The sequence below is a fragment of the Balaenoptera ricei genome, chromosome 7, assembly GCF_028023285.1.
Source record: "Balaenoptera ricei isolate mBalRic1 chromosome 7, mBalRic1.hap2, whole genome shotgun sequence".
Taxonomy (NCBI): domain Eukaryota; kingdom Metazoa; phylum Chordata; class Mammalia; order Artiodactyla; family Balaenopteridae; genus Balaenoptera; species Balaenoptera ricei.
The window spans coordinates 106,713,090-106,857,268 of NC_082645.1; the positions used below are offsets into that span (position 1 = coordinate 106,713,090).

Genomic DNA, 144,179 nt, shown 5'->3' on the forward strand with positions numbered 1-144,179 from the left:
GTGTTCTTAGGGACTTAGCTAGACTGTCATCTTCTCTTAGAAGCATGTCCTGACTGCCCTGAGCTGACTTAGAGGCTTCTTTTTTATAGTCTCCCCTTATCAGCCTGTCTCAATATTGATTTTCTCTTATGGTACCCTTACTAGGCTAATTATCGTAGGCAGGATCTGGGTCCAGCACGTGTGTGATACATAAGAGGGATAAAAGGTATGTTGAATGAATGCTCCCTGCCTGGAAAATTATTCCTTCTCAGCCCAAGTCATAGGGGGTTGATAGATAACTCCTCCCAGCATTGACAGTAATGCTCTGAGGGCTCCCTGAGACTCCAGGGTTGGAGAGAAAAGACCAGTTGTTTGAGACCTGAAAGTCAGAGCCTGTTAGACAGACATTAGAGACATAAAAAGAACAGTAATGATAATGAAACTGGATTATTCGGTGTGGCTACTTGTCAGGGAAACTGGTAGACATCTCTTGTTGGTGACTTCTGGCAATGCTTTCCCTGTCTTTTTTTTTTTTTTTTTTTTGAATATTTAAGACATGTTTATTTCCATATCTTCATTTCCCACTGTAATACATTGCTTCTCCACTTAATATATCAATTTTGTATATATACTGCCTTACTTTGGTCAACTATATAACTATACTTCAGACTGTAGACCTCAACAGAACCTTAAAAATCTAAACACAAATTCTACCTCTAACTGCCAAGACTTTGGGGATTAAAATAACTGATAGACCATCATTTTTTATTTACATCAGTTCAGTTTATACATGTTTAACTTATTCTAATGACTGTTTCCAATGTGAAAACCAAGTTTAAAATAACTTGATCACCTTGTTTCAAACACAGCTGTTCACATACCATACTCCAGCTCCACCCATGTAAGTCAATCCTGTATCAGAGATGAAAGCTACTTAGCATAAATTCAGTGAAGTTGAGCCTTTCACAAACAGCATGAAAATATGGGTTGAAGAAAACTTTCCAGGATGCCACTATAAGTAGCTTTTTTTTCTGCAGTATCAACACAGTGAAATAAAATATTAAATTTATTTAAAATATAGATATGAGATTATTCCATTCTGTCCAAACCTATTAAATACCTTCCAAAAGTTTTGTAATTCAGTCCTAGAAATTCTTGGAGCTGTGAGCACTTCCTGTTCAGAAATGTTACCTCTATATAAGCTCCCAGGAAATTTCAGAAAAATATAATCTTCTAATTTAAAAGTTGATCGATTTGCCAAATGATGCAGCCACGTTTGCGTCTCTAAAAGCTTCTGATAAGGTCGGATGTGCATGACAAACTCTAGCTATATCTTCACAGGATGCTCCATATTCCAGTGCAAGAGCAGCTTCATTTATCATTTCACCAGCACCTGGTCCTAGAATATGTGCTCCAAATACTCTGTCCGTTGATTTCTGCCCAAGTATCTTCACCATGCCATCTGTGTTAGCGTTTGTCTTAGCTCTGCTGTTAGCAGCAAATGGGAATTTCCCAACTTTGTACTCAATACCCACTTCTTTCAACTGCTCTTCTGATTTGCCAACCCAAGCAACTTCAGGGTGTGTGTAAATCACCGATGGTACACAGTTGTAGTCAATGTGCACAGCGCCACCAGCCATCCCTTCAGCACAGATAATGCCTTCATCCTCTGCTTTGGGAGCCAGCATTCGACCAGCAACCACATCGCCGATTGCAGAGATATTTGGAATTTTAGTTTGGAATCTGGTATTTACTGGAATTCTACCTCTAGGATCCAGCTCAATTCCAAGCTCCTCTAGTTCCAAATTCTTAGTAAAGTGTCGTCGGCCAATGCAAACCAGGAGTACATCACAAGTGATAACTTCAGCTTTACCACCAGAAGCAGCTTCAATAGAAACATCAATTTTTCCATCTGACTTCTCAGTAGTACCAGTAACTTTGGTATTCACTTTAAATTGAAATCCTTGTTTTTGAAGGATGCGTTGAAAGTTTTTAGATATCTCCATGTCAATTCCAATTCCACCAACATGACCCAAAAACTCAACTGCTGTCACGTCTGCACCAAGTCTTTGCCAAACTGAGCCCAATTCTACACCTATTACCCCTGCACCAATGACAACCATCTTTTCTGGAACTTTTTTTTAAAGACAAAGCACCTGTATATGACACTACTGTATCTTCATCAATCGTAATTCCAGGAAAAGGAGTGACTTCTGAACCTGTGGCTATAAGAATGTTCTTTGTATCAATAACTTGAGTGCTGCCATCGGCTTTCATAGTGGTGACCTGATTTTTCCCAGTTATCTTTCCATATCCGTTTACATGAGCAACCTGATTCTGTTTGAACAAGTGGGCAATTCCACCTGTTAAAGCTTTTACTGCATTACTCTTCTGCTCCATCATCTTCTCTAAATTCAAGCGAACTTCAGACATTTCAATTCCTCTAGATGCAAAATCTTTTCCATGGGCCATATGGTAATAATGAGAGTTATTCAATAAAGCCTTAGAAGGAATACAACCAACAATGTTCAAGCATGTTCCACCGAGTGTTTCATTTTTCTCAACGCAGGCTGCCTTGAAGCCTAACTGGGCAGCTTTAATAGCAGCAACATATCCTCCAGGACCAGAACCTATCACTGTTACATCAGCATCAATTGGTTGATCTGCATAAGTTCTCAGTGGCACCGCAGAAACTCCTTGCAGACCATGAGATGTTCGATTGAAATGGCCTCTCTTAGCCAAGGAACAGTACACACGACTCCAGCTCTGCATCTTGCCGCTGGACTTTCCTTTTCCCCAAAGCTTTCACCTCCGCTAAGCGTCTCTGCCGCCTCGCCAAGGTCTCCTCCCTTTCTTTTAATAAGAGTACCTTGGTACTACCTCCTCCACCAACCCAATCCCTGTGTTACAGGCGGGGCTGATCCCAGGCTCCCACGCCATTGGTCGGCACATGACTTGGGCCTGTCCAGTCAGAACATCCCATTCCCTTTCCCTGATCAGTTGGTTCAGAGATAGGTGCATGACCCGAGCCAGACCAATGACACTAAACACAGGACTTTCTCTGGAGCTAAATAGAGACAGATTTTTTTTTGTTGTTTGGTGGAAATATAAGGTAGATGTATAAGCCTGCAGTGACTGGTTGCCAGCTTGGGCTTCATATGGGAAAAGACTTGAGAATGAAGGAAGAGTTGAGAGGCAGAAAACCAGATTGCTGCTGCTGATGTTTGAGTGCCCGATCCAACTTTGCATTAAGTCAGGCCTGTTTTGTTTTGTTTTTCTGGTTACGTGATAAAATAATTTCCCCTTTTTGAGTAAGGTGATTCAATTTTGGTCTCTGTTGCTTGCAACCAAAAGATGTTTATTAGCACTGAAATCAGGGTAGTCAGCAAATCTAGAGAGAAAATGTGAATACACGGGACTCTGGCTCTGTGGTCATAGGAAAAGGACGTGTTTCCTTTCATCCAAGTCATTTTACCCAGTGACCCTCTAGGCATGTAGCGGAGGAAAGAGTACCCTGGCGGGAGTGGTGGGTCTCAAACTATGGCCCAACTAGACGGGATACATCTTTTCCCTCTTTCATTTGTACTTGTCAAAAAAAAATGTTTTTCAAAATTTCTTTTGTTTTATATTTATTTTTAAATACTAAGCAAACATGAATACATTTTTTCTTATAGAAATTAAAATATTTTAGAAAATGCAGAATGTCTTCTGACTTTTACTTGACCACTCCCCTCCAGAGGCTACCCTGTGTTCGGCTTATATCCTTTAAACCGTATAACTCAGTATAGACACACATAAGAACATAGAGGTTTCTTTTGCACGGTGGCTATGTGGGGATGGTGGCTGTGATTGTGTAGGTTCTGCTCACAAATGCCCTAAGAGTGAAGTTGCATTAAAAAATCCCACCTACGGGCTTCCCTGGTGGCGCAGTGGTTGAGAATCTGCCTGCTAATGCAGAGGACACGGGTTCGCGCCCTGGTCTGGGAAGATCCCACATGCCGTGGAGCGACTAGGCCCCTGAGCCACAACTGCTGAGCCTGCGCGTCTGGAGCCTGTGCTTCGCAACAAGAGAGTCCGCGATAATGAGAGGCCCGCGCACCGCGATAAGGAGTGGCCCCCACTTGCCGCAACTGGAGAAGGCCCTCGCACAGAAACGAAGACCCAACATAGCAATCAATCAATCAATCAGTAAATCTTTAAAAAAAAAAACACACACAGAAATTATCTTAAAAAAAAAAAAAAAATCCCACCTACAGAAAACACCTCCCTCTAATTGTCATCCAACCCCAGGAATATCTGAAACTGCCCCCTCCTGTAAATCCCTTTTATGTATTTAAGAAGCTTTTCTAAAAGATTCTTTTTAATCTGCTATTAAAAATTTTTCTGGAAAGAAGAGAATGAGTTAAACTATATTTTTTGTCATTTTTTTCTCACTCATTTTGTAAAAGTTACACACGAACACATGCTTAATGTAAAAGATTAAAAATATAAAATAAATGGAAAGTGGAATAAAAGGGAAAATCTGCCCTTATCTCACGATCTCACCTCACCATTCCCCTCCCCCCTCATTATATTGTGTATTTTTCTGGTCCTTCTTCTCTGCATTTTCATTTTATACACATAGAGCAGCAATGTATTTTAGAAAACTTTTCTGTGTCAGTGTTTTAAGATTACAAGGTTAAGTTATAAAAAACAGAGAATATGCCTTTAGGTGATGAGACACAGAATGGACAAGTTTGATGGGGGCGGGGGAGGCAGGAAATCTAGTACAATAAGCCCCTATAGGGAGGTTGGGCTGCTGGGGTGTTGAGAGTTTGTATGGGACGAAGCACTTAGTGAGGCCGTTTCAAAAGTAAACCTGACTGACTGCCCAATTTTTCCATCCTTGCTTCTCAAATCTTGGGGCTGGGAGGTTGGTTGTATTTCTGGCAATAATCGGACTTTAATCTATTCTTTTTTTTTTTTTTAATTTGTTTATTTTATTTATTTATTTTTGGTTGTGTTGGGTCTTCGTTGCTGCACGCAGGCTTTCTCTAGTTGTGGCGAGCAGGGGCTACCGTTCCTTGCAGTGCATGGGCTTCTCATTGTGGTGGCTTTTCTTGTTGTGGAGCATGGGCTCTAGGTGTGTGGACTTCAGTAGTTGTGGCACGTGGGCTCAGTAGTTGCGGCACACGGGCTTAGTTGCTCTGTGGCATGTGGGATCTTCCCGGACCAGGGCTCGAACCCCTGTCCCCTGCATTGGCAGGCAGATTCTTAACCACTGCGCCACCAGGGAAGTCCAATTTTTTCTATTCTTAATTGCTACTTAAAGCTCAGTATTTTTTTAAAAGCATAATATCTATCCTTTCCTTTTTCAGGTGAATCAAGCTGATTATCTTTTTTTTTCTTTTTTATGTACCAATTTCAAGTATGGCTAGCTTGAGATGGATGGTCTTTGATGAATGATTCTTGTTTTGAGTTTTGTTTTTTAACTGGTAGAAATTTCCTCTTCCTCATCCTCTCCTTCCTCTTTCTTCATTAGTCTTCCTTCCCTTCCAGTATTCAACATGTATTTTTTTTTAGGAGGTAGGGGATGAATTTTCTTTATTTCCATTTCGGACTCTCATTCAATCCAGGCTCAGCCTTATCTAACATGCTAACTATTTTACACTGAGGCTTAGAGAATGCTGATCACACTTCCAAAATATTTGAGCATATAGACATTTGGTGTGATATAAACATACCCCCAGGATGACTGACACTACTGCCCTCTTCCCTGGGAAACAATGTAATGCCGTGGGGAAAATCATGGGCTGGGAGTCAGACAGGTCTGGGTGTGTGTCCAGGTGCTGCCCACGCTTGTTTCAGGATCTCCAGGAGGTACCTGACAAAGTCTCAGTGTTTTCTTCCATGAAACAGGAAAATGCTTCACTGGGGTATTTCCTTTATTAAATAAAATAATATGTGCAAACCACTGATTCAATACACAAGTGCTATTTTTCCATCCTAACATTTTGACTTAGAGAAGAGTCCAACAGAAATTTCACACCATCCATTTAGTTTACCGGGACAGAGGAGGAGAGAGTGATACAAGTAGAAGGTCTGTCTAAAAGGAAACACTGTATTATATTTCTCTTTTATTCACTCAGAAACCTGAGCTTGCCTGACCTAGTGCAGGGAGAAAAGGAAGCACTAGAAATACGATTCCTGCTTCACAGACAAGGGATGATAGAATATATGGTAAATGATTCTGTTTGTTTACTAAAGACATAACCACAATTTCATAATAGTAACAAGCTACCTTCCTGAGCTTCAGTGAATTTCATTTTGAAATCCTTCTTTCATTTTGCTGTTAGTATACCAGGAAGTGTGTGTTGTGAATAAGCCCAAACTAGCTTAAGCTAACACACACACACACACACACACACACACACACACACACACACACTCGTATTGACTTATTTTCCTGGAAAGAATAGGGGTGGGCTCAAGCACTATTAGATTTGGGGTTTCTCCCCACCGGCTCTTTCCTGAGCTGTATATGTCTGCTTGCTGGCTTCTAAGAGAGAGTTAGTTGATCTGGACTCAGCAAACTTTAGGCTTAGATCATCCTAACTCAGCTTCCTTCTTAGGATACAGATGTAAAATGCCAGGGATAGACTCCTATTGTGTCTTCCTGGATCATGTGACTGCCCTTGACCCAGTACCCAGTGACTGGGTGGGGGCATAGGATGTTCTAATTGGCAGGTTGGGTCCTGTACTTCTGTGGCCAGAGTGGATAAGGTTTGGTGACCAGTAGTTCTGCCAGGAACACACAGAATGGAGAGGGGCCCTTTCCCAAAGTCACAGTTTGGTTTTCCCCAGTTCTAATGAAAGCGGTTTGTACCCAGGTGTGATAAATCAGGTACTCACTTGACCTTTAGTTAATGCTTTGATACTTCCACAATTTATACTAGTTTGAGAAATATGCTCTTAAGCAAGGTATGACCATATAATGAATACTAGAGTGGTGTAGTTTCTATGCAGAAACTACATAGAAAGTATATAAAACAGATAACATGTAAAACATATAAAAGGTGTTTTATTTGTGTATGAATCCTAGAAGTGTTCACAAGATCATTAGAAATTCAGCGTAAATAAAAATAAACTAGCAAGATGCAAGTAAAGAATCTTCCCCAGTATTTTTTTTTTAATTGGCTGTTATGGCATGACCTTACTTCATTAAAAATTTCTAGACTAAAAACTGTGTTTACTAAGATAAATACAAATGATAAAGGTTTTCAAGAGCTGAAGGAGCAACAGAGAAAAACCAAAATGACTTCTCTGTTTTGACTTTGACCATAATTCTAAATTCTGTCCACCTGATGCTTCTACCTTTAAGAGAGTGAAAAGAGGAAAAGAAAGGATGGAAAACTGGAGGGGAGAGAAGGAAGAGAGTGGAGAGGAGGGTATTCCAGATTAATTTTTACCTTCTCAAAAGTGGGATAGTGAAATGAAAAAACACAGGTCCTGGGGCAGATGTTATTGTGTTTTGCACACCGGCTTGCTCACCCCTCGTCTGAGGCACGTTTACTCAAATCCCTTCCTCACTCTAAGCCTACATGCTGCCTAACATTGCTGACCCCACTCTCAGCTCTGGGGATGGGTCATGACTAACTTGAGCCAGAATGTTTTATCTCCCAACACGTAAGGGCTGTTTTAGAGGTGGTGATGGCAATTAATCCAATCATGGCCAACACGATGCAAGATGATGTTCCCAGGATTTCTGAAAAGGAGTCATTCTTTCTGGGCTTGATTTGGTGATTTGAGGAAGAGCTGCTTAGGCCTGGGGTAGCCATGGAGGATGAAGTCAACCCATGAAGGAAGACAGTTCCGGAGAGGCAGAAAAACTGAGGAGCCTGCAGACACATGTGTCTGGAGGAAGCTGCACCAGAAGCCAGCTCTACCTGTAGAACTTCAATTATATGACCGAATAAATGCTGTTCTTTGTGTAAATTAGTTTGAGTTGGGTTTCAGTTCCATTGAAAATGAAAATGATCTTAATTGGTTTTCTTGGAAGTGCATGAATATCATTCTTCTTTATGTCTCTTCCCCCACTGGGTCCAGCATGATGCTTTTGCATACAGTAGGTGCTCACTGAATGAATGAATGAATGCAGTGGAAGCCTCTCTGGATTGGAAGTTAAGACCTGATCGTCTAATCCTACTGTATGTAATAAAAAAAATGTGTGACTAAGCATACATCACCCACCTATTTGTATCCCATGTTCCATTTGAGATGTGAAGGGATTGGACCAGTTCCCATACAGTTGGCCCTCAGTATCTGTGGGTTTCACTACTGTGGATTCAACCAATCTCAGACACTGTGGGCTGACTGTATTCATTATACTACGTCATTTTATATAAGGCCCTTGAGTATCCTTGGATTTTGGTGTCCATGGGGGCTGCTGGAACCAATCCTCCGCAGATATTGAGGGATGACTGTATTCTAGGCTGATATTATGCTACTTCTTTCTAATGTGGCATGCATTACTGATAGTTTACATCCTGGGTCTGTCTTGATTTTGTTTGGTCAGTACTTTTGCTGTGCTGGTTAAATATTTTAAATCTCTCTCCACTCAAACATATTAAGTCAACAAACATTTATTGAGTGTCTGCTACCCGTCAGGCACTGTATTGGGCACTGGGTTACAGTGGAGAGTGAAATGACATGGTCTGTTGTTTTCATGCATCTTTCTTACAGTCCAGTGCTGTGCCAATGAAACAGGAAGGAAGAGGCAGGGCACAACCTTTAAAAGAATGACGTAGCCATAGGACATGACAAAAACTGGTTAGAACCAACTAGGTCCAAGATGGCAGAAGATTCGACTTCCACTAGACCTTGAGCCTCATTATACGCTCACTGTAACATATTAGCATCTAAATGACACACCCACCAGCACCATGACAGTTCTGAGGCTAACCATAAAAGGCCAAAACGTGGGAGGTAGCCCGATTCCTGGAAATCCCCACCCCTTCCCCTGGAAGAGTTGGAGTAATCCTCCCACTCATTAGCCTATGAAATTACCCAGCCCATAAATACTAACCATGCCATATTTCGGGGCCTCTCACCTTCTGAGATGGCCCACACTCTGTCTGTGAAGTGTCTTTCTCTCTAAATCTACTTCTTACCTATCACTTTGTCTCTCACTGAATTCTTTCTGCCATGAGACATTAAGAACCTGAGCTTCCTTAAGTCCTGAGACCAGGTGTGTGATGTCAGTTAAAAGACTATGGGTTCAAGTCCCAATCTGAGTTATGTGGTTTCACCAACTGCAGTAGCTGCCAACCATAGGTGGCTATCGAGCACTTGAAAGGTGGTTAGTCCAAATTGAGATGTGCTGTAAGTACAAAATAAACACCAGGTTAGAAAGAGTAACCCCAAAGAATATCTGATTAATTATTTTTTATATTGATTACAAGTTGAAATGATAATATTTGAGATAGATTGAGTTACATAAAATATACTACTAAAATTAATTTGGCTTGTTTTCTTTGTACTTTTTCATGTGGTTACCAGAAAATTTTAAATTACATATGTGGTTCCTATTCCATCTTCAATGGATGGTGCTTGTCTAGAGCAGGAGACTCGTGATTCTCAAATTTTATGGTTTTCTATGAATCCTTGGAAAATCTTGTTAAAATGCAGATGTGGTTCAAGTAGTTCTGGGGTGGGGCCTGAGATTCTGCATTTTTTACAAGCAACCAGGTGACACTGATGCTGCCTTCCATAGAGAACACTCTGAGTAGACTAGATTTGAAGACTTACAAAATGGTAAGTTAAATGTGGATCGAAATATATGATTGAGGAGAAAATATATAGGAATGAACTGGTTGCAGAAAGAATGACTATTAAGATAAACTAAATATCACAGAAGCAAGAACTGAAATAAATGTAGTGTGAGGACAGTTTCTCAGTCAAACTTTTAAAAAATAGTTTGATGTCTTGTGAGAGATTTAAATGCACTGCAAATACCATCAGTGGTGTATGTACTCCTCTACACTTACGCATGAGTGTACCGTATTCAATAGTCAAATTCAGCAAATGTGTATTGAGCTCACTTGGTGCAGGTATTATATCTATCAGCACATTGGGTAGACCTTACGGAATAAAAAGAAGAAGATGTGGTTCTTCTTCTCAAACAGCTAGCTCATCATGGGGTTTGAGAAAGAGATAAACACAACTGACCTAATACAGCACGAGAAGCACTAAGCTCACGGTAGTGCAATATGGTGTTTTTGTTTCCTTTCACCTTTCTACCAGTAACACGCTCTGATATCCCTGTGGGACATCTACACCCACCGCCCAACACTTTCCCTCGTGCTTCTGAGATGTGGAGTGCTGACCTCCATCCTTGGATCCCAGGCTGGAGCAGGTGAGTTAGGTCTGGACAGACAGAGTATACTGTTGTGGACATAAATTGAGCAAGGAGGGACATATAATGCCTCAACAGGAAATGAGATTTCTGGGAGGAAAGTTGGAATTTCCAGTGGGAGAGGAGTCCGCCATAACCTCCAGCCATCTTGCTGCCCTGGGGGTGGGGAAGCCAGGATGAAGCAAACACTGTCACCAAGGAAGTAGATCTGAGGAATGGAGAAAGTCAAAACTACTCTTTCTGATCCTTTTGAGCTCTGTATCAAGCTGTCCCTGAAGGCCGATGTACACCCTTTAATTTGTAAGCCATTAAACTCCAATTGCTTAAGCAAGTTTAATTTGCATTTTCTTTTGCTTGTAACCCAAGGAGACCTAACTGATAAACCAATAGCATGAACAATGCAGAGAGAATGGGACAAGTAATTTTGCTTGGGATCTTCCCAGAGCACTTGACATTGAGTTAAATGCCTTAAATAACAAAGCAAGATATAATGGACGTTTGGGTGATAGGACTGTGTTCCTTGTTATAATATTTATGGATTCTGCAAATTGGGCAGGATTTCTAAAAATGCCAGGTCAAGTCCATGTGATACAAGAATATATTCCTAGTTTCTGGGAGAGGCTCTCTGGAGTCGCAAAATTATTTTCCTGCCAAAAATATCAGCCAGTTCCTCACTAGGGCTTAAATGTCACCTCTCAGAGTTGTCTCCCTTGACCTCCCTATGCAAAATTGTCTTTGTTCCTCTTTTCTCCTAGTTATCCTGTTTAAATGTCCGAAGAGCACCTCCAACTCTGGAACTATCTTTTTATTTATTTATTATAATGATCTTAGAGCACAAGCTTCTTGAAGGTCAGGACCATTTCTGGCTCAGTAAGTGCTGTACTTGCGACAACTAGCACAGTGCCTGTCCTCTGGTGGCACTTAAATATCTGTTGAATTAATATTCAGTTAATTAGAGCATCGAATCCAGGTTTGGTTTCCAAATATTTTATAATGATGGAGAGAAATTATAGCAGGTCCAGAGAAAAGAAACAAAAAGGATGCGGGGAGTGAGAAGTAAGTTCAGTAAGGAATGCTAAAAGGAATTAAGACAGAGAGTTCCCGAGAAGAGAAGTCTTAGGGGTTATTTACTTATTTCACAATTATAGGAAGGCTCTTTATCAGAAAAATATAGAACAGTTTGTATTGCCAAAAACTCTCTATTGCCTTTTACATTCTTCTTTCTTTTTTTTTTTTTTTAAAGCTTTGATGTTCTTAAGGGGTTTTTTTTAGATTTATTTAATTAATTTATTTATTTTTGGCTGTGTTGGGTCTTCGTTGCTGTGCGTGGGCTTTCTCTAGTTGGCGGTGTGTGGGGGCTACTCTTCACTGTGGTGCGCAGGCTTCTCATTGTGGTGGCTTCCCTTGTTGTGGAGCACGGTCTCGAGGTGCGTGGGCTTCAGTAGTTTTGGCACGCGGGCTCTAGAGCTCAGGCTCAGTAGTTGTGGCACATGGGCTGAGTTGCTCCGTGGCATGTGAGATCTTCCCAGACCAGGGCTTGAACCTATGTCCCCTGCATTGGCAGGCGGATTCTTAACCACTGCACCACCAGGGAAGCCCCCTTTCTTCCTTCTTGATGCCAGCGTGTGGTTGTAATGGCTGGAGCTCTAGCAGCTATTTTATGACCTTGAATATGGACCTTGAACATGGTCCTTGAATATGGACCTTGAATACGGTCACATATGAAGAAGCCACACACTGAGAATAGCAGAGCAGAAAGAGAGAAACATCTTGGGTCCCTGATGATTTCATGGAGTTGTTGTTCTAGCCTTGGACTACCTCGTTCCATACTCCTTTTATGTGGAATAAACATCTTTGCATGGTCTAGCTGCTATTATTTTGCATTCTCAGGTACATGCAGCCAAAATTAATTCTAGCTGATACTCTAGGTTATCTCTTTTTAATCAAATATATTGAGTCTCTGTTCCAGTACATCTTTGAAGAATAATAGAAAACCAACTATTCTGGAGAGTTTAATATAACTGCCTGAATTCAGAGTTTTTTTACAGATGTAAAATGGATAGGAGAGTTATATGAATTGATAAATTACAGAGAAGGTTTAATAAAAATAATATAAAAAGCTAAGTATTCAGAGACTAATACGTAAAACAGCAAACAAGCCCAACAATGGATTTGAAGAGACTTTTAGACACATAAGTATGTGTAGCTAATTAATGTTCACTGCCTTAACTGGAAGTTATCATTAATCAAAATGAACCAGGAATGAAAAAGTATGTGTGGTTACTTTAAAAAGCCAATTAATTTTAGGCTATTTTAATGGAATTCTGACAGGTAAGGACTTGGAATGGATTCTTTCAATATATTTTACAATTGTCAGGCCCTTATTAAAGTTTAGGTATTCTATTTTGTCCTCCAAATGACGAAGAAAGGAGAAGAATAATAAAAATGACTAAAGGGATAGAAGATAGGTCATTTGGAAAAGAGTTAAAAAAAAAAAAGGTAGTCTAGCCTGGAAAAGAAAAAGTAAAAGTGGAATTTAAAGTATTTCATTAATATGAAGGGTTACTAAAAGGAGGCAGGTCGGTTCTTAATCACTAAAGTGGAACAAAATTAAATTACCTTAAATTGAAGAAAGAACACATTGCTAGAGTGTTTATGGAATCCAGTGTCATTGAAAGACATTGAGTTTGAGAATCTCAATCCCTAGAGATCTTTAGTGGATGTGAGGGTATCCCACTGTGATGTCTCACCCCATGATCAACATGTGCATCCCTCCTGAAGTTGATACCTGTGTTGCAAAGAACTTCCTAGAAGGACCGCAGGATTTGGATATACAAGATCTCTTAGAATTCTCCTGATTCTTTCCTTGAAATTCAGTAATTGGAAAATTTCTTAAAATACATTCCAGTTTCTTTTTTTTTTAAACAAATGGATAATGGCAAACACTGTTGAGTGTCCATTTGTAGCAGATTCTGCTGATGCCCTGAACATATCCCCTCGGCATTCACACATCCAGGATTTGCTGATGGCACCTGTGAATCTCCATCTCAGGGCTTTCCCCTACCAGAGGGTAAGGCAGTAATTTGTCCCTATTGGGGCTGATACATAACCCAGGCACAGTTCTGCCAATCCTGCCTACTAAGTCTTGCTAGCACTACAACCTGAGGCCCCACAGAGTATCGGCTTTGCCTTCATGGAATCTTGCGTAACACTGATCTGCAACCTAGAAACTCATTTTCCTGCAGAGTAGCAGCAATGAGCATGTGACTATAGGATCCATGGGTATTACCATATACATGCCGCCTGATAGAACTCTTAAAGGTCTCTTAAAGGCCCAGCTAAGGAGTCAGCTTGTAGATGATGCTCTTTTGGGGTGGGGCCCTGTACTTCAAAATATGGCATAGGCTTTGAACCAAAGGTCAAATGATGCTCTGTCCCCAGTTGCTAGAACATCCTCTCCCAGCCATAGTGGATGATCTATGGTTGAGCTAAGCTTATCAGGGTATTTTCATTTGCTAGTGATTGGTTTAGGGGAAGTGGGCTGAATACATCTTGGGAAGATGCAGTTCCATAGTAAACACATACTGACATGTTGGAGAAGCCAATTTTCCCTTCTGGCTTTTGATGTAGTATTGTGTAAAGACAACATTTGAAGCAGTTGCAGCCACTCTGTAACCAGGAAGAGAGAGAACATGAAGACTGAGAATGGCAGCGTAAAGAGATAGAAGGAGCTGGGTTCTGATGACACCAGTGAGCCCTTTGAAGAAACCCTAGAATTGCCTTCCTCTGGACATTTTACATGAGATAACAGATGGTTTTATTGTTTAAGCCACTTCTAGTCAGAGGTGGGTAATGTCCAGTGATACCCACGGTGGACACTTCTGAATTGGGCTTCCCACATTTATTCCTTCCCATGGCTGCTTCTGTGTTGATGGTGTCCACCTTCCACTAGAAAGGCCAAAAATGCTGACATTTCCTGGTTTCTCTTGCAGCTAGGAAATGACGTGACCCAATTCTGGCCAACAGGACTTGAGGAGCAGTCAGTTGTTAGCTTTCTGAGAAAGGGCTTCCTCCTTGATAAGAAGTGGCATTTAGGAAACATGCCCTTATTCTTTGGCCAGATGCTGTTGTGTCTTCATGTGACACTTGAAACTGTGGCGGCCATCCGTGAATATGATGGTCTAAGGATAAAGCCAGAGTGAAAGATGTAAAAGCTGAGGTCCTCAGTGACCTAGCAGAGTCCCTGGACCAATCTTGGACTTGTCCTGCCTCTTGAGTTATCCTTAAGTGAGGTAAATAAATGTCATAATTTAAGTTGGTTTTTGTTGGATGTTCTGCTCCTTGAGGCCAGAGCCATCTTAACTCAAAAATATAGTATAGTATGCTACTTCAATCACGGTCTTCCCTTCCCAATCCACCAGAAATGAAAGAATAAAAAGTTTCTCTTAAACTTTTAAACATCAGCTGGTCCTGGTTTTACCTTATAATGATTATGGAAAATGCTAGTAGTACATAGTTTGCTATAGAAGCACAAACTATTTCTATGACCCTTCACATGAGACAGATCATTAGGTATTCATGAAAATTACAAAGATATCTCCTCTCAATAGCCCTGTAATTGGGAGAAATAACAAAATTGTAAAAGGAAGTGTTGGATGTTTTCATTCAGTTGGCCATTATAGTTTCTGAATTGAGTTTTTCTAAAAAGAAGGAAAATGCAGCCAAATTCCATAATTCCCTCAAAAGCTCTAAGTAAAAATATACTGAAATCCTGAATAAAAGAAAAGCAACTGTGCATATATTATTTTATTTTAAAAACAGAACATCTTAAGAGACTGGAAATATTACATTTCTGTTTACCCTAAGCAAACAAGATGGGAATTTAGAGTTTTGAGTCCAAGGAGTATTTTCCTTTAAAAATATATATCATACACACACACACACACACACACACACACACACACACACACACACACACTAGTAATACAGAAAGAGATAATGAAGATGTTAAGATGTTGCTGGAATTCTACTAGTCTGCTTTATGCTTATTGATGGAAAAAAAGATTCCTCCCTTGTAAATTACTTATTTTGCTAGAGGCTTTTCCTGGTTCTGGAACTACCACTTTTAAGGTATACTTCCCTCAGCATGCAGAATGGTGGCGGTCTTTTCAGGTAAGAAATTCTGCATTCCATTTATCTTCAGGGTGTTAACCTTTGACAGAGCTTTGACAGACTAGCGAGCAAATGAACCTATTTTTCTAGCAGAAGAGCAGGTTGCCTGAATCAGGTATCCTTTCCTTTAGGTAGTTAAACTGGCCTGGGGCCCAAGGTGAGGGAGATTTCTTTGCTCTCAGTCTCATCACTACACCCAGCTCAAGTTCAGGCGGCTTCACGGATTTTGAGATTCTCTTGGGAAGCGAGCCCCTGCTTTAGCCTGAGGCTGGCTCATGAACGTCACCTTTCACCTACTTAAAGACAAGTTTTGCATAGCATCGAGGTTTACTATTCAAGTAGCTATTTCTAGCTCCTTCATTACTTCAAAACAAAATAAAACCCTCCAAATGTTTTATTTCCTGTGGTATCAAATCTGACGTAATGTAACTTTGTCCACAGACCAACTAAATAATATGTTGGATTAAAGAAAAAAAAAAAAAGCTCAACCCCACTGCTGCTTGGGTAATGAAAGCCATCTTTCTTACAGTGTATTGTACTTGCTGTTTTAGTCATTTGTGTTTTGGTTCGTTTGCTTGCAGTAAGGCAGTCTACCTGCACTCTATGTTTTTTTTCCTTTTTGTAGTGTCTAAAGTGAAATATAATGGCAAACTTTAAAATACAGAAACACTTTTAGCTTCATAAAAAGAACGTCCAAAGACAATAATTTGGGGTCAACTTTATCATTTGAAAACAAATATCAATCTGGTATAATTAGTGAGTGCACTGAGGGGAGATGGGTTATTTGCTGGGTTCGGTGAGGCCAAAACAAGAGACAATAAAGAAACATGCTTTGAATTTTTGAGACCCTCTCGCTTCAGACATTTCCAAAAATCATTTTATTTTACAAAATTTGACAAATTTGTGCAAGAACGAAGCAAGTAATCCAGTTAAGAATGAAAATAATAACGCGCATTTTTTCCCCTGATCTATATTAAGATTTATGCATTACAGCAGTATCTGCGTTTTGTAGTTCTTTTTTCGGGGAACAAGGCGGGGGTCTTTTTTCTCCGGAACTGCCCTCCTGCAGACCCGGCCGGCCCCGCCCCATCTCCGCCCATGTTGCGGCCGCACAGACTGGCTCTCCTCCCCCGGCCGCAGTGGTCCAGTCCCTCCCCGCCGACCTGTCCCCGCCCCGCGCCGGCTGCGGCTGGGTCGCGTCCGCCCCGGCTCGGGCGAATGACCCATAGTAACCCCGCCCCGCCCCCGGCCGCCCGCGCCGCGCTCCCGGCCGGAATTCGATAGGCCCAGCCCCGCACGCGCCACCGCCCGCGGGCCAATGGGCGGCTGCCTCTCTGCATATGCAACGAGCGCCGGCCGGGGGCGCGCGTCCCGGGCGGTTCGGCTCAACAGACGCTGGTCTGCCGGCGCTGGGCCGCTACGCTGCGCTTGTTGCGAGTGCTGGGGCTGAGACCAGGCGGCGCGGCAGCTGACCGGGCAGCCGACCGCCGCCCTCTCGCAGTGGGACCGCGGCGGCTGCGTCAGGGTCCCCAGGAGGCGGACCGGGGCGTGAATGCTCTGGGGCGCAGCCAGGCCTGCATGGGCCGGAGGAACCGGAGCTCCGGCGTCGCGGTGAGTGCGGCGCCCGTGGTGGGAGCGGCGGGGCCGTGTTGGCGGCGGGGCCTCCGCGTGCGGCCGGGCTGGGCCCGAGGGCGGCCCGGGCCTGGGGGAGGGACGCGGCCGGCCTGGAGGCCCCGGCTCGTCGACGTGGCCGCCGAGCCCGGCGCCGAGGGTGTGCGCGCTGGCGGTGCGGGCTCTGGGGCCGGCCCGCGGCGTGTGTGGGAGGCGCGGCCGTGGGGTCCGGGAAGCGGGTGAGGTGGGGCCCGGGCCGAAAGGGCCCACGTGAGCTGGGGGAACCGCAGCCAGAGCGGCCGCGCTGTCCGGGGGAGGAAGGATGCGCGGGGTCTCTCCCGGCGCTTTGGGGGCGGAGTGGGCTGGGGGATTGGCCACTTTCACTAGCCCGGCTCTGACGCCGTCGCTGGGAGGAAACTGAGCCCTGCGGTTTCGGAAACCCACACTGGGGGGGGGGGGGTGGGTTGCTGCGGGGTGTGAGGAGAAATTGGGGGTGTGAGATGGGTCGACCTTGGTATTTGTTCTGGCCACGATCGGTGGTGATGGGGCGGGGATGAAAACTGTTGTCTTGGGGTTGGGAGTTGAAGGTTTATTTTCCCTAGGTGCGTTTTAATTATACAGCAGCAGTGGAACGTGTAATACCGAGAGAGTACTCACTACCAGCAGCCCAGTGGGGTAGGGATGATCCGGCCCGTTTCACAGGTGAGGAACCCGAGGCCCAGAGACATAGAACTGGTTTGTCCAGGCTGGGTTTAGAAAATGTGCTCGAAGCTATTGTGTATATGGCTCTTCAAAAAAAGGGTAGAACGATGTCTTTGAAATTATATGGACGTTAGAGAGAGAATAGGCCTCGTGAAAGTGATTATAGTCGAATAAGATGACAAACAGCTGACACTTATTGAGTCTTTATAACATTGCAGGCGTTGTGCTAAGAGCTTTCTGTATAGTATTTCTGAAACTGTTAACAACCCGCTAGGGGGGCGGTTATTCCCATTTTACAGCTGGAGAAACTGCTGTTTGGATATATTAACTTGCCCCCAGATCACAGCAAGTAAGAGGAGAAGCTGGGATTCAGATCCGCCTGTCTGAAAATACAGAGCTTTCACATCTAAGCGCTATAGTATGCTGCCACTCCTTGGTGGCTGGCTGAGTAGTTGTCACCGTGGATTTTTGTTTGGCCAGGAGAGCTGTAGTTTGATGATAACCTTTTTTGTTTCCCCAGATTAGTTCCGAGAGTTGAAGGGTGCTGCTGAGTTGCTCCTGAAAGTGTATTAGTAGGTTATTACAGGGAGGAGGAGGTGTCACCCGGGAGTGTGCCGCACAGACTTTATTCTTTTGTGTTCTGGCGTCTTCCCATGCACTTCTCACTCTTGGGGATGAGTAAGGCTTCTTTAGTCACTCTGGCATTTTCCCTTTAGACTTTTCCTGGTTTCTCTCTTTTTCTATAGGAAGAGTTGGTTCTGTAGGATGGCAGTGTTGGGTGTAGAGCAGAGATCCACTGGATGTATGGGTCACCTAGTGTCTTTGGGTCTCAGTTACTGGGTTTGTAAGATGTTTGCGCCGGTTGATTTAAAGCTGAAATATTCTGAGTCATGTCCTTGAAGGAAAGAAGGAAGGAAGGAGGGATGGGGAGAATCAATCCCTGTCTGGTTTGGGAAGTCAGATCTTAAAGCCCCAACATTTTTCTCATTGCTTATGTGCTCCTCTGCTGTGTGGTTCTGCTTAAATTAACCACTCCTCTTTCAATTAATTGCTCACTTAGAGCCTTTAATTCCTATTCTATGTCAGGCACCATGTAAAGTGCTGGGAATGCAGCAGTGAACAGAATTGGTGTGAGCTTTGCCTTTACGGAAGAAACAAACATGAAGCAAATCTCATACAAATAGTATATAATTACAAATTATGATATGTGTAATGTGTAATGAAGGATAAGTAGTGTGTGAACGAATATTATATAGAGGATTGTGATTTAGATGGAAATCTGGTCTAGGGAGGTTTTTTTGTTTTTCCCTTTAGATGGTGGGTGACCAGTAGTGCTTGTTGACTAGACTGGGTACTATATATATATTTTTAAACTTTTTATTTTGGGATGATTTGAGAGTTACAGAAAAGTTGCAAATATGGAATATTCCTGTATATACCATAACCCAGCTCCCCTGCTCTTATATTAACACGTCACATAACCTTGGTGCATTTGTCAAAACAAGAAATTGATATTATCTTCTTAACTAAACTGTAGACTTTATTCACCAATTTTTCCACTAATGCCCTTTTTTCTGTTCCAGGATTGAGTCCATGATACCAGCTGGCATTTTGGATTCATGTTATTTTAGTCTTCTCTAATATTAAATACTAATTTTAAAATTTACCTTTTATGAGTTTACTTTTAATAATTTGTAAGAGTGGTATGGAACACTAAGAAAATAAATATACGAATATGTAAAGTAAATATATTATATGTCATTTTCCAGCGATTCCAGTTTTGTTTAAATTAAGATTGCCCAGTATCAGTACGGTAGAAAGAAAATTGATCAGACTTAAAATTCAGGATCTGGAAAGGGAACATTTTCACTGGCATCTCTTTATCTCTGAAATTCCTTTTATTTAATTTTACTTATTCCTCTTTCTTTTTTTTTTGACAGATTATATTCCATTGTAGGTTATTACAAGATATTGGGTATAATTCCCTGTGTTATGCAGTACATCCTTGTTGCTTATCTATTTTACGTATAGCAGTTTGTATCTGTTAATCCCGTACTACTAATTTGTCCCTCCCCTCCTCCCTCTCCCCTTTGGTGACCATGTTTGTTTTCTGTGTCTGTGAGTCTGTTTCTGTTTTGTATACATACTCATTTGTATTATTTTTTAGATTCCACATACAAGTGATATCATATAGTATTTGTCTTTTTCTGTCTGACTTGTTTCACTAAGCTTAATATTCTCTAGGTCCATCCATGTTGCTGCAAATGGCAATATTTCATTCTTTTTTATGGCTGAGTAATATTATAAACATACACACGCATATACATATCACATCTTCTTAAGCCAATCGTCTGTTGATGGGCACTTGTGTTGCTTCCATGTCTTGGCCATTGTAAATATGCTGCTAATATACATGTACCCAAATGTTCATTTTGAATTAGACTTTTCATCCTTTCTGGAGTGGAATTGCTGGATCATATGGTGATTCTATTTTTAGTCTTTTAAAGTACCTGAATACTGTTTCCCATAGTGGCTACACCAAATTACATTCCCACCAACAGTGTAGGAGGGTTCCCTTTTCTCCTTCAGCATTTATTATATGTAGACTTTTGATGGTAGCCATTCTGACAGGTGTGAGGTGATACCTCACTGTGGTTTGTTTGGATTTGTATTTCTCTAATAATTAGTGATGTTGAGGATCTTTTCATGTGCCTGTTAGCTATCTGTATGTCTTCTTTGGAGAAATGTCTGTTTAGGTCTTCTGCCCACTTTCTGATTGGGTGGTTTGAGTTTTTTTTGATATTGAGTTGTATGAGCTGTTTGTATAGTTTGAATATTAACCCTTTGTCAATTGCATCATTTGCAAATATTTCATAGGTTGTCTTTTCATTTTGTTTATGGTTTCTTTTGCTGTGTAAAACTTTTAAGTTTGATTAGGTCTCATTTGTTTATTTTTGCTTTTCATTTCCCTTGGGAGACTGATTTAAGAAAATATTGCTATGATTTACGTCGAAGAATGTTTTGCCTATGTTCTTTTCTAGGAGTTTTATGGTGTCATGTTTTATATTCAGGTCTTTAAACCATTTGGAGTTTGTTTTTGTATATGGTTTGAGGGAATGTTCAGATTTTGTTGTTTTAGATGTAGCTGTCTAGCTTTCCCAACACCACTTTTTGAAGAGACTGTATTTTCTTCTGGGGAGATTTTTGAATTGATACGGTGAGATACTACTAGATGACGATCTTGCATTCTGAGGCTGTAATTAAATGTACATAAAGCAAGAGTTTGAGAACTTTTGAGCAACAATATTCTTTTAATTTCAATGTCTGTTTCTACCCAGAATGTCACTCCAGCTCACATTGCAAGATATGAAAATGAGAGAGGGCGTTTTTTCAGGAAGTCATTCTCCCTGCCTTTAGGGTACTTAAAGCTTAAATATTCCTGTAATACTTTCCCCTTTCAGATGAACAGTTGGGAAGCAAGAAACTTATGTGAGATTTGGACTTGATGATGGGATTTGGATGTTTTCAGGAAAGCTAGGCCAAAAAAAGTTGACAGTTTTTTCTAACTTTAGATAAGTAGTATTATAATTATCAAAAGTATCCGGTGTAGCTTACACTTTACAGAGTGACTTAACTTAAAATTCTCACCTCTTAGGAGACAAATGATGACATGATTTGGGAAATATAAACCATTAAATGTGTGACTATTTCAGTTGAACATGTATTAAGCCAATACAAATAGCTCATTGCAGTACATTTACTGAATGCCGTGTGCATGCAAAGTACTGTGCTAGGTGTACAATGTGGAATAAATAAAAAGATGAACTTGTAAAGTCCTTGCTTTCAAGGAGATTTCAATTTAATGAATACTGATACTCAGATTAAAGTCTTTTTCCTTTTTGAAGTACTATCATTTTAGCTTATTTGATCCTCTTAAGAGCCTTATATCATTAGCAGAAATATTGAGAAAATGGAGATTTAGAAGCAAAATTGCCAGACCTGGTGATTAATAGTACTATATGGGTTGGGAGAAGGAGATGTTGAGTGATTACTCATTTACCATTTTGACGCTACCAGTGTAGAGATTGCCAGTGGAGAGACTAGAAAGAGAACAGGAAGAGGCCAGGGATGGAGCTGGGTATAGGAGGCTGAGCTTGCAAAGGACACAGGAGTAGTGCCCAGGGAGGTGAGAGGACAGCCAGAAGCATGTGTCCCTGCTGCCAAGCGGAAAGCTGTCAATACTGTGGAATGCCCCTGTGAGGAAAATTGAGCACCATCTGTTGTATTTAGCAACTCGGAGGTCATGGGTGACCTTGGCAGGAGATACTGATGTGGTGGTAGGGATGGGATGGGGAGCAGAAATAAGCAGAAGGTGGGGAAAATGGAGACAGCAAGAATAGGAAACTGCTTCCACGAGTTTTGATTTTTAGCATATTTAAATGCTGATGGGAGGGTGTCTGTTGAGAGGGGGAGGTCGAATATAGATGAGAAAAGTGTTACTTGTTTGTGCAAAGTTCGTGAGAAGATGGGAGGGCGTGGGATCCAAAGCAAGTGAGTCCTGTGCCTTAGCTGGGAGGAGGGACACCTCTTCTATAGTAACAGAAGATGGGCCTGTAACCACCCGACAGGAGTCAGTACCATATTATGGAGCCCTGAGCAATTTCCAGAAAATTGCCAAGAACTGTTGAATTCCTAAAAATCAGCCCAAGTTTTGCTGACTCATGACGTAGTCTTTTTAGAAAACCTCACTACAAAGCATTGTGTGAAATTGATTTGACATGTGACTTAATCTTGATTTTTATCCACCTTAATATGGTATATACTTTCATCTGACTTTTGATTATAGTTTGTTTCTTTTCTGAAGAAGGGGACAATATAAACATTAAATCTTGTGATTTCTTCCCTACGTGCTATTTTTAGTTTCATAATAGTTTTCACACTGCTTCTGTTTTCCTGACATTTTAAATGACTAAATTCTTTCTATTTAAAATTTTAACTTCTGTTTTTACTGAAATATGTTTACTTCTCATGTTTCTCATTTGGAGGAATAAAGAATTATTGGATGATTCAGTGAGCTTAATGGATCTGCTAATTTTTATTTTGAACTGAAGATACCTAAGAGTAACCAATGTTTTGGATAAATTGCCTCCAACTATAGTTCCCTATTTGTTTGTGAAGGTATTACGAGGATTTATAGGGGCAATGATTTATTCACTTAAATATTTCTTTAGTATGTATCTTGCAAGACACTGGGAATTTGAAAATGATTAAGAGATCGTCCCTGGTCTTCTCTGGCGGCGCAGTGGTTAAGAATCCGCCTGCCAGTGCAGGGGACACGGGTTCGAGCCCTGGTCCGGGAAGATCCCACATGCCGTGGAGCAACTAAGCCCGTGTGCCACAACTGCTGAGCCTGTGCTGTAGAGCCCACGAGCCACAACAACTGAGCCCGTGCACCTAGAACGCGTGCTCCACAGCAAAGAGAGCCACCGCAATGAGAAGTCCACGCACCGCAATGAAGAGTAGCCCCCGCTCGCTGCAACTAGAGAAAGCCCGCGTGCAGCAATGAAGAATAAATTAAAAAATTTATTTATAAATAAATAAATAATTTAAAAAAGAAAAAAAAAAGAGATCGTCCCTGCTCTCGAAGAACTCAGGATTCATGAAAGGAAAGTATGAACATTATATGGTGTAAAGGAAGAAGGTATAAGAATAGATGCATTACTGTGTGGTATAGCTCAGGGCAGGAGCTGTACCATAGCTCCTGTCTGGTATAGCTCGGACAGAACAGGGCAGGAAAAAGGGGAGACTTTACGGTGGAGGTGGTAGCCCAGTTTTCTACGACAAACTGGACTTTTTGCCAAGTGAGCAAGGGAGACGGAATAGAATGTTGCACCTTGAATCTGTACCAGGTGTGTGTGTACACAGATATGTACACATTGGAGATGGTATAACAATACTAAAGAATGTTGTTAGAAAATAAAAACCTTATCTTGCTATAAAAAGCTTCCCATTTGTCCGTCATGTCACGGTCAGCTTTTCTATCCCTTATTTAATTTGGAAAGTAATCACACTTAGATAATATTTTTCTGATACAAAGCCTGGTTTTTCTCTGTACTAATGGTCTTTGGAATAAAGATGATAGCCAATACCTTTACAATATTTCCTCTGGCCAGGTGCTGTTATGATTTTCTTCTCAATTTTATGAGATAGGTTTTTTATCATTCTTATTTCACACATGAGGAAATTGAGGCACAGGGAGCTTAAATGACTTACCCAAGTGTGTGCTGTACCTCATCCCAGGTAGTTAGGTTCCAGAATCCAAGGCCCAGGCGCTGCACCTCCTCTGTGGGGTGACAGCTTGGTTTGAAGTTCATATATACCTCTGAAGGCATGATTATACCTGGAAGGGAGCTGTGATGACAGTTTATCTATTTTTATTACACATAACTTACCTCCCCCCCCCCCAAAAAAAAAAGCCCTGTTTTTACAGAGGAGTAACAAACTAAATTGAGAGAACTTAACTAAAATTTTCTTCTTGTACTTGAACGTAAATACATCAGGATACATTCTCCTGTAACATTCTTACATAGGAATCATTAACATTGACCTTTTAGCATTTTTCGGATCAGGAATATAAAGCAATTTTGGGTTCTGTAATCTGCTAATTCCATTTTTTTCCTTTTCTTTCTTTAAAAAAAAAAAGAAAGGAGACTTGCTTTCTGTATGTCTGAGAAATATTTCATAATATTTGATCCATTTAAAGAAACCACTTCCTTCCCCCAAATCCTCCAGTTAACCACTGATCTGAATTTGGTGTTCATTATTCATATCCATTGCTCTGCAATTTTACTACACATGGATGTATCCCTAAACAGTGTACGGTATTGTTTTATGTATTTTTAAACTTGATATAGATGGCATTGTATGTATTCTTATGCAGCATCCTTTTTTTTCAGTCAATATCACTTAATCTATGTGGTTTCATCAGTTGAGTTTCATCACTGTGGGTACATCTCAGTTTAGCTAATTTACTTTAAACTTGTTTTACTTTCATTTTTATTTCTTTTTTTGTTCTTAGTAGATAATTTTGCAGATATATATCTAATATTGTTTCATTTTAAATTCCATAAATGACTGTAGGGATAATTCACATGTGTCCTTCCTTTTGGGAAATTTTTATAAATCTACTTTTGATTTAGCCAATTCTGTATTTGAGTGCTTGTTTAAGAATTTTCCCCTAAAATGTGCCTTTTTCCATTGTAATTTTGGTGGGTAGGGACATGGACTTGGAGTTAAGTTTTCTTGGAATTGAATTCTGGCTTATTAGTTGTGTGATCTTGGGCAGCTTATTTAACCTCTCTGTGCCTCAATTTCTTCTATAAAAAACAGATAATAAGAAAATCTGCTATATATTGTTGTTAGGATTTATATAAGTTCCTGGCATGTAGTCAGCACTCAGTAAATATTAACTATTTTAAGTTTATTTTTAGAATATACAGTATTTTCTAAGTTCGTCCACTCACTCTTTGTTATTGCCTTACCTTTTGAAGCAGCGTTACCATCCTTACGTAGACAAATACACTTCAAGGAAATGTCTAATGTATTGTAACCTCTGGTTAATGGAGATTGGGAAGAGATATTGTAAGTAGTAAACTGTAAACTGAGGGACATTAAGTAGATTTTGTTATATATATATTTTTTTAAATTTTTATTTATTTATTTATGGCTGTGTTGGGTCTTCGTTTCTGTGCGAGGGCTTTCTCTAGTTGTGGCAAGTGGGGGCCACTCTTCATCGCGGTGCACGGGCCTCTCACTATCACGGCCTCTCGTGTTGCAGAGCACAGGCTCCAGACGCGCAGGCTCAGTAATTGTGGCTCACGGGTCTAGTTGCTCTGCGGCATGTGGGATCTTCCCAGACCAGGGCTCGAACCCGTGTCCCCTGCACTGGCAGGCAGATTCTCAACCACTGCGCCACCAGGGAAGCCCAATTTTGTTATATTTTAATGTCAGTAATTTAGGATTTACCTTGTGCTTTAGTTTTCTGGAAGTGTATATAAAGCACCTTGAAAGTAGGTTGACATGGTGTACTTCTCAGTCAGATAACTTAAGAATCTCCTTATTAGTTTTAAACATCTTTTGAATATGACCTTGATAATGGTTCAGGTAGCATTTCTAAAAATACTGTCTTAGGTCATCAACTTCGTGTTGAGTGGCGAAGGAATCATTGCCATATATGTGTGTAAAACTTGCTGTGTAAATTTGACCTGATTCCTTAATCTTTCTCAGCCTTCCATTTCAATTTCTGTAACGTAAAGATGTTCTTACTTTGCAGGGTTATCACGAGGATTGAGGAAGATGACAGATAGTAGTTTAGGGTACACGGTTGACCCGTTTGTTAGTTGTTAGTTATTTCTCTGCCTCTCTCTGTCTTCTCTTTTTTTCCTGTTTTCTTTCTTCTCTATTCTTCCTTTTTTCCTCTTCCCTCCCTTCTCTGTCCTTTCATTGATATATAAAAATCTGCACATATTTAATGTGTACAGTTTGAGTTTGGACATGCATACACCTGTGTAGCCATCACCACAATCAAGGTAATAGACATATCGATCACCTCCAAAAGTTTCCTTGTGCCTCTTTGTTTCTCGTTTTTGTTGCATTTTGATTTTTTCTGTCCTTCAGAAGCAGTTTTCTGGTAAGAAGTAGCAAGGTATTCTGAGTCCAGCATGTGAGCAAACCCATCATATAAGTAAAAAGCATACATCACTTAAAGGGGACTAAGGAATACTAATTCCTGAAGGAAGAGAGTGTGCAAACTGTCTGAAGATACATAAAGGATGTGGTTAATGTTGAGTGAGCCGTACAGAGGGCAGAGAGGTCATACTGGCCAGGGTAGCCAAGGGAAAGGTCAGCTGAGCAAGCGAGACATAGATTGGATTTGAAAAAATAGTTGAGTTTAAGGTAGACAAACTCAAATGGGGATGTCCAGGGCAGTTGGGGAAGAGCAAGATTGACAAATAAAATTGAGGCATCACCTGTTCTGGGGGACTAGAGAAGCTGTGAGGATAAGTCACATCCCTGTGGAGAAGCAAAAACACCAGAGACTTAGAGGACAAAGACAATTAAAGACCTTGCCTAAGACTCATTTATTTATTGATTCCTTCAACTCAGGAAGTACAGTTGACCCCTGAACAACATGGGTTTGAACTGTGCGGGTCCACTTACTTGTGAATTTTTTTTTTTTTCCCCCCACTAAATGTGTACTACAGCACTACACAATCCAAAATTTGTTGAATCCCTGGATGTGGAACTGTGGGTATAGAGGACTGACTATAAAATTATATCCGGATTTTTGACTGTATGGAAGGTTGGCGCCCCTAAACCCCGTGTTCAAGGGTCAGCTGTAATTGTTGAATGAATGGAAGGTAGTAGGAATAGGAAGGGACACTGGGCAGCCAGCAAGTGAAGGGAACCATGTGGGCTCTGAGTTGTTACAGGAGGAGCATTTAGGGTCTGGCCCGAGTTGTTTCTAACCCTGCTGCTTGACTGTCAGCGTGGCACTGCCCATGCCATTTAGCCTTCGTGGAGCTCAGTGCTCAGTGTCCTTGTCTGTAAACCTTTCTTGCTCGGCACTGTTGTGAGCTGCTTCTCCATCAGTGCTCTTCTTCTTTTACCTCCCTTTCCACCTCTTCCTTTTTCTTGGTTTAGGACTTTTTCTATTCCTGCCACATTTCTTTCTTAGGCTTCTTTGAAACTTTATCAGTTAGCTTTGTGTGTTTCTCCCTCTGTGTTTGTTTATGTGTTTACTACTTGTAATTCACTGGGGTATTTGCATGGGTTTTATTAGATACTAACTACACTGACTGCTGCATAGATGTAACCTTTTGAATATTATTTTCTAAATTGGTATTGTAGGCATAAAACAGTTCATTTTTCTGCATTGCTGTTTCTGGGTTATAAAATACTCAGTTATCACTTTGGCCAGAATTATGAAAAGTTCCTACTTCAACCAGAGAAGTTTCTTATTTTTACTTATTTTACTTTCATCAGGATTGAAGTGATCCTCATTCTGGACCCTGACTTTGGCTTTTTTTTTTACTGTAACATTAAAACAATCAGAAATCTTTCTCTTCTCTTTGGAAACTGACTTGATCTCTGAACTTATTACCTCTTGTTTGGGGGAAGCTTGGGGTAGTCGAGTTCTTTCTAAAATGAAGTAAGGAGTTTATTTTAGTTCCATGGAAAACCAGAATGAACCAGAATGAATTAATCTTAGAACTGTACTTGACATTAATTGCAGTTATACCACATGGACCATAATACACGGAATTATTATTTTTTACATATTCACAGTGAATACTTCTGTAAGTCATTTTCCTTTTGTACTGAAACTTTCCATATTGCTAGTGTGTTAGAGTCTAGGAATTTGTATTCATCATTGACTCTGAAACTAGGCCTGACTTCTAGCCTGATGCCTGTTTAGACTCTCCTGCATAGTATTCTCCTTAGAAATTCAAAATGTTTATTTGTAAGTCGCTTTCTGAGGCATAAAAAGAATACCTGTTTTCTCCAACATCTTGAGGTGGGGGGGTTGTGAGAGGTAGTAGCTGGTTGGGAGTGAGGTGTGAGGTCAGAGAGGGGAGCTCATGGGACCCCAAGTATAAGGAGTGAGATTGGCGTGGTAGAGGGGAGTGATGCAGGGCTTGAGCTTTATGACCACATTGGCACTTGAATTCCCAAATCTGACTCCACCTTATTCTGGTTTTGCAACCACAGCAGATTACCTCCAAGCGTCAGTTTCTTTAAGATAAGGAAGGTCTCTGTCTTGCAGCGTGTGTGTGCCCCGGGGTGTGCATGCAAGTCATCTCTGCAGTGCTGGAAGAAAACGTTCGAATTTTAAAAAAAATGTCCATATTTTCTGCATGATTTGTGGTGTTTATAGTATGCTAGAACAATAACACATACGCACAATGTTAAAGGTACACATGTTTGGAATGCCAGCAGTTTTACCAAAAGGCGCTTGTTGTGATCCTTAAAGTTTAGAGACCATGAACTCGTAGATAAAAGCTAGGCCCATGCTTGGAGGCTTATTAGTTTGGGGGCAGCATTATATATAGATGAATTGGGGATGGGGTTGAAGAACCTGGATTATTTGATTCTGGGAAATGAAGGGTATCAGATTTAGGGAGCATGTCTCTGCAAGTTCATTTGAAAAATGGTAGACATAGTAAATCTGGCATGGGTAACGATTTGAGTTACTTTGTGAAAGTTTTAAACTGTATATTCTTACATTATCTCAGTGTTAGAAGATTACATGGTAGAAATTTGGATGGGACATAACCCAGAAAAGTGAGTCAGTGTTAGGGAATTGCTCTTGATGTGCCTGGGTAGTTTACCCACAGATAACTGAGAGCTGGCTGTATGTATGTCTAATTCAATGTTTGTTTATATTGTATGATGCCAGAGGACAGGCTTGTTAACTATAGGTGATTAATTACAGTTTTGTGTTTCATGTTATTAATTTCAAATTGCTTTATGAAATAAATGTATTTGCTATCTTTTCTTTTTAGATAAGTCTAAAACATAATGTGTTTCTTTTGGGCTCCTTTAAGGGAGAGTAGCTGTTTAACGTAGAAAGTAAGCATCTCTGAGGATGGGGATACTTGTTATTCACTGATGCACTTCCAGTGCCCAGCATATAGAAGATACTCATATTTGTTGATAGAATCAATCTTTGCATCCCTGTCACCTAGCACAACAATGAACATGAGATACTCAGTAAATGTTTATTAAATTGAGTTGAAAGATTTGAACATAATACCAGAAAAGTTTTGGAAGGCCAAAAACCTGCCATCAAAATGACCATATACGTTTATTAGTGGGAGCTCAGGAATTCTGAAAGGGTAGACTTGCTTTTGATATGCATTTAAATAGCTCACTGGTTGAGTAATAGGTATAGATATAATATAAAAGTTATGTGATAAAGAAAGCAAGAAAGTGTGATGGATGGTCTTCGGGCCAGGCCAGCTGCTTGTTGTACTTCAATATCATAACCACTTGTAGCCTTTGGCACTCCTGACAATGCCCTCATTGACCCTTATGTCTGCCTTTGGCTTCTAGGACATGCTCTTGGTTTCCTTACCCTTCTAGCTGGCTTTTATAATAACTGTCTTTAATCCTTTTATCTTATAACTGAGTATACTATTTTTGAGGGAGTCCATGGTTTCAACTCTAGTATGGTTAGAGTTAGTGATGTTTCTAAAATCTACATCTTCAGTTCTGTCTGGAGCCCCAGTCTTGTATTTCTGACAATATTATGAATATCTTTTCTGGCCATTTCCACAGACTTAATATCCTACCCTATGCTCATGTACTCATATGTATCTGTTCTTCTTCCTATATTCTTCATATCTATTGCAAGTCATCCAATATTCTAGAAGTGTTGACTTTAATCTTCAAAGATTAATCTTCACATCTCACCAAATCCTATTGGTTTTACCTCAGAAAGTCTCTCCAGTTGGTCCTCCTACTTCTCTATGTGCTGCCCTAAACCCTGGACCTCATCATCCTTTGCTTGGGCTATTGTAATAACTATATACCGGGAATCTTTTGTGGTTTGTTTTCTTTGTTGACCCAAGTAGTCATTCTGAAAAAACAAATCTGGTCAAGTGCCTTGCTTATTAAAACCTGTCTCTGCAACATATTTCTCTATTCCATTTTCATTTCTAACTTCTCTCAATTTCTTATGTTCCAACTATCTCAAGCTACTTGTGATTCCTTATTCTCTGCCCCTTCATGCCTCTGTGTGTTAGGCAGGAGTGGAGGGAGAAATTGGAGCGCAGAGGGATTGATTTAGCTCTTGTCTGTGGGACCAAGGAGGAGGACTTCACAGAGGCTTCAGCTGAATCTTAAAGAATGAGTTTACTTTGGCAGTCCTTTTAGCTTCTTTTAATTCTATCAAATTCTTTTAATTCAATCCCAGTTCCAGGTTCTAGAGAGAATATTATTGAACCAACACATCAGTACTTTCGTTACAGGCCTCACTGGTCATAGGCTCCTGGATCCCTGTGGATGCCTGTGTTTGCCATAGTCACTGGGGGTAAGAGATGGGCGTGAAGTGGCATAGTTCAAACGAAACCAGTGCTTCTCTTCCCAACAGAGTTGTAGGCCAGGCAGTGTGGGCTGTGTAGGCTACCGTGGTAGCACTGGAGATGGTTTTATAATGAGAAAAAAGACTTAGGAACAAATCCTTTTTGGGACATGGGAGCTGTGGAAGAGAGATATTGCTAGGCTGATTGTTTCAGGGATGTGTTCCCCATCTTTCTAGGACTAACATTCAGCCATTGGCTCAATTCTGGTTTTACTTTGATGCTGTTTAATTTATTGAATAATCTATCCTTCGCTCATTGATCTGAAACGCCACCATCATTAAGTGTAAATGTCCCATGACTATTTCTGGTTTTTACAATTCTGTACCAGAACAGTTAGTGTTAGTTTTGGCATCTAATAGGCTGGTATGCACTAAGTATTCTTTTTCTCAAATTTTCTTAGCTAATCTTAAAATGTTTTCTTCTAGATAAACTTTGGAACTAGTATATCAACTAACCATCCAAAATTGACAAAGTCCTAGTAGGATTTTGATTGGGATTGTATTTGGTTTATAGGTTAATTTTGGTGGAGTTATAGTTATCCTTTCTACCCAGGACCTAGTCTGTCTTTCCATGTATGCAAGTCTTTTAGTGTCTATCAGTAGTAGTATTAATATATATATATATATATATATATATATATATATATATATATATATATATGTATGTATGTATATATATGCACACACACATATATAAAATCTTTTCCCTTTTTATTTTCTAACTGGTTATTACTATTGTATAGGAAAACGATTGGTTTTTGTTGTCTACCTAGTATCCAAATATCTTAGTGAACTTTCTCTCTGGTTGGATAATTTTCAGATGATTCTTTTGGATTTTCTTGTCAGACATTAATTATCTGCAAACAGTGATTATCCTGTCTCTCCTTTTCTAGTATGCCTACTCCTCATTTTTTTCATCATTGCGTTGTCTAGACTGCAGTGCTGTCCATAAGAAATGCAATTAGAGCCACAAATGTGAACCATATCTGTAGTAGTTTAAATTTCTAGTAGGTATCTTAAGTAAAGAAGAAACAGGTAACTTTAATATATTTTATTTAATCCAGTATATTCAACTTATAGTCAATATAAAAATTATTAATGAGATGTTTTACATTTTCTTCATACTAAGTCTTTGCAAGTCCATGTGTATTTTACATTTAGAGCACATCTCAATTTGGACAAGCCACACTTCCAAGTGTTTAGTAGCTCCATGTGGCTAAAGACTACAGGGCTAGAGCCTTTTTAACAGTGTTAAATAATGATAGTCATAACTGGCCTCCTTGTCTTAATTCCTGACTTTAATGGAAATTTGAGTATGATGTTTGCTATTGGTTTCTGATATGCTTTTATTAAGTTGAAGTTTTCTTTTGTTTCTGAGTAAGAAGTTCTTTTAATAATTGACAGTGATGGGGAAATTGGGCAGCCACATGCAAAAGAATAAAACTGGACCCGCTATCTTATACCGTAAACAAAAATTAACGCAAAATGGATTAAAGACTTGAGTGTAAGACCTGAAGGCATAAAGCTCCTAGAAGAAAACATAGGTGGTAAACTCCTTGACACGTCTTGGTGATAATTTTTTGAATCTGCCACCAAAAGCAAAAGCAACAAAAGCAAAAATAAACAGATGGGACTACATTAAACTGAAAAACTTTTGCACAGCAAGGGAAACATCAACAAAAAAGGCAGCCTACTTAATGGGAGAAAATATTTGCAAATCATCTATCTGATACGGGGTTTATATCCAGAATATAGAAAGAACTGATACAACTGAACAGCAAAAACAAAACAAAACAAAAAACAACACAACCACAAAAACCGATTGAAAAATGGACAGAAGATCCAAGTAGATGTTTTTCCAAAGACATACAGATGGCCAACAGATGTGTGAAAAAATGCTCTACATCGTCATTCATCAGGGAATTGCAAATCAAAACCACAATGAGAGATCTCCTCATACCTGCTAGAATGACTATTATCAAATAGACAAGAAATAACCGTGTTGACAAGGATGTGGAGAAAAGGGAACCCTTGTGCACTATTGGTGGGGATGTAAATCAGTGCATCCAGTATGGAAAACAGTATGGAAGTTCCTCAAAACATTGAGAATAGAACTAACATATAATTCAGCAGTTCCAATCCTGGATATTTATCTGAAGAAAGTGAAAACACTAATTCAAAAAGATATATGCATCCCCATGTTCATTGCAGCACTATTTATAATAGCCAAGATATGGAAACAACTTAAGGTGTCCATCAGTGGATGAATGGATAAAGAAGATGTATATATACACAGTGGAATATTAGGCATTAAAAAGAATGAAATCCTGCCATTTTTGACAACATGGATGGACCTTGAGGGCATTATACCAAGTCAAATAACTCAGAGAAAGATAGACACCATGTGATCTCTCTTTTATGTGGAATCTTCAAACAAACAAAAGCTAAGTTCATAGATACAGAGAACAGGTTGGTAGCTGGCCAGAGGTAGGGGTCGGGGGAGGGAGAAATTAGTGAGCTGTTTTGGCAAAAGTTAATAATATTTATTTTTCTTAAATACTTAAAAAAAACATACTGACATGATTACACCTTTCTGTCCCACTTAAACTGTTAATATAAATAATGATAATAATAGAGTTCTGTGGTATAATACAAGAGGTATATAAGGTTTTTGTCCCCACTCTTGGCACAGAGCTCCTGAGACCCTTGGAATTTCCTGATTGTTAGGAGTACCTTTTATTCATAAAAGCTCCTTTGGATCACACCCTAGTTTATGCTAATGAAGTGACTTAGGATGGGGTCCCTAGAGCATCTCAGGATGGAACTGGTCACCAGAAGGACCAAGTGATTAGAGGTTTGAACTTTCAGCCCTACTCACCGACCTCCTGCAAGGAGTGAGGGGACTGGAGACTGAGCTCTATAAAAACTCTTGAACAGGAGGATATTCAGTAAGCGTCCGGGACGGTGAGCATTTCTGTCCAGGTGCTGGGGAGGCGGCACACCTGGAGAGGGTTTGGAAGCTCTGCTGCATACCTTCCTCCCCATCCCTTGCCCTGTGCATCTCTTCCGTTTGTCTGTTTCTGAATTGTATGCTTTATAATAAACTGGAAAATATAAGTAAAGAGTGTTCCTGAGTTCTTTGAGCCATCCTAGTAAATTATTGAGCCTGAGGAGGGGTTTGTGGGAATCCCTATTTATAGCCGGCCGGAGACTTGTAACTACCAAGTGGGGAACAGTCTTGTGGGACTGACCCCTTACTTAAGCTGTGGGATATAGCTCTTATGAAATAGATTACAAAACTTAGACCAATTCTGGCTTAAAAATTATCTCTAACTTTTATCAAAAGACTGTACGCACACGGTGGAAGACTTTTTAAAGTAATTTCTTGGCAGAGTGTGTTTGTGGAATTAAATTTTCTGAGTCCGTGCATGTCTGAAAATGTCTTTATTCTACCTGCAGTTGAACAGGAATGTAGATGGGCGTTCTGGATTAAAATTTCCCTCAAAAGTCTGAAGGCATTGTTCATAGCCTTCTAGCGTCCAGTACTGCGGAGACATCTGCTGCCAGTATGAGTCTTATTCCTTTATAGGAAGGGTGGCTATACATACTGGTTTGTCTGGAACACCTTCAAATTTACCTTATAATAGTACATGCGTTTACTCTCAAAAATATCCTTCTTTGTTGATTAATTATAGAATCACCTTATTTGTGACCTGGTTTTTGTTGTTTGGAAGCTTTTAGGGTATTCTTATATCTGGTGCTCTGAGAATTCACAAGGCTGTGTCTAGAGTTCAGTTAACTTTTTTTCCCCCCATTCATCCGCTCAGTACTCAGCAGGCCCTTTCAATTTGAAGACTAGTGTTCATCAGCTCTGGGATATCTTATTGTAGAACGCTTCAGTAATTTCTACCTCTTCATTCTCTTTGTTCTTTCTTTCTAAAACTCCTTTTAGTGGAACTTGGTCTTTGGGATTAATTTGACACCCAATTAGAAAAACAAAAACTTTTTAACCTCCTGTTCTCTACTTCATTGCTCTTGCTTTCCTTTCTGGGAAAGTATTCCCAACCTCATTTTCTAATACATCTATTGACTTTTTAATTTCAGGTGTTATTAACTTCCAAGAGCTTTTTCTTATTTTCAGTCCTTCTGTATACCATCCTATTCTTGTTTCATCAACAAGATGGTCTCTCTTATCCCTTTGAGAATATTAATTACATATGCATATTTAAAGTGTTTCCTACATTGTCTATCTCCATTTCATACCCCGCTCACACACACTTTTTGTTTTCATCTCTCATTGTGATTTTTTACCCTCAGATATCTGGTGATCTAGAGCTTCATCTTCTGTCTGGATTTTTGGTTCTGATATATCTTCCTGTTTCTAGTTTTTTTCCATCAATAAATTCTCAAATTGGCACTAGATTTAACATTATGAAACAGATCTGATTATCCCATTCTCTTGCATAAAAATCAGAATGGCTCTTCAGAGATCTGGCTAATGTCTAAACCACTTAGCGTGGCACACAGGGCAGTGGCAGTGAGGTACAGTGTTTTCTAGAGCTGCTGTCATGCCACAAATTTGGTGGCTTAAAACAACAGGAATTTATTCTCATAGTTAATAGAAGCCAAAAGTTTGAATCAGCATTACTGGGCTGAAATCAGGGTGTTGCCAAGGCTAGCTCCTTCCTGCTAGAGAAGAAGCTGTTCCCGCCTCTTCTAGCTCTTCTAGCTCTTCTAGCCTCTTCAGCTTCTGGGACTGCTGCAGCTTCTGGGACTGCTGCAGCTTCTGGGACTGCTGCAGCTTCTGGGACTGCTGCAGCTTCTGGGACTGCTGCAGCTTCTGGGACTGCTGCAGCTTCTGGGACTGCTGCAGCTTCTGGGACTGCTGCAGCTTCTGGGACTGCTGCAGCTTCTGGGACTGCTGCAGCTTCTGGGACTGCTGCAGCTTCTGGGACTGCTGCAGCTTCTGGGACTGCTGCAGCTTCTGGGACTGCTGCAGCTTCTGGGACTGCTGCAGCTTCTGGGACTGCTGCAGCTTCTGGGACTGCTGCAGCTTCTGGGACTGCTGCAGCTTCTGGGACTGCTGCAGCTTCTGGGACTGCTGCAGCTTCTGGGACTGCTGCAGCTTCTGGGACTGCTGCAGCTTCTGGGACTGCTGCAGCTTCTGGGACTGCTGCAGCTTCTGGGACTGCTGCAGCTTCTGGGACTGCTGCAGCTTCTGGGACTGCTGCAGCTTCTGGGACTGCTGCAGCTTCTGGGACTGCTGCAGCTTCTGGGACTGCTGCAGCTTCTGGGACTGCTGCAGCTTCTGGGACTGCTGCAGCTTCTGGGACTGCTGCAGCTTCTGGGACTGCTGCAGCTTCTGGGACTGCTGCAGCTTCTGGGACTGCTGCAGCTTCTGGGACTGCTGCAGCTTCTGGGACTGCTGCAGCTTCTGGGACTGCTGCAGTCCGTTGCTCCACTCGAGGCTTCTAGGCCAGCGTCTTCAAATCTCTTTGCTTCATCTTCACTGTGTATGTCAAATCTACTGCTTCTCTCTTACAGGGACACTTGTGATGGCATTTAGGGCCCACTGGATAATCGATGATTGTCTCCCCATCTCAAAAGCCTTAATTTAATAACACCTGCAAAGACCCATTTTCCAAATAAGGTAACATTTACAGATTCCAGGGATTAGGACCTGATACCTTTGAGGTCGTTAATCAGCCTACAACATACTTAGTTTTCTTGAAGTGCCCTTTTCTTGAATACCTCTGCTTTTCCAAATACTGTTACTGCCTGCAGTTTCTTCTCTTCTTGCCTCCTTGGCCAAAAATGAATGGATCATTAAATCTTTGTTGAGGAGATTCAACATTTATTGAGGGTCAATTGAATACTAGGACTTGTCATATTAGACAACAAAACAAGGTAAAGTAAACATGCACCTCTGTCAAGCCTTCTCCAGGGCAAATTTCTCAGAAGGGATTCACTAAGTCATAGGAATGTACATTTTTAGCTTTTGCTGCCAAATTGCTGTCCAAAGTGGCTGCACTTCCCCTAATAATGCCAAGCGCGATCTTGTTTCCTATATCCTTGCCAATACTTGTGATTTTTTTTCATTAAAAGAAATCTGATAGGGGAAAATTATATCGTTTTAACTTGCATTTCCGTGATAACTAGTGATGTTGACCATTTTTTTCAAAGTTAATAGACGTTTGGATTTTTTCTCTGAACGTACATAGCCCATTTTTTCTAATGTGTTGCCTTCTATTTATAGAAATTCTACAAATATGGATATGTATTTTGTTCATATATATTGTTGCTGTCCTCATTTACGTAATGAGTAAACTGGCACAAGAAATAAGTAAATTGATAAGATGCCCCCCTCACTCCCCATGGACCGATGGATAGATGAATGAAGAAATGAATGAATGTGTCTAGAATCATAGCTATTAAAAAACAGAGCAGGGATTTTGGACCCAGATATATCTGGTTTTAAGGCCTGTCCCTTTTAAAGTACATCTAGCTGCCTTGTAGGGAATGAGGAAATTAATAGTGAGGCAGTGCTGTGCTGAATTTTGACTCAAAATACTTAACCAGTACTTACTAGCTCTGTGAGTTTGGGCTGATGTTAATATATTTTTTTAAGTAACTAATGATTCCTAACCTATCTGCTTTGAGTGAAATACTATTATAAAGCTTACTAATTATCCTTGACCATCATAACAGTGAGTGAAAAAACTCAACATACTTTATAAAAGTTTTGGATATACCTTTTTTTAAAAAGATAGACTTTATTTTTTAAGAGCAGTTTCAAGTTCACAACAAAATTGAGCAGAAGGTAGTGAGATTTCCCATGTGTTCCCTGTCCTCCCGTATGCACAGCCTCCCCCGGTTGCAGCGTCCTGCGCCAGAGTGGTACTTTTATTACCATCGATGAGCCTACATTGATGCATCGTTATCACACACAGTCCTCAGTTTACATTAGAGGTCACTCTTGGTGTTGCACGTTCCGTGGATTTTGACAAATATGTAATGTCGTATATCTACCATTATAGTATCCTACAGAGTAGTTGCACTGCTCTGAAAATCCTCTCTGCTCTGCCTGTTCATCCCTTCTTTCTCCTTAACCCTAGGCAACGTTTTGCTGTCTCAGTAGTCCCAATCCTGTCTCCGTAGCTTTGCCTTATCCAGAATGTCATATAGTTGGAATCATAGTGTGTCACCTTTCAGATTGACTTCTTTCACTTAGTAATCTGCATTTGAGTTGCCTCCATCTTTTCATGGCTTAATGGCTCATTTCTTTTTAGTGCTGAATAACATTCCATTGCCTGGATGTAGCAGTTACACATTCACGTGCTGAAGGACATCTTGTTTACTTCCAAATTTTGGCATTTACAAATAAAACTGCTATAAACAGTTGTGTGCAGCTTTTTTGTCTAGACATACATTTTCAACTCATTTGAGTAAATATCAAGGAGATCAATTGCCGGATCATATGGTAAAGAGTATGTTTAGTTTTGTAAGAAACTGCCAAACTGTCATCCAAAGTGGCTGTACCATTCTGCATTCCCATCAGCAGTGAATGAGAGTTCCTGTTGCTCTGCATTCTTGTAGCATTTAGTGATGTTAGTATTTTGGATTTTGGTTATACTAATAGGTGTGTAGAGTGGTATATATAACATGCTTTTTTGGTAAAAGTTTACATGATAAAATGTCATTTGCTAGTATAATAGATGATATTTCCAGAAAAACTCAACAGAAATTTTCCTGTGAGGTTTGGAGATAGAGATATCTCCAGGAAAAGGTTGATATTTGGCTCTGTGATTAACCAGATGAGGAGTAGTAATGCTTGCCTTCATGTGTTTGTTTTGATAGGTATTGAAACAAAGGCACATATTTGAAGGCACTAGTACCTCCTACCATTGTCAACTGGTAAAATGTTTAATTTTATTTAACTACAAAGTTTCTATTAACTGTCAAAGAAAAAATTATTTTCTCTCCATTTTGTGATTGTAGAATTATGAAAGTTATGAGAAAGTAGCTTTTATACTAATTTTAATTCCATATAAGCCCATTGGAATATTGAGCCCATGTTATTCAGCAATATTATTGATGTTTAACCTTCCTTTCGTCAATTTGAATTTCATTAAGCGTCTCTGCAAAAGTTTGAACTCAGTATCCTCTTTATTTTGCAAAGTTTAGCACTAATTAGGCTGGTAGCATTTCAACACATGATGGTCCTTTGAAATTTGTGTTTTATTTAAAATTTCTAACTGGACATTTTAACAAATTGTAGGTTGAAGGCCAGGAAAACAGCAGTGGATTTTTTGTTGTTTTTTGTTTGTTTTTTAACATCTTTATTGGAGTATAACTGCTTTACAATGGTGTGTTAGTTTTTGCTGTATAACAAAGTGAATCAGCTGTACATAAACAATATCCCTGTATCTCCTCCCTCTTGCGTCTCCCTCCCACCCTCCCTATCCCCCCCTCTAGGTGGTCACAAAGCACCGAGCTGGTCTCCGTGTGCTATGCAGCTGCTTCCCACTAGCTATCTATTTTACATTTGGTAGTGTATATATGTCCATGCCACTCTAGTCTCTAGGTCCATTCACCTCACTATAAATAACTCAATTTCGTTTCTTTTCATGGCTGAGTAATATACCATTGTATATATGTGCCACATCTTCTTTATCCATTCATCTGTCGATGGACACTTAGGTTGCTTCCATGACCTGGCTATTGTAAATAGAGCTGCAGTGAACATTGTGGTGCATGACTCTTTTTGAATTATGGTTTTTACATGGTATATGCCCAGTAGTGGGATTGCTGGGTCGTATGGTAGTTCTATTTTTAGTTTTTTAAGGAACCTCCATACTGTTCTCCATAGCGGCTGTATCAATTTACATTCCCATCAACAGCGCAAGAGGGTTCCCTTTTCTCCACACCCTCTCCAGCATTTATTGTTTGTAGATTTTTTGATGATGGCCATTCTGACTGGTGTGAGGTGATACCTCATTGTAGTTTTGATTTGCATTTCTCTAATGATTAGTGATGTTGAACATTCTTTCATGTGTTTGTCGGCAATCTCTATATCTTCTTTGGAGAAATGTCTGTTTAGATCTGCCCATTTTTGGATTGGGTTGTTTGTTGTTTTGCTATTGAGCTGCATGAGCTGCTTGTAAATTTTGGAGATTAATCCTTTGTCAGCTGTTTCATTTGCAAATACTCTCTGCCATTCTGAGGGTTGTCTTTTCATTTGGTTTCTGGTTTCCTTTGCTGTGCAAAAGCTTTTAAGTTTCATTAGGTCCCATTTGTTTATTTTTGTTTTTCTTTCCATTTCTCTAGGAGGTGGGTCAGAAAGGATCTTGCTGTGATTTATGTCATAGAGTGTTCTGCCTGTGTTTTCCTCTAAGACTTTTATAGTGTCTGGCCTTACATTTAGGTCTTTAATCATTTTGAGTTTATTTTTATGTATGGTGTTAGGGAGTGTTCTAATTTTATTCTTTTACATGTAGCTGTCCAGTTTTCCCAGCAGTACTTATTGAAGTGACTGTCTTTTCTCCATTGTGTATTCTTGCCTCCTTTATCAAAGATAATGTGACACATGTGCATGGGTTTATCTCTGGGCTTTCTATCCTGTTCCATTGATCTATATTTCTGTTTTTGTGCCAGTACCATACTGTCTTGATTACTGTAGCTTTGCAGTATAGTCTGAAGTCAGGGAGTCTGATTCTTCCAGTTCCATTTTTCTTTCTCAAGATTGCTTTGGCTATTCGGGGTCTTTTGTGTTTCCATACAAATTGTGAAATTTTTTGTTCTAGTTCTGTGAAAAATGCCATTGGTAGTTTGATAAGGATTGCATTGAATCTGTAGATTGCTTTGGGGAGTATAGTTATTTTCACAATGTTGATTCTTCCATTCCAAGAACATGGTGTATCTCTCCACCTGTTTGTATCATCTTAAATTTCTTTCATCAGTGTCTTACATAGTGTTCTGCATACCCAGCTTTTGTCTCCTTAGGTAGGTTTATTCCTAGGTGTTTTATTCTTTTTGTTGCAGTGGTAAATGGGAGTGTTTCCTTAATTTCTGTTTCAGATTTTTGATCATTAGTGTATAGGAATGCAAGAGATTTCTGTGCATTAATTTTGTATCCTGCTACTTTACCAAATTCATTGATTAGCTCTAGTAGTTTTCTGGTAGCATCTTTGGGATTCTCTATGTATAGTATCATGTCATCTGCAAACAGTGATAGCTTTACTTCTTTTTTTCTGATTTGGATTCCTCTTACTTCTTTTTCTTCTCTGATTGCTGTGGCTAAAACTTCTAAAACTATGTTGAATAATAGTGGTGAGAGTGGGCAACCTTGTCTTATTCCTGATCTTAGTGGAAATGGTTTCAGTTTTTCACCATTGAGAGCGATGTTGGCTGTCGGTTTGTCATATATGGGCTTTATTATGTTGAGGTAAATTCCCTCTTTGCCTACTCTCTGGAGAGTTTTTATCATAAATGGGTGTTGAATTTTGTCGAAAGCTTTTTCTGCATCTATTGAGATGATCATATGGGTTTTCTCTTTCAATTTCTTAATATGGTTTATCACACTGATTGATTTGAGTATATTGAAGAATCCTTGCATTCCTGGGATAAACCCCATTTGCTCATGGTGTATGATCCTTTTATTGTGCTGTTTGATTCTGTTTGCTAGTATTTTGTTGAGGATTTTTGCATCTATGTTCATCAGTTATATTGGTGTGTAGTTTTCTTTTTTTGTGACATCTTTGTCTGGTTTCGGTATCAGGGTGATGGTGGCCTCGTAGAATGAGTTTGGGAGTGTTCTTCCCTCTGCTCTATTTTGGAAGAGTTTGAGAAAAATAGGTGTTAGCTCTTCTCTAAATGTTTGATAGAATTCGCCTATGAAGTCGTCTGGTCCTGGGCTTTTGTTTGTTGGAAGATTTTAAATCACAGTCTCAATTTCAGTGCTTGTGATTGGTCTGTTTATATTTTCTATTTCTTCCTGGTTCAGTCTGAGAAGTTTGTGCTTTTCTAAGAATTTGTCCATTTCTGCCAGGTTGTCCGTTTTATTGGCATATAGTTGCTTGTAGTAATCTCTCACGATCCTTTTTATTTCTGCAGTGTCAGTTGTTACTTCCCCTTTTTCATTTCTAATTATGTTGATTTGAGTCTTCTCCCTTTTTTTCTTGATGAGTCTGGCTAATGGTTTATTAATTTTGTTTGTCTTCTCAAAGAACCAGCTTTTAGTTTTATTGATCTGTGCTATCGTTTTCTTCATTTCTTTTTCATTTATTTCTGATCTGATCTTTATGATTTCTTTCCTTCTGCTAACTTTGGGTTTTTTTTTGTTCTTCTTTCTGTAATTGCTTTAGGTGTAAGTTTAGGTTATTTATTTGAGATGTTTTTGTTTCTTGAGGTAGGATTGTATTGCTATAAACTTCCTTCTTAGAACTGCTTTTGCTGCATCCCATAGGTTTTGGGTCATCATGTTTTCATTGTCATTTGTTTCTAGGTATTTTTTGATTTCCTCTTTGATTTCTTCAGTGATCTCTTGGTTATTTAGTGTATTGTTTAGCATCCATGTGTTGTTTTTTTTTTTTACAGATTTTTTCCTGTAATTGATGTCTAGTTTCATAGTGTTGTGGTTGGAAAAGATACTTGATACGATTTCAGTTTTCTTAAATTTACCAGTGCTTGATTTGTGACCTAAGATATAATCTGTCCTGGAGATTGTTCTATGAGCACTTGAGAAGAAAGTGTATTCTGTTGTTTTTAGATGGGATGTCCTGTAAATATCAATTAAGTCCATCATGTTTAATGTATCATTTAAAGCTTGTGTTTCCTTATTTATTTTCATTTTGGGTAATCTGTCCATTGGTGAAAGTGGGGTGTTAAAATCCCCTACTGTGATTGTATTACTGTCGATTTCCCCTTTTATGGCTGTTAGCATTTTCCTTAAGTATTGAGGTGCTCCTATGTTGGGTGTATAAATATTTACAGTTGTTACATCATCTTCTTGGATTGATCCCTGGATCATTATGTAGTGTCCTTTGTCTCTTGTAATAGTCTTTATTTTAAAGTCTATTTTGTCTGATACGAGAATTGCTACTCCAGATTTCTTTTGATTTTGATTTGCATGGAATATCTTTTTCCATCCCCTCACTTTCAGTCTGTATGTGTCCCTAGGTCTGAAGTGGGTTTCTTGTAGACAGCATATGAATGGGTTTTGTTTTTGTATCCATTCAGCCAGTCTGTGTCGTTTGGTTGGAGCATTTAATCCATATACATTTAAAGTAGTTATCGATATGTGTGTTCCTTTATTGTCTTTTTCTTAATTGTTTTGGGTTTGTTATTGTAGATCTTTTCCTTCTGTTGTGTTTCCTGCCTAGAGAAGTTCCTTTAGGATTTGTTGTAAAGCTGGTTTGGTGGTGCTGAATTCTCTTAGCTTTTGCTTGTCTGTAAAGGTTTTAATTTGTCCTTCGAATCTGAATGAGATTCTTGCGTGGTAGAGTGATCTTGGTTGTAGGTTTTTCTCTTTCATCAGTTTACATATGTCCTGTCATTCCCTTCTGGCTTGCAGAGTTTTTGCTGAAAGATCAGCTGTTAACCTTATGGGGATTCCCTTGTATGTTATTTGTTGCTTTTCTCTTACTGCTTTTAATATTTTTCCTTGGTATTTAATTTTTGATAGTTTGATTAATATGTGTCTTGGCATATTTCTCCTTGGATTTATCGTATATGGGACTCTCTGTGCTTCCTGTACTTGATTGACTATTTCCTTTCCCATATTAGGGAAGGTTTCAACTGTAATTTCTTCAAATATTTTCTCAGTCCCTTTCTTTTTCTCTTCTTCTTCTGGGACCCCTGTAATTCGAATATTGGTGTGTTTAATGTTGTCCCAGAGGTCTCTGAGACTGTCCTCAATTCTTTTCATTCTTTTTTCTTTATTCTGCTCTGCAGTAGTTATTTCCAGTATTTTATCTTCCAGGTCACTTATCCATTCTTCTGCCATTGATTCCTTCTGGAGAATTTTTAATTTCATTTATTGTGTTGTTCATCATTGTTTGTTTGCTCTTTAGTTCTTCTATGTCCTTGTTAAACGTTTCTTGTATTTTCTCCTTTCTATTTCCAAGATTTTGGATCATCTTTACTCTCATTACTCTGAATTCTTTTTCAGGTTGACTGCCTATTTCCTCTTCATTTGTTTGGTCTGGTGGGTTTTTACCTTGCTCCTTCATCTGCTGTATTTTTCTGTCTTCTCATTTTGCTTAACTTACCTTGTTTGGGGTCTCCTTTTTGCAGGCTGCAAGTTTGTAGTTCCTGTTGTTTTTGGTGTCTGTCCCCATTGGGTAAGGTTGGTTCAGTGGGTTGTGTAGGTTTCCTGGTAGAGGGGACTGGTGCCTGTGTTCTCGTGGATGAGGCTGGATCTTGTCTTTCTGGTGGGCAGGACTATGTTCGGTGGTGTGTTTTGCGGTGTCTGTGAACTTATTATGATTTTAGGCAGCCTCTCCGCTAATGGGTGGTGTTGTGTTTCTGTCTTGCTAGTTGTTTGGCATTGGGGTGTCCAGCAGTGTAGCTTGCTGGTCATTGAGTGGAGCTGGGTCTTAGTGTTGAGACGGAGATCTCTGGGAGAGCTTTCGCCATTTGATATTATGTGGGGCCAGGAGGTCTCTGGTGGACCAGTGTCCTGAACTCTGCTCTCCCACCTTAGAAGCTCAGGCTTGGCACCCGGCTGGAGCACCAGGACTCTGTCAGCCACCCGGCTGAACTGTGCCCTGAAGAGCAAGCATATCTTCTACCACCTGGTTATCAGGTTTAGAAAGTGAAGTGAAGTGAATGCCATTGCATTGTAGGCATTAAAAAAATGGCTTTCTGTGGATCCTTAAGTGCCGGAAGACCTGGCTTCACGTGGACTATAGACGTCGTATGCCTGTGCCTGCGCGCACTGCACCCGCACGTGTCCAGCAGTGGCGTTTTTGTTAAACTGTAGCAAGATCTTCCTGTTAATTAGTTGTCATGGGGTAAAATACAGCATAGTTTTGTTCTTTACTTACTATGACTTCTGAAGTGAATTAGAATTTGTGAAATTTTGGGGCAAGAATTTAAGGATCAGGTGTCCAGAAAGTTTTTAGCATTCTGAGAAGTGAAAGTAAAATTGGTTAGAACCGTTATAAGGAAGAGTCCATGTTGGTCAAGTGCTTTGAAAATATGAGCAATAAGCGTTTTATCTATTAGAATCATGATTGTTGACATTTATCTATTTCAGAAGATCATTTCAGAATCTTTGCCCACAACTGTTGAGTTTACTGATTTTACATTTTCTACTGATTTTTAAGAAATTACATGAATAATGTTTATTACTAAAAACTGTAAACAGTATAAGAATGTGTAACTAAAAGGGAAACTTCCCTGTCTCCTGTTTCTTTTGCTAGAGGTTACCTCTTACCAATTTGGAGTGCGTCCTTCTAGATTTTTTACGTGCATATCCAAGATTATCATCTTTTAATGAAGCAGGTATGATGGAGAAAGGCAAATACCTTGCCCATTGGTGTGCCTTCATTTTACGTTAGACATTTCTTTGCCTACATCTTCTTGAGCGATATACTTGGCTAAATGAAGAATGCTTTGAAGTGACTAAATATATTGGAACACTGTATTTTCTCTACAAATTTCTTTTAGCAAACATAAAAGGGAAATTCTTTGGAAACTCCAAACTTTAAATTTCTAGCTAAGAATAGATCAACATAGTTTAGATTTACATTGAAGTTAAAATCGCGAAGTTAATTTACTGTGTACTGAACAACAGGTATTAAAGAGTAAAGCATTTATATAAATGACTGCAATTAGTGTTGCCTTTATTGAGGGTCACCTATACTGGGGTAGAGAACGAAGTGGTTTTGGAATTTTAGTCTGTCTATTTAGGGTGGGGGAGGGAAACAGTGCATGGAGAAAAAGTGCTGTGGCAAAGTGACAAAGGTAACTTTGTCTCTCATAATTTTGCCTAGACTTGATCAGGTATCCAAAAAGAGGAAAGGAAATTCGTTATTTTATGTAGGTTAGCTATATTATGAAGTAAATAGAATTTCATGGACTATTTGAGAAACCCAGTGTCTTGAATTATAAAACTTAGAGCTCCACCTCTTCACATTTGGGAACTACTCATATTCAGAAGTTTTGTGACTTAAGATATGATGTAAAAATTGACCTGATTCACATGTGTGCATATCCTTTGTGTAGTTGTTAGATCGAAGCATTTAAAACTCCGTAAGAAATTTGGAGAAGCAGATTTTGATTTGGGTTTTATTTTAATGCTACTTATTAGTAGTCCCCCCAAAAAATGACATGTAGAATTTAAAAGAGAACATTAAAAAGTAGAATTGTATGTGAATAAATTTAGATTCATTATCATTGCTATTCAGTAGTGTTTTAAATCTGTGTTACAGATTCACAGCAAGTTGATTACTCTTTTTCTTGATGTTCAGTTATACTGATTAAAAAAAGGGAAATTCTATCTATGATTCTAGTGATTCATACTTACATATTTTATAGAGTAGACAAGTTTTGATGGCCTTCAGGATTTCATCACTCACTTGATCCAGTAGTCCACGTCCAGCTGGTAGCAGAAAGGGTTACTTGTGCGTATAGTCGTGCAATAGAGAGAAATTATTCAGAGTATTTTCATTTGTATTTCAGTGAAAATGATACAGATTATAAGTTTGCAAGGAGATGGGGACAGCAGCGGTTTTGCCACTCTCTTGGCATAACACGAAAAGGTTTCTTAGAGTCAGGCCAGATACTGCTGATAGCTATTGAAGGTGGATTCCTTTTTTTAACACCTTCTGTTTTTAAAACACAATCTAGTTTTTGAACATTGATGGAAAAGCTGCAGAGGCCAGAAGACTGAGCACATCAGAGAGTGGAGGAGAGGAGTGGGAAGACAACGCTTTATCTTAGTAGCTTTGATTTTGAAACCTGTTTAGATAAAGCTTTATTAGTGGTAAAATAATTGAGAATTTATGGAAAGAAGAAAATATTTTATGTAAATTAAACAAGGAAAAAATCATGAATAAAATACAATAAAAGACTGCTGACTAAAGGAAGTAGTTGAATGTTTAAACCTTATTCTTCAGATAGTATAAATAATGAAGTTGATGTAATGTTGTGATACAGGTCATTCATCCAGTTCTGTGTATTTCCACAGTGTACTTATAACGTCTAATTATATATGTTATTTGCTTTTTCTTAAGTTTGTTTTTAACTGGTATGCCAAGATTTAGATAAGAAGGGCTTTTGGGGTGAGGAGGTGAAAAAGGAAATATCTAAAGAATCTTACTGAACAATTTGTAAATCCTTGAAATTGAAAGAACAGGTTATAGAGTCAGACTGGATAATTTTCAGTAGACTTTAGATTGCAAAATTATTCTAGCATTTTATTATTTTTTTTCTTTTTTACTAGAAGCATTTAAAAATTATCTTAGATTAAGTTATCCTGAAAATCTTAATTTAGACACTTGAATCTCTTCATATTCCTGAAGGCTAAACTTACCTGAAGCGCTTTCTTTTCTCAAACGTGCATACTTTGCTCATTATAAGCACATTTAGTTTGCTGATGTATTTCATATGTTTGGAACTATTAAACCTTTGAATTTTCTTTAGTTTTATTTTAAATTTTACTCTAGGGAAGAAAATAGGTAAGTTCAAAAGAGAAATTGTTAATACAGCTAAATCAGCCTTCACTTAAAAATTAGGCCATCTGGGGAATTCCATGGTGGTCCAGTGGTTAGGACTCTTCGCTTTCACTGCGGAGGGCCTAGGGTCGATCCCTGGTTGGGGAACTAAGATCCCACAAGCCGCACGTTGTGGGCCCCCCCAAAAAAAAACATTAGGCCATCTGTTTACTGTTCTAGGTATGGGTTCATGTAATACTATATATAGCACTTAGCTGGATTGAGTTGGAATTATAAAGACCCTCAAGTACCAACCAGCCAAGCTGATGTCATTATATAATTTAATAGTTCATGTTCTCCTGAAATGTTTATATAGTTGGTCCTCATTAGCCATTTTGTGTGAGATCACTGGAATAAATAAGGAATAGTCCTAAAGGGGAAAATAGTCCTATTTAATATATGTTTTAATATAGTCAAGGAATTCAGTTCTTGGCTGGTTAGTACTTACTGGTAAATATTGTTATGTCAAAACAGTGCTACTAAGTAGGGCTCCTAGGTTTGGTTTCTCTGCCCTACCATTTGGGTAATGTAATAGTGACTAACATGCCATTCTCCCCATTCCCCTACAATGAATCAACCTTGAACAAAATTCTAATGTGAAAAGCTGTACTTTTGTATAGAGAATTTCATTATCACTTCTTTTGGATATAATAAGAGGAGGGTATATGTCTTGGGAAGGTAAGTAGAAAGCAGAGTAGGGGTAGGCTTTCCCATAGATGAGGAAGTTGAGGCAAAATGATTCAGAACCCTGAACCTGGGGCTTGTGTATGTGTGGTTGTCTGGGCGGGAACTGTTTGGTGATCGACCACACGATAATGAGATAGATGAATGGACTCCAGAGCCACCTCTTAGTACTTCCCTGTGTGTTGCTGGGTCCAGGTATGAGGTTGTTAAGGGTGGACCTAAACCCCTGAGAGTTAGGGAAGCTTGTTGAGGATCATATTCTTTAGGTGTATGGGGGCTGTGTAAGTTGAATTGGTTAAACAGAGTTGGTCCTGAGTTGTGTTCCACATGTATTCTCTACCTTTGGGACTGGAGTGGGATCCAGGGAGTGGGATTCAATAGTTCTGTGTTGTAAAATCCAAGGACATTTAAATTTTTGCATGGAGTACTAGACATGAGAAAAAAATATTAGTATATGTATTTTCTTAAACATAAATTGGTAATCATCTAACTAAAGCTCATGGAGAGAAATTCCCAAAACTGACTGGCTAGCTAAGGAGGCTCAATGGACTAGTACCAATTCCAAATACAAGATGTGTTAAGCGTCATTATTTTTGCTTACTATTTTATAAGGGACTTCATGGATGTATATATGGTTTCAGCTTCTTCTTATCTTTGAATCTTTATTTAATCAATAATAATAGCAGCAGCTGAGATTTCAGTGCTTATTATGAGGCAATTGTTATATTCTTTACATGTATTAACTGTTTATGTGATACAGATATTATTCTCCACATTTTACAGATGAGGGAGCTAAAGCTTAGAAAGGTAATTTACCTAAGGTGACATTTGGTAAGTAGTAGAGCAAAGTGTCAAACCCAGTGTATTGGGACTTTCCTGGTGGCGCAGTGGTTAAGAATCCGCCTGCCAATGCAGGGGACGCGGGTTCGAGCCCTGGTCCGGGAAGATCCCACATGACGCGAAGCAACTAAGCCCGTGCGCCACAACTACTGAGCCTGCACTCTAGAGCCCATGAGCCACAACTACTGAGCCTGTGTGCCACGACTACTGAAGCCTGCGTGCCTAGAGCCCGTGCTCCACAACGAAGAGAAGCCACCGCAGTGAGAAGCCCGCGCACCGCGACAAAGAGTAGCCCCTGCTCGCCGCAACTAGAGAAAGCCCACGTGCAGCAACGAAGACCCAACGCAGCCAAAAAAAAAAAAAAAAAAAAAAAAACCCAGTCTGCTTTACTGAGAGCTTAGGCTGTGGAACCAGAGTACAGTTGAATTGACTTCAGTACCTTCAGAATCAGAGGGGTAAAAGAAATTACCAAGATAAAAATATTGATATTGGTATCCATAGTTTTGTATAAACAAATTTAAATTGCTACTAAAACGTACGTTGTATTTTGTAATTTATGTAGAATGCTTTCACCTACTTTTCTTGTTTTTTCCTCAAGGGAGTTTTGTGAGGTATTTGTTATCACCCCAGTTTTACAGTGAACCTGAAGCTTGGGGGTGTTAATTGACTTGTCCCATGTTAAACAGTGAGAACGTGGGGGGCCAGCATCAAACCCAGAGCGTAGCCTTAGTTCTGAAAGGAGCAGGTCTGTTGAACAGTTTCTGTGTGCAATCAAACCAGTGTTGCAAGGAATAGGACCTTCAGTAGGTCATGTAAAAAGTATCTAAGTAAAACAAGTACCTGTCTGCTTTGAAGCTCCACATGAAAAAGAACTTTGTACCCAAACCAGCTATGCTAATAACTAGCATTTATCATGCCTTTGCATTTTTCCAGAGTCCCTTATATCTACTGCACTTTACATTTTGTACATATGGGGAAATAAGGTACAGAAAAGTTATTTCATTAGTAAAAGATCAGACTTAACTAGTGGTGGAGCCCAGGCTATAATTGGTTTGCTTACTTGGTGAAATGATTAATTTTAGGGTGACTAGCTCATTCTGGTTTGCCTGGAACTTCCCTGGTTTTAGTACTGAAAAGTCCTGTGTCCCAGGAAACCCTGAAGTCCCAGGCAAACCAGAGTGGTTGGTCATCCTAATTTTCCCACTTTGTGGTGGATTGGGGATGGGAGTAGGGTTGCCATATAAAATACCAGGCACTTAGTTAAAGCTGAATTTCAGATAAATGTTGAATAATGGTTTACTGGATGTCCCAGATATTGCACGGACATATGTACACTGAAATTTGTTGTTTAACTGAAATTCAGCTTTAACTGGGCATCTTGTATTTTTATTTGTTAAATCTGGCAACCCTAAGGAAGAGTGAAGGGACATTCTAACGGGTAAAAAGGCCACTTGACTGCTTTTTCTGTGTGGACCTCGGGTTTGTACATTTATCTATGTAAGGGAGCATCATCTGGCCGTTTCCTTTTCTGGGGTACTTGACTCGTTCTTTTAGCCAAGTGGACATAGATGTGAGAGGTCAGGATGAATATATGAAACCACATTTTGCCAATGCATTAAAACGTGTGTGTGTGTGTGTGTGTGTGTGTGTGTGTGTGTGTGTGTGTGTGTTTGAGCAGTTCTTCTTTACATGGTGGGAAACTTAACCCAGATCTGATGCATTAAAACGTGTGTGTGTGTGTGTGTGTGTGTGTGTGTGTGTGTGTGTGTTTGAGCAGTTCTCCTTTACATGGTGGGAAACTTAACCCAGATCTGATGCATTAAAACGTGTGTGTGTGTGTGTTTGAGCACTTCTCCTTTACATGGTGGGAAACTTAACCCAGATCTGAACCCCTCTGCTCTTTGTTGGATCAGTCTGTCCAACACCAGCACAATCTCACAGATCACCCATATCATCTTTAGACTATAGATACGTTAAAAAGTACTTTTGTTGTTGTTAAGATAGTACGTTCACGTGATTCAAAATGAAAAGGAAGTAAAGACTTTCCCTACGCCTTTCTTGCAACTCTTCTTTTTCTCACCATGGAGGCAATCTGATTAGAAAATGTTAGAATTTTTTTTTGAAGTGAACCATTTTTAAAGTCTTCATTGAATCTGTTATAATATTGCTTCTGTTTTTATGTTTTGGTTTTTTGGCCGGGAGGCATGTGCGATCCTAGCTGCCCGACCAGGGATCGAACCTGCACCCTTTGCATTGGAAGACAAAGTCTCAACCACTGGACCACCAGGGAAGTCCCGAAAATGATAGAATTTTTGAAATGGATTTTTAGAAGTCTTCTCGTTGAGTGTTTTTTCTTTGTGTGTGTATGTGTGTTTGTGTGTGTGTGTTTTTAAGCAGGGAACTCTTTCCCTACCCCTTTTCCCTTCACCCCCAAAAGGAGAGGGGATGTACCTTATAAAGAAGACAGAAATGGGTTCCTCAGGGCATTTAAATCTCCAGTGTTTGACGGTTGTCAGTACTTCTAAATCAGTCTGGGAGTCCTTTACATCAATAGAATATAGTCTTGAAATAGATGTAGTTGAATTCCATCAACATTAATGGTAAGCAAATTAGGATTTAGTGACTGGGACAAAGACTCATAGTAATTGGTTGCAGAGCTGAGACTGGTGTAGGTGTGTATTCGTGTATTCTTGTGCATGAATTTGTTTAAAATCCTTGTTCTATAACAAGCAGAAAAAGGTATAAATTTCCTTGCCTAATTTCTTTGTTTCTTGTTTAATTTTATGCCGGTACCCAGCATTTTTTATTTTTTGAAAGAACATCTGGCTTGGACTTTATTTAGAAAAGGAAAATGGAATAAACGTTTTCAGACATATATCTGTATTTTCAGATTACTTTCCGTTATAGGTTATTATAATATATTGAATGTAGTTCTTTGTGCTATATGGTAAATCCTTGTTGGTTATCTATTTTATGTATAGTACTTTGTAGCTTTTAATCCCATACTCCTAATTTTTTCTCCCCCCACTTCCCCTTTGGTAACCATAAGTTTGTTTTCTACACCTGTGAATCTGTTTCTGTTTTGTATAGATCCATTTGTATTATTATTATTATTATTTTTACCCTTTGAGAAAGCTGAACATTTTTTTTTTGAAGTATAGTTGGTTTACAGTGTTGTGTTAGTTTCAGGTGTGCAGCACAGTGATTCAGTTTTTATATATATATAAAGCATATATATAAGAATTCAGTTATGTATGTATAAAGAATATATATACTCAGTTATACATGTAAAGAATATACATATACTTTTCCAGATTCTTTCCCTTTATAGGTTATTACAAAATATTGAGTATAGTTTCCTGTACTATACAGTAGGTCCTTGTTGCTTATCTATTTTATATTTGGTAATGTGTATATGTTAATCCCAAATGCCTAATTTATCCCTTCTCCCCTTTCCCCTTTGGTAACCATAAATTTGTTTTCTGTGTCTGCAGGTCTATTTCTGTTTCGTAAATAAGCTCATTTGTGTCTTTTTTTTTTAAGATTCCACATGTAAGTGACACCTATGATATTTGTCTTTCTCTGTTTGACTTACTCCACTTAGTATGATATTCTCTAGATCCATCCATGTTTCTGCAAATGGCAATATTTCATTCTTTTTTTTTTTTTAATTATTAGCACCTTTAATTATTATTTATTTTTTGGCTGTGTTGGGTCTTCGTTTCTGCACGAGGGCTTCCCCCAGTTGCGGCAAGCGGGGGCCGCTCTTCATTGCGGTGCGCGGGCCTCTCACTATCGTGGCCTCTCTTGTTGCAGAGCACAGGCTCCAGACGTGCAGGCTCAGTAGCTGTGGCCCACGGGCCCAGTTGCTCCACGGCATGTGTGATCCTCCCAGACCAGGGCTCGAACCCGTGTCCCCTGCATTAGCAGGCAGATTCCCAACCACTGCGCCACCAGGGAAGCCCTTCATTCTTTTTTATGGCTGAGTAGTATTCCATTGTATATATATATGACATATTCTTTACCCATTTTTCTGTCAGTGGACATTTAGGTTGCTTCTGTGTTTTGGCTATTGTAAATAGTGCTGCTGTGAACATTGGGGTGCATGTATCTTTTTGAATTAGAGTTTTCATCTTTTCCAGATACATGCCCAGGAGTGGAATTGCTGGATCATATGGCAGCTCTATTTTTAGTTTTTTAAGGAACCTCCATACTGTTTTCCATAGTGGCTGCACCAAATTATTGATATATTCCCACTGACAGTGTAGGAATATATCACACCCTCTCCAGCATTTGTTATTTGTGGACTCTTTGATGGTAGCCATTCTGACACGTGTGAGACTCATTGCAGTTTTGATTTGCATTTCTCTACTAATTGGTGGTGTTGAGCATCTTTTCATGTGCCTGTTGGCCAGCTGTATGTCTTCTTTGGAGAAATGTCTTCTGCCCATTTTTTGATTGGGTTGTTTGGGGTTTTTTGATACTGAGCTTTATGAGCTGTTTGTATATTTTGGATATTAACGCCTTGTCAGTCTCGTTGCAAATATCTTTTCCCATTCTGTAGGTTATCTTTTTATTTATGGTTTCCTTTGTTGAGTGAAAGCATTTAACTAGATTCCATTTGTTTATTTTTGCTTTTATTTCATTTGCCTTGGGAGACTGGTTAATTTATTTCTAGGTATTTTTTTTTTTTGACACAATTTTAAATAGGAATTTTTTTTTTTTTTTTTTTTTTTACTGCTTTTCAGTTTTTAACTTATATTTATGGCAAAGACTTTAATTTTCCTCTCTCCTTTCTTCCTCCCTTTCTCCCCTTTTCTCTTTCTTTCCTTCCTTTTCTTCCTTTTTCCCTTCCAATATATGTCTTTAGGGTCAAAATCTTATTTTCTGAGGTTAGAATAAATATAAGCCTCATAGTTTTCTTGAAAAGACCAAACTATTATTTCCTCATCACATTTCCTAGTTGTGAATTGAAAGTTCACTTAATCCAGATGGTAATATGACTCATCCCTCTAAAAATGTCTTTAATAGACTTTCTGGACCAGAATTTCTTGAGCTTTTTAATTTGTTGTATTAAGGAAGTACTTGCTGTACAGTCTAATTTCATTCATAGAATAGTAATAGCTGTGAGGTCAGAGTTCGCATTTTTAAACTTGTGAAAGGTTGCATTAGTATTTGAAGTTTTATAAAGGAAAAGTCTCTTTCAGTAAAGGAAGAGGTGAGAACCAATGCAGTACTGAGTCAACATAGTAAATTAGCTTATATGTTGATACTTGTAAGAATTAAAAAAAACTTTCCTACAGTTAGGGTCTGGGTGTTTTTTTGTGTGTTTTTTGCAGCAGTGCATAGAGTCAGTGAATGTTTTAAAATCATTCTCCTGAAGCAGATGTGTATTTTTCATATTAGGATCTTAGCATTGGGAGGCAGAGAAGCAAACATGTTCATCAGAGCCAGGGTCCCGCCTCTAAAATTCTTTCCTGATAGCAAATCATAATTGCTGGCTGTATTTTCTATGACAATTCAGTAAAGCCTAGTTTTGGAAAGGAAATCTTTCTTTCTGCCCTTCTTGACCCCAGTTTCTTATTTCAAAATAAGTAATTTGGATAATTTATCAGGACTCTTGGTTTCTGTAGAATGTATGTGACTGTGACTCTTGTGGAAGGGAGAATCTATAAGTAGTGAGGGGCTTTTTATCTTTTTTTTCCACCCCTTTTTTAAAAAAGAGTTTAGGAGGTATGGGGAATTAAAAAGTTTGGGTTGGCTTTGGAGTCAAACATGTTGGTTAAAATTTCACCTCATCTGTTAGATGTGTCTTTGGGCACGATCTGTTTGAAATTGGGTTTTTGTGACAATTAAATGAGATTATATGAAGCTCCCTACATATTACTTGCTTGCTTGGTACTCAGAATTGCTTCCCATTTATTGCAAGCGTGGTGAAAAATTCTAGTTACGCTTTATGCCAGCAAATACAGATTTCTTGATATTCATTGCTGTGCAATCCACTTATACCTCATTAGAGATAAAATGCTAAGCTGTATTTTTTTCCAGATATGGGTAGTTATATAGTATTGATGCATGTTTAGGTGTGTAGGCTACAAGGAAAATAGGAGGAAATAGGACTGGGTGGTGGGCAAGGTTAAGCAAGAAATAAATTGTGGGCATCAGGATGCCCCCTCTGGAGCATTTTTTTGTCACCTCCTCTCTCTTTTTGGGTCACTCCCTCTGCCCCCAGTGAATTTGTAGGAGAATTTCCAAGTTTAGGGGTTCTTCCCCTGCTCTGGAAGTTGAACCTTCAGGTGCCTTTTCTTGGTGGGGGTGAGTGTGGAAGCGTAAAAGTCTCTGTTGGCAGAGGGAATATAATGGTGTTAATTGACCTCTTCCCTCCTGTAGATATTGCAGATGTCTTAGATTCAGAGTGACTCCCATTTCCGTTGTTCAGTCCTCCAACTTGTGGAGGTTGATGGATTGAGATACTGCTATGTTGCATCTCTCCTGAGCCTATGACCTTCTTGTAGATGAACCAGATCTAAGCAGGTAAAACCATGGAATATGATAGTATGAACTTGATCCCTTTGGCAGCCTATACCCCGACACCCCACCCCATAAATTCAGGCATTTACATTTTTTTCCCTGTTACTAAAACATGTTGTCTCTGGAAGCTGTTCATAAGAGAATTTGTAGCTTTTTTTTGGGGGGGGGCTGGCATTTAAAGAAAAGTGGGGACTTAATATAAGTTGTATGACTATGATATTACTAATACCCCTTGGTAACAATTTAAAACGTAAAATTTTATCTTAACATCAGAATTTCATATGCTCCTGAAGCATATTATTTGAAGGTGGTTTTGTAGGTGGGCATTAATCTCCATTGCTTTATGCACAGTCATTTTCATAACCCCAGCTTCTGTCTTCAGTGTTCTGACAGTTAGGCACAATCCTGTCTGCCCTCCTTCCTCCTCCTCCACTCTCTCCAAGTCTCCTGTGTTCTTCTTCTCAAATAATAGAGGCCACACTTGGAGAGATTTTTCTTAAACTTCATCATTATGATTTTAAACAAAAGCTAAATAAAATTATATAAGATCTGAATAACTTATTTTGATGTAATACAAATTGACCATTTACATAAAACATCATAAAAACATATTTCAGGTGTTTGAACCTAGCTAGTTGTAATCACACAGTTTCACATTTTAAGATTTAGTGTTGGCTAATCTATCATTGTGTAAATAATGGTGGGTCATTTTCTTTTAATGTTAAACTTGACTCATCTTGTTATTTTAATTAGCAGTTCTGAGAGCATTGTAAAGGTGGAAGTTATTATGGTCTTCAAAGATTAATGTACTTTGACCAATTATAGCTGCATTTAAATTTTTTTACAATTAACAAGATATGTGGAAGTCCCTCTAGGTTAATTGCAGGTACATATAACTTGTTTGTAATGGCTGCATAATTGTCCACACATAATCGTCCATAATCGTTTGTAACGGCTGTAATGGATCTGTAAGTTCTTTAGCCGTTCTTTGATTTTAGATTGTTTTCTGTTTTTAGTTGTTAAAATTTTCCACAATTTTCTGATCTAGTAGGATTTATTCAGCAGTTCAAGAATTAGGCAGCATCCAATCTAGCAGACAGAAAGGAGCTCCAAAGAGCTGTACAAAGCAAGAAATTTTTGTAGATCACAATGAGCAGGAAAAAGGAAGTTATACTGGGCATTTGCTGATTGGTTAAAGCAGGCTTATTTTCCTTTATATGGTGCAAAGGGTGGTATTGGAGCTGGGTCAGGTAACTTGTGCTGAGCAGGCAAGACTTATTGGTTGACCTACGCCTGCCTTTTCTGGGAGAGCTGAGCTTAGAAACTTAGCTAAGTTTTGCTTTGCTGACGTGGGGCTTAGCATGAGCGACTCCATCTTGGGCCTAATCTGATTAACAGTTTTTTTGCCTTTGAAACAGTACTACCACATCCTCCAAGCTTTGCCTACAGACTGTACTACTTACCATACATGATTCCTTTTTTGTTATAGTCATCTATCCCCTTATTCCTTAAATATTAGAACCTCAGGCTTCCTATGACTCTACTGCTATCCTATCACGATCCTTAGCGTTTTCAATCTTTCCAATACCACAGCCTTTCATTTCCTTAACCTCCTGTCCTTAAATGATCTCATATTCCAGTCTGCCTCTGCTTCCCCTTTCTCCGTTACTATAATCTAGACCTCCCTGTGATGGATAACCATACGCCCTCAGCAATCTCAACTTAAAACATTCTGCACAGACCATTACCTCCTGTGGTTCCAACTTACACCCTTTTAGCACCTCACCTCCAGCAATTCTGTGACTAATTCCACTGATCTGTCTCCTCATAAATGCTTTCCCTCCTCGTGGCCTTCCTTTCTCAAGTTAAAATTGCCTTATCAGTCATTATACTCACTCCCTTGGAAACAGACTTAGTTTACTTATCTTTCCTTTCTTTACCCCTGTTTTGTTCTGGAACTTGCCTGATAAAATCCCATCCTATAGGAATAGGATAAGAATCCTATCCTAGGAGCTGTCTTCCTATTCTTTCTCGAACTCTCTCCAGTTGGGCTTTGATCTTTAACCACAGTTCTTTTTAAGGTCAGTAGTGACGTTCATGTTGTTAAATCCAGTGTCTGATTCCCAGTCCTCATCTTTTTTTTTTATTTTTTATTTTTAAAAAATTGTAGTAAAATATACCTAACAAAATATACTATTCATTGTAATCATCTTTGAGTGTATAGTGGGCATTAAGTATATTCACATTGTTCTGCACCCATCACTATCAGCCGTTCCCCAGAACTTTCCCATCGTTCCAAACTCTGTACCCATTAAACATAATTTTCCATTCCCCTGCCCCCTCAGCACCTGGCAACCACCATTCTACTTTGTCTCTTATGGATTTGCATATTTTAAGTATCTCATGAAAGTGGAATCAAATATTTGTCTTTTTGTGTCTGCCTTATTTCACAGTGTAATGTTTTCAGGGTTTATACATGTAGCATGTCTCAGAACTTCATTCGTTTTTCAAGGTTGAATAATACTCCATTGTGTGGCTGCCACGTGTTGTTTATACATGTATGCGTCATGGATATTTGGGTTGTTTCCGTCTTTTGGCTGTTATGAGTAACGCTGCTGTGAACTTTGGTGTGCAGATATCTGTTTGAGTCCATGCTTTCAGTTCTTTTGGAAATATACCCAGAAGTGGAATTGCTGGATCATATGGTAATTCTGTGTTTAATTTTTTTAAGGGACTGCCAGTCTGTTTTCAGTAGCAGCTGTACCATTTTACATTCCCACCAGCAGTGAATAAGGGTCGCAGTTTCTCCACCTCCATCCCCCAGCCAATGCTTTTTATTTTCTGTTTTGTTTTTTTCTGTTTTGGTAATGGCCATCCTAATGGGCGTGAAGTCTCATCTCATTGGTGGCTTGGCTTACATTTACCTTTGTTGACAACATGTGTAAAGCGTATCAGTGCTCCTTGACTCCACCCTCCTGCTTTTCCTCTGTCAGCACTGACCCCTCCTCTCATGCCCTGTTTGCTGGCGCCTCTCGTCCCCGAGTCCTCTAAACATTGACATGCCCCAGGGTCTGCTGTTGGTACCTCTTCTCACTCCCTAGGCCATCTCAGCCAGTCTCATGCCTGAAATACCATAAATAGGCTGAGAATTCCCAAAGTTAACCTTCCACAAAACGGAACTATATTTTTTCAAAATCTGCTCCCCCTGCAGTCTTCCCTGTCTCAGTAAATGACAGCTCAATATTTCTCAATGTCTCAGGCCAAAAACCTTAGAGCATAATGATTCATTCATATATATTCTTTTTCAGATTCTTTCCCATTATAGGTTATTACAAGATATTGAATATAGTTCCTTGTGCAATACAGTAGGTCCTTGTTGTTTATCTATTTTATACGTATCAATAGTAGTATGTATCTGTTAGTCCCAGATTCCTAATTTATCCTCTCCCGCCCTTTCCCCTTTGGTAACCATAGTTTGTTTTCTATGTCTGTGAGTCTATTTTTGTTTAGTAAATAAGTTCATTTGTATCATTTTTTTAGATTCCACATATAAGTGATGTATATGATATTTGTTCCTTTTTGATTTTTTTATTTTGATTTTTTAATTTAATTTTTATTATTTTTTGGCTGTGTTGCGTCTTCGTTGCTGCACGCGAGCTTTCTCTAGTTGCGGCGAGCGGGGGCTGCTCTTTGTTGTTGTGCGTGGGCTTCTCATTGCGGTGGCCTCTCGTTGCAGAGTATGGGCTCTAGGCGCGCGGGCTTCGGTAGTTGCAGCACATGGGCTCAGGAGTTGTGGCACACGGGCTTAGTTGCTCCTCGGCATGTGGGATCTTCCCAGACTAGGGATCGAACCCATGTCCCGTGCATTGGCAGGTGGATTCTTAACCACTGCGCCACCAGGGAAGTCTCTGATTTTTTAAATTGTGTTTCACCGTAAAGAAATGTTAAATCTTTAAAATTTATGTGGAATTAATTTCTAAGAATTGATGAGAAAATTTTGAAAAATATGGCTAGTGAGGGTCTTACCAGCTATTTAAAGCAGTAGTTCTCAAACATAAGTGCACATTAACATCACATGGTTGCTGTTTAAAACTGAGTCTGCTAGTAGTTTTCAGCTTATAGGTATCGGGAAGGAAAGGAAGGGAAAGGTATGTCTGAGGAATCTTTATTTAAAATATACTCTAAGGTAACTCTGATCTGATTGGTCCATGGATCACAGCTGAAGAAGCATTGTTGTAGATCTGTCTTTGGTGTAGTGTGGTATTAGCAAAGCAGTAGACAGATGGATCCGAGAAACAGAACAGCGTCCAGAAACGAATCCAAGTGTGAATGATAACTTATTATGGAAGATGACATTCTGGTTAATTGAGAAAAGGATGGTTTATTTCATAAATGGTTCAGACAGTTCACCTGAAAGGAAAAGTTAGCTTTTTCCCTTACACAATGGAGAAAAATAAATTCCATGTTGATTAAAGATCAAAATATAAAGATTTTGCAAATACTAGAAAAAAATATAGGATACCATTAGTTTAACCCTGGGGTTGGATGATGCCTTCTTAAACTAAATTGGAAACCTAGAAGCTGTGAAGGAAAAGGTTAATAGATTTAATGGTTCAAGTTTACTTTCTGAAAGGTGATACTCATATTCTAAGCTGTGGCAACATAATAAAGTAGCTGTGACTGGTTTCCTAGTGTGGATGAAGAATGTTGCCTGCCGCATCAGTAAACAAAGGATGGTGTGGCGGTCAAGCCATGAGCCCATTCAGGATAGAGAAAAACAGAATACTGGCCCTACACAGTTAAGGTGCATATCAAAGGAATGATTTCAGTGAGCCCAGACTCTTGCATCTTCCTATACATAGAAAAGCACTAAATTCATTAACTTGATGTTTGTTTGTTTTCTTTAATTAGCAGAAATCTTTTGATATTCAACTACCTGGTTTGTTTTTGCAGAACTCCTATATATCCTGGCTCCTTCCTTACCTCTTTGGAATAGTCTTTCAGAGCTATCTGAGAGCCTGTCTCCTGGGCTTAAGCTCTCAGTATGTCTGTGGAATAAAACATAACACTCGACTTTTTGGATGTGCTTTCTTTCAGTTGACACTAGTCTACATTTTCTGTAGCCATTGAGCAAATAAGATGCAATTGACCAAAGTTTTGTTACTTTACCTAGTTTATCTAAAACATTTTAGAAAAGTTAAATGTCTTAATTGCATGTGACTGGTACATCTAGGCTACTCTTGACACCATTGACTCTCCCCTCCCTTGACTTTCATGACACTGCCCTTTCCAAGTTCTCCTACTTTATTGGCCTTTTCCGTGGGATTTTCCTCCTCTCAGTCTTGGCATTAGTTTCCCTCCAAAGTTTTCTGTCCTTGAACTTATCTTGGAGGTTTCCTGTGTGTTCTTTTTGGGCAGCTCTGACCCTTCTTAACTTTCACAGTTTGTGTATTTGGATGACACACAGACATCTTAAACCCATTATTTTCAAGACTTGTATTCATCTTCTTTCCACCAATCATCCAGCCACTGAGCAACCTCTTCACTGTGTGTGTTTCCGTCTCAGTTGAAGGCACCCCAGCTGTTTTCCCTCCTTTCACTGCTTCTGCTCTAATTTGCAACTTTATTCTGTTCACGATTCAGGTACAGTACCACCCTCACTATGTTAAGCAGAAAGATTTCAGTTGTTGGAAAGACTGGAGGAACAGCTGCTACCCTTGCCACCCAATCCTGCCTCTGGTCAGTTAGGAGCCAGGAATCCTAGCTGCTCGCTCCTTGTCACACCCACCATAGCTTGTGACCTAGGAGTAAATGATTACTTGTTACCTCTTATGTGATTTCCTTCCCTCCAGTTTCTGCTGCCTTCAGGTTAGCCTCTGCATAAAGTTATTTTCTAATGCTGTGTGTTCATGTACATTGGAATGCAAACTAAGTTTCTTCCTCAGCATCAAAGCCCACAACAATTTGACCTTTAAAATTTGGGGCCTTTAATACCCTGCCCTCATCTCTCATCTCCTCATCCCTACCCTGCTCTACTGGGTGGCTGATGATTTCCTGAACACCTGCTGATTTTGGTGCTTGTTCAAGCTATGTGGTATCATCTATTCAAAATCTCCATTCCTCTGCCCTCCCTATCCCCAGACTTTTAAGATCATAATAAATAGCTGTTTGGTTCAAGAGGATGTCTCAGAAAAAGCCAGAACTAGCCTCTACCTTTTACTGTACTCTTCTTGAAACACTTTATACTCAATGATTAGTACTTATTAAAGTTTCATAGTTTTAGTTCTTATATTTAGACCTGTGATCCATTTTAAGTTAATTTTTTGTATGGTATAAGAAAGGGGTTCATCTTCGTTGTTTTATGTGTAGATGTCCAGATGTTCCAGCACCATTTGTTGAAAAGACTGTTCTTTCCCTATTGAGTTTTTTTGCCATCTTGTTGAAAATCAGTTGTCCATAATAGAAAAGTTTATTTCTGGACTCTCAATTTTATTCTGTTAATCTATACATATGTACTTTTTCTAGTACCACACTGTCTTGATTAATATTGCTTTGTATTAAGCTTTGAAATTGAGATGTGTGAGCACTTCAACTTTGTTCCTTTTCAAAAGTTTTGGCTGTTCTGGCTACTTTGAATTTCCGTGTGAATTTTAGGATCAGCTTAACAAAATTCTCTATAAAAGTCAGCAGAGATTTTGATAAGCATCGTGTTGAATCTGTACATCAGTTTGGGGAATGTTGCTATTTTAACAATATTAAGTTTTAAAATCCATAAACAGGATGTTTTCTATTTAGGTCTTTAATATCTTTAAACAATGTTTTGTGGTTTTCATAGTACAAAGTTTGCACTTCTTGTTATATCTAATCCTCAGTATTTTTGAAAGTGTTGTAAATATAATTGTTTTCTTCATTTTCCCATTATTCATTGCTAGTGTATAGAAATACAATTTATTTTTGTATATTCATCTTATATCCTGCAACCTTTGCTGAACTCTTTGTTTGTTCCATTAGTTTTTCAGTGGATTCCTTTGGATTTTCTATGCTACAGTCATATCATTGGTGGATACAGATAGTTTTTTAAATCACAGTTATTTTTAAATTCAAAATACAAACATGCAGAATTAAATTTCAGAGTACTTAGTGAGATAACATCATTCTCCTGGGTTATTAAGGTACATCTCTATTCTTTGCAGTTCTGATGTCCTGAAAGTATTAGGGCCATCGTTTTCGTTGTGCCACTTCTCTGTACAGAAACCTTCAGTGGCTCCCCATGCCCTTTCTGGCAGAAATCTAGATTCTTTGGACTCATTCTTCAGGGTCCTACACAATACGTTGTTGAAGAAAAGAGCTTGGAATGGTGAACAGAGCCCAGAGATCAGTTGGGAGTCCTGGCTTCTCACCAGCTGTGCATGAGCAAATTCGGAGGTGTCCCTTTTCTTGTAAAGTTGCAGAGTTTGACTTTTAATTTTTTAAGAATGGTTTCCTTTAGTTCTCTGAACATACTTATAATATCTGCTTTGATGCGTTGTCTGCTAAGTCTGACGTTTGGGTCCTCTCAAGGAGGATTTCTGTTGCCTGCTTTTCTCCCTGTGTGTGGGTCATACTTTCCTGTTTGTTTGCATGCCTCATAATTTTTTGTTGTAGACTGGACATTTTAGATATTTTTGTAGCAGTTCTGAATACTGATTCCGCCTTCCCCGTTTCCGCACTTTCTTGTTGTGTTGTTTGCTTGCTTGTTTGCTGGCTTGGCTGACCGGTTTTGGTGAAGTTTACTTTTTCTGCAGTGTGCCTCCTCTGATGGGGCTCCTTCAAGGGCACAGCCTTGGGAACACGCACAGTTACTTTGATGTACCTTCTTCAGGGGGTGACAGCACGGTTCTTGTAGGGCTCCCTTTAACGGTCTCTCTCCCTCATCTGCCTCTGTGTTGGCACCGCACCCAGCAAATATTCTCCACTGATAGCTAGTCGATTGCTTTATTGTTTTGCACAGTGCCCTGGGCTGTAAGTTGCCCCACAGTGTGATCCAGTTAAATTAGATGGTTTTTGTAGGGGTTGTGTTTGAGGCCAGTCTTCGAGCTGCACTGACTCTAGGAGGGCTCTTCCTAGCTGTCTCTTTCCATGATTCCATTGAACTTCTCTGGATCTGTTCTTCTGCTTGTTTCTGTTGTGGAACTACCAGCCTCATCTTAGTTGCTCACCACTGAAGTCTCCATTGTTTTCCATAGTGCCATTAGGCTTGAACTTCTCTGTTCTCTTTTCCAGCTAAGGTCAGTCCTCTTAGGGATTGCTGAGTGGTTCTGTGTTCTTACAGCCTGCTTCTCTGGCCTGGGGAGAACCTCTGTGCCATTGCTCCAGAGCCAGGGCCAGGGGCAGCAGCTTGTCCTCTGCTCTGGGAGTGGGGTCCCGGGCTTGGCTATAGCCACCGGTCTCTGGAGTGTCTCTCCCTGCATCCACCTTATGAATCACGGTGCCCAGTAGTCTTGGTCTGCTGCGTCTGCCGTAGATCTTCTGCCCTGAGTGGAGACTGGGTGAAAGAAGGGATTCGTCAGATCTCTTGGCCAGAACAGAATTTCTACAACATGGAGATGAAGAATGCTAGAAATCGTAATCCTGGATTTAGAGCTGGGTGGAGTAATCAGTTAGTAGTTAGCTTCAGTTTTGTTTCTTCAAAAATGATATTATCACCTACCTAGCGAACAAAGCCCGTGTCCTCTGCCTCGTGTTCTTCTTCCCCACTCTCCCTCTTCCTTTAAGTCTCAGCTCAAATATCACTGGCCAGGGAGGCTCTCGTGGACCACCCACATACTAGAGCGCCTCTTTAGCCTTGCCTGGTCACCTAGTATTTCCCTTACTGGGTTCATTTTTCCCTCTTAGGGTTTCTCACCATCTGGTGATATTTGTCTACCTCTCCCAAGGAATGTATAGGTTCCATGGGAGGAGAGACTTAGATTGTTTCCTTCACTATTATAGTCTCTGTACTTAGAACACTGACACATAGGAGATTCTCAATAAATCTGATAAATGCAACATATAAAATGTCCAAAGTCTGTTGTCTTCTTGCTTCACAATTTAACCTGCCTACATTGAAAAATATCTAGAATCACTGTGGGAAGTGAATTTCATATTGTTTGCTATCTCCAATTGCTTGTTGCTGCCTAGGGTGGGAGAAGGGGGCTCCCTGGGAAAGAAAGCAGTGATGATTTAGCAGTGGCTGCAAGGGTCAGGAGAGAGGAGAATGTGGCATATGTGCTAAGTGTTTGCCATCTCTAATGTAATGAGACACTGAAGAACAGGAAATGGGTGCATCGTTGGTCTCCATTCTCTTGTAGGTCTTCTGGCTTGCTTCCTCTTCGCCACTGGGAAGTATTTGTGGTTACTTGGGGTTAGGTTGGAAAAGCCACCTGTTTACAGAATGATGTGGAAACTTTTCTGTAGAAATCCTATTGTTAATAGATATGGCATAAATGTGTATCCTGTAAATATCAGGAGTGGACAGGACATTGCTGGCGGCCAGTATACTAGCTGCTGCTTATTGGAAAAAAAATCGTGTGCCTATCTGATATGAAGACTTTTTCTTTAAAGTTATTTAAGAATGATTTTTGACTAATAACTTTCTTTCCTTTCCTTCTAGATTCTTACGGAAATCTGTTAATTCTACTTTTTGAGCACTATGAATAACCACGTATCTTCAAAGCCATCTACTATGAAGCTAAAACATACCATCAACCCCATTCTTTTATATTTCATACATTTTATAATATCACTTTATACTATTTTAACATACATTCCATATTATTTTTTGTCTGATTCAAGACAAGAAAAATCAAACCAAATTAAAGCAAAGCCTGTAAATTCAAAACCTGAGTCTGCATACAGATCTGTTAACAGCTTGGATGGTTTGGCCTCAGTATTATACCCGGGATGTGATACACTAGATAAAGTTTTTATGCACGCAAAAAACAAATTCAAGGACAAAAGACTCTTGGGAACACGTGAAATTTTAAATGAGGAAGATGAAGTGCAACCAAACGGAAAAATTTTTAAAAAGGTAATGTGGTTTTCTGTTGCCTTTGAATTCGCTCTGAATAAAATGTACGCTTAGAAATGGTGGCAGGGGACAAGCATGGCCTGCTTCTATTGGAATTTGCTCATGTGGCAGGAGAAACGGGGTAGAAGGGGACTAGACTGTGCTTTTTTCTCCTTCTGCACCCCCGGCATGGATTTGTTCTGCATTTTCACAAAGACATTGAGATCACTCACTGGTGTGGGGCACTTCTGAGCCTGAATGGCTACCAGGACTTGGAATAGAATGTCTAGGGCAGGTTGGGGTTTGAAACTATATTCCCTGGTACTTCCAGAAGCACCTGTGAGCTTGAGATTGCTCTGGATTTTGGGGTGTGACCTGCTTTTTCTGATTACAACGTAGGTTCCATTGGATACTTAATGATTTGGTACTTTGGTTTGTGGCAAGTGCTTTGGTTTTCTAAGAATTTCTTTTCACAGATATAGAAATTGCCATTATTGATTTGAAACAGAGGATAAGACCTCCTTAGAGGCAGTGTAACAGTGGTTAAGAGCCTGGACTCCAGATACAGACTATGGGTTCGAATCTCGGCTTTGCCACTTACTAGCTGTGTGTGACTTCGGAAAAGCTACGTAACAAACTTGCCTCAGTTTCTTTAACATGGAGGTAATGATCATTGCTGACATTTATTAGCATTTCTTATGAGCCAGGCTGTTTTAAGAGCTTCACACATATCAGCTTATGTAAGACTTACAGTAGCCCTACGGGTTAGTGTGATCGGGATATCCTCCTTTACAGGTGGCGGCGCTGAGGCACAGATAGGTTAGGGAACTTACCCAGGGGCATTACAGCTAGCAGATGGTGAGGCTGGGACCGGAACCCAGGCTGTCTAGCTCCATACTCCTTAAACTAACCCCAGCTCAGAGCTGTTGAGAGGATTAATAGAGAAAGGGAGTGAGAGAGAATGAGAGTGTGTGTGTGTGTGTGTGTGTGTGTGTGTGTGTGTGTGTGTGTGTGTGTGTACGTTCTACAAGTGTGTGTGTGGAACAGTTTGTGGTATCTAGTGTAAATGCTCCAGCTTTTGTTATCATCTTGGGAATTCACTGGGCAAAAGCGTATGAATGAATCTGAAGACTTATATCATGGAGTAGTGCAGCCCTGTGAAGGGTAGTAAGTATAGAAATGTCATGAAAATGCTGTTTATGAACTTGGGTATGTGAGTTTCTTATAAACGGTTCTTGAAGCTCTGGTAGGTGAAAATGGAAGATAAAGTTTTTTTAGAGGCAGTAAGATGATCTGTAGTTAGTTGATAATTTGGTTAGGTTATAGGTTTAATACCTGTGTAGGCAAAGTTGTTTTTCCCTTACCCTCTTTTTCCAACTACATCCTGACTCCAGCTGTCTTTTTTCTGTTAATCATGAAGGAACTCTCAGATCTTGGAGGAGAGTCCAGATAAGCACAGCTATGGAATGAAAGGCTCAGATTTCTTCCTGTTACTGCAGAATGTGGGGAGGGGAGTGAGAATGATGTTGTTTAACTTAATGGTCCATTGATTTTGCCACTTACCACACAAATTCCAGTCATCATCTTCTAAACGTAAAGGAGATGGCACGCAAGTTAGTATCAGTAACGCCTAGAAATTAAAAAAACATTATTTTAACTCTAGACAACAGAATCTGTATGTGTTCCTAACCTTCAAATGGAGTGATGTTTTATCTTGTGCCTGGAACCATCCTGACTTATACTTGTTGTTCTGGCATTAATAGTGCCCCCTACAGTCGCCAGAGTGATTTGGATAAATCCTATGGTCACTCTACTTTTAAGGCATTTTCCCTGTTTCTTTTGGTGACTTAGTTTTGCCTCACTTAAATGATTTTTTTTTTTTTTTTTTTTTGCTAAATTAAGATCTAGCTGGGGTTAGTTAATAGCACATTTCGAGAAATTGAAGTCATGTAGTTAAGCATGTTTGATTACTCTTCTCTAGCCTATAGATTATAATTTGCAAAACACTTTATCATAATGGTGTCTGATTTTTGTCATATTTAGTTGCTATTTTTTATGGTGTACCATCCTTGATTCTGTCTTTGCGAGATCTGGCAGTTATAAAAGGTACTGAAAACACTACATTTTTTAAGTGCTAAAGTTTTCCACTCCTCTGCCTTCTTTTCTGTGCTTTTTGTGTCTAAAATAAACATTCATTTTTGTCCTTTGACAATTCCTACTGCTATTTGAATTCAAAGATTGGGTTCTCTTACTTTTAATGTAAGCATATATAACAGAAATCCTGTTTTAGCAGGAAGCTTATTTTTTCTCGAGTATCCTGCACACACTGCAGGATAGTGAGTGCAGGATACACACACCGCATGCATTTTATGGAGCTAGCACTTTCACTCATCCAGTGCTCACAGCAGCAGACTGGTTCCCAAGTATATAAAAAGAAAAATATGGTGAATATGAAATTCTTTCTTAATTCAGGTATCAGTATAATTAGGACAAAATAAAATCCTAGAGCTATCATAGTTGTTCCTTAAATGTGGCCAGATAATGCAGTGGACACAAGCAAAGTTGTTCTTCTTCTTCTTTTTTTTTTTAATTAATTAATTAGGTTGTGCTGGGTCTTAGTTGCGGCACATGGGCTCCGTAGTTCTGGCTCACTGGCTCCTTAGTTGTGGCATGTGAACTCTTAGTTGTGCCATGCCTGTGGGATCTAGTTCCCCGACCAGGGATCAAACGTGGGCCCCCTGCATTGGGAGCACAGAGTCTTAACCACTGCACGACCAGGGAAATCCCAACACAAAGTTCTTATGCCCCGTGCATGGGGTGTGTGTGTGTGTGTGTGTGTGTGTGTGTGTGTGTGTGAGAGAGAGAGAGAGAGAGAGAGAGAGAGAGAGTATGTATGTGGCTCTTTCCTCCCTGTCTTGACCATGGTGCCTTTGTATTCATTGTTTATTCAACAAAGAAATATTTGAACTCTAGTAGAAAAGTTAGAAGGTGAGAGAAACCATTTTCAGTTAGCACCCTTTTCTGTCTATACTACATCACTGTCGGGGGTTTGCCTACCATTGACATTTGCCATTAACTTCGCATTTGTGATTCATCAAACTTTTTTCAGAAGTCTTTAATATAAACTCTGATGTAGAAAACACATATTTTTTCCTGTTTGAAATTAGACTCATTGGGAAAGTACGTTTTGTGTATCACAAACAAAGCAAATATTTTCTGTTAGCCTTACTGGAGAAAGTGTGCTATACCACTGGTTAGCTAAGACTTCAGTTTCTGTTGGTCTGCATTGCAACTGTAGCAGTGGTCTGTAGACTGAATAGGGGGTATCTCCACTGTGTATTAAACTAGGCTGCCCCGCCCTTGGTTTCTTATTTAGCGCCCATTGTATTGCAGCAGCAGCTGCTGCTATGGAAGGATGGTGAAAAGGGGACCTTTCACAACCTGCCCTTAGATGTAGAAGTGGAGTTGCTTAGGCAGTGTGGCCTCTGCTCAGAGTGCTTACTAAGAGTGGAACACATACGTAATCTTGATGGAGTGTATCTTCATTTAATAGTTTCCATAAATGAAGATAATCTTCTATTGGAAAATAAAGCTAGTGATTAGCAATATCTAAAAATTTTCTCCCTGTTTTGGGGGACTGAGCTTTGGGGATTAACCCTAGAGTGTATCTGGCATGGTTGAAACAAAGATACTCAAAGCCTTATTTCAAATGAATGAACTCTGAAGCTTTGTTTCCATCTTATCCTAAAAGTCTGGTTTGAGCTTCCAAGGGAAGGTAAGTGGAAGATGTGATGGTTCCGCTGTAATTATGCCCAGGATAGTGCGGCCATCAGCTTCACCAAGACAAGTTTCCCGAGGGGCACAAACAGAAGAACAAACGGCGAAGAAACAGAGGCGGCTGTGTTCTCGAGGCTTGGCCAGCTTTTCCAGGACTGTATCCTGCTGTCATTTTAAGTCTCATATGGTTTTATAAAACTGTGGCAGAGTGAAGCGTGTGGAACGTGTGTCAGTAGCTCCTGATTCCAGCCTTCCCAGCAGCAAGTGCTTGTGCTGATGTCTTTTGAAATGAATTAACAATGAAATGATCAGTTTCCAGAACGTTTTAAAAATACATGTACCTGAAATAGAACAAAGTTGCAAAGAGTAAAAATAACTTTGCAGTGAAACAGAAGACACAAGACCACCTCAAACATTTAGTGATCTAACTTCCAGAGATACTTTAGGTTTTTTTCTTATATATTTTACACACCTTAGAGAGAAGAAACTAGAAGGAATTATGCAGTCTCATAGTGCTTAGAAAGAGAAGTTTCACTATGACTGACATTCCTTCTAAATTGATGGAAAAAGATACTAGAAATACTCATTTCTGTTCTTAGGAGTTGACTTAGCTTTCTTTTCCTCTTCCTCATTGCCTACTTTTGTGTTATTTCTCTCTTGAGTCATGTTTTTATCCTATTTGCATATGTGTATGACATTTATTTTTTGACTTACTAGGATATTTACATAATTTATATAAAAAATAATGGCCCATCTCTTGGCCAGAATTTGTGGTTGGTTATTATATTAATACTCTCCCCAGCCAGAAAGCTTGGTTTTTCCTTTCCATACTTGCTCCTGTCCCTGTCATACCCCTGTTTGTTAAAGGCACCGCTGTGTACCAGATGGCTCAAGTCAAAAACCAGGAGTCTGATTTTTTTTTATTTCCCCCTTACAGCTTCCTCCACCCCCCTCCCTTTTTTTTTTTTTTAATTTAAATCAGGTCTTCTGCTTCCACTCTTGCCTCTACTATAATCCACTCAAACACAGCAGTTGAAATGATATTTTACAGCTGTTAATCAGGCCACCTTACTCACTTGCCCAGTGACATCTCAACTCCTTTCTATAGTGCAGTTGGAGTGTTGTGATTTAGTACTTAGATTCTGGAATGAATCTGCCTGGGTTCATATCCTAGTCTGTCACTTAATAGCTGTGGGATTTGAGCAAGTTATGTTTATTCTGTCTGTGCCTCAGTATTCTCATCTGTAAAATAAGGATAATAATAGTAATTGTCTTAGAGTTATTGTGAGAGTTACTTACAGCATACCTAGCACGTAGTAAACACTAGTAAAGGTTAGCTTCCCTCATCGTCGTCATGGTTATTACCAACTGTCCAGATCTCTTGAATATTTTCACTCTCTCTGGCTCCCTCACAATAATTTGTTTGTAAAGATCTTCATTTGCAGAGGGAAAGGTTAAATGAAGCCAGATGTACTTTGTCGACAGTAGGAAAGTATATACTTTTGAGATATCTCTGTTCTGAATGGTTAAAGTGAAAAGTTCTAGTGTTGATAGAGGTTAAACTCAGCTACCTGAAAACTTAACCTTTATAGAATATCTCATTCTTCAGGGCCCTGACTGGTTAAGTATTGTGTGATTTTGTTTTATAGAATGTTCTGTATCTTATCTCCATTTTATTTTTATAGTTTTCTTTTGAGATAAGAGGCCTTCCTCATCAGCGTAATCAAGGTATCTAATTTCATAGGTTCCTAAACAAAGGTAAATTATTAAGTTCCTGTGTCCCAGGCAGTGATAGTCTGAGTGACAGCATTGATATTTACATATGTGTATGTCACACCTGTCACAGAATGAAAATCCAGGCAATTGAACGTGAGAGAGGAAAGTGACTGTAGGGATCGTTTAGCCCCCAGCCAGGTTTACAGATGAGGAAACGGCTCAAGACTCCATGGTAGTCGTTCACGTAGCCACCCTAGTCATGCGTTTTCCTGACTCTTAGGACAGTCAAACATATCTATGTCTCATGGGTCACAGGTAGGAATATTTAAGAGGTGGTGGCAAAGGATGTATGCGATTGAATGGTGATGACAACAAAAGAAGCCAAGGGAGTTAAATGATCACGTGGATATGGACCTTTAAAAAAAAGTCCTTTAAAGACCTTTAAACAAATGAGGCTGCTGGAGGAGAGGTTGAAGACTCCGAGGCCCAGAGTGAATTGAAGTTGTTTCGTTACACCAGTCCGTTCCACACATTTAGCGAATAATCGCTGAGTGCCTACTATATGCTAGTACTGTCCTAGGCACTAGGAGACAATAATGAACAAGACACACAGATTACTCTTTTCTGGATCTTGTATTTGGGAGGAAGAGAGACAATAAATAATAAGGTAACAGATTTAATAACTATTTTGAAGAAAGAAAGCTGATTGGAGATCAGTGATAGCCTCTCTGAGTAAGTTATGGCTAAGTGGAGGCCTGAAGGACACGGAGGAGCCAGCTTTGTGAAGATCTGGGTAACGAACCTTCTTTGCAGTGGGACAGGATTGTGCAGTGGCTCTAAAACAGGAATGAGCCCAGCTGGGTGAGGCACTTAGGGAGCAAAGTTCATGACGGCATTCAGACCCTGAGACTGAGTGCCTCCTTAAATTTCGTGCCCTGAGCACCTGTTTTGCCTCATCTTGGGTCCTGCGCTGCCTGTTTGAAGGACAGAAAAGACAAAGTTGTATTTATAGGAAGTGAGTCAGGACAGAGGTTTTGAGATGAGCACAGAGACTCTGGCAAAGTCTAGGACCCTTAAGGCTTTGTAGGCCAAGGTAAGGTTTTCCAACTCCATTCCTACTGGAAAGGGAGAACACTTGCAGAGGAGTAAGCTGATTTATGTTTTTCAAAAACTCACTGCTGTAGGGAGAAGGGGCTAAAGGGGAATAAGAATGGAAGTTGGCCAGTCAGCATTCATTAGTTCAGGGGAGAGATGGACTACATGACAGGTGCAGGTGGAGGGAAGTGGTTGCATTGGGGGAATATCTGTTAGACATCTTAGTTGCACAATCAGGTGGAAAAGTAGGTTGGATGTCCAAGTACCGGTGGTCAGGACTAGAGGTGGAAACTTGAGAAGCTCTTCAAAGCAAAGTCCTAGTGAGTCGAGCTTTTGTCAGGGACACTCCAGCCGCTGTGATACCGTGAGGGACTGCAAAGGGTATGGGTACAGGTGTATGTAGGTTATTAAACTTGGTGGTAGGAAGCTAAGGGAGTTTCTGTGTAATTTCTGGTTTCTCAGTGGAGTGTAAGATAGTATCGTCACATGGAAGTGGAGAAGGAGAGAAAGGGTAGAGGATATTTGAGTAGAGAGAAGGTTTCAGACAGCCATTTCAGAGGGTGAGAAAATGAATGTAGCAGGGAAGCGTAATAGGATGGCTGGGCGGTGAGATCTGTGATCCTGGATTTAAAACACCTGGTTGGTGTTTTCCAGCAGTGCTCTACAGTATAGGCAGGGGATAGATGCATGAGCTTAGTCTCAGGTTGGGCTAACCATAGGGACAAAGTGAGGATTTGAAACCTTTTCTAGCACAAGTCAGATAAAATTATGCGGTAGGCAGGGTCCCTTAAATGTAATCTTTATGGGAAAGATCACTCCTAGAAAATTCAGTGGTTTAAAGAATTAAATTCAGATTTTGGTTACACTTGAATTAAACTCGTGACTTGATTTCTTTGCACCATCATTTATTTGGGTTTATGTATTTGGGTTATATAGCTAATGCTTTTTCAGAACACATATATTCTCTGAAATTTACAAAACTCATTTAGATTCTAGAATCTAGGAGGTAGCTCATGCCTATCTTTGGAGTGTGAAATTCTTAATAATGGTAAATCCAGTTCCTACATGTTTCGGCCAAATTCTCATCTGCCTTCTCACCGCCACAGAGCTCCTTTTGAAGCCGTTGGAGCTCTGCGTGCTGAGCATTTCATGGGGGTGCAGAGCAGGGTGAGGGTTTGGGACCCACTAAAGTTAAATGAGCATTTTAATTTCAGCTGCTTTATCCAACAAAATGAAAATTTACTTCTCAAGTCCAGTTTGGAATAGGGCACTAGAGGGCAGTATTTAACTTTTTCCACTTGTATCTTCATCCAACCTCTGTTTCTAGAAATCTCTTAAATATTATAAGCATTTTTGAAAATGAATATGGTTAGATGGTTTTAAGGCATGAGAGATGTATGTTAGTGACACAGCCATGTTTGGAACTGTCTGTATATTTTTGCAGCAAGAACAGCTTTCTGTCTAATCTGTATATAATTGGGGATTTACGGTCTGATATAAGTTGGAGAAAATTCCTAAAGGTAGTTAAGAGGAGGTTGTTACTAATGTGAGCCTTGATGTCACCTGCACAAATAAAAGTCGAAAGCCCTGCCACGCCAGCCGGCATTCAACAGAGGGACTCTGGAAAATAGTATAACAACTCCCCACCTGGTCGTATAAATAGAGACTTGTTTACTTTGCTTATCCAGAGTTAGTTAACAGCAGTTCCAACTGAATGGCCGTAAGCATTTCTGTTAGCTTGGGTCTGCCAGGTTCTGTTTGTGAATCATGTTATACTGTCTGATATTGAAATCCAGGAATTCATAAGTAGAGGGAAAGTAAAATGTTGGTATCAGTAGTACTTGACACTAGGCTAAATTATAAACTAACATCTACCTTGTTTAAATAAATGAAGTCTATAAATGAATTATTAATATATGTGCCTTTGGCCAGAAAGTTGACATTTAAGATCCTGTCAAACCTTGAATGATTTTTTTAAAAGAAAAACAACCCCCCACCCCCAAATTACAGTTAAAGATTTAGCAAAAGATTTGAGTTGTCATAGAAGATATCACAAAATAGCTAATTTTCAAAATAGACTTTTCACTTGAAACTCACTTTCCAGCTTTTCGTTAGAACAAAGTAGTTTATATACAAACACAACTTTCTGGTTTGTCAAAATTTGGAACACATCCTGGCTTCTTTCTAGAAATTAATATCTTGGTTAATTTGAAAACTATTTGTATGCTTTCTGTTTTATCAGGTTATTCTTGGGAACTATAATTGGCTGTCCTTTGAAGATGTCTTCGTTAGAGCGTTTAATTTCGGAAATGGCTTACAGATATTGGGTCAGAAACCAAAGACCAACATCGCCATCTTCTGTGAAACCAGGGCTGAATGGATGATTGCTGCACAGGCCTGCTTCATGTATAATTTTCAGCGTACGTGGACTTTCTTATCTGCTCAAAGCGTGGACCTAATGTTGTGGGAGAGATGATACTCACTTTTTATTATAAATATCTACTCCCAAGAGATTAAAATTCTGATATTAATTTTTACCTTGTATCCAATCAGTGGATAACTCTTTGTTATCATTTAGAATTATTGGTCTATTTTGGAAAAGGAACCAGTCGTGGACCAAATTACACAATGTAGTAAGGGGACTTGAACCTGTTCAGAGGGGACTTTCTGGGTGTGGGGAACTCGATCTATACCTGTGGGTCATTGCTCTGCTACCCCCTCTCAGAATTTTCTTTTGAAGTTAGTGTCATCTTGTTATGCCACTTCTGTCAGTAACAGCTGGCCTCTAAAACACTTCCAATACTCAAAGCTAGCTGCTCTGTTAAATGATAATTTTTATGTTGTAACTATAACACAACCTGTGGAAGTTGTGATGCTTCAGTCTGTGAGGTAGTCCTGGAGGCTTAGTTCAGAGGTCTTGGTGCCAAATATGATGCAAAATACGGACATTGCTTATCCTTCAGATGAAACAGAAAAGATACTTTTGTCAGATTTCTTGCTGTAAATGCCTCCGCTGGTTTTTTTTTGTTTGTTTGTTTTTAAACTGGCATACCTTTTTGTTGTCACAGGTTTAGGTTTACAGTATGTTTCTTTTAAGAAGCTTTAATTATCTCTTAAAGTGACTTTAAGTCTAACTTTTTTGAATTAAGGAGAAAGCAAATAAAAATTCTCTTCCTCCTCATCATTATTTAATTTCGACATTTCTAAGAATGTCTTTCTTTAGATTTTTCTACTTTAGCATAAGCAGTATTACCACTTTTTCATGCTATATTCTTAACAAGTAATATCTTAAATATGACATTCAGTGTGTTATCTTATTGGTATATTTTTCTTATTTTAGTATCAAGTAGTTAACAACTAAGACTGTGACATTTTAGAAGTCAAATGTAATTCCTTTCAACATGACAGTCTCAGAATGGCATCTATAGGTAAAACAAAATAAAATAAAAAATTTTTAAATTTTAAAATATTGCAATTTTGGGGGGAAGTTACAGAAGGGTGAGTAGGCATAATGTTAGTTAATATATTAAAATAATTTAGAAAAACAGCATGATTAGATCACAGACTGTGGATCTAACAATTTAGGGTTTAGTATGCTCCATCCACGGTCAGAGGCTTTATTTAATTCCTTTTAGTATTTCCATGAAATGTCCAAATGTTTGACTTGCCCTTCTTTTCCCTGTAGTTGTTACGTTGTATGCTACTCTAGGGGGTCCAGCGATTGTTCATGGATTAAATGAAACAGAGGTGACAAACATCATTACTAGTAAAGAACTCTTACAAACAAAGTTGAAGGTGAGAACTAGTTTTCTAATAACTCTTCCATACTTTAGTATTTTCAGTGTCATGAGCTCATCATTCTTTTATGATCTTTAAAATCCTTAATATCTCAGTAAAGTTTGTGGGACTATCATACTTTATTCTTCTCCTTTAGAAAAGAAAAAGTGGATTTCATATATATTTGTGTATAAGTAGCATAGAGAGCTACAAATTAATTGTTAATGTGTCCATGTCAAAGGTGAAGGGATTACAACTTTATTGTGCTCATCTATTTTCTAGTCTGTTTTCAATAAATTTGTAATTTTTAAGGGTTATTTTTAAACTAGTAATTCACTTGGTTCTGAAGCGTTTGAGTCATTACAAGTTTCAGAATTTTTTAAAGGGAAGAAAAAGACTTTACAAAACTACAGGAGAAGGGTTTCTTTCGTCTCCAGACAACTGAAACATTACAAGTTTCAGAATTTTTTAAAGGGAAGAAAAAGACTTTACAAAACTACAGGAGAAGGGTTTCTTTCGTCTCCAGACAACTCCAGACAACTCTGTGAAAACAATAATATCTGTTTTTTTTTTTTTTTAATCCAAGTTTATAAGAGAATTCCCTTCCTCTCCCCCTGTATCTTTATTTGCCTCTTAAAAGCATGAGGAATGTTCGGCTACCCTGTAGTTCAGGCAGTGTGTGTTTACATGCCCATTTTTGTCAGGAACTGACTTTATTGATTAAGATTTTACCAAAGAACAAGGGTACACACAGTAAATATAATGTAATAAAACAGTAACTTATATTTCAGACCAGTAGTTCTCCATCTGAAAAAAGGGGTATTCATACCAGTACACCCCACCCTTGCTTTTTTGAGGCAAGAAATTAACAATTTGCTGAATGTGGTAAGCTGCTTTTCTTGTGTCCTGGACTATTTGCCAAGCTATTCAATGAAGAGTAATGAAGACTACAACGAATGCTTGTGTTTTCCCAGGATATAGCTTCTCTGGTCCCGTGCCTGCGGCACATCATCACCGTGGACGGTAAGCCGCCGGCCTGGTCTGAGTTCCCCAAGGGCGTCATCGTGCACACCATGGGAGCAGTGCAGGCGCTGGGAGCCAAGGCCAGCGCGGGTATGTGGCGGTTTCCCAGTTCCTCGTGTACGTTCTGCAGTGACCGTGTTCTCCAGAAGTGCTCCAGATATTTGATTCTAAAGTTAGGTCAGGTGACAAACTAGTTTCCTAGGCCGTCACTTTGGGAAGAAAGGTCACCCTAGGTATACTCTCATCTACCCTTTAAAAAAAAAAGCTTACGGAAAAACATGAACATTTATTTATTAAAATGTTCTAAAAGTAGTATCTATTTGAAGTTAATTTAAAATACTTTTTACGTTATACAGTTTTCCCGTTTCCCTTTTTCTCTTTGGTTTAAAGTTAGTCTTTAAACCAAATAACAAATAATGCCATTATTTGTCTAAACAAATAATGCCATTAAACTTGCTCTATGTGAATTATCTGTAAGTATTAACAGATACGTAAAGTGTCTAAACCTGCATCCCTCCTTTTACTTTCTGCTCCAGCTGTGTTGTTTCCAGAAGGGGACATCTTTCTGTCCTCCAACTAGCACACCCAGGCATGGTAACTGGAAATTCCCACTCTCAAATAAGTGTCAGAAAACGTTAGAGAATATATTGATGTTTAAGGATATCACAAAAGCTGTTAGGATGGTGGGACTGTACTTCCTTTATAGTTGGAAACATAGTGATGAATTAGATGTAAACATTCACTCAGCTTGGGAATGGGGTTATGCTGAGGTTAACTTTGGACATGTTGAATTTACGTGCTGGTGAGACATTCAAATGTAGCTTTGTAGTGGGGAGTGGCCTATACAAGTCTAGTACGCTGGAGTTTAATTTGGAGTTAAAGGATTTAGAAGCTAGAAACAGATTTTAATTAAAGCTGTGGGAGTAGGTGAGGTCACCCACAGAGAATGGTACCTCCAAAGGCCACCAAGAATTGGTCAGAGAAGGAGGAAGAAGACACGCAGCGTGTGGTTCGTGGGAGCCGAGTGAAAGGAGCCCCTCAGTGAGGCAGGAGTCTTCAGAAGGACCAGGTGCACTGCAGGAGGCCGATGATGCAGGGATTGCAGAAGCACCATTGGACTTCTTAGCCAGTGTCGCTTCAGAGAGAGCAGCTTCTAAGTGCTGGTGGCAGAGGAGAACGGTGCCATGGGATGAAGGAGTGAATGGCGGATTAGGAAGCAAGAACTTGAATAATAACAATTGTCAAGAAATATATCTTGACAAGTAGGAGAGAAAGAGTTCACTTGGGAACATGTTTAAAATGTTTTCCTCATTTATTTAAGAAGACCACATTGAGGGTAGTTCCAAGATTAATTCCGGCAGATCACCAGTGCTATCCGTGACCTACTTCTCTTAGTCTTTCTTACTGTGTCACCTCTGTAGGATGTTGGCTGCTGTTCTTAGGCTTGTGCAAATGAGGGACATTGTCTTTTAATCCAGGATTCCGAGTATCGCCATGTTAACTTCACCGCTCTGAAGCAGAGAACATTTTTTAGCAAATGTCTAGGTACCCTAGTCTAACCACCCTTATTTCTTAGTTGAGTTGCTGGAATAGCCTTTTGTCTCCCTATACCTCCTTCCTTTCCTTTTTAAGTTAGGTAGCCACACAGTAGCTAAGGTGGTCCTTGTCACAGGTGATGACAAGCCTCTGTTCAAAGTAACATTGCTTTCCACCCAGAGTGAAATCCAAAGTCCTTCGCATGGCCTCTGAGGCTGCATGATATGGTGCTGGCGGCTACTTCATCTTCATTTCCTGCCACTTTTGCTAACATCTTCTCACCTTGCCCTGCTTTATTTTTCTTCATAGCTCTTCTAACATAGATTTGTTTATGTCTGTCCCAATAGCATATGTCTCTTATGTGCGGGGACTTGATCTGTTTTGTTGAGCTTGTATGAACCCAGTTAATAGTTGTTAACTCAGTTAGACAAATAGATGATTATGAAAAAGTTGGTGATACAGCTAAATTTCTTAGAAGTATGTGTGTTTTTTCTTCTCCAATACAGAAAACAAACCTCATAGCAAACCAGTGCCCTCAGATATTGCAGTAATCATGTACACAAGTGGATCCACAGGACTTCCAAAGGGGGTCATGATCTCCCATAGTAACCTTATTGCTGGTATAACTGGGATGGCGGAAAGGATTCCAGAACTGGGGTATGTCATAGTAAATAAATTTGGGGTAGTCCAGTATTTCTGTCTGTTGTTACATTAATGTTTGTGTCATTTATTAGTATACGGTTAAATTAGTCCTTCAGAGTCTGTTTACAGTAGGTATTTCTTCAAGAAAAGGACATTAAAATTACAAAATAGTTATAGTTGGGGGTTTTAAAGTATAGTTGATAGACATCATTGTTAATATTTACTTGTTACTTTAAAAGTGCAAACTTTAACTGACTTAAATGTCTTAAATTATTTTAATCAGTTGCTGTTGTTACCTTCATAGTCATTTTTATACCTAAATATTATAATTCAAGTGAACAAATAATATATCCAATAAATGCTTATTGAGCTTCTGTATTCAGTCTCTGATTTTTCTTTTTAAGACACATTCCAGTAGTACTGGGGGAGAGTGGGTATACTGGGATGGGAAAGAGACCAATGGAGGAAACCAGACGGGAGCGAATTTTAGGGGTGGTAAAGCTAGCATTCCCAGAGATGGAATCAATATTGTGATGACTGATCTAGTGCAGTGGTTGGATATTTTTGTTGCCTTTATGCACAGAAATTATACACACACATGTTACTGTGGAATTGAATTTAGGAATGGAGAGAGAAATTTTTCTTGTGTGTGCATAACTTTCAGAAAAAAAACTAAGAGCAACTAATTCCTTCTGGGAATGGGAGCAGTTCTTGAAATATATGGATATGTATACATATACATTTTATTACGTAAGGTATAATTTAACTCTCAGAACAAGAATCTCATCCTGAGATTCCTGACAGACGGTTGTGGATCCTATTTGAACTCTCCTGTTTGATAGCCCATTAGCTTTAAAGACCATTTCCTCCTTGGGGGAATTTCTTCTGTCCTTCAAAAGAACCCTCATTTTCTTTTTCCCCCCTCCAAGCCCATATTTCTTCTGTCCTGGCACTTCGCTTCTGCAGCACTCACAGTTAGTGAGTGCCTTCCAGGAGGACCCGGAAACAGGAGCCACTTCCTTGGAGTGTCTGCCTCCTCAGCTTTAGGTTGAGCTGTACTATAGTTCTTTTCCCTGACACCCCCAGTGTCTGTCTCTGTCTCTCTGTCTCTCTCTCTTCACACACACACACACACACACACACACACACACACACCCCAGATTGAGCCCTGAGGGTAAAGCTCGCTCCCATTTTCACAGAAACAGCACCTGACTGTTGCTTCCTGTATCTCCCTTTGCTTTTAGGGAGAAAGATGTTTACATCGGATATCTGCCTCTGGCCCATGTGTTAGAATTAAGTGCCGAGCTTGTTTGTCTTTCTCATGGATGCTGCATTGGCTACTCTTCACCACAGACTTTAGCAGATCAGGTAAATTAAATTCTGTGATTTGAGATACTAAAAAATCATAATTATCTTTAACACAATTTTCATTCAGTATGACAGTATATTGTAAGGCTGACAGTTAATCATTCTAAAGGAACTTGCCTTTTAAGTGCTATTTAGAATATAAGTGAATTAAAGTGATGAATTTGTAATGTGTTTTTTTAAGAGTTTCATTGAATTTTTAAAATAAGGATCACTTTATATAGATAACTTTTTCTCTCTGTAGTCTTCAAAAATAAAAAAAGGAAGCAAAGGAGATACATCCATATTGAAACCAACACTGATGGCAGCTGTCCCGGTAAGAATTGACCATTAATCAATATTGCCTGCTAAAAAAGCATCTACAGAAAGTAAATGCTAGTGGAAAAGATATTGTTTTTTTTTTTTTTTAAAGAAATTCACGTTCTTTTTTTATTTATTTATTTATTTATTTATGACTGTGTTGGGTCTTCGTTTCTGTGTGAGGGCTTTCTCTAGTTGTGGCAAGTGGGGACCACTCTTCATCGCGGTGCGCGGGCCTCTCACCATCGCGGCCTCTCTTTTTGCGGAGCACAGGCTCCAGACGCGCAGGCTCAGTAATTGTGGCTCATGGGCCCAGTTGCTCCGTGGCATGTGGGATCTTCCCAGACCAGTGCTCGAACCCGTGTCCCCTGCATTGGCAGGCAGATTCTCAACCACTGCGCCACCAGGGAAGCCCTGGAAAAGATATTGTTGACAAGGTAGTTTATGTAGGATTTATTCCTTATTCATTATCTGTGTTACCTTGAGCTCTACAGTATTTATTTGATCTTGTTTATCTTTTTTTTTCTTACTTATTAAACAATCAACTTAGTTTCAGCTTCGATATGATATTATCAGTGCCTTTCCCTAAATAGCTTCTTGCTCAAATCATTTTTGTGATATCTGTTTGCTATTGGTAGAAACCTGAAGCCCAGCAGGAGATAGGAGAAAAAGTTTGATAGCACCTCCTTCTAAGCAAATCATATCTCCCGAGTCCTTGGGGAAAGTCTGGTCTAGACACCAAAAAAAAGGGACAGAGAAGTTGGTGCAACTTTGAATTACCCTAGCAGCACTGTGCATCTTAATTTAATACCAGGCATAGGGAGGGGCCTGGGAATAAGAGCAGTAGAAATGGGATAGCAATGATTTTCTGCTCCCTTAATGTAAATTTTACGAGGCTTTCTGATTTTGTTTGAAAGTGTTGGGAATTATAATTGGATACTGAGTGTTCACATTCAAGCATAATTACGTAGTTATTCCAAAGTCAAATATAAATGACCAGTAATTTTGGAGTTTCATTAGGTATGTAGTTTCCTTAGTACTATATTTCTTTAAATTTTTGGTTCACATAAATATTAAATATAATTTAAAATTGTAGAGAGAAACTATTTCAAGTCATTAAAGTATATGTCATAGGAATAGGCATAGCAAGCAAAACACAGTGCAGACAAGGAAATTCTTCATGGGTGCAGCATTAAAAATCAAACAAACAACCAAAATAACCCCACGGTCTTTTTGTGAGCAAAGAATGTAGTACTTTATATCTTTATAAGATAGAATGGTTTTTAAAATTCTCTTAATTTTATATAGTTGTTCATTTATTTAGTGAGTTTAGTTTGTAGTTCAGAATAAATAAGAGCAAAGCAGTATAAAGAATCAATAATGGCATATTACTGCCCTAAGGTTTTTAATATCTCCCTGCCCCCCCTTTTCTTTTTTTTTTACTACTCATGAGCATCTATTAAAAATTACAGAAATCTCATTTTTAAACAAATTGTGGCTCTATTTTAAAAGTTTATTCTTGACAGAATGTATCTTTTAAAATGCCTCTATTGATGGAAATAGTAATCTGATGTTAAGATTTTAAATAAGGTAGCTGATAGCATTATTGACTGTTTTAACCCATTTTTATACATCTAGGAAATCATGGATCGGATCTACAAAAATGTCATGAATAAAGTGAATGAAATGAGTAATTTTCAACGCACTCTGTTTATTCTCGCCTATAATTACAAAATGGAACAGATTTCAAAAGGGCATGGTACTCCGCTGTGTGATAGGTAAGTAAAGGCTCTCCCTCTCCTTGATAATTTGATCATTTTATTCACATTAATAGCCCAATTAATTGAGATAGTTATAAGAAAAAATTATCTTAAAAAGTCAAAGGGACTCTAAAAAAAATCCATCTTGCATAAGAATATGAGCAATTAAAAAAGATTGCAATGTTATTTGAAAAAAATTTTCACTAAAAATTTTACTGTGTTAAATGTGTGCTTATGTCTTCTGTGGACACTTATATGATTTTAATTATTTTGAGAAGTAGTTTCTCTTTGCTTTTATATTTATTTCAGTATGAATATAAAATGGCAACCAAATATGATTAAATGTTTTGTGTTTAAAGTGTTAAATGAGTTTTACCACACACTTGTCCCCCCCTCCCCGCCATGGCACTAATAGAATAAGTAGATTTAACTATAAAATAGTTTAGAAATTAGAAAATAAAAGTATGACATTCAAATTATTTTTTATGGGAATGTTAATATAGTTTTCAGATGTATTTCACATTATTTAAAACTTTATAATATTTTTTCCTGCTTTTTACTTATATCTCCAGTGAGATACAGAATTGCTTTGTAAAGCCTATTTACATATATATATATATATATTTTTTTTTTTTTTTTAATGATTGCCTCTTGGTCTTTTTTCAAAGTTATTAAAATACAAAACAAAACCCTTCCCCCTTTTTCATCTAGGTGGTAAGCAATCTTTTTAGTTAGTGTATTTTCAGAAACATTTCAATTAGATGTTTGAATTGTTTTCTTTTTTTAGTTTACCAGATACTTCAACTTGAATTAGTGAAATTTTAAAGACTTAAATTGCTGTATACAAATACGTATACATTTCTAATGAAGTAAGCGAAAGCAAAATAATAATTTTTCATACTAAATTTTATGAAGATACAATAGGATTATTCAGTATTAATATAATATGTATTATATAATGATATAAAACTAATTGCTCTGGCCATAAGCAAGGGTTTTCCATTACTATATAAAATTAACCATGACAATTTTGAATTCAAATATTACTTGAAGTTCTCAAGAGAAAATCACATGTTCTTGGTTGAATAAACTTGGTTGAATAAACATTTAGATTTAAGTAGTGGGTCAAGAGAGTCTCTTAAATTGACTTTGTGGCCTTGGATAGGATACTTAATCTCAACATCTCATAGGTGTACGTCGTTTTATTGTACTTTGCTTTATTGCGTTTCACAGTTACTGTGTTTTTACAAGTGGAAGGTTTGTGGCAACCCTGTATTGTCAGATGGTTAGCATTTGTTAACATAAAGTATTTTTTAATTAAGGTACGTACATTGCTTTTTAGACGTAATGCTATTGTAAACTTAATAGACTATAGTATAGTATAAACATAATTTTTGTATGCACCTGGAGACCAAAAAAGTCATGTGACTTGCTTTATTGCAATATTCACTCTATTGCGGTGCTCTGGAACTGAACTCTAAATATCTTCATGGTGTGCCTGTGTATCAGAATTGGAAGATTAGTCTAAATGATTTGGAAAATCCCATTCAGCTTTAAAATTCTGTGATTATCTGATTGGTTTTTTTTTTTTTTTTTTAAGGTTTATTTTCCGGAAAGTTCGAAGCTTGCTAGGTGGAAATATTCGGCTTCTCTTGTGTGGAGGTGCTCCACTTTCTGCAACCACACAGAGATTCATGAACATCTGTTTTTGCTGTCCTGTCGGTCAGGGATATGGACTCACTGAATCTTGTGGGGCTGGAACAATTACAGAAGGTTAGTGTTATCTACAAAGTGGTGTGTCCAACAGAGGCTGGGGTGCAACTCCAGGCACTTTTTAGTATGGGTTGTTTTTTGCAGATATATAGAAGAGCAGTTAAAATATTTGTGTAAATCCTAAGTAGTGTGATTATTGATATCAGTTTTTAGAATGTATTAGGTGTATCTAATTGTCAATAATTCATCTAGAGGAGTTTTCGCGTTAAAACTATGATATGTAGTATTAAAAACTCCGTAGCTTTCTAGAAAAGAAGTTTTCGTCACAAGCATTGGCTGTATTGTGTACATTTATCATCTTATATCAGTTTTTAAATTTCTTTTTATGTAGAAAAATTAATGTGTATTTTCTGGTTGTTTAGGTATGTTTATTAAGGCTCAAATTGAGAAATATTTATTGGGGTGGGTGGTCTGTGTTAAGTGCAACGAGGAACTAGATTCCGGTCTAGAGAATCTGATTTCCAGAGTTTATCATGGTGACGAGGTTGAGGGGGCAGTCCATTACCTGAGTGGTGCCCAGATGACTCCCCTAGTGCCTCATATGCCCTTTTGTGGAAGAAAGTTACTTTGTTCTCCAGTCCTAGATAAAACTATGCTTCTCCTTTGTGTTTTCTAGATACTGATAGACACTAAACCTCTTCACTTTTCATTTTCCCTTATTTACCTTGAGCTCTTTTGTGCACCATTCTTATGCCAGGTTTATCCTGCATTACTTCTGTATTTTCCAGTTTTCAGTTACGTTCTCTGTATTTTATGTATTTTTGGAAGCTGCTTCTAAGTCTTGTTTTGCACAAAATAGACAAGCAATCTTAAAAACATGCATATACGGTTCCTGAAGAGCCTTAATTTCTTCCATTTTTAAGGTTTCCATTGGATGTGTGATTAATCAGTTACGGTTTATGTTGTAAATAAGTCTGTAAAGTATTAAATATCAACCTTTCATTTCTGATATTTGAATGCTCTTTGAAGAGGAAACATAATGCAGTAGTAGTTCGTAATAGTGGTGGGTTCTTTCCCAGATCCTTGAAAGTTAACAATCTTAATCTCCAGCGTGATCTCTGAACTCTTATTATATGAGTTTATGAAAAAATAGGGTGTGATAGTATAAACTGATGTGAGGGAAGCTTCAGAGATCTCAGTTTGAAATAGTGGTACATGGGAGAAGATGGGAGAGGTTGTTTGTACTGCAGAGCTGTTAAGTCTAGTAAGAAAGTGGAATAGGTGTAAACCATTGTGTTCCTTTATCCTTTAAGATAGAGAAGACAAACTCATGAGCCAGGCAGCTACTTAAATGAGTGAAGTGGGCCCTGGTGTAAGAAAATGTGACGGTAAGGGATCTGGGGAAACTGGAGCAGGCCTGCACCGTCTGATAGGGGCTACAGTTGTTGCTGTGCTGGAAATGTGGGCCCATTGTTCTTGGAGATTCCATACTCTTTTGTAAAATGTCTTGATTTTTAAATGTCTATAACCAGTTCGGATAAAAAAAAAAAAAAAACCAAAACACTTCAGTATGGGCTACACAGCTTGCTTCACCAACGTGCTACTTCTGCATTTAAGGGTTCTCTGGGGATATCTAAGGTTTGGGATAAATCACTGGTTTTTTGTAGTTTAAAAAAATGAAGCAATTTATTAACTACTGTAATCAAATACTTTTTTCTATTTGCATTTTAGTGTGGGACTACAATACTGGCAGAGTGGGAGCACCGTTAGTTTGCTGTGAAATCAAATTAAAGAACTGGGAGGAAGGTAATAACCTCTTTTAACCACAGAGCATTAATTTGTATAATATTAAACTTTAGAATTGTGCTTCATTTCCTTCCTTACTTTAGAGTGTAAAATCACCCACAAGTGCTCACTTTTGTCCTTTATAATAGAAATATTTTATCTAGAGCTATATGAATGCATTTATTTTGCTTATTTCAAAGATGATTTCGAAGAATTATAATTGTTTTTATTTGCTTATTTTATTACATAAATGCAAATAAGAATTATGGGAAAAACTTGAGAAATGTGCTAAATAAATAATGCCCATAAATTACAAATGATCATGTTTTGTAGAAACAAAATCATATCATTCATTCTGTGAAACTGAAGATTTTTACCTGTTTGTTCTTTTTTCTTTCTCTTCTCCGAGGGCTTCAACCCAAAATTATCAGAAGGAAATTTTTACTATAATTACATGAAAATCTATTGCTCATGCCATTTAAATACTAGTTACTTTTAAAAAATTTTATATGACCCTATTAACATGTACATATTATCTATGATTTGTTTGGGTGCACCTTTTATGCAAAGAGATTCTAAGGCTTGGGTGTCATTTTTCAGCTATCTTTTAGCAGAACTAGTGAAAATGTTTAATAAGCTTAAACTTGGAACCATTCTGAAATTATCTGTAAGGAATAAATCTTCTAAATATATAGTAATTTGATTTTATACAGAGATTTATTCTCAAAATGCACGATTTAACACTTTTATCAGTTATTAGTATGATGTTTAAGAATCTCTACAGAATCCTTAAAGGAATTGACCTGTGTTGTCCATATGTAATTATTTTATACAATAGATGTTGGATTTTCGAGTTTAATTTTTTTCTTGGAATAGTAGTTTGAAAGCAGAAGTGCTTAGGGTTAAGCAGCTGAAAATTTGCAACTAGTTTTATGTTGATGAATTTCGTTCGTAGTGCCTGCCGTATTTCCTTTGGGAAACCCTGATTGGATCAAAATCAGATGTCCCTATTTAGAAACTAATAGTTTCAAATATTCACACGATGCACGCAGGCATGCACGCATGCATTCAACGATGTTGAATTAACTCTAAATTATTCTGTGTTTGTTAGGTGGATACTTTAATACTGATAAACCACATCCTAGGGGTGAAATTATTATTGGTGGCCAAAATGTGACAATGGGATACTACAAAAATGAAGCGAAAACAAAAGCTGATTTTTTTGAAGATGAAAATGGACAGAGGTGGCTGTGTACTGGAGATATTGGAGAGTTTGACCCTGATGGCTGTTTGAAGATTATTGGTAAGCGAACTAATGCTCTTTTTCTTTAAGTGGATGTTTCCAAAATAGCTTTTCAAAAGAGAGACTATATATTTAGAGAAGCTGTTTAATAGTGTACGAATTCATCTTTATGTAGTGTTGGTATGGTCTCTGCATTATCCCTGGAATATAAAAATGTACAATAGGGACTCTGTGGAATTTATAAGGCTTGACATATTATGAGGTCTCAAGGTCTGTTCAGCAGCAGTGGTATTTTTAATTACTACTAGATAATCCTTAAAGAGTCCCGTTCTTAATAGGGAATATTCATTTTTGTGAATTCTTTGCTATCTAGAGGTTATTAGGGCTCTTTTCCTGTCAGAACCATGTCCTTCACTTGCCTGTGAGAGCTAAGAAAGGCCTGGCAGCTCAGTACTAGGACCTGTGGGTGAAAATACCTTCCTTGCTTCTTCTCTTAGGTGCTTTCTCTCAGTTAATGGCACTTCTATCCCAGTCGTGCCATCTAGACACTGGCAGGAGATGAGAACCTCTTCAGTCAGCTCCCCACATCTAATCCATATCCCACTGCTTTACCTTAAAAAAATAAAAAAAAGATCATTCTTTTCTGTCTGTCCCTCTTTCTGTGATCGTAGGTCAGGCCTGCACCTTCTGTCACCCTATTGCAAGAAATTCCTTTCTGTTGCTATGCTCGCCCCTGCTGAATGCACCCTCTCGCTGCCACCACGTGATAACTAAACCCCCATGTCACTGGCTGCTTTCCTGCTGAAAACCTTTCCTCCTCCTGTATGCTGCAGTAATTCAAGCTGGCACGTCTCTCTTCTTTGCCAGTGTTCTCTTCCCTCGGCTACTGCTCAGTCTTCCCTCAAGACTCAGCTCAGGCCTCACTTGCGGGAATTCTTTGAAAATCAGCAGGTTGGAGAGTCCTAACACCTAGTACTACCGTATCGTATTAAAGTGATGTTTTTTCGTCCTGCTTCTCTTCAGATAGAATGTGAGCTTTCAGATGGCATTGAGTATATTCTTGACCTTTCTGGTATTAATGTATACCAGGAACATAATCTGTTCAGCAGAACATGCCTGAAGCCCTGATGATGGGGGTCCCTTAATCAGAAGCTAATTCTTTAAAAGAATATATTTAGTAGTACAAAAATAAGGGCCTAATTTTATATGTGTTTTTAATTTTAGCATAACTACTATAGTGAACTTAATTGATAGCAGATTACTTAGGGAATGGCCAATATTTCTATGTATTAAAGGTATAATAATATTGTCCTCCAATGTGCCCCCCTCCCGGTCTTGTTTTTGCGCAGATCGTAAAAAGGACCTTGTAAAACTACAGGCAGGAGAATATGTTTCTCTCGGGAAAGTAGAGGCAGCTTTGAAGAATCTCTCACTAATAGATAATATTTGTGCATATGCAAACAGGTAAGAAAGTAGAATTTATGCTACTTTTACTTAAAACGTTTGGTGTGCTGTTGGCATTTCCTTTCTATGCCGGCCTTCTTTGTAAAATTATACCAAGAATTCTTCCTTCTTATCCACTGTCTCTGGGAACGGCCTGTTCTCATTACAGCCACTAGCTGATTCTTTCCTTGTGATGCTGCTCTCCTTCTCTTCCTCTGTCCCTGTTTTCTGTTTTCCATCTCAGTGCAGTGTTCTGTGTGATAGGAAGGGGAAGGAAATAAAACCCTCCTTCGTGCTGCCTTGGTACCCCTAGCCACCTGTCCCTCCGCACAGGGAGGCGTCCCACAACCAGTCCAGAGGGGAGGCGAGTGAAGAAGGACGTCGGGGGTGGGGTCAGAGCAGTGCTCTGCTCAGTTCTTACTGCCCCCTGTCAGTTTGAGCCTGCTTGGGACCCTAGCCAGGTGTGGGCTTCCGTTCCCCCTTAAGCTATGTTAAGCTGTGGCTTAATACATAGCATCTCGAGCCCATGATGATATAGAGGCAGCTGGGAAGGAGAGTTTAAAGTTAAAATCCCAGAAATGCAGTCTTGGGAAATGTGTTGGAATTTCAGATGGGCACCCTGATTACATTTTTTCATACCAGTATTGCATGTGGCAATCATTCTCCAGGGTTAATGATCGGATATTTTGTGGCCAGCCTGGGACCCTTACTACAGCAGTTGACATAATGCTTATTATGAAAAGATAAAATCTGGTGTTAAGAGAACCAATTTAGAAATAGACTTTGAGGTACAGCCCACTTTAAAGATTTACTACATTGATTTATAAATGATTCTGCCCTTTGTTAGTCATGAAGTGTTTTCTTTAGTGACGCTACAGTTCTGGATTTTCATATGTGATATTAACCAGAACTGACCTTCTCCTGGTGCTGCTGCCGTTTCTTCAGGTTGCTGCCTTCAGCGAGCATACACTCAGAGTTCCTCTAGAACACAAATTCCCATGATAACAAAGGAAAAAATATGTATAATCACATTACTTTGACTTGTTGCCAAATTTTTTTAGAAACAGTTTCATATCTACATTAGCTTTCAGTTTTGTTTAATCTGTTGATGTGAATTACTGATTTTTTGAGGATGAATTTTCTGATTTTGTAATTTTCTTTTTTAAAAGCATAATTCATAGCAGTTATACATATACATAGTTGAAATTTATCATGAAATGTCAGGTTCAGGTTTATTTAGCAGTGAATTCTGCCAGAGCACCGCAGCGCGTTATGAATCAGACAGCAGGCGTGGTGGTACCAGATACGCCCTCGTGCGTGTTGCTTGGGATGGTGAAGAGCTGATCGCTGAATGTCAGTGTAGCCGGTTAACCGCAGTTAACGCGGTGTACGCCGTGTGGTGCCTTAACCAAGTTGCCCTTCATTTCAGTTATCATTCTTATGTCATTGGATTTGTTGTGCCGAATCAAAAGGAGCTAACGGAACTAGCACGAAAGAGGGGACTTCGAGGGACCTGGGAGGAGCTGTGTAACAGCTGCGAAATGGAGAATGAGGTGCTCAAAGCGCTCTCGGAAGCTGCTGTTTCAGGTGAGAGAGTGTTGGGCTGATTCCGAGAACTGAGGTGGGAAGAGGCTACTTAAGCTTGCTTATCCTGTTTTTGCTACAAGGGCTTAGGTTACATTTCCTGCTCAGAAACCAGTCATATTTTCCCACCATTAGTAGGGAGAAGAACGCACTTATCAGTCCCCCACTGAAGCCCCTTTAGGGACACACAAATCATCCACGCCCACCACTGATGGGCATGTCCCAGAATGTCCTCTTCTCGGCAGCTTCTGTTTTCTGGGTTGGCCCTTTCTCCACTCTTCTCAGCTGTTTCCAAGGCCCTGCTTAGCTTCCTGGACACCGCAGCCCACAGTGAACTGTCCAGGACTCTCTGCTACACTGTTAGTGTGCTGGTAGTCGGTTGAACTACCACCCCGTGTGTGTGTGTGTGTGTGTGTGTGTGTGTGTGTTGAGGGGTGAGTGCAGAGAGACTTCGTTTAATGTTGTTGGTTTCATAAAAACAGCTGTACCTTCTGAGTCATCAGTGTCATGTGTAATACAAGTATGCATTTTTATTCTCCTTAGATATGTTATTCAAGATTATGAAAAATGTAAATTGCATTTAATCAGACAAAATCATTTTGACCCTTCAACAGTAATTGTGTTTTGTAGTATGTCAGCTTGAAAATAGTTTCCAACTTTTCTAGGTAACTTGAAATCCTTGGTCTGATGCTAAATTGAGTTAATTAATGGATATGAAATTAGAAACCTACATAATTTCTAAGTAAGGTAGACTACTGAAACAATAATTAAGCATAATTTAAAATTTATGTGCCTTCTTGCTTTATTTTTAAATTTTATGTATATGTTAACAGCTCTGAGATATATTATAATTCACATACCAAACAACTTGCCCATTTAGTATATACAATTACATAGTTTTTTAGTATATTCGCAGAGTTGTACAATTACCGTAATCAGCTTTAGCACATTGTCATCACCTCAGAAAGAAAGAGCGTGTCTATTAGCTGTCACTCCCCACCATACCTCAGACCTCCTAGTCCTTGGGAACCACTGATCTTTCTGTTTCTATAGATTTGCCTGTTCTGAAGATTTTGTGTAAGTAGAACCATATAATATATAGGGTTTTGTGACTGGTTTCTTTCACTTAGCATGTAGTGTTCATCCAAGTTTTCTTGTAGTGTGTATCAACACTTCATTTCCTTTTATTGCCAAATAATATTTGGTTATCCATTCATCAGTTGACACCTGGGTTGTTTCCACATTTGGCTGTTAATGAATAATGTTGCTGTGAACATTTGTACGCAAGCTTTTGTGTGGATATACTTATTTATTTCTGTTGTGTAGATAACTAGGAGGAGAATTGCTGGGCCTCTGCTAACTTTATGTTGAACCTTTTGAGGAACTACCAGGCTATTTTCCAGAGCATATTTTTCTAAATATTTTCCAGACTATTTTAAAAAATGGTGGCACCATTTTACATTCCCAGGAATGTTGTATGAGGGTTCCAGTTTCCCCACATCCTTCCCAGCACTCATTATTGTTCATCCTTTCAGTTTTAGCCATCCTGGTTGGTGTGAAGTGGCCTCTCATTGTGGCTCTGATTTGTATTTCAGATGGTGATTTATGATGTTGAGCATATTTTCATGTACTTATGGCCATTGTATGTCTTCTCTGGAGAATGGCTGTTCAGATTCTTTGCCCGTTTTTTAAGTGAGGTTGTCTTTTTATTATTGAGTTGTATGAGTCTTTATATATTCTAGATGCAAATCCATTATCAGATACGTGGTTTGTAAATATTTTCTCCCATCCTGTGGGTTGTGTTTTTACTTTTCTTGATGGTATCCTTTGAAGCACAACAGTTTTAATTTTTATAAGATACAGTTTATTTTTTTCTTTTGTTGCTTGTGCTTTTGGTGTCACATCTGAGAAACCGTTGCCTAATCCAAGTTACAAAGAAATAGCCCTTTGTTTTCTTCTAAGAGTTTTATAGCTTTAGCCCTTATATTTGGGTCCTTAGTCCATTTTGGGTTAATTTTTATATATGATGTGAAGAAGGGATCCAGCTTCATTTTTAAGCAAAATCTATATTAGGTTTACACCAGAAACAGAATCAGTAAGTTAAATATATTAAGAAACTTATTGTAGGGAATTGGTTTACATGATTATTGGGGGCTGGCTAGACAAACTTGGAAATCTGTAGGGCAGACTGTTTAAAAAAAAAAAAAAAAAAGGTGGAGTGGAACTCCTGGGCACGAGCCAAAGGCCCTGTCCACAGGCAGAACTGCTGCTTGTTTGGGGGTGCCTCGGCTCTGCTCTCAAGGCCTTTCAAGCTGATTTAGTCATATCTACAAAACCACTTGCAAAGCAACACCTAGATTAGTGTTTAATTGAATAACTGGGAACTCTAGCCTAGCCCAGATGATGCATAAAACTATCACAGCCCACCCAGTGTCAGCTTGGTACCCAGATACATTTCCTTACACCATAGTTAATTTCCAAGTAAAGACAGTAACGAAGTCAGACTATCACCTAACATTATACACCTGTTCTGCGTGCAACTGAAGATACTTTAACCTTTTCCCCAGAAGTGGATGCAGACCCCTTGACTGATTTTGTTTTACTCTTCTCCTTTGATATCCTGTAACTTAAATACTGTGATATAAAGTGAACTTATTAATATATTTTGATTAAGAGAATAGGAGGGAAGAAAACAAAAATATTTGCTTAACTTATATACAAGCAGATTCACAACAAAATAGGGAAGAAATACTACTCATAATTATACTTAGAGTCCCCATTTCTTCACCTGGTCGTTTGGTTGTAGCTGTGTTCATTTTTCTAAAACCTGGTCTAGATGATATCACTGTACCTAAACTAACGTCATGTTGAGTCAGGTCGTAGAGTGCGGTTCCGACCGATCACTTAACAGCTGAACGTGGGCTTCCAGTGCTTGCCTGTGAGTCTCCCCACATCTCTGTCGTGTCAGACTCCTGTCCCTTAAGAACTGTGGTCCCCGCCTTACTGCTTTTTCTCATAGTGGTTTTTCCTCTTAGAAACCACTCCTGACATATTTTTCATCTTTGAAGAATAAAACTTTGTTATTTCTGTTTCTTTTTACAGGTTAGAGTTAATATATCATTTTTGTTCCCAAGGCACTTATACCTTTTAATTCAGTTCTTTTAAGGTATATACCTTATTATGGCTAGGTGTTTACCTGTTTCCCGATAGTATACCAGTTGAGAGCAGAAACTATTCATTTTTGTATTTTAAAAGAATGTTTAGTAAAGCACCTTATACAGTATTTTTTTCCTGGTAAATATTTGTTAAATGAATGCTGGAAAAGTAAATCAGTCTTTTTAAGGAAAGGTGTTTCTTCAAAACTACATCTCTTTTCCCTGTCTTCCCCCCACCCCGCCCCCCTTCATTTTTCCACTGTGGAGGACCTGCTTGGTATCAAGCAGTGCGGGCGGAGCACGGTAGTGAGCAGACGTCCTTCCTCAGAGCTCGTGGCTAATATCGTGGCTCAGTGACAAGATTCTGTGGAAACTTTGTTATTTCTTAGTTTCTAAAGTGATTTTTTAAAATAAATTCAAAGAAAACAAATAGGTGTAAGGTAAAAAGTGGCATTTCCTTTTCCTTAATCCTGGATCCTAGCCCCCTAGAGGTATGCGGTTTATTTTGGTGTGTATCCTTGTCGCACACATCTAGTTGCATATAAGTTTATCTAGTGTTAAAAAACAAAACTTCTTTTAAACCTAACAGTATATTGCAGGTATCTTTATATACCCATACCAGATAGATCTAACTCATTTTTAGTGACTGAATTGTGTACATTTTATGCCTGTATCATAATTTATCCAACTCCTTCTATTGATGGACATGTAGATTTTCTCAGCAGTTTTTTGCTGTTGTAATTCTCATACCTAATCTGTTTCTTACTTCTCGTATTTCTGAGGGATACATTGTTTAGAAGTGAGATTTATGAGCTGTTGGCTTTGCATTTTGATGAGTGCTCAAAGGCTGAGGAAGTTAAATTATTTGCCAAGAATTTTAATTGTATATTTTTCATGACCTTGCATTTACATTTTTTTCCACCGTCTCAGCAAGTCTGGAAAAGTTTGAAATTCCAGTAAAAATTCGTTTGAGCCCTGAACCGTGGACCCCTGAAACTGGTCTGGTGACAGATGCCTTCAAGCTGAAACGCAAAGAGCTTAAAACACATTACCAGGCGGACATTGAGCGAATGTATGGAAGAAAATAATTATTCTCTTTCAGCATCAGTTTGCTGCAGGGAGCTCAGATCAAATAGGAAAATACTTGAAATGCATGTCTCAAGCTGTGAGGCAGACTCCATTCCTCATATTAAACCTAAACTGTTATTTCTCATGACATCACCATTTTTAACTAACAGGATTAGTAAAATATTAAGACAGCAAACTTGTGTCTGTCTCTTCTTTCTTCCCCTCCTCCAAGTTACTTTACCACCTAGGACTGCGCTGGTCAGCGTGAGGACGTTTTTGAATCATCTTCGGGGAACAGTGATTTTAAAACCTCAAGTTTTTAAACATGATTTGTATGTTCTGTATAATGTTCAGTTTGTAACTTTTTAAAGTTTGGATGTATAGAGGGATAAATAGGAAATACAAGAATTGGTTATTTGGGGGGATTTTTTACTTACAGTATTTAAACATGCAAGGGTATGGATGTGAAATTATGTAAATTTCATTCAAATGCTTATGAATCAAATCATTGTTGAACAAAAGATTTGTTGCTGTGTAATTATTGTCTTGTATGCATTTGAGAGAAATAAATATACCCATACTTATGTTTTAAGAAATTGAGACCTTGTGAATATATGCCTGACAGTGTCTTCTTTATATATTTATTTTTTCTTAGAAAAAAAATTAAGTTTGGTTGGTCCTGCATGAAACAAAATAGCAATAGAGGGTTATGGTTTCATAGTAAAGAAGAAAACACAGCAAGGGTAGCACCAGTGGATCATTAATCTCTCGTAGCTTACCATCAGAATATCCAGAGTCTTCTAGTTAGCTGTGGAAACTAGGAGACTAAACTTTTAGAATTGGGAACAATTTTAAAAGTTAAGGTAGAATTAAAAAAAAAAAAAAAAGGATGGAAAGTTATTCTTTATTTCATGGACTGCATGTACATTGAGTTGTCTGTGAGTTTATGACCTATTAGTCACGGAAAATTATTCTATCCCACTCTACTTTTAGTCTAGCCGTTTAATGATATGTCCAAATTAGGATTATTTTCTTGGATAGTTTGCACTGGGTATGTGTGTCAGCCACTGTCAGTGTCTGTTGGCAGCTTATTAAAAAAGCACCTTATCTTTTCTACCATAACCTTTCTACACTAGAAAATGAAATAATTTAGAATGCTTCTAGTAATGGCATTCTTACTATGATACATGAGAATTTCACTTTATAATGAGGTGAGTTAAGATATAATTTTCAGGTTTTTTAATGTCAGTGTGGAAATTATTTGTGATTCTAAAAATATTGTATTATATATAGTATGTCTTTTCATATGTATTGCTTGTCTGTTGTCTGGCTATTATTATTAAGAGTAATGTTGCACCAATTCAGATGTGTTTAGACTAGGATGTAAAAAAATCATAGGTACCATGTTTTTCATGTCATATTAGTTATTTTCTTGATTCTCAGTTACTTTAGGCACCAAAAAGGCAAAACAAAACAAAAATACACATATGTGAAAAGGTATGAATGTAGATCTGCGTAGGATAGTGGGAGTGTTGAGGACCTGGAACCCCTATAGTTTTTGGCCATATCATGAACACATCGTGTTTGGAGATACTGTAATATGGTGTTTTTTGTTTTAAGCTTTTCTTGTATTCTTGTATATATTTGTATTATGTTTTGAACACTTTTCTTGTCATAGTTTAAATTTTCACAGAGTTTTGAAAAACTGCCAAGAAGAAGTAAAAATAGGGAAAAATTAAATGGAACCTCCCTAAAATGTTGTGATCTAAACATTAAAGTCAGCTTGGGTGGACAGAATTTGTTTCTGATGCTTTATCTTTAGAATAATTACTTGCTTTCAAATGACGTTTGGAAAGTATTTAGAAAAAACCATTCAGCGCTTCAAAGGAGAGATATCAGTATAACTGTGACTTGAAATAGTGGCAGATGAATATGTAGCTTATCACTGATTCAGAATAAAAGTTGTTTCTTTTCAGAAACCTCTAATAAGAGTGGCTTAATCTGTACATAGTCCCATTTTTCTCTCTTTTTTTTTTTTTTATAGTTCCTTTCATTCCTAAAATACCAGATGCCAGGTGTCAGATGCCACAGCAGAATATGAAATTAAATAAGTAGAATCCCCTTTCCAATTACTTTTTTTTTTTATAGATTTATTTTTTTATTGATTAATTGATTGATTGCTATGTTGGGTCTTCGTTTCTGTGCTAGGGCTTTCTCTAGTTGTGGCAAGCGGGGGCCACTCTTCATCACAGTGCGCGGGCCTCTCACTAGCGCGGCCTCTCTTGTTGCGGAGCACAGGCTCCAGACGCGCAGGCTCAGTAATTGTGGCTCACGGGCCTAGCTGCTCTGCGGCATGTGGGATCTTCCCAGACCAGGGCTCGAACCCGTGTCCCCTGCATTAGCAGGCAGATTCTCAACCACTGCGCCACCAGGGAAGCCCTCCAATTACTTTTTAATCCAAACCATCTTCAGTGACTTGAAAAATAGTACGTTTTAATGTTATCCTTTCAAAAAAGAAAAAGTTGGTTGATTTGGAGGCAAAAAAAAAAACACCCAAAAACTGTAATTTGATTACAAGAAAAATACTGGTTTAACCAGAAGATACTTGGAGGGAAACTTTCAGGAATTTCACAGTAAATGGCTAAATCTAATTAATACACACATCTGAAAAGAGACTATAGATTCTAAAAGGATGTCTTCTGAGAACTGTTGTTTTCCAGAAGTAAGCTACATGAAGAGTTCTTGAATCTCTCCTGTAAGTGTCTAGCAGTTTACATCAGGTAGATTGGTGGCCACCTCCCTCCCCTCCCTCCCCCCCCCCTCCCCCAATCCCCACTCCCCCTGCTGGTATTTCTTAGCTTAAACTTCATTAGAAAGCTCTTAGAACAAAACTGTAAGCATTAGCTACTTTTTAATACTACTTTGTTTTTTGTTTTTTGTTTTTTGTTTTTTTTTTTAATTTTTTGAAGTCAACAACTTTTATTACAGCTCACATATTTCATAGAAAAAGGAATGTAGCGTCAGGTCCGGTTGTATGAAAAACGGTAAAATGCAGGTTCGTCCTGGTTGCTCTGTTGACACCCGGGGCAGGCTCTCCGCGACATCAGGCACAGCAGCTGCACTTGTCCGAGGCCCCTTTGCAGACGCAGCCCTGGGCACACTTGGCGCAGCCCACGGGGCAGCAGGAGCAGCAGCTCTTCTTGCAGGAGGTGCATCTGCAGGCTTTGCAGGTGCAGGAGCCAGCGCAGCTGCAGGAGCCGCCAGTGGGGCAGGAGCACTTGGGGTCCATCTGGAGGAGGAGTGAGGCCCAAGGTCCAAAGCAAGGGGCGAAGCGGCTTCACTGGTCCGGTCGGGGGCGTCTTGTTTTTTTTTAAAAATTATTTTCTCACAGTTTTAATAGGAATTATTTATTTCTTTATTTTTGGCTGCGTTGGGTCCTCGTTTCTGTGCGAGGGCCTTCTCCAGTTGTGGCAAGCGGGGGCCACTCTTCATCGCGGTGCGCGGGCCTCTCACTATCGTGGCCTCTCTTGTTGCGGAGCACAGGCTCCAGTCGCGCAGGCTCAGTAGTTGTGGCTCACGGGCCCAGTTGCTCTGCGGCATGTGGGATCTTCCCAGACCAGGGCTCGAACCCCTGTCCCCTGCATTGGCAGGCAGATTCTCAACCAGTGCGCCACTAGGGAAGCCCACTACTTTGTTTTTAAGTAATGGATTTGATATCCATGATCTCTAAAGTTTCTGATATTAAAACTCAATATTTTGTTTTTCCAAAGAAAGAAAAGCTCTCTCCATAAAAGTCAAACTTAATTGGACATTCCTGAAATACTCATTGGAAAAGGAGTTAGGGGAATTGTCTTTCTCGGCCTAGCAATCCATTTGAAGGGAGACTTTACTGGAGAAGCTCTGTTCTTGATGTACCTGCTTTGCTAGCATTCTGTCCTCACTTGCCCCGATCGCCCTGCGTCCCTCCCTCCCTCTGCTCCCTTGGGCTTTGACGGCAAGAGCCGTGCTGTCCGCCAAGTCAGTGGTGTTAAGAGGTTTTCCGCGCGTAGAACATTCACGTAGCTTGAATAGAGATGAAATCAGAATTTGGCATTAAAATCTGTGGGGCAAAGGCAAGGTGGCAGCAATGAAACATCGAAATTTCATGCCCGCACGGAGTCCTGGCGTCATGGGAGGAAGCGTGCTGTCTCCGTAACCGACCCCTCCCTGCCTTCAGCTGCTGTTCATGTTGGTTTCTGACAAGACCGGGTGTATGTACCTTTATACTAACGTGAACTTATATAAAAGTAGGTCTTTGTATGTAGTCTTGTAACTGTAACAAAACATATGGCAGCTTCAGTGTTTGGTTTGAATCAGTTTAAAAAGATTATTGTGCCTAATTTCTCATTAACTTTGCTCAGATTATTAAACATAGGTAGGTTAATATTTCTGCCATACCAAATACACCTGTAATTTTAGGATGAGGTAGGTAGGTCTCTGTTGTCATGGAAAGATTCTTCGGACATAGCCGTGTAAAAACAGCAGGCTGTGTACCTGTATTGCCTGATTTTAAGTAATGAAAATACGTTAGCTTCAATCTGATTCCCCTCCAGCACTTCTGTCTCAGATTCCCTTCTCATCGGCCCACGTGCAGGCACGCAGGCTACAAGGGCACGTCTGTTTAGAAACCACCTTTCACCCCAGGGCCTTGACATGGGACTGAGTAGGTGTTCCTTAACTTTTCTGAGCGGATTAAAGTGTTAAAATTATAACGACGGATATGTGTCCACATTTAATGTTACGTGCATCTTTCTAGTCAGTTCAGGCTTCTCAAAACACTCTTCAGCAAACCCTTCCGCATCAGTGCCCTTTACTGATGCCTTTGAATACTGTTCGCTTTGGTGGGATTCATTCAGGGGCAACTTCTACCATTTGGTGGTGGTTCAGGCTGGGCTGGAAAGGAAGAAGGGCGAGAAGGTGCTGATGTGTAGAATACCAGCCCTAACAGCCCAGCAGTGTGTGCCCTGGAAGCCCCCTGTGTGGGTGCTGAGGGCTGGGCCTCTTGGTCCCGAGCCGCCCAGCGCCCTCTCGGGCCTCCCGCTCCCTCCCCCCTCCCACTTCCTCCCCCCCCTCCCCCGGCCAGGCGAGCCCGGGGCACGGTCCCGGTCCCCTCTGCTACGTGCTTGGCCTGCGCTGCAAAAAATAGCCCTCTGCTCAGCTGCAGTGCTCTCGACAGTATCGCTTACCTACCTGTCTGGGTTCCAATGATTTCTGCCTCAAGAGGAGTGTGGCAAAACCTCAGGGAGTAAAAAGAAAAAAGTGCCCACAAATGGAGGAAGGACAGCTGTTCTACAGCCACGGTCACAAGTCTCCACCGGAATCTGCTTTAACTCTGTTCACTTGATCAGTAGCTCATCTTTGGAAAGCAAGATGCAGCAGAGGCTGAAAATGTTATGTTTTTTGCCCATTAATTCCACTTCTAGGAGTCTAAGAAAATACCGGAGGTGTGGATTGAGAGTTCCTGCACAACGACCTTCATTGTGACGTTGTTTACAGTAATACCCAAACAGCTGATATTATATAACATTCATTTAATTCATTTGATTGGTTATATAGGCAAGAAAAGTGTCGCTGCAACTATCATGAAGATTATTTCATATTATGCATCATTTGGGGGGGAAGAAAGTGGGAATAAAAATTCAGGCTCTTCCGGTCATAAATCTGTGTGTTTGTATGCATGTATAAATGTGTGTGTGTGTGTGTATGGTGTGTGTATTTAGCATAGAGAAGAACCTGGAAGAAAATGTGCTAACATGGTGTTGGTTTAGGAAGTGTGGCTGACTTCTTTTTCTCTCCATACTTTATTAAGAGCTTTTTACAATGGCATTCCTTACTGCTGTCATAAAAATCCAAGCTTATAAGAACAACTAGTTTAAAGCTTTTTTATTTTTCTTACTCTGGCAAAATTAATAATTTTTAAGAAAAAAAAAGTCTTGAAGTTGTCTCATGTTTTGGTAAAGAAATAACCAGAAACCCTTATATTTTCTAACCTTATTTATATTAGTTTCCTAGGGCTGTCATAAAATAGTACCACAGATTGGGTGATTTAAACAAGAGGAATCTATTCTCTCACGTTTCTGGGGGCTAGAAACCCGAAACCGAGGTATCGGCTGGGCCGGGCTCCCTCTGAGACCTATAGGAGAATCCTTCCTTGCCTCCTCTTTGCTTTTTGGAGGTTTGCATGATCTTTGGTATTCCTTGGTGGGTAGATGCATCTCTCCAATTCTCTGTCTTCACATGGCGTTCTCTCCATGTCTTCATCTTCCCTTTGCAAATATCCCTGTGTCTAAATTTCCCCTTTTTATAAGGACTTGGTCATGATTGGGTTAAGGCCCATCCTAATGACCTCATTTTAACCGGACCATCATCAATGAGTATCTCCAAATAAGGTCCCATTCTGAGATTTAGGAGCTAGGACTGCAACATATCTTTTTTTTGGGGGGGGGATGGTGGAGACACAATTCAGCCCATAGCTGAATTTGTAGATTTTTTGAAAACTTTCTTCAGTTTTACTCTTGCTTATCAGTCTTGTTCTGTTTGTTCTGTCTTTATAATGTGATATGTGAGTACCTGCCCCAGTCTTCTACTCTTACATTAAACATTTTTTCCTTTGGTAGTTCCTTCCCTGTTCTGAATATCTTTATTTTCATGTACTTAGTTTGATTTTTTTCCTCTTATTTACTGTTTCATTACTTTGAATTTTACCATAACCAAATACTGTGGAACTTTTGTCCTCCAAGCAGACCTTTTCTAAACCCTTCATGTATATCCAATAGATTTGTTACATTCTTCTCCTTCCCCTCTAATGTAGAACTTTATCAGTATCAGTTCAGATGGTATATTGTTTTTCAGATCATCCATTTAAATAAGTGTAGGTAGTTTGCTCATCTTTAAAAGCAGCTCCCACAAGAAATGGAAGATCAGAGAGGTGGTACTTTCCTCCTATGTTTTTCCTGAAAGGCAAAAGTTCTCCTCTGCTCTTTGGTTTTGTCTTTGGCTGATATTCTGATTCTGTTTTATGGCACTGGTGTATTCTTGGCTTGTTTCCTCTCTGCCCCCAGGCCAGTGGCCACCCCTGTGGGATGGTTATTGCCAGTCCTTTAAAGACCAGGCCTGTGGCTCCATCCCTACTGTGATACACTTTTTAAAAAAAGTTTCATTTGAAAGTAATTCCAGACATAAAACATTGCAAAAATATCATAATAGTTTTTAAAGAATTGCTGATTTAACATAATAGATGAATTTATGCTCATTATAAAATTTCTAGCAATTCAGAAATATAAACTGAAAATAAAAATTCTCCATCTACACACACAGTTTTTAAAGAACGTATTAAAGGCTGAATTATATCCCTCCTCCCAGTTCATGTGTTGAAGCCCTAACGCCCAGTACCTCAGAATGTGACTGGAGACTGGGCCTTTAATGAGGTAATTAAATTAAAATGAGACCTTTAGAGTGGGCCTTAATCCAATATGGTTGGTGTCCTTATAAGGAGAGATTAGGACACAGACACACGCAGAGGGAAGAACTTGAGACAAGCCAAGGAGAGAGGCTTTAGAAGAAACAACCCTGCCAACACCTTGACCTCAGATGTCCAGCCTCTGGAATTGCGAGAAAGTAGATTTTAGTTGTTTAAGCCCCCCCAGTCTGTGGTGTTTGTTTTAGCAACCCTAGCAAACTAGTACAGAACATAAATGGACCATGGTGTATATTCTGGAACTTGCCTTTTTTTCATTGAGGGTACACTAGGCATCTTCCTAGGTCAGTATGCATAGGTTTACCTAATTAATTAATAATGTGATCTTTTTAATGGCTTCATAGTATTCCATAGCATGGATGTATTGTAGAATGTATTTAATCATTCCTCTATTGCTGGGCATTTAGGTGGTTGCAAATTTTACCACTAGGATCAGTGTGACAACAGACAGCCCTTACTAACATTTTTGTGCCTAAGTGGAAACTCATCTATAGGATAGCTCCCTGATAGTGGACTGGCTAGATCAAACCTTAGAATTTTTGCAAGCTATCCAATTGGTATTTTGTTTTGAATTTATATCCTAACTCCTCTGGTAAATTTCAATTCCAGAGGATGTGAGTCCTTTAGTGATTCTTTGTATCCTCCTAGTCTAGTGTAATATGACTTTCTCCTAAAAGATTCTGGATAAGTGTTTGCTACAGTTTTGCTTTCATCAGTTAGCCTTTAATTCAGGCTAACATGCAGGGAACAAGTGGAAAAATGATGAGCAGCGTGACCCTGGCAGGCCCATCCCTGTGAGCCGCCATGGACACCGTGTCGGGTTAGGTTTTTTTGGTCATATATTTCCTCCCTCCCTCCCTCTCTCTCTCCCTTCTTTTTTCCCTGATTACAAATCATAATTTCATATGCCTTTTGAGTCCTTTGTGGAATTGTTTTGTTCTGCCGTTTCCCAGGAACACACTAGTAATGAGTAACATAAAACCGAATCCAGTTCCATTAATCAAGCAGAGGCTCATGCAGGTATTTTCTGTAGAACTTAGGCAGTCTTGCCGTCGTGTATCTTGCCTTTCCTCCTCCGCAGCGTTTACGGGAAGCAGCAGGGGCTGTGTGGGGATAACTGATGTTGCTGTCTGCCACCGTCTACCACCTGTTCTCCCGTGAATCAGCAGCCCCGTGACACTGTCCAACACGCATGCTGAATGTTCGCCAGCTGCCACTTCCTGTCTTCCCAAAGTGGCGTAGACACAGAGCCTCTCTCTCTCAGACTCAGGGCACTCTGGGCAGCAGGAAAGGCTATTTCCAGAGGCAGAGAGGATGATGGATGCAGACTCACCATAGCAAGACACCCACGACCGCTGGTCATCTCCACGCCCTTGATGTTGAAACTGATTATGGATACGTGAAGAAAAGGATGGTTCTGGGATTGCAGTGTTGGTAACAAGAATTGCTTTTTGAGTTTTATGATCGGTCTCTCTATTTCCCCCCAAGTCCTGTCTTTATTTTTTTGCTTTAAATATACAGAAAAAATAATTTCAGTTTTATTGGAAAAACCTCTTGAACAGCCATGCTCTGTGAGACACAATTCTCATGCTTGTGGGTTCTGGAATAATAATAATAATGTAATGATAATTATTATTATTATAGTTAACACTGAGAATTAGCCAAGTATTTGATGTGTGTTAATCCCCATGACAGAGCCACAAAAAATGGGTGTCCTTATTCATCTTGCTTTACAGATGAGGAAGCTGAGACTTACAGCAGTTAAATGAGTAAGTGACAGAGCTGAGTAGGCACTGGGTCAGTCTGACACACATTGCAAACTAGTTTGGTGGACCCCAGTCTCCTAGACTCCAGACTCTCTTGGTTAATGCCGCCAGGCCTTTCCGAGCTCTCCTGCTGGTCCTGACCTGTTGACTGGCTGTAATAGCTCCAAACCTTTCATCCCTGCCTTGTTGACCCAAGATGCTAACTGTATTCTGCCCACGTAGTCTCCCACCCTTGCTTCTCCAGGCCTGCCCCGCTGTCCAGGAGTGGCACTGACATCTTTCCTGAGCAGTCAGTGAAATGACAACCACTCAGCTGATGGCTTACTGTGTGCCCTGCACTGCGCCAGATGCTTTATGTAGACGAGGTATAAATGAACACATTGACTATATGAAAACAGGAAGACTGCTATATCCTTAGAATGGAGTTTTGTTAACTTCGGTTTAGAGCGGACATCCTAGTTATCCTGTTCCTGACACAAGTCATTCTAGTAATTTCTATTTTGGTTTGAATTTGATAATCATAGCCACATTTTCCATTTAAATTTTTCATCCATTGGTTTCCTTTTTCTTTTTTTTTTTAAACTTTATTGAGGTATACTTTATATACCATAAAATTCACCCACTTTAAGTGTGTAATTCAGTGATATTTAGTCAATTTATAGAGTTGGGCAACCATCACCACAATCCAGTTATAGAGCATTTCCCTAACCTCATAAAGATGCCTCATGCCTGTTTACAGCCACTCTGGGGGCTTCTTTTGCTCCCTCCTGCCCCCATCCTGGACTTTAAAATACTTTCTCAAGGAGGGGAGTCAGAACTTGCACTGTGGACCATCTGGGATTTCCTTCTCTGTTAGCACGAGCTGTGGTGTCTGGCATCAGTGCTAAAAGTCTAGTTGGTTCTCTAAACCCTGGTGGCTTCAGATGCTGGCTCCCTCAGGGGGACCTCAGACATCTGCAGCCTCTCCCCTGGCGACTTCACCCAGAGCTTTTCGATATGGGGACACAGACACCTACTGTAGCCCCAGCAGGATCCCTCCCACCTCCACCCAGACTTTCCATGGGGCTCTTTCACCTTGATGGGGAGATTCTGTGGGATGAAAGAGAGCTGGCATGTCCTTGGGTACTAAGGGCAGCCTTCTCTGGGTCCATGGTCAGCACAGACCTCCCCACTATACCCACCTCTGCTTGGGGAAATAGTGGTGGCGGTGGGTGAGTTTGTTTCAGTGGCTTCTCCTGACACTCACGTGACTGCAACGTCATCTTCCCATGGCCCTTCCTCAGGTTTTGGCAACACTGGAGTGGTTTGCCAGTCCTGCTGTTGAGCAGAGCGCTGGTGAGATGTAAGTGCATCTCGCACCTCACCAAGTGACAGGGTGCTGTGCTCCTATGCAACCCTAGACCTCTCCTCTCTGTCCCACTTTATGTATTTGTTCGCAAAAGTTGCCAAGGAGATGTGCCTCATATGAACTGTGGACTGAGCTCCTCACAGCAGGAAGTGCAGAGCTATGTAGAATATAGAATCTTTGCTGCCACTGGGAGCTTTGTCCACAGCAATCCCTTCACCTTTTGTTTGGGTATTTCACACACCAGTGTTCCATGTAATATACAATCCTTAGGTTGAGAAAAATTGAGGCTCAGAGACATTGAGTAAACTGGACATGGTCACACAGCAGAGATGCACACAAACTAGGTCTTGTCTGCAGACTGAGGAGTAACAAGGCGCAAGGAAGAAATCTTGTACCCAACACCAGGGACGTAGATTAAAATGAAGGAACAATCCTATGATGGACTATTAATGCAGTTATTTAAACTCCTCTATTTAAAAATATTTAATTGAGCAATGGAGGCAGATAGAAGCTATGGACAAAATGGAGCTTGTGAATATGCAAAGTGAAAAGCCCAGCGTGAGATGTGTAACATGCTCACTCCACAAAGCGATGCACATTATAAGAGCACAAGCAAACAAAAAGGAGAATGGGGATAAAACGAATGAATAAAAAAAGTACTGTTGACAAATATAGACTCTGTGAAGCACAACACCCCTCTGGCACCATTCCCCTTACATTTCTAGGTCTTTCTTTGGCTTCTCCTGTGTGGGTGTATCCTCCTCTAGCCAGCCCTTTAAACAGAAAGGGTTCATCAGGCTCAGCCCCAAGCCCTCTTCTCTCCCCAGGTGATCTCGTCCAAGCCCAAAGCTTCATAGCCAAAACACGCTGGTAACCCACACATTGCTGTCTCCAGCTCTGTCTTCTCTGAGTGCCAATCCAGTGTCTCTGTTTGCCGAACATCTCTACTTAGATGTCCCAAAGCACTTCTAAATTAAATGCATAATAATCCTGTCCGTAAAAGCAAGCTTGGTCCTTTCAGCATGCTCTGTCTTAGTGAATGCAATCATTTATCCATCTAGCTACGACCTGGGTGCCATCTTGGACTCCTCCCTTGCACTTATTTCCAGTAGCCAACCAGGCACCAACTCCTGTGTATCATGCCTTCTAAATCTCTCTTGAATGGTCCGTGTCTCCACCTCTACCACCACCACTGTAGTGCAGTCTGTCATCAACACCCACCTTGATTGTGAAAATAGCCTACTCACTGGTCTTTCTGTGTTCATTTTCTATATTCCTGATTTTTCCCATGCTGCTACCAGGTTGATCTTTCCAAAACATAAATCTAATCATGCCTTAAAAAGAAAGTCTTATTAAGATATAATTCACATACCATACAATTTACCCATCTCAAGTATAAAATTCATGCTTTTTAATATATTCACAGAGTAGTGCAAACATTGCCACAATCTAATTTTAAGAATATTTCCATCACCCCAAAAAGAAACTACGTATCCATTAGCAGTGACCTTCCATTACCGTATATTCCCAGGCCTAGGCAAACACTAGTACTGTACTTTCTGTCTGTATGGATTTCCCTATTCTGGACATTTTCTATAAATATAATCATACAGTATGTGGTGTTTTGGGACTGGCTTCTTTTACTTAGCATAATGTTTTCAAGTTTCATCCATGTTGTAGTATGTGTCAGCCCCAGTTGAATGAAGGAATGATGGACTTGGGGCCTGAGGATATGGTGGGTGAATTCTACTCTAACACCAACCAGCTGTGTGATACAGTTGTCCCTCAGTATCTTTGGGGATTGGTTCCAAGAGCTCCTCAGATACCAAGATCCATGGATGTTCAAGTCCCTTGTATAAAATGGTGTGGAATTTTCATATAACCTACACACATCCTCCTGTATACTTCGTCATCTCTCGATTACTTATAATACCTAATACAGTTGCTGGCACATAGCAGATTCAAGTTTTCACCTTTGTAGCTTTCTGGAATTTTTTTTCAAATATTTTCCGTTGGTAGTTGGTTGAATCTGTGGATGTGGGACCCATTGATATGAAGGGCTGACTGTACATCACTTCTCTCTCCCAGGCTAAGTGCCCTGATCCATAAATGAAAGCTGTGAACTGGTTGTGATGATTCCACTGGCTACAGTATAATGGGCTTAGACTAGTACCTGGAGATGCTGATGCTAGAGAAATGGTTGTTGAATCTGAATCTGCATTTTCCATGGGCACAAACCATGGTCTTTCCTGGTCTAAACTTACTCACAGGGCTTTGTAACTGGCAATCTCTACTTCTCCCCATTAGTCAGAAGCCTTCACATCCTTCCAGGTTGAGCTGAAAACTCCCCTCCTTTGTGACATCTTTCCTTACCAGCTGAACCCTTAGTGATCAGTCCCACCTCTGACTTCTCACTGTCTTGTATCATTTCTTTGATAATTTCTTCTTCTCCTGTGTTCTGTTTCTCTTTTTCTAGAAGTCTTGTTAGTCTGATATTGGATCCATTGATTGGTCTTCGAGGTCTGTTATCTTTTCTGTCATCTTTTTTTATCGCTTGTGTTTTGGACCTGATTTTTGGGAAGTCATCTTGGTTTTATTTTCCAATTCTTGCGGTGATTTTTTCCGTTTGTAGTCATTTAAAAATTTTCAATAGTTCTTATTTTTGTCACAATTTTCCTTACTTTCCTTAGCATACTATTTTTATTTTACAGTGCAATTACTGATTAGAGTTTTCTTTTTTTGAGTTCTCATCTATAACTCATTTTTCTTTAAATTTGTTGGAGTCATTAAAAAAAATAAAGGTCTCTATGCTGAATGGCTGGTCATACTTGCGTTCATTCAAATTAAAGTGTGAGGCAATAAAAATGTCCTGTATGTGGGCAGGACCTGTCAACTGGAGGGCTTTGGAGTTTGAGAGCATCCTGAATGCCAGAATGCAGAGATGTTTCCAGTGGGGCCATTTGATTTGTTTTGAGGAGAACTCTCTGATGGTTAGACTGGAGAATTGGGTGGGTGTGGATGCTGTCTGGCTTCCAGGTGTTTAAAGTGAGTGCATTGGGCAATGCAGCTGCTTCTTGTTCACAACTTCATTTCACTGTATTCATCATTCCTGTTGTTTCTGAGTTCTGAAACTCACCAGGGTTTAGCAGAATAGAAAGCTTTTTTTCTGGAATGTATTCCCTTCCACACAGACTCCAGGCTGTGATTTCCTCTTATTTTCATTTTAACATGCCTTCAGCCATCCTCTGTCTTCCAGACATGTGTTGAATTTTCATTAACCGCCTCCTCTCTTTAATTTTCTTTACTGTTGTTGGGTTTATGTCCACTTAAATTTTCTGGCTACCATTTTAATATGAACTCAGGTGTGGGAAGGAGTTAAACATATTCAACTTTCCATCTAGAACTTTCTATACTACTTATTTAATTAACTATTCAAATCAAGATAATTTTCTGCTTATGAGACTGGATTGTTGGGGATCATGTTTATTCTTTATTTCATGAAATCTAGCTCAATTTCTTCTATGTGGGTGCTCAATTGATGTTTCTCAATTGAGCTTTAACAGTTAAGCTCCACCACTTTACTTCCTGTTTCACGTTTTTATCTGTCCTCACAAGTGCAATTTCTCCTAAGATGGGCTCACATCTGGAGAGCCATTTGCATCTCCATTTTATGGCCTTTTCTATTTTCTGTCTTGACTGTGCACTTCTGCAGGATTTGAAAGAGATGAGAAAATATGGTGAGTACCCTAGGTGGAGAGATTCATATTCTATAACTTGTCTTCAAAGTGATAGTCCTCTTGGCTTACTTTCCTTCCAGGGAAAAGCATAACCTGGACATTTTATCCCTTATCTCTTGCTTGTTTTGGCTCACTAGGAAGAGTAGGTTATTTCCTCTTGTAAGTGCCAGAGTTCTCTGAGTTGGGGAGCGGCTTTCCCTCCTTCCCCATGGCTCTGAACACGTGGGCGTGCACACTTCCATTCCCCCCGCCCCACATACCCTAGTATATGCTGGACATTTTTCCCCTCAAAAGAAAACCAAATTGGTACTTTCGTCTTATCCAAGTAAAAATCATCAAGCGGAGCAGCATGACATGGTCCTTAAATCCCATAGGTCATATTTTTGGCAAATAGCTGTGTCCTGTAAGTGTCATTCCCATAATGTCCAGCTTACTCATCATCGAATGAATGACATTTTCTTGGTCTTGGAATGTTCCATCTCAATTAAAATTGGAGGAAAAAAAGTCATTCTTCTACATTGTACATGGAAAAAAAGGACATCATGGGGGCTTCCCTGGTGGCTCAGTGGTTAAGAATCCACCTGCCAATTCAGGGGACACAGGTTCGAGCCCTGGTCCGGGAAGATCCCACATGCCGTGGAGCAACTAAACCCGCGAGCCACAACTACTGAGCTATGCACCGCAGCTACTGAGCCCGTGTGCTGCAACTACTGAAGCCCACGCGCCTAGAGCCCCTGCTCTTCAGCAAGAGAAGCCACCGCAATGAGGAGCCCGTGCACTGCAACGAAGACCCAACGCAGCCAAATAAAAAAATATATATATATACATCATGGAGACTTTTCTCATCGAACTGTAGAAGAGAAATCGGTGCCCTGCTGGGGTCTCCCAGGGGAGATGACTGGTCCAGCTCAGGAGGAAAGCTGGAAGATTCGTGTATTGTGTACTTGGAAAAATTCATTGGGATGTTTTTTCTTTTTGTGCTTCAGTAATTAATGAAACCACCCCAATTAATTCACAACATGTATTCAACACAGAATAAACTTTTATTTGCACAGAATAAAATTTAACAAATCCATAATCCAACCCATTTGGAATTAGACAATATAAGAAAGAACATTGATTTTTGGGGACTAAGAAAGACATGACTTTGAATAGTAACTCAGAACCATCTTCTTGCTTTCTATCTTTCTATCTATTTACTATTGTGGTAAAATATATATTAAATTTACCATTTTAACCATTTTTAAGTGTGCAATTCACACATTCACAGCGTTGTGCAACTATTACCACCTTCCATTTACAGAAGTTTTTCATTATCCCAAGCTGAAACTGTGCCCGTTAATACTAATTCCCCATTTCTCCCTCCTCCCCTCCTAGTAAACACTGTTCAACTTTTTGTCTCTGAATTGAATTTGCCTATTCTAGGTACCTCATTTAAATAGACTAATTTACAAATTAGGAAATTATAAATATTGTAATAGCACAATATTTGTCCTTTAGTGTTTGTCTTTTTTTGCTCAGTGTAGTTCAGCTTTCAAGGTTCATCCATGTTGTAACATGTGTCAGAATTTCATTCCTTCAAAAAGCTGGATCCACTGTCTGTATAGACCACATTTTGTTTATTCATTCATCTGTTTATGGGTATTTGGGTTGTTCCCACCTTTTGTTTATGGTGACTAATGCTGCTTTGAATATTGGTGTAGAAATATCTGAGTTCCTGCTTTCATTTCTTTGGGGTGTACCCCCAGAAGTAGCATTGTGGGACCATAGGGTAATTCTGTGCTTAAGGCTTTAAGGAATCATCACAGTTTTCCACGGCATCAGCATCATTTTACAGATGAGGAAAATGAGGCTTGGAGAGGTTACCTTACTAGCCCAAGGTCACATAGCTGGCCTCTAAAGAGAGTTATTAATTTAGATAAATAAGTGTGTAATATGTATAGAGCTTGCCATAAATAGGCTGTCCATAAATGTATATTCTCTTGCCTTCTCCTTACAGTTTACACTTACTTAGGACTCCACACTCTTTCGTTTTCTTTACAGACCTCACAGAAACAAACAAACCCCTGCATCTTGGCTAAAGTGATTCGAGAAGCTTCTCATGTTTCAGAAGTGCCAGCTCCTTTCAAGCAACTCATGTGCTAATTACAAACCACCCATCTGTGTCCCTAACCTTTTCTCAGACTTTGGTGACTGTAGTTAATTTGTAGTTTGTGGCTCTTGAGAGTAATAGAATGGCTTTATAAATTATTTTAATGTCAAATTTTCAGAAATGAAGATTGATCTGCCCCTTTTCCCCTGCCTAGTCCCAAACACAAAGGTTGGAAGTAGTGAGATCACTCTGTGTGTAGGTAGACTGAACATGAAGCAAAGAGTAGGGTGTGTGAAGTTGAATTTGGGGGCTCTGTTGACCTTTCTTTGTCACAGGCTCTGCCCCTTGGTGTCTACCTTTAGACTTTGTCTTCTGGGTGACAAGTGACCTTCCTTCTCTGTCCTCACTCTTTAATACCTGCCTGTAGGTTGTCTATCGGACATTTAAGTTGGTATGATTGGAAATCAAGCTGTACTTCTCCCAGGATGATTTACATCTAAAGCCTGAGTTCTGATAGTGAAATAAAAGCGTATTATAGAACTCCCAACAGGCTGGTGGGTGCTGAATTTTGGAAACTGGGGCTGAGATGGCCTTCCACGATGACAAGGAAAGCATGCCTCGTAGGAGAGCAGCTTTGGGTATGAGACACTGACATTACCTGCAGTGTTTCCTGACTTAAAGACTAGAATTGGGTGAAGCTTCTAAGTAGAAGAACAGTTTGGGAGAAGTCAAAACCTCAAGCACCCTCAGTTCTCTCCTTTTTGGGCCAGGAGGAAATTGATTTTTTTCCTGAAAGAGTGAGATCACCATTCTAAAACACTCCCAGTCATGGAGGAGTTTGGGACGTCAGGAAGGTGAGGAGAGGAGGAGTTTTATTGCTTTGGGGGCGGAGAGGAGAGCAGTAAACAGAAGCAGCATTTCACACACGCTGGGACACAGGAGGACCGGTCCAGGAGGTGCAGTTCCGAGTCTGTCCACAAGATGGTGCAGGAACTCCGCTCTCAGCCTCTCCTCTGAGGCATGATCTGTAGTCTCAGCCAGACTCCTGGTAGATTGATAAAATGGTTAGAAGGCACGATGAAGCCTTCACTGTGGCGAAGATACCTTTCGACGTTTTAAGCATTCAGATTGAATATTCAATTAGAAATGGGTCGAGTTCCTAATAAAGTAAATGAAATTACGAATGTGTACAAGAGCTCCTTGTACAGTGCCTGTCTATACGAGGGATCAATGTCAGGGAGAAGCAAAAGGAGACATGGGCAAGATGCTGGGTGGGGTGATGCAAAGCATCTCACGTTCCCAGAGAATCTTGAAGTCTTAACTGGGGATTCATTCCTTTGTCGCACTGGGCATTTACTGCAGACAGCACTACTCTGGGTGCTGTGCGGACAGCAATGAAAAAAATCCCCAGCCTGTGGAGAGCTTGCTTCCTATTGGGAGGATTAGACAAGTTAGATAAGAAAAATATGATGATATGCACTATGGGAAAAGTATTAAAACTGACGAGGGGAGGTGGAGGGCTACAATTTTAAATCATGTGACCTCTCTGAGACGGTGACATTTCGATAAGACCTGAAAGATTGATGGGGCAAACCGTGGGGATTTTAGGGGAAGAGCATTCTAGGCAGAGGGCACAGCAAAGGCAAAGGTCCTGAAGTGGACATGTGTTTGGCTGGCCAGTGTGGTTGCAGAGGGAAGGAGGAAGAGCAGTAGGATATGAGTCAGAGAGATGCTGCTGGGGGTAGAGAGGGGATTTTGTAGCAGATGGTTCATGTGAAAACATGTAAGAATTATACGAACTTTGGCTTTTATCTTGGCATGGATAGGAGCCATTGAAGATTCTGAATATAGAAGTGACACGATCTGATTCATATTTTAAAAGGATCACCCTGGCTTCCGAATTGAGAAGGGGACAGACGTAGGAGCAGGGAGACCAGCTAGGAGACGAGTGTGATGCTCTAGTTCGAGACATGATGGTGGCTTGGGCCAGGGTGATAATTGATTTTGGATATACTTTGAGTCCGTAGGATTTGATGGTAGATTGAAGGAGTGTTTGAGAGAAAGAGAGGACTCAGAGATGACTGTGAGGTTATTTTCCTGAGCAACTGAGCAGATGAAATTTCCATGAACTGAGGTTAGTTGGAGGAACAGGTGTTTTGGGGGAAAGATCAGGAGCTCACTTTTGGATGTGCTGAGTTTGAGATGCCCTGGAGACGTCCACGTGGAGATGTTTAACATCCACGAACCTGGAATTCAGAGTCTGGAGTGAGATGCAAGTTCAGGTCTCGGTAGGTCTGAAGATATTTAAAGGCATAGACTGAAGTGAGAATGGTGGAGGGATGAAGTCCAATGACCGAGCCTTGCACACACCAGTGTTTAGAAGTTGGGGAGTTAAGGAGAGACCAGCGAGGTTGGAGGAAACCCAAAAAGTGTGATGTCCCCGAAGCCAAGTAGGAGAAAGGGCAAGAGGAAGGAGAGCTCAGCTGTGTCAGATGCCGCTGCTGGGCCAGCACACAAGTCACCCTCAAGCAGGGAGGCTTTCTCGGCCTCAGCACTGCTGATGTTTGGGGCTGAAAGTCGTTTGCTGTGGGGCTGTCCTGTGCATTGTAGGATGTTTCGCAGCCCCCTGGCCTCTCCCCACTAGTTGCCAGTAGCACCTCCCTCCTGGCCGTGACCATCAAAAATATGTCCGTTGGGGTGCATGTGTCTTTTTGAATTAGAGTTTTCTCATAGAAGCACTATTTACAATAGCCATGACATGAAAGCAACCTAAGTGTCCATCGACAGATGAATGGATAAAGAAGATGTGGTACATATATAGAGTGGAATACTACTCAGCCATAAGAAGAATGAAATAATGCCATTTGCAGCAACATGGATGGACCTAGACATTTTCATAATAAATGAAGTAAGTCAGACAGAGAAAGGCAAATATCGTATGATATCACTTACATGTGGAATCTAAAACATGATACAAATGAACTTATTTACAAAACAGAAACAGACTCACAGACATAGAAAACAAACTTATGGTTACCAAAGGGGGAAGGTGGGGGGAAGGATAAATTAGGAGTTTGGGATTAACAGATACACACTACTATATATAAACTAGATAACCAACAAGGACCTACTGTATAGCACAGGGAACTATTATCACCATCTTGTAATAACCTATAATGGGAGAGAATATGAAAAAGACTACATATATGTATAACTGAATCACTTGGCTGTACACTAGAAACTAACACAACATTGTGAATTAACTATACTTGAATTAAAAAAATGAATCCAGACATTGTCACAAGTCCCCTGAGACACAAAGTCACCCCCCCGTTGAGAACCATTGCTCCAACTCAAGGTCTGAAGAACTAACGTTCAGGGGAAGGAAGACCTCCTCTAACCGAAGTGGGAGGACGCTTCTGGGGAAGCTGGCAATTTAAAAAAAATGTTTATTTTTATTTATTTGGTTGTGCTGGGTCTTAGTTGCGGCAGGCGGGCTCCTTAGTTGCGGCATGCGAACTCTTCGTTGTGGTATGCATGTGGGATCTAGTTCCCTGAGCAGGGATTGAAGCCGGGCCCCCTGCCTTGGGAGAGTGGAGTCTTATCCACTGCGCCACCAGGGAAGTCCCAAAGCTGGCAAATTTGAATTTGACTTTAAAGGTTGGGTAGAATATTGACAGAGAGTAACTGGGACAGAGTGGTCGAGGGCATCTCAGCCAAGGGACTGTTCCTGAGGCTTGATAACCGTCTCTGTATGGAGATCAACATCTCCTTTTGGAGTCATGGAAACAGTCCTATCATTTTCACCATCTCTTGCTTTCGGCACAAGCATGGTTTCCATGACATCTTTCTTCCTCACAAAGGAAGACTGGAGGTTAAAGGATTTTTTTTCTCTAAAATACGATTTAGGGAGGTTTAATCATGGCAATACATGTTATACCATTTACAAACCGTGATTAAAAAAGAAAAACTACTCTCCCACCCTCCTCACCTCTGCTGCCTCCCCACCCCTGGCATCTTTCCTAAGTGATAAAAGAGAAACTTGTCTTTCCCCCAGTTTCCAAGTACCGGGTCAGATTGTTTTTCCCCTTTGGAATACATGGCTAATTTATTGCTTTGCTTAAATCTGACTCAAAATCTCTCTGCCCCTACAACACACACACACGCACACTGAACTGAAATAAAACAATCTTTTTTTATTTTTTTAAGCAAAAAATCCATGGGTACATTAGGACTTTTACTGGGCACCTGTCAGAGTGATTATTTTTCCATGATTTTTTTGCTGGACTGTCATATTTTAGCCACTATGTTTCAAGGACAAACTCATGTCGCATTTACAAGACTCTCAACAGGTAAAGTCTTCAGCGTGAGAAGGGGTAAGTTGGATTCCACTTTGAGAGCAGGGAGGTTCAGATACAGCTCAAGGTAAAGACCAATTTAAGCGGAAAGCGTTAGCGCTTTGGCAGGAGGGACTTTTTGCAGCAGAGGAGCAGGAAAACCCCTGGATAAGTAGAAGGAATGGGCTACTGGCGTCACGTTATCTTCTTGGAACTTGCTGGACAACTTCCTGATGACGAGTTCCAAGGACAACCAATAATGAGGACATGACGTTCCGGTGCAGGCTCTGTAAAGCTGGGCAAGGAAATGGCCTATTCCAGCGGTTGCCAAAGTTGGTTACCCATCACAATCATCAGGGATGCTTAAAACAGTGGGGGCCCACCCCTGGAGTCCTAGGTCAGTCTGTGTGGGGTAAGCTCACAGCATCTGTAATTTATAAATGTTCTCCAGGTGATTCTGACCAGCCCTGGACTCCCCATTGGCGTTTGGCAATTATTTGCCCAATTTTAAGAGAAATGAAGGCAGGTCGTACACAGGAAGGGGTTCTATAACTTTGTGACTCTGATTTCTCCATTTTTTTAAAAGTCAACCAATTGGTATCTAAATGAAGGTGGTAAGATCATAGCAGATATATAGCTGAGAAAAATGATTTTTTGACTTTTTGTTTTAGGGAGATTCCTGTTGAGCATCTGGCAAACTTTTTCATTGCTCTTTTTACAAAAAATTCTTCCACTTCCTCTTGGTCATGAACCCTATCATCTAGCACTATTGTACTTTGGTCCATGACGCCCTGTCAAATGAGGCTGGTGCCTAGGTCAGGCCCAGGCACTGAGACTCTGCTGGCCAAGCTAGTGTATACATGCTGATGTGCATCTGTCAATCACCTGAAGTGACTAACTTCATGCCTTCTCTCTTTTGAGGTCTATCAGCCTCAAAAAATGCCCACCCCTCATGTCGTCCTCTTCAGAGTATCCTTGGCAATCTTGGCTGTATAACTCCATTCATCAGGGATGGGAAAAGCCAAGAGTTTCCTAATGAATGGCCACTGTCACTCCACCCCTTTTTCATTAATAATGATGCAAAGTTTGTAAATCCCACTCAGCTTGCAGGGTATTACTTCACTGCTTTGTGTCTGCCATCCCTATTTTTATGGTCACATCCCAGAACCAAACCAAGAGATCTTTCTCCACGAGCAGTGGAAAGAACATGACTGATGGAAGACCAGTCTTCAAAGATCTTGGTTACTCTGGAACCATAAACATACAATGACATGAAATGCTTAAGGAGTGTCTCCTCTGTAGGATCTTTTTTTTTTTTTCTTTTTTGAAAGTCACGTTCCTTTATTTATTTATTTATTTATTTATTTATTTATTTATTTATTTATTTATTTATTTATTTATTTATTTATTTATTTATTTATTTATTTATTTATTTATTTATGGCTGTGTTGGGTCTTCGTTTCTGTGTGAGGGCCCTCTCCAGTTGCGGCAAGCGGGGGCCGCTCTTCATCGCGGTACGTGGGCCTCTCACCATCGCGGCCTCTCCCGCCGCGGAGCACAGGCTCCAGACGCGCAGGCTCAGCAATTGTGGCTCACGGGCCCAGCCGCTCCGCGGCACGTGGGATCCTCCCAGACCAGGGCTCGAACCCGTGTCCCCCGCATTGGCAGGCAGACTCCCAACCACTGCGCCACCAGGGAAGCCCTCCTCTGTAGGATCTTAAAGGCTTCCTGCAAAGTGCTAACTAGCCTTGATCAAAAAATTGTCTTCTAAGCTTGAAGGTAGAAATCTGTACATGTGCCCAGCTGTTCTGTGGTTTTCCACCATCAGTAAGGGCCCCTTCTTCTTTCCCTGGCTGGAGTGATGACTGCAAAATGGCTCATTCTCTGTGAAGAAAGATGGTTCACTTACAAGGCCTTTTCAGAGATTAATAAACATAATGTTAATATTGTTTCTGTCAGTACTCATCAGCAACTAGACACTCCACCAAGCCTAATCTCATTTAATTTTCACAACAATCATGAGAGAGTTATTAGCATTATTGCCATTTTACAGATAAGTAAGACTGAGGTTCAGAAAGGTTAAGAAACTTGCACGAGGCTGGTAAGGGGAAGAGCTAGGCATCAAACCGGGTCTGCTTGACTCATGACTTCATGTGTTTTGAATGTCTTTGCCATGCTTTGTGGGCTTTGGACATAATCTCTGCACAGTAAAGGTAAGAGGCAGTTGGCCAACACAGTTCCCTGCATGTCTTACCAAGAGCACCACCTGTACGTGAAGGCTGCTGGCCTCACCACGGCTGCTGTTGGGGTGGTGGTGGAGGGAGAACACAGGAGGGTAGAATCTGTGATTCCTCCTGCTTTGCTGCATTGTTCATACACCCGCAGAAAGGATCTATCAAAGAATAAATGATCAGTCTCCCTGCTCATCATCTAGTCACCACAGGAACTCAAGTTAAAGATTAAATCCTGCATACACCAATATTATTAGTTATCGCCATCAAGGGCTTTAGCCCATTAGGTAATATCAAGCCCCCGCCATGTCACTGATTATTTTAACTGTCGGCTGAAGAAGGGGAGACCAGCCCCAAGATTCTGTGTTGTCCTAATTGCCAATCAAGTTGCTCTCGGATGGCATGCTCTGTATATTCTGGTAACTTCATACTGCTACCAGAAATTTCATGATCACCTAGGAAACTTCTAAACATCTTTAAAGGATGTTGTTTTCCTGGAAGTGTTATTTCCACTAATGAGCCCTGAGGGCACGGTGACCTTGCCTTTCTCCTTCAAAACGCCATCTCCATCCTTCGTTGTCTGCTATTTATATTGCCACAAGGGCTGTCTTCACCTGCTCTCTGTGTCACTGAAATGTCTTCTTGAATTTAAACAATTTATTTTCACTTCTCTCAGAGAAGCAGCAATGCCTCAGGCTCAAGAAGGTGCATTTCAGTGTCACGGGACATCTGCAATGTGGGCTCTCCGCAGGGGTCTATTCGCACAGCAGAGGTGTGCTCAGGCCGCCATCACACCGGCTGCATCCGCGGTCAATGAGGTCCAGGTGGAGGCAGCCCCCCGGAGAGTGGGTGTAAACAAGATGAAGAGAGCTGGTTTCTGTACTTAGGGAATTTACAATCTAATAAGAAAAGGGAAAGAAAAGTATACAAATAAACACAAAACAAGGAAGAATGTAATGGATGTCTTAAGAAGGCTTTTCACCAAAGTACTATAGAAATCCAGAGGAGGAAAGGGTCCTTTCATAGAAGGACCCACGCATTGGGTTCTTCAGGTGCATTGCAGGAATCCATGCTTTCTCTAGCACGGTGCTAAGTACACTACTTACCCTCAACTCAGCCTGATTCTAATTCTTTCCTACCGGTGATCATATGTTGAAAAACCAAAGCTGTTTCACTTGACCATAGGTGTTTATCAGTGTTGCTTACCCTTCATTCAGCTCCTTTCTTCTCTGCATTTGGCCTGGTGCCCCTGAAGGTCACCCTCATGTCTGAGTCAGGGTGGCAACATGCCCTCAGCAGGTGGGGACAAGCTATTGAGTGGCTTTTCCCGAAGGGTCTAGAAGAATGGGTCCCCAGCTCACCCTGGATTCTGATGGTGGTGCCCGGATATGACCCCCACGTACCTTGAATGGAGACATGATGATTCTCCGGCAAGTTTTTAAATCACCAGCTGATTTCTAAACCTGGTAAGAAGACACGACTCTTCTGTGTAGGTTATGTCCTGTAATGAGGCTGGGGTGTCTTTCCCCCCATCATCCTGTCTCCGTCCTTCTTTAAGTCATTAAGAACTACTCTCAGCTGGCTTCCATGCTCCTTCCTATATTGTTTTCCTCCCCCTTTTCTGCGTTCTTGGGAATTCCGGTATTTGAGGGATTTTAAGACTATCTGAGGCAGTGATGATGAAACGGAGCAGGACCCTATGGTCCTCTCCCCCAACCCCGCCCCCCCCCACCTTGTCCTCCACCTGCCTTTTGTCTGTGGAAAAACTTTAACCAAAGAATAAGTTTAATCAGAGAAGTGAGAAAATGCAGAAACAAAGGAAAACAGTCAAAGGAGACCAAATAATAATAGTTTAGTCATGAAGCATAGTCAAGGACCTTTAGTTCCTTCTCAAGGGCTATAGATAATATTCTGAGCCGTATCCTGTGAGCTGTCTTGTAGATACTGAAATCCCCATCAGGTGGAAGAAGTTAACTACATCATGACCAGACTGTAGCCATGACATAAGCTGCCACAATTCCAAGAATTGGCCTCAAGAAAATGGGACAAACCAACCCTGGAAGTGAAGATGAATTGTACTTAAAACAATCAAGATGACGCTGGTCAGACCACCGATGACCAATTTCAAGATGACGGTCAGAGCTGACCGTGCTGTTTCTGCACGTAGCCCCCTCCCTCTGCCTGTAAAAGCTCTTCCCCACTGGTTGTCACTGCGGGGGGGGGGCGGGCAGTTGGCCTTTGGACAGGAGTCCGCCCTCCAACCCCGACTCTGGGGTTGCTGGCATCCAAAATAAAGCAAACTTTCCTTTCCACCAACCTTGCCTCTTTAAGGGCTTTTGAGTGGCGAGCAGCCAGACCCGCACTTTTGGTAACAATGAATCCTTGGGGGTTAAAACATAGTCCAGGACTGTTTCCACCCAGAAGGCCCTTTGAGTCCATGGTACTTTGAAAGTCTCCTTTTGTTGCAATTTATATTATTACCAACAGAGATTTAGGCCAGGAATATATCTGGATTCTTGTTTGTAATCTTAAGGGTATGTGCTAAGTTTATTTATGTTATAATGTCAAAGATTCCTTGACTTTATGAGGAGAATGATCACTTAGTCCACTTTCATGAATGTGAGTTATGCACTTTAATTTAATTTTACTTTAACATAATTTTACTTTAATTTTTCTGTGTACTGGGAGAAGCTCACGGCTCCCACTAAGCCAATAAGCTCTTATGATGTGTACGTATCTTTCCCCTTCTTTGTCTAAATCTTTGAATTTGATGGGGCTTTAAGAAATGGAAGTTTATATACTTTAGAATCTTTTTTTTTTTTAAACATCTTTATTGAAGTATAATTGCCTTACAATGGTGTGTTAGCTTCTGCTTTATAACAAAGTGAATCAGTTATACATATACAATATGTTCCCATTTCTCTTCCCTCTTGCATCTCCCTCCCTCCCACCCTCCCCATCCCACCCCTCTAGGTGGTCACAAAGCACCGAGCTGATCTCCCTGTGCTATGCGGCTGCTTCCCACTAGTTATCTATTTTTACATTTGGTAGTGTATATATGTCCATGACACTCTCTTACCCTGTCACATCTCACCCCACCCCCTCCCCATATCCTCAAGTCCATTCTCTAGTAGGTCTGTGTCTTTATTCCCGTCTTGCCACTAGGTTCTTCATGGCCTTTTTTTTTTTCCTTAGATTCCATATATATGTGTTAGCATACTGTATTTGTTTTTCTCTTTCTGACTTACTTCACTCTGTATGACAGACTCTAACTCCATCCACCTCATTACAAATACCTCCATTTCATTTCTTTTTATGGCTGAGTAATATTCCATTGTATATATGTGCCGCATCTTCTTTATCCATTCATCTGTCGATGGACATTTAGGTTGCTTCCATGTCCTGGCTATTGTAAATAGAGCTGCAATGAACATTTTGGTACATGACTCTTTTTGACCTATGGTTTTCTCAGGGTATATGCCCAGTAGTGGGATTGCTGGGTCATATGGTAGTTCTATTTGTAGTTTTTTAAGGAACCTCCATACTGTTCTCCATAGTGGCTATATCAATTTACATTCCCACCAACAGTGCAAGAGGGTTCCCTTTCCTCCACACCCTCTCCAGCATTTATTGTTTCTAGATTTTTTGATGATGGCCATTCTGACCGGTGTGAGATGATATCTCATTGTAGTTTTGATTTGCATTTCTCTAATGATTAATGATGTTGAGCATTCTTTCATGTGTCTGTAGGCCATCTGTATATCTTCTTTGGAGAAATGTCTATTTAGGTCTTCTGCCCATTTTTGGATTGGGTTGTTTGTTTCTTTAATATTGAGCTGCATGAGCTGTTTATATATTTTGGAGATTAATCCTTTGTCTGTTGATTCGTTTGCAAATATTTTCTCCTATTCTGAGGGTTGTCTTTTCATCTTGTTTATGATTTCCTTTGCTGTGCAAAAGCTTTTAAGTTTCATGAGGTCCCATTTGTTTATTTTTGTTTTTATTTCCATTACTCTAGGAGGTGGATCAAAAAAGATCTTGCTGTGATTTATGTCAAAGAGTGTTCTTCCTATGTTTTCCTCTAAGAGTTTTTTAGTGTCCGGTCTTACATTTAGGTCTCAAATCCATTTTCAGTTTATTTTTGTGTATGGTGTTAGAGAGTGTTCTAATTTCATTCTTTTACATGTAGCTGTCCAGTTTTCCCAGCGCCACTTATTGAAGAGACTGTCTTTTCTCCATTGTATATCCTTGCCTCCTTTTTTGTAGATTAGTTGACCATAGGTGCGTGGATTTATCTCTGGGTTTTCTACCTTGTTCCATTGATCTATGTTTCTGTTTTTGTGCCAGTACCATATTGTCTTGATGACTGTAGCTTTGTAGTATAGTCTGAAGTCAGGGAGTCTGATTCCTCCAGCTCCATTTTTTTCCCTCAAGACTGCTTTGACTATTCGGGGTCTTTTGTGTCTCCATACAAATTTTAAGATTTTTTCTTCTAGTTCCGTAAAAAATGCCATTGGTAATTTGATAGGGATTGCATTGAATCTGTAGATTGCTTTGGGTAGCATAGTCATTTTCACAAAGTTGATTCTTCCAATCCAAGAACATGGTGTATCTCTCCATCTGTTGGTATCATCTTTAATTCTTTCATCAGTGTCTTATAGTTTTCTGCATACAGGTCTTTTGTCCCCCTAGGTAGGTTTATTCCTAGGTATTTTATTCTTTTTGTTGCAATGGTAAATGGAAGTGTTTCCTTAATTTCTCTTTCAGATATTTCATCATTAGTGTATAGGAATGCTAGAGATTTCTGTGCATTAATTTTGTATCCTGCAACTTTACCAAATTCATTGATTACCTCTAGTAGTTTTCTGGTGGCATCTTTAGGATTCTCTGTGTATAGTATCATGTCATCTGCAAACAGTGACAGTTTTACTTCTTTTTTTTTTTTTTTTTTTTTTTTTTTTTTTTTTTATTTCTGAGATATACATTTTAAAGTAATAACTAGGATTATTACTTATAACATTATACCAGAACATATAAGATTTTTAGAAATTTCATGTAATGTCTGAAACATTTATATTAACATATTTCCATACATATTTCCATACAAGTACAAATATAAGATTTTTAGAAATTTCATGTAATGTCTGAAACATTTATATTAACATATTTCCATACATATTTCCATACAAATACAAATATGATTTTTAGAAATTTCATGTAATGTCTGAAACATTTATATTAACATATTTCCATACATATTTCCATACAAATACAAATATAAGATTTTTAGAAATTTCATGTAATGTCTGAAACATTTATATTAACATGTTTCCATACAAATAACCCAATGAAAGTTTAGTATTAGTTGTTTTGTTTGTTTTTTTATACTGCAGGTTCTTATTAGGCATCAGTTTTATACACATCAGTGTATACATGTCAATCCCAATCGCCCAATTCAGCACACCACCATCCCCACCCCACCGCAGTTTTCCCCCCTTGGTGTCCATATGTCCATTCTCTACATCTGTGTCTCAACTTCTGCCCTGCAAACTGGCTCATCTGTACCATTTTTCTAGGTTCCGCATACATGCATTAATATACGATATTTGTTTTTCTCTTTCTGACTTACTTCACTCTGTATGACAGTCTCTAGATCCATCCACGTCTCAACAAATGACTCAATTTCGTTCCTTTTTATGGCTGAGTAATATTCCATTGTATATATGTACCACATCTTCTTTATCCATTCGTCTGTTGATGGGCATTTAGGTTGCTTCCATGACCTGGCTATTGTAAATAGTGCTGCAATGAACATTCGGGTGCATGTGTCTTTTTGAATTACGGTTTTCTCTGGGTATATGCCCAGTAGTGGGATTGCTGGGTCATATGGTAATTCTATTTTTAGTTTTTTAAGGAACCTCCATATTGTTCTCCATAGTGGCTGTATCAATTTACATTCCCACCAACAGTGCAAGAGGGTTCCCTTTTCACCACACCCTCTCCAGCATTTGTTGTTTGTAGATTTTCTGATGATGCCCATTCTAACAGGAGTGAGGTGATACCTCATTGTAGTTTTGATTTGCATTTCTCTAATAATTAGTGATGTTGAGCATCTTTTCATGTGCTTCGTGGCCATCTGTATGTCTTCTTTGGAGAAATGTCTATTTAGGTCTTCTGCCCATTTTTGGATTGGGGTGTTTGTTTCTTTGATATTGAGCTGAATGAGCTGTTTATATATTTTGGAGATTAATCCTTTGTCCGTTGATTCATTTGCAAATATTTTCTCCCATTCTGAGGGTTGTCTTTTCGTCTTGTTTATGGTTTCCTTTGCTGTGCAAAAGCTTTGAAGTTTCATTAGGTCCCACTTGTTTATTTTTGTTTTTATTTCCATTACTCTAGGAGGTGGATCAAAAAAGATCTTGCTGTGATTTATGTCAAAGAGTGTTCTTCCTATGTTTTCCTCTAAGAGTTTTATAGTGTCCAGTCTTATATTTAGGTCTCTAATCCATTTTGAGTTTATTTTTGTGTATGGTGTTAGGGAGTATTCTAATTTCATTCTTTTACATGTAGCTGTCCAGTTTTCCCAGCACCACTTATTGAAGAGACTGTCTTTTCTCCATTGTATATCTTTGCCTCCTTTGTCATAGATTAGTTGACCATAGGTGCGTGGGTTAATCTCTGGGCTTTCTATCTTGTTCCATTGATCTATGTTTCTGTTTTTGTGCCAGTACCATATTGTCTTGATTACTGTAGCTTTGTAGTATAGTCTGAAGTCAGGGAGTCTGATTCCTCCAGCTCCGTTTTTTTCCCTCAAGACTGCTTTGGCTATTCGGGGTCTTTTGTGTCTCCATACAAATTTTAAGATGATTTGTTCTAGCTCCGTAAAAAATGCCATTGGTAATTTGATAGGGATTGCATTGAATCTGTAGATTGCTTTGGGTAGTATACTCATTTTCACAATGTTGATTCTTCCAATCCAAGAACATGGTATATCTCTCCATCTGTTGGTATCATCTTTAATTTCTTTCATCAGTGTCTTATAGTTTTCTGCATACAGGTCTTTTGTCTCCCTAGGTAGGTTTATTCCTAGGTATTTTATTCTTTTTGTTGCAATGGTAAATGGGAGTGTTTCCATAATTTCTCTTTCAGATTTTTCATCATTAGTGTATAGGAATGCAAGAGATTTCTGTGCATTAATTTTGTATCCTGCAACTTTACCATATTCATTAATTAGCTCTAGCAGTTTTCTGGTGGCAGTTTTAGGATTCTCTATGTATAGTATCATGTCATCCGCAAACAGTGACAGTTTTACTTCTTCTTTTCCAATTTGTATTCCTTTTATTTCTTTTTCTTCTCTGATTGCCGTGGCTAGGACTTCCAAAACTATGTTGAATAATAGTGGTGAGAGTGGACATCCTTGTCTCGTTCCTGATCTTAGAGGAAATGCTTTCAGTTTTTCACCATTGAGAATGATGTTTGCTGTGGGTTTGTCATATATGGCCTTTATTATGTTGAGGTAGGTTCCCTCTATGCCCACTTTCTGGAGAGTTTTTATCAGAAATGGGTGTTGAATTTTGTCAAAAGCTTTTTCTGCATCTATTGAGATGATCATATGGTTTTTATTCTTCAATTTGTTAATATGGTGTATCACATTGATTGATTTGCGTATATTGAAGAATCCTTGCATCTCTGGGATAAATCCCACTTGATCGTGGTGTATGATCCTTTTAATGTGTTGTTGGATTCTGTTTGCTAGTATTTTGTTGAGGATTTTTGCATCTATATTCATCAGTGATATTGGTCTGTAATTTTCTTTTTTTGTAGTGTCTTTGTCTGGTTTTGGTATCAGGGTGATGGTGGCCTCATAGAATGAGTTTGGGAGTGTTCCTTCCTCTGCAATTTTTTGGAAGAGTTTGAGAAGGATGGGTGTTAGCTCTTCTCTAAATGTTTGATAGAATTCACCTGTGAAGCCATCTGGTCCTGGACTTTTGTTTGTTGGAAGATTTTTAATCACAGTTTCAATTTCATTACTTGTGATTGGTCTGTTCATATTTTCTATTTCTTCCTGGTTCAGTCTTGGAAGGTTATACCTCTCTAAGAATTTGTCCATTTCTTCCAGGTTGTCCATTTTATTGGCATAAAGTTGCTTGTAGTAGTCTCTTAGGATGCTTTGTATTTCTGCAGTGTCTGTTGTAACTTCTCCTTTTTCATTTCTGATTTTATTGATTTGAGTCCTCTCCCTCTTTTTCTTGATGAGTCTGGCTAATGGCTTATCAATTTTGTTTATCTTCTCAAAGAACCAACTTTTAGTTTTATTGATCTTTGCTATTGTTTTCTTTGTTTCTATTTCATTTATTTCTGCTCTGATCTTTATGATTTCTTTCCTTCTGCTAACTTTGGGTTTTGTTTGTTCTTCTTTCTCTAGTTTCTTTAAGTGTAAGGTTAGATTGTTTACTTGAGCTTTTTCTTGTTTCTTTAGGTAGGCTTGTATAGCTATAAACTTCCCTCTTAGAACTGCTTTTGCTGCATCCCATAGGTTTTGGGTCATCGTGTTTTCATTGTCATTTGTCTCTAGGTATTTTTTGATTTCCTCTTTGATTTCTTCAGTGATCTCTTGGTTATTTAGTAACGTATTGTTTAGCCTCCATGTGTTTGTCCTTTTTACGTTTTTTTCCCTGTAATTCATTTCTAATCTCATAGCGTTGTGGTCAGAAAAGATGCTTGATATGATTTCAATTTTCTTAAATTTACTGAGGCTTGATTTGTGACCCAAGATGTGATCTATCTTGGAGAATGTTCCGTGCGCACTTGAGAAGAACGTGTAATCTGCTGTTTTTGGATGGAATGTCCGATATATATCAATTAAATCTATCTGGTCTATTGTGTCATTTAAAGCTTCTGTTTCCTTATTTATTTTCATTTTGGATGATCTGTCCATTGGTGTAAGTGAGGTGTTAAAGTCCCCCACTATTATTGTGTTACTGTCGATTTCCTCTTTTATAGCTGTTAGCAGTTGCCTTATGTATTGAGGTGCTCCTATGTTGGGTGCATATATATTTATAATTGTTATATCTTCTTCTTGGATTGATCCCTGGATCATTATGTAGTGTCCTTCCTTGTCTCTTGTAACATTTTTTAATTTAAAGTCTATTTTATCTGATATGGGTATAGCTACTCCAGCTTTCTTTTGATTTCCATTTGCATGGAATATCTTTTTCCATCCCATCACTTTCAGTCTGTATGTGTCCCTAGGTCTAAAGTGGGTCTCTTGTAGACAGCATATATATGGATCTTGTTTTTGTATCCATTCAGCCAGTCTATGTCTTTTGGTTGGGGCATTTAATCCATTCACGTTTAAGGTAATTATCGATATGTATGTTCCTATGACCATTTTCTTAATTGTTTTGGGTTTGTTTTTGTAGGTCCTTTTCTTCTCTTGTGTTTCCCACTTAGAGAAGTTCCTTTAGCATTAGTTGTAGAGCTGGTTTGGTGGTGCTGAATTCTCTTAGCTTTTGCTTGTCTGTAAAGCTTTTGATTTCTCCATCAAATCTAAATGAGATCCTTGCCGGGTAGAGTAATCTTGGTTGTAGGTTCTTCCCTTTCATCACTTTAAGTATATCATGCCACTCCCTTCTGGCTTGCAGAGTTTCTGCTGAGAAATCAGCTGTTAACCTTATGGGAGTTCCCTTGTATGTTATTTGTCGTTTTTCCCTTGCTGCTTTCAATAATTTTTCTTTGTCTTTAATTTTTGCCACTTTGATTACTATGTGTCTCGGCGTGTTTCTCCTTGGGTTTATCCTGTATGGGACTCTCTGCGCTTCCTGGACTTGGGTGGCTATTTCCTTTCCCATGTTAGGGAAGTTTTCGACTATAATCTCTTCAAATATTTTCTCTGGTCCTTTCTCTCTCTCTTCTCCTTCTGGGACCCCTATAATGCGAATGTTGTTGCGTTTAATGTTGTCCCAGAGGTCTCTTAGGCTGTCTTCATTTCTTTTCATTCTTTTTTCTTTAGTCTGTTCCGCAGCAGTGAATTCCATCATTCTGTCTTCCAGGTCACTTATCCGTTCTTCTGCCTCAGTTATTCTGCTATTGATTCCTTCTAGTGTAGTTTTCATTTCAGTTATTGTATTGGTCATCTCTGTTTGTTTGTTCTTTAATTCTTCTAGGTCTTTGTTAATCATTTCTTGCATCTTCTCAATCTTTGCCTCCATTCTTATTCCAAGGTCCTGGATCATCTTCACTATCATTATTCTGAATTCTTTTTCTGGAAGGTTGCCTATCTCCACTTCATTTAGTTGTTTTTCTGGGGTTTTTTCTTGTTCCTTCATCTGGTACATAGCCCTCTGCCTTTTCATCTTCTCTATCTTTCTGTAACTCTACTTCTTCTTTTCCAATTTGTATTCCTTTTATTTCTTTTTCTTCTCTGATTGCCGTGGCTAGGACTTCCAAAACTATGTTGAATAATAGTGGTGAGAGTGGACAACCTTGTCTTGTTCCTGATCTTAGAGGAAATGCTTTCAGTTTTTCACCATTGAGAATGATGTTTGCTGTGGGTTTGTCATATATGGCCTTTATTATGTTGAGGTACGTTCCCTCTATGCCCACTTTCTGGAGAGTTTTTATCATAAATGGGTGTTGAATTTTGTCAAAAGCTTTTTCTGCATCTGTTGAGATGATCATATGGTTTTTCTTCTTCAACTTGTTAATATGGTTTACCACATTGATTGATTTGCATATATTGAAGAATCCTTGCATCTCTGGGATAAATCCCACTTGATCATGGTGTATGATTCTTTTAATGTGTTGTTGGATTCTGTTTGCTAGTATTTTGTTGAGGATTTTTGCATCTATATTCATCAGTGATATTGGTCTGTAATTTTCTTTTTTTTTAAATTATTTATTTATTTATTTATTTATTTTTGGCTGTGTTGGGTCTTTCGTTTCTGTGCGAGGGCTTTCTCTAGTTGCGGCAAGTGGGGGCCACTCTTCATTGCAGTGCGCGGGCCTCTCACTATCGCGGCCTCTCTTGTTGAGGAGCACAGGCTCCAGACGCGCAGGCTCAGTAATTGTTGCTCACTGGCCTAGTTGCTCTGCGGCATGTGGGATCTTCCCAGACCAGGGCTTAGAACTCGTGTCCCCTGCATTGGCAGGCAGACTCTCAACCACTGCGCCACCAGGGAAGCCCCTGTAATTTTCTTTTTTTGTAACATCTTTGTCTGCTTTTGGTATCAGGGTGATGGTGGCCTCATAGAATGAGTTTGGGAGTGTTCCTTCCTCCACAATTTTTTGGAAGAGTTTGAGAAGGATGGGTGTTAGCTCTTCTCTAAATGTTTGATAGAATTCACCTGTGAAGCCATCTGGTCCTGGACTTGTTTGTTGGAAGAGTTTTAATCACAGTTTCAATTTCAGTGCTTGTGATTGGTCTGTTCATATTTTCTATTTCTTCCTGGTTCAGTCTTGGAAGGTTATACCTTTCTAAGAAGTTGTCCATTTCTTCCAGGTTGTCCATTTTATTGGCATAGAGTTGCCTGTAATAGTGTCTTAGGATGCTTTGTATTTCTGCAGTGTCTGTTGTAACTTCTCCTTTTTCATTTCTAATTTTATTGATTTGAATCCTCTCCCTCTTTTTCTTGATGAGTCTGGCTAATGGTTTATCAATTTTGTTTATCTTCCCAAAGAACCAGCTTTTAGTTTTATTGATCTTTGCTATTGTTCTCTTTGTTTCTATTTCATTTATTTCTGCTCTGATCTTTATGATTTCTTTCCTTCTGCTAACTTTGGGTTTTGTTTCTTCTTCTTTCTCTAGTTCCTTTAGGTGTAAGGTTAGATTGTTTATTTGAGATTTTTCTTGTTTCTTGAGGTAGGCTTGTATAGCTATAAACTTCCCTCTTAGAACTGCTTTTGCTGCATCCCATAGGTTTTGGATCATCGTGTTTTCATTGTCATTTGTCTCTAGGTATTTTTTGATTTCCTCTTTGATTTCTTCAGTGATCTCTTGGTTATTTAGTAATGTATTGTTTAGCCTCCATGTGTTTGTGTTTTTTACGATTTTTTCCCCTGTAATTCATTTCTAATCTCATAGCATTGTGGTCAGAAAAGATGCTTGATATGATTTCAATTTTCTTAAATTTACTGAGGCTTGATTTGTGACCCAAGATGTGATCTATCCTGGAGAATGTTCCGTGTGCACTTGAGAAGAACGTGTAATCTGCTGTTTTTGGATGGAATGTCCTATAAATATCAATTAAATCTATCTGGTCTGTTGTGTCATTTAAAGCTTGTGTTTCCTTGTTAATTTTCTGTCTGGATGATCTGTCCATTGGTGTAAGTGAGGTGTTAAAGTCCCCCAATATTACTGTGTTACTGTCGATTTTCTCTTTTATAGCTGTTGGCAGTTGCTTTATGTATTGAGGTGCTCCTATGTTGGGTGCATATATATTTATAATTGTTATATCTTCTTCTTGGATTGATCCCTTGATCATTATGTAGTGTCCTTCCTTTTCTCTTGTAACATTCTTTATTTTAAAGTCTAGTTTATCTGATATGAGTATTGCTACTCCAGCCTCCTTTTGATTTCCATTTGCATGGAATATCTTTTTCTATCCCCTCACTTTCAGTCTGTATGTGTCCCTAGGTCTGAAGTGGGTGTCTTGTAGACAGCATATATATGGGTCTTGTTTTTGTATCCATTCAGCAAGCCTTTGTCTTTTGGTTGGAGCATTTAATCCATTCACGTTTAAGGTAATTATCAATATGTATGTTCCTATGACCATTTTCTTAATTGTTTTGAGTTTGTTTTTGTAGGTCCTTTTCTTGTCCTGTGTTTCCCACTTAGAGAAGTTTCTTTAGCATTTGTTGTAGAGCTGGTTTGGTGGTGCTGAATTCTCTTAGCTTTTGCTTGTCTGTAAAGCTTTTGATTTCTCCATCGAATCTAAATGAGATCCTTGCTGGGTAGAGTAATCTTGGTTGTAGGTTCTTCCCTTTCATCACTTTAAGTATATCATGCCACTCCTTTCTGGCTTGTAGAGTTTCTGCTGAGAAATCAGCTGTTAACCTTGTGGGAGTTCCCTTGTATGTTATTTGTTGTTTTTCCCTTGCTGCTTTCAATAATTTTTCTTTGTCTTTAATTTTTGCCAATTTGATTACTATGTGTCTTGGCGTGTTTCTCCTTGGGTTTATCCTGTATGGGACTTGCTGTGCTTCCTGGACTTGGGTGGCTATTTCCTTTCCCATGTTAGGGAAGTGTTCAACTATAATCTCTTCAAATATTTTCTCTGGTCCTTTCTCTCTCTCTCTTCTCCTTCTGGGACCCCATAATGCAAATGTTGTTGTGTTTAATGTTGTCCCAGAGGTCTCTTAGGCTGTCTTCATTTCTTTTCATTCTTTTTTCTTTATTCTGTTCCGCAGCAGTGAATTCCACCATTCTGTCTTCCAGGTCACTTATCCGTTCTTCTGCGTCAGTTATTCTGCTATTGATTCCTTCTAGTGTAGTTTTCATTTCAGTTATTGCATTGGTCATCTCTGTTTGTTTGTTCTTCAATTCTTTGAGGTCTTTGTTAAACATTTCTTGCATCTTCTCGATCTTTGCCTCCATTCTTTTTCTGAGGTCCTGGATCATCTTCACTATCATTACTCTGAATTCTTTTTCTGGAAGGTTGCCTATCTCCACTTCATTTAGTTGTTTTTCTGGGGTTTTATATTGTTCCTTCATCTGGTACATAGCCCTCTGCCTTTTCATCTTGTCTCTCTTTCTGTGATTGTGGTTTTTGTTCCACAGGCTGCAGGATTGTAGTTCTTCTTGCTTCTGTTGTCTGCCCTCTGGTGGATGAGGCTATCTAAGAGGGCTGTGTAAGCTTCCTGATGGGAGGGACTGGTGGTGGGTAGAGCTGACTGTTGCTCTGAGTTTGATAGTTATTGATTGAGTGAAAACACATATGTTATTTAACATAATCTCTAAGGATAAACACCAAAAGTTTATTTTTGTGATGAGAAAGTTATACTTTCTTTCCCCTCCTGAGAATTCTTTTCCCATTTACTTTGGTGAGAATGGGATGGAGGGCCAAGAACAGAGCTATGAAAAACAGAGAGAAGAAGGAAATTAGAAGAGATTAAAGCATAGAGAGTGATAATCAAGACAGAAAGGAAGTGAAAAGAAGGCTATCCTTCTTGATATTAGTGTATCAGTTTCAGGACCAGAGAGAAAAATGCCCATGGATTTTCAAAAAGCAAGCTGGGGTTCCCATCTGGCCATGAGGTAGGGCCATGTCCATCTGTCCGTGCTTCCGAAGGAAGAGAAGAGAACATGTGAGGTCTCCCTGTACAAAGTTCAGAAGGAAATCGGGCATCCACAGTCCAGCTGTCTCTCCATTCTGTTTATTTTCCTTTTCATACTCTCTCCCAGCTCCTAGGAACCTTCCCTTTCAGCCTGTTCAGCTGAAGATTGCAAGAAAACATAACCTTGGCAACCCCAAAGGGCCTTTGGAACCCATTCAGACATCCATTATTAAAATCCAAAAGCTAGATTTTTCCTGAGAACTAAGCACAGTACTTGGCTATGCTTGGTAGACGTATGGAAATATGCTGGCTCTTCCTTGTGGGTGAGTGGGCAGTAGCACTGTTGACCTACCTAAACTGGGAAAGCAAGTATAGGTGAAGAATCTTTAGTGCTGTGTCTTTTTACCCTTTATGTGAATACAGCCTGGAAAAGGTACTCTTGAAGTATGCTCTAGCCTAAAGAAGAGAAGTTCATGGTGGAGGCAAGAGCACATGGAACCTGGCTGCCAGTGTCATTGACAATGATCTTCCCAGGAGATTGTCCTGTTATGGTAGCTCTGAAAGTAGAACCTCCCTCACTCAGTAGATTCTGCTTGGAAATGGGCTAATGGCTTACAGTGGTTCCTCTTCCAGTTCAATTGCTCTCCTTTTGGGGTAGTAGCTCCAAAGTGCCAGAGGTGAGGGAAGGGGTGCATCCCTCACCTGAAATTGGAATATGAGCAAAATCTAGTTAAAGAGAATCTCCAGAGTAGATGTGACCTGTGGAATGAGAGCATTCATATGAGGAAGTGTAGCTGGTGGGAAGAAGTGTTTCTGAGAGGAGGTACCAGAGAGGGATTACAAGTAACTTGAGGGGTTTAGCAAGAGACAGTGGATGATGATGGTGGTAGGATACCTGTGGTTGCATTTCAGGGACCAACAGATAGCAGTTCTATTGCAGCTGCCAGCTGATAGCTAGCTGCCTGCTTTTCTCCTTCCAGTGGTGCCTTAAGAGTCCTTTCCTCAGAGTGTTGATCTTGGTACAGTTTTCCCCATATGCCCTTTACTAGGGATGGCTCAGATTCCTACACACAAAGGGAAGATAAGAATTGAATACTGAAATATTCAGATATATGGTTTATCCATGGGGTTGCTAGACTCAAAATCTCCAACTAGTAGGACATTTTCACCAAACCATATTTTACTTTCATGGTCTAACTATATGCATAGACAAAGATCATATTTTCCTCTGGGCTTTAGTATAGTATCTTCCTTTAGTACAATATCTTTCCTCTGGGCTTTAGTACAGTTGCTTTGGTATCCATAGGGGATTGATTGCAGGATTCCTGTGAGCACCGAGATTCGATGATGCTCAAGTCCTTTGTATAAAATGGCATAGTATTTGCATATAACCTATGCCCATCTTCCTGTATACTTTAAATCATCTCTAGGTTACTTATAATACTTAATATAATGTTATGCTATGTAAATAGTTGTGACTATAAGTGCTATGTAAATAGTTGCCAGCCATGCAGCAAATTCAAGTTTTGCTTTTTGGAACTTTCTGGAATTTTTTTTTCCTGAATATTTTTGATCTCCAGTTGGTTGAATCTGCAAATACAGAACTGTGGATACAGAAGGCCAACTGTACTTCAGAAGCTGGAAATCAATGGAAATACACACACACACACACACACACACACACACACACCACACACATGCATGTAGCTTTTTCTATGATTAGGGTTGGTTATGGAGGAAAAGTAGGTAATGTTTCATTCATTAATTTGTTCATTCATTCATTCATGTCATATACTCTGAGCACAGTTTTGAGCTAGTTCTCCTACTAGGAGCTGAAGTATAGCAGGGTATAGTCAGAAGTCTTCACCCTTATAAGGCTCATAACTAATATGACCTCAGGCAGTAGATTGATGTCTCTATTATCTCTACAATACAATATAATATTCAGTTGACTTTCTTCCTCTCTGTTCTCTGTCCTGGGAGTCCCGTGGGCCCCAGCACCTCTGCAATCCCAGAGCAGATGCACGGAGGCCAGAGTCAGGGGAGTGCACCGCGACCCTGACTCATGTCCGCCGGGTGACTGGATAAGCCAGTGGGTTTCTTGGGGGCTTCCATTTCCACAACCGTATTATGAAAAATCCAGTACCTACCCTTGCCACAAGGGCCATTCTGCTGGCTTCCAGTGTCCCAGCTATGCTAGGAACAGCTGGCTGTCCTAGGCGGTGCTTTTGCATTAGTGTTTCATGCTGTCTGTTCAATGTCCACATTCGTGGTGCGAGGACCACCTGGTCGGAGGTGGCCTGCTCTGCTTCGGCGTGGAATCCTGGCTTCTCTCTGCCGTCTTGTTTGTAAAGCTCCGCCTGCTCAGTCTCCGAGGAGAGGAGGACCCCAGGCAGCGCTGCTGGCTGCTCTGAGTCCGCTCTGCGAAGAGTTCTGGTAATTTTCCTCTGAGAGAAAAAGGGCTGGTTGCCAGCCTTAGCCTGTGATCCCTCCGCTGTCCCGCCTGTGTCAGCTGATGAAATAAGGGCTTTTGATTTCATTTTCCGTTATTTTCTCTGACACGGAGCCACTAAGGAAAGGAGGCTAGAAACTTTCAGGTTATCCCAGGCAGCTGAGAAATAGTCACAGGAACAAAATTATTAGACTCACTAAATCCTAGGACTCAAATCACAGTAGTATACTAACACTTATGAATAGATTATGCCTTTGTAGATTTGCAGATATGTTTGTGTATGCACATTTTTATACCCCCCCAAATTTGTATCAGATGGGAAAGAATAATACCCCCTTTGCACTATCTTTGTTTTTCAGGTTGAAAAGCAAAAAGCACCATGGAGCTCTTGGCCAAAAAGAGCTTCTCTTCTGTACATTTTTGGAGCAGGGTTTTGTGGGAATCTAGGTTTTCCATCTTTTTAAAAAATTATTCCTGTATTCTAGCTACTTGTGGGGACCCTTCCTCTTGGAAAATGTAGAGTGTCTAACGCTGAACATTTTAGTTGAGGCACTATACCTCAAGCTCCTGGTGTATTTTGTTGCCTTCTAGTATATTTCACCACAGAAAGTGTGTGCAGGTATGGGTGTATTTCCTTTAACAACACAATCTAGTCCTATATGCCGGGAGCATTATTTTTCTTATCAAGACTTTAAATCCTTCTCTCCTTGCTAAATAATAAATTTAACATTATTTAAAGAGATTGGACTCTCGTGCCTATTTCCCTTATAAGAGCCTCTAAGGAGCTGAGAATGACTCTGCATGAAACTTCTGGAACAAGCGGGGTCAACCTTGAGCAGATTATTTCTGATTCTCAGCTCTCTCCTTTGATGGAAGGGGCATGGGGCTCAGTAAATGCTGCCAAGGATCTTTAAATTGTGGGCACATCTACCTGTATAAACAGTTTAAATAAATGCATCAGTGTGTTTCATTCGTTTAAGTTAGTAAAATATACACTTACTAAATTACACACTTGGATTCATTCTCTCCACACTGCTTTGGAATGAAACCAGCCATTTAAGGGAAAAGGTCAATTTGGTTGGTTGCTGCTATCGTGTAAGATAGAACAATGCACGTTAACATGCTTTTCCCCCTTTAGCTGTGGGCACAGCTGGTATTATATAGTCCAAAGTGATTCAACGGGTCAATTATTGTGACATTGCATTTCTAAACTGTTCCAAAAGCAAAGGTTGAAAGTTGCTTTTAAGAGTTATCAAGTGATCATTCTGTTAGTATCTGGAAGGAAAAAAACCCCTGAGAAAACCCTGCTCACAGGGGTCATTTCATTTGGTTCACATATTCACCGGAGGAATATCGGATTCCTCTCTAATAATCACTAAGGTGCCATGTGGGATCATTTAGCTAAGTGATATGCAGTTGTGGTCATCCCTCACAGGTAACTATGGCAACGGATGCTGTGCTGACAAGCTCTGTGCCTACCATTATTAGAGATTCGACAGTCTTCTCAACTACAATTAACTTGTATTTTTTCCCCCCTGGATCTTTAAGGCAATTGACGTCAGCATTTCCAGAGTGCAAATAAAGACATTTCGGATATGGAAAAAAAACAGACTTCATTTTAAAATCATGGCATTTACTCAGAAAGGCAGCTCAGAGAGGGAAATGCAAATGGGGAAGCATCAGTCTGGTCTGCCTTTCTCTTTTCAGAGAGAAGGAGCTTGTCAATGTTTCTATGTGTGAAATTTGAGCCAATGGTTTTAGACATTTCCATGTGTGAAAGAGCTAATTATTTTCTTGCAATATTTAGAGAGAAAGCATCCCAGAGAAAATTCTAAATAGCAATACACTATTTTGGCCAGCCCACAAGATAGCTTTTTCTCAGCCTTTCTAATGAGTTGTTTGCAGTTTTATTTCTCCAGGGTTTGTGGTGAAAAGCAGTCTGATTATTTTGACTTTGAAACTTTACTTAATAGTATTTTAATGTGTCAGAAATCCTTAGGCAAGGGACTAAGGCTTCAAAAGAACTCTGCATTCTGGGTATATTTAGTTCCATGGTAGGGTTAGGACAAAAGCAGACCTTGGTGTCTGCTGTGAAAAGCTGAAAGTCCCCAGAAAGAAACTTCAGCAGATTCCAGGTTAATAAGCATTTATTCAGTACCCATATGTGCCTTGAAAATCCTAGGTACTTTCACATTTATCTCCTCACTTAGTATCCTTATTAAGGTAAAAAGAACTCTTACAATTAGCCTTGAATATATATATATATATATATATATGTGTGTGTGTGTGTGTGTGTGTGTATATATATATCCCCAAGGAGATAATTAACAAGGGTTAAAAAAAGGAAATAACTCCACCTCATTGGATCTGAATAAAATTTGATGAAGAAGAAAAAAATAGAAGCAGAGTCCAGCAATGTTTGGATGATCCTATCTGGTCAACTCTGGAGGCTGTTACACCTAGTTCTTTATTTTTCTCTACTAATGTGACAGTCTGTTTCACCACCTCTTCAAGGTGGGAGTTTTTCCAATGATGTTTACTTGCTGGAGCTTGGACTTGACTCAGCTGAGTTCTTGCTCCAGAAAATTCAACGAGGACAGTGACTAAAGTCTTGAAGCCTCAGGCTGTGCTTATCAAGTACCATCTGATTTCCCTGGAGTTTAGACCTGGGGTCGGAAGGAATCAGGTATTGGGCCTCAGCATACCCAGACTGAAAGACACTCAGAAATATCATTCTTCTCCTACAGCAGAAATTTCTAGAAAGTTACTTCTAGGCCAGAAGCCAAAGAATGTAAGGTTCAGAGCTGGAAGACATGGATTTGAAATCCTGGCCCTACTCCTTGCTCTCTTTGTGTCCTGGGATGGATTATATTACCTCTTTCTAATTTTCTAATCTCATATTGAAAAATGTTATAATGAGGTTGATTTAAATGTAAAATGAGATAGAGTAGGGGTGCGATTTCTGTAAATTCTAAAACGCTTTTGCAAAACTCACTAACTCACTATTGGAAAAATAAGAAAATACAATCTTGGGGTTGGAAAAGGAAAGGGAAGCCAAATGGTTGGTATTGGAGTAGATTTTTTTGCAATGCTTTCTTGGGCAAGATACGTACAATGGAGACAAATCATACTGAGCCTTATCCCACAGTCTGTCAGTTGGGAGTTGGGGGGAGGAGTTTGAGAAGAAGGAATCATATAGTCAGGAGTGTTTTGATACATTTTGATGCATAACAGCATCATGGGTAGAGTGATGCCACTCTATAGGTTGGGTGAAGGGAATGATCTTGATGCTACCATTTTTTAAGCACTTACTATGTGATAGGCACATCACAAAATGTGCAAAATGCTTTACAAACATTCCTTTATATGTAACAAGAAATTTATGCAGATGAACTCTTACTATACCCTAGTCTGCATATCAGGAGATTAGAATATAAAGAACTAGCTTGCCCTGCGTTCACCTGGAGAAAGTGGCAGAGCTAGCCCTTAAGCTTATGGAGGGACCCCAGCCCACCAGTTAACTAAACATACTCCGAATTGAGGTGAATGGAGTAAAATGATAACCTGATTTACATAAGATAAATAACGTATTTATTAATTTATTGAATAATAATTTCTGCAAGTTTCTGTGCTAGGACCTGGGTCTATAAAAGTAAGCATCTTGACCACCTGCAGCTTCTGGTCTGCTGGAGAAGTGTGATACATATGGAATAAATACTTAAATATTAATCAATTAATTTATTGATTAAATGCAAGTATAATAAGTGCTGTACAAGAGAGTATTGGGAGCTCTGAGAGCGTGTAGAGAGGGCGGTAACGTAGCCAAAGGGATAATGAGGAAGTGCCACTGAAGAGAATTCTTGGATGGAGTAGCCAGGTGAGTGACATGTATATAATTTCCTCCCATCTCCCCATGCCCACATTGTAGAAACAGTTCTTCAAAACTCAGCTCAAACGCTGCTTCCTCAGTGCTCTCCCAGCTGAACATGACCCTCCTTCTCTGGAGTCCAATAATTGTTTTATTAATAGTGAACATTAATTATGTACCTACTATGTGCCAAATGTTCTAAATGCTTTCAATGGATAACTCATTTGACCCTCACAACAACCCCTTAGGTATCTACTATTATTGTCACCATTTTGCAGATGAGAAAACTGAGGGAGGCAAAATAACTCTTCTTGTCCAGACAGTGCTGTACAACCCAAGAGAGGGTGGTTATAACACTTGGCTATGCAGGCTCTAGCTATGCCTCTCTTGTGGGACTTAGGCTTTCTGACCAGTATTAAACTAATTTTTGGAGGTATTATCTTCCTTATTGGACAGTAAGTGCTTTTTTAAAATATATAATTTACATGCAATAAAGTGAACAGACTTTAAACACCCCTCCTCTATAAAACATTTCCATCACTGCTGAAAGTTTCTTTGGATCCCTTTTCAATCAAGAACCCTCTTCTCCATTTCATCCCAGGGATGATTTATATTATCACAGTTTGTTTTTCTCTGATGTAGAACTTCATATAAATGGAATCATACAGTATGCACTCTTTTTTGTCTGGATTCTTTCACTTAGCACAATGTTTTTGAGATTCATCCACTTTGTTCTTTTTTATTGTTGGTAGTACTCCACACATAAGCTCCTGAGGACCTGCCCATTTTTGTATCCACTGCTGTACTTAGAACCAAAGTGATATTAAAAATATTTATCAACAGGGATGACAGGGTGCTTATCAGAACAGACACTGGCCTAAGGGCTGGAGCAGAGTCATGTGCCAGGGGTTAACTCTTAGTCACTGGATTGTGGGAATGTAGGGGTCCTGGAGAGGTGCCATAGGAATGGGGATGGCTGGGGTGGTGATGGGGCACTTGAAGGCTCGGTACAGTGGCTATTCACCAGCCAGCATGGGAGTTTTCACTATTTCGACAACTGATACAAGTGTACCGGTGTATGCTGCTGAATATCAGCTCTGCCTAGTAAAGTGTCCTATACAGTAAAGACATTCGATAATATTTGTTTTTTGAATGGATTAATAACTACAAATTAAATGTAAACTGAGGATCTCTGCTTTTATCACTTAGAATTGATCTGTCTTGAAAGTATCTCTAAGTACTTTGGTTTTGTTAGTTGTATCATATAGTTATTAAAAAAATTTTAGAGCCTGTATCTAGATTGTAGCATTTGGCCCAAACTGGATCCCTATCGTGGTATCAAAGACTGATGAGCAACCAGTAAATGCTGTTAAGTCTTAAATTGCGTTTTCAGATACGAACAGTTATACCTGGAATATCACGGGGAGGAGAAGCAAGGCTATCGGTTGCGGAATGGGTACCCAATAGAGTACCGGGCACATGGTGAAGGCCCAAAAATATTCGTCAAGTGAATGATTATGTGAATGACTACTTGTATGTGTTAAGAAGAGGAAGAGGTCAATAAGGGTTGGAGTATCCAGAGGAGACTTCTTAAAGAAAGTGGGTGGAAGGTAGACCATGAGGGTGGGAGGTTTTAGATGAGAGAGTTAGAATAGTGAAGAGCATGAATAAAGAAATGGCACGGGTCCTGTAGAGGACACGTTTTTGCCTTCACAGCACCCCTTCTTCTTGCTATGGGGGACTCAACTACATTTTCTCTGTTGCTTTCAGGCTTGGAGGGATGGCCAGTCAAGGAATTCTCTCTTCCCTGGACAGAAGTGGATGGGTGATCCAAGCTACACTGGTAAGACGTTCTCTTCTTAGCATGTGGATATCACAGAGAATAATCCAGAGAATTTGGTTAAACTCATGAATCCTGATGGCAGTGCCCTGAATGGTTGCTTGGTTGCTGCTACCTAGCTCTCCAGAGCTTTCCTGATTCCTGGATTTTCTGAAATTTTGACCACTCTGCTATTCCTTCGTTTCTGTGAATTATTCTATGCCTTTCAGTATATATATATATATATATATATATATATTTTTTTTTTACTTAATGTAGCAGGAGTCAATTTCTGTTCCTTGTAACCAACAAACCTTGATGGACTTAGGCATTTTCTGGCTTCCCAGCCCCTAGCAGTTTTTTTTTAAGATATCCTAGCTGGTCAGTAGCTGATTTCAGAATTCTTTTGAATGTTTACTTTAGAGAATGGAATCCCCTACACTTTCCTTATGAGCAGACCTTGTGGTTTCACTACTTGAGTCATAAATTGAGATGTCTAGAAATGGAATGTTCCTCTTTATAACTCAACATCACGTTTTGCTATGCATGACCCCCTAAGAGGTTCCACTCAGAAGGGTGTTGTGAAGATTTGAAGATAATACCAATCATATTGTAGACTCTTAAGAACAAAGATATAGTCTGATTTTAAAAAAATGAAGATTCTTAATTTTATAGCTGTAGCCAGTGGCTGTCTTGTGGGTTTTTCCCCCACTTACTTCATCTACTATTTTTCTTGCAATAAAAGTAAATTTTTCTCTCTCCCTTCCCACCTCCTTTTATTGGGATAAACTATTGTTGTGGTGGTGCCTTCTGTCTTTCTTTCTTAGCCTCCACTAACATTTTCATTAGCTTCATCACTTGCTACTTACTTGGAACACTCCAAGGTTTGCGTCTGACTAGTGCTAATTGAACTATACTCCTCATTTTTTCTCATGAATCCTGGGGAGAGTAGCATTTTCTCCCCGAGGGAAAATGAAAACATGACAGATGACAGAGGTAGCTATTATGTAAACAAGAGAGGAATCACAGAACAGATTTCAGTGGCCTTTGTGCAAAGGGAAAGCGGAAGTGAAGAGCAATTCCAGTCCAGGCCTGGCCACGTGGATTAACCTTTTTCAACCATATGATAGCACAGCATGAGAAAAAAGGAGGGCCTGACTCAAGAGGAAGTGCTCCATGTGGGATGGCTGAGCAAGTAATTGCTCTTACAGTCCTCAGTGGAATCAGGATGAATGGGGAAAAGAAGGCCCTAAAGAATCTAAATATGGTACAAAATCAAAAGAATCCAAGAATGAATATGATTGTCAACAGTTTTATTCTTTGTCGTTGGTTGATAATAAGTGCCTTTAGCAGATAGAAAATAAGCATTAGCTTGGGGAAAAAAATCTGTCCTTCTGATTTCAAGGCAAGCGCCATATCCTTGGGTGCTTTGAAAATTACCTATCAAGTCTCACTCCTCTCTGCTCTTCCCATCATGGATCTTATTCAAGCTCTCATTATTCCTGGTGTAATTTTCTAATGGTCTTTCTTCTCTGGTTTCTTCCTTCTTCAAGCTCTTCTTTCTGCTCCCAGAATAAGCAAGACCTGGCCATGTCAACCACCTGCTTAAAGACTTTTGAGGATGTTCCTTAGTCCACAGATGGAGTTGGACTCTTTACCATGGCAAATAAGACCCTACCCATGTGGGCCTCCACATGCCTTCCCAGCCTGTCTCCTGCTACCTGCTCCCACCTGTCACCCCACACACATACTAATCTGCTTGCCATTCCACAAACACACCAAGCTCTTTAAGGCCTCCGTGACTTTGCTCATGCTTCTTCCATTCTGGTTTTCTCCTCAAGGTTTGCCTCCTCCAGAGAAATCTCTTAAAGACCAATATTAAATGTCAAAATCTCTGCCCAGCAGAATCTGTTGCCTTTTCCTCTGTGCACAATTTTCTTTCTATACATACCACACACATAGCACATAACATTATATCAGTGCAGCCCAATAGAAATATAACATGAACCAGATACATAATTAAAAATTTCCAGTAGCCACATTAAAACAGTAAAAAAAAACCATGCAAAGTTAATTTTAATAATATATTTTATTTAACTCAATATATCCAAAAATATCATTTCAATATGTAATCAATGTAAAAATTACCAATAAGATATAATAAATTCTTTGAAATCTGGTGTGTGTTATATACTTACAGCATACCTCAGTTTAACCTAAATACATTACAAGTGCTCAATAGCGACATTTGGCTAGGACTACCATATGAGACAGTCAGCATTATTTTATAGGTCATTGTTCTCTTGTCTTTCTTCTGGTTCAGTGATATGTTTCTCAGGGGCTAAGCCTTATTCACCTTTTGATGTCTGCTATATAGTCCTCTATGTGGGGAACATAGCAGCTGAGTGAATGTGTGCTGAATGGAAGAATAATTTTTAAGTCTTGGGAATTTATGAATGTTGGGCCCACAAATGAACCATTATATTTCCTTTTATGTCAGATTCCCTTGGTCGTCTCAGTGCAAGCTATCACGTAATGTTCAACAATTCCCGTAAATCCATTGCCAAATGGTCAATGGGGTGGTGCATAATAAAAATGACCTGGATGGAAGATTAGTTGCACTGTTCAAATTCCATTTGGCTGTTGTAAAATTATCATAATAGTTTGAATACATTATGACTATAATGATTGCACTGTAATTGAACACTTTTCGGGTATTTTTCTCATGACATTGACCTAGATGAATCAGCCATGCACACATGATCTAATCAATCATGGACAGCATCCCTGAATGTTTTCAGAGAAGATGGAATTGGAGGGAAAAAAGGGATTAGTTAAATCCCATGTTATTTGATTACTGTCATCTCTGAACTCCTATAGCATTTATAACCCCTGCTGGGTAACATGTGTACACAATGATCCTATGGGTTCAGGGTCACAAGGAAAACCTGTGGGACCTCTGAGAGCAATGGTTACACACCACTGGCAAAGATCCTGTTCTTTAATCCTACACTGTTACGACCTTCTCAGTACCACAGGGACAGAATCTGTGGTGGGGACTCTTGGGATTTCAGGATGAGATTGCAAAATACAAAGTACTGTAACATACATTTAATGGTTTATAAACAACATCTCTTTTGGCCAGACTAAAGTCCTTGAGAATCACTCAATGACTCAAAATACAAATAATTGTGACTAAAAAGATTATCCAAAATTGAATTCCTTTGCTAAAAGAAAACCCCCATTTCTGTTCCCTAGATGATAATATTCAGATGAGACTCTTGTCACGTCTGTCACCATATTCACCATCACAGATCATTTTGACTTTTCCAGTGTTTTTACATGCTTTAATCTGTCATAGCCATTCATTTATTCAAAAAATGGGTCAAACTCTTATTGTCATCGCTTGCACTATGTTCACATTGGCCATGGAAACTATAAAAACTATTTAAGCTAATATTTTGGAAGGCGTCTGTTATCTTTCAACGTATAGACGCAACCATAAATAATTTCTCTCATGTTGTAAATAAATCAATAGCTGTAATTAAAGGAAAATCAGTTAAAAGGAGGTAACAATATTAAGACTTTGTTCCCTACTCACTTCTCTCTGTGGAAGAAATTCCTGAATGCTGGGAGCAGGAACAGACGGGATCTTGGTGGACAATACCTCATCAAGAGGAATAGTCTTGTCTCCAGCTGTGCAAAAATATAATTACTTTGGCATGTCTCAAAAGACTCAACTCTTTTGTGTTCTGGAGAAGGGAAGAGCCAAACATGGAATAGTAATGTCGATTTTCAGGCCATTTATCAATAAAATCTAATCATTAAAACAATAATGTATTCAACATTTAAAAATTTTAAAGTTTCTGTTCAGCCCAATTGTTTGAAGCACGTATGTTTTAGTATGTCTTTTTCCCCTCGACCTAGACACTGATAATATGAGTGAAATTTGAGTC

At 39.5% G+C, this 144,179-nt stretch overlaps 2 protein-coding genes across 3 annotated transcripts; one reads left to right on the plus strand and one right to left on the minus strand.

The window, feature by feature from the left end:
• Positions 1–1,069: 1,069 nt before the first annotated feature.
• On the minus strand, positions 1,070–2,819 carry LOC132368712 (dihydrolipoyl dehydrogenase, mitochondrial-like). The gene is given in 2 exon segments (XM_059927437.1): positions 1,070–2,120; positions 2,122–2,819. Coding segments are annotated over 2 exon segments (1,533 nt in total). The 5' UTR covers positions 2,752–2,819; the 3' UTR covers positions 1,070–1,217.
• Positions 2,820–16,910: 14,091 nt separating this feature from the next.
• Positions 16,911–96,772, plus strand: ACSL3 (acyl-CoA synthetase long chain family member 3). 2 transcript variants are annotated; one of them, XM_059928814.1, is made up of 16 exons: positions 16,911–17,155; positions 17,758–17,857; positions 65,406–65,822; positions 74,632–74,809; positions 76,075–76,184; positions 77,141–77,279; positions 79,232–79,382; positions 80,612–80,735; positions 80,977–81,048; positions 82,671–82,810; positions 84,393–84,565; positions 86,237–86,311; positions 87,402–87,593; positions 88,883–88,997; positions 90,406–90,563; positions 94,646–96,772. In XM_059928814.1, exons 3-16 carry the CDS (start codon positions 65,445–65,447, stop codon positions 94,801–94,803), a joined length of 2,163 nt encoding a protein of 720 aa, XP_059784797.1. In that variant the 5' UTR covers positions 16,911–17,155; positions 17,758–17,857; positions 65,406–65,444; the 3' UTR covers positions 94,804–96,772. The 2 variants fall into 2 exon arrangements, with proteins under 2 accessions (XP_059784797.1, XP_059784796.1); XM_059928813.1 differs by lacking the exon at positions 17,758–17,857.
• Positions 96,773–144,179: the final 47,407 nt, after the last annotated feature.

What these genes read in the sequence shown, in the direction of transcription:
- ACSL3 (XM_059928814.1), top strand. Translation starts at nt 65,445, where the DNA reads ATGAATAACCACGTATCTTCAAAGCCATCTACTATGAAGCTAAAACAT. An exon ending in ATTAAAGAACTGGGAGGAAG is followed by an intron (nt 86,312 to 87,401) that starts GTAATAACCTCT and finishes TGTGTTTGTTAG; the next exon opens with GTGGATACTTTAATACTGAT. An exon ending in ATTTGTGCATATGCAAACAG is followed by an intron (nt 88,998 to 90,405) that starts GTAAGAAAGTAG and finishes CCTTCATTTCAG; the next exon opens with TTATCATTCTTATGTCATTG.